The following is a 144,179-nucleotide window of genomic DNA, read 5'->3' as shown; positions in this document are numbered from 1 at the left end:
TGAGGTCCAAAATGTAATAAACATCACTGTGTCACTTCCCAGAATGTTTCTTATACCCAGCAGTAGCAGTTTTCACGAAAGCCAAGGGCTCGTCTTGTGCTGAAAAACAAAAGCTGGATGATTACGGGAAAGGCGGGCCTGCTGGAAAAGGAATGAGCAACGGTTGGCTGACAGCAGCACAGAAAGTGATATGACTAATGTGTCTGCTTGAAAAAAGAAGGAAATTTAAGTGGACTGGGATAAAGTTAATGCCCCTGGCCGGTGAAAGATCAAGACAGGTTATGTTGGGATTAGGCCAGTGTCCCGCAAACTTTTCCAGCCGGCGGCACACAACTCAGTGCCCAGAAGTGCGTGGGATGTCGATGCGATGATGTCACACGCCCTCCGGCCACGACTGGTGCTGCCTCTTCGGTGGGAGATCCAGAAGGAAGAGAGAGACGCCGGCGAGGAGAGTTGTTAGTGCCAGCTGACTGCCTACAGGACATGCCTCTTGCTGCTAGAGGCACATCCTAGAAGCAGTCAGCCGGCATCTGTCTTCCTTACCGGCATCTCTTCGGGGCACACCTGGAATCTGCTGGGGCACACTAGTGTGTGATACACTGGATTAGGGATATCAGACATCCGGGAAAACCAGCGCAGGCAGCAAGTTGAAGATGCTGCTTGCACCGGGGAAGTTAAAGTGGTATGGGGGAAGGAAAGGGGTTCGGAAGCAGCAGGGAAGGAGTGGGGGGAGAAGAGAGTGGGGGTGCCACTGCCCTGGGCACCTTCCACTCTCATGCCACCGGTGATTCTATAAAGACCTGCATCTGAATCCTCACATGCCACTCAAAAGGGGGTGTGGCTATGGGAGGAGTATAGGCGGGTCAAAAGCATTGCAAAGAATTACACACTGTTATAAAATTTGGGGGATACTCACCAGGATTTACACCAGGTTTCAGTTCGTATAAGTCATGCCCAAAGCTGGGCACCCAAATACATGCTAAGGGTCAGATTCTATAAACGGCACTGGAGCGCAGTTGTCAAAAAAACCTGCCGTTTATAGTGCTATTTTTGCTGTTAGAAAAATATGTTCTCATAGAAAACATAGAAACATAGAAAAAAGCAGCAGAAAAGGGCCATAGTCCACCAAGTCTGCCCATTCCAAGTATCCCCTCCCCTGAATTTACTCCCTTAAAGATCCCACGTGAGTATCCCATTTTCTCTTAAAATCCGTCACGCTGCTGGCCTTTATCACCTGGAGTGGGAGTCTGTTCCAATGATCCACTACTCTTTCGGTGAAGAAGTACTTCCTGGAGTCGCCATGAAACTTCCCTCCCCTGATTTTCAGCGGATGCCCTCTGGTGGTCGAGGGTCCCATGAGCCAGAAGATATCATCTTCTGACTCGATGCGTCCCGTGATGTACTTATACGTTTCAATTTTTGGGCTGATATCACAGGGTTGTGCTTGTGGACATTGAAAACAATTATTTTGTTAGTTTATTGTACCCGACACAATTGATCACCATTTACTTTGCACACATGTGAACTCCTGTGATTGTGTGCGGCTGAAAACGTGAGTGAGGTCTCACACGTACAAAGTCCCGAGCCAAGTGTAGTATTGGAGTTTTGGTCTCTTTGAGTTTGACTCTGCATTACTCTTTATCCCACACTGAGGATTCAAAATAATATTTAATATTACTTTACATGGTTTTAGTTGTTTTTCCTCAAGCAAAGTGTTTTGTTGATATACATTGCATTTTTATATTGGATCGTTTAACGAATCACACCTAGCGGCACTACAAAAGATATCTAAATAGAACTCTTGCCTTCCAAGCAGGTCAGCTTAATAATTGGCTGGCCGACATTATCTCACGCGCTTCATCCTACCTAAACTTCAGGAAACTACTAAAAACTAATCTACCCGATTTATATCCTAAGACCTCTATGCCCAACCTATGGCCCCTTTTTTACCACATCATGTCCTGCTTACCCTTTTAAACTGTATCTTCATCTGCTGATGGTACCCCCTCTGTTTTACCTATATGCCTATATTCACTGACTGTACCCCTTTGTTTACCAACATTCTTGGATTGAACCTTACGCAGACTGTCTTGCCCTTCTTTGTTGTACCTATTTTCGCTGATTGTACCATATTCGTTGATTGTCCAGTCCTTCTTCGTTGTAAACCGCCTCGAACTACTATAGCTTTGGCGGTATATAAGAAATAAATTATTATTATTAAGTGGAGATAGGCGTCACTAAGCATCCTAGACATAGACGCTATTCCATTAGGCCAGCTTTTCTCTCGCCTAATTAGGCAGCGACTATGTCAAGACACCTAAGTTAACCACGCCTACTCTCTTCCTATAACTACGCTTACTTTATAATATAGGCATTGTTAAGCATCCCTAGGCATGGGAGGGTGCCTCCAATTAGGCGTCACTAGGCATCCTAGACATAGACGCCGCTCCATTAGGCCAGCTTTTCACTTGCCTAATTTGGCGGTGCCTATGTCGGACACCTAAGTCAACCACTCCTACTCTCTTCCCATAACTACGCTTATTTTATAATATAGGCATTGTTAGGCATCCCTAGGCATGGGAGGGTGCCTCCAATTAGGCATCGCTAGGTGTCCTAAGAGTTTGGCGCCAAACTCTTAAATTGTTTAAGTAATGGGTTTAGTTTTGGGTTTTTTGTATTGGCTGAAAATCGGCATGGTCAATTACCATGCCAATTAAACCAATTAAAAAATAAAAAGTTAGTCGCGGATCCTGAACTTAGGCATCGCTACGTGGCTGCAATTAGGGCGCTGTTTATTGAACCTGACAGTAAGTGGAATTTTATAAAGCATGCTCAGTCTGGGTCGCTGTTTATAAAATTCGTGTTGAGGGTCAATTTTTTCCAGGACCTACTTTTTGGCACCATTTATTGAATCCAGCCCTAATTTTAATCTGTTTGTATTGTGAAACTTGCTTGTTATTTGACTGGCTGGGTGTGTCCTGAGTACTGGATTGAGAAGCAGTGCCCTAGGATATGACTAATGGCTGAGACTCCAGAACATAAATTTACTGCCAAAAGTATGTTTTAATAATCATTTCAAAATCTCTTAATATTACAGCCTGCAAAGTAGCTCGAGCCTTTATATGCGCGCAGTAGAGACTGTGGTAGAGACAGCTAGAACCAGTGGCGTAGCAAAGATGGGAGGCGCCAGGAGTGGTGCCGCCCCCCTGGCCCCCTTCTCCATCCCATTCCTTTCCCACCCCCAAAGTGTGTGTTCCCCTTCCCCATAACTCTTTAACTTCCCCAGCACGAGCAGCATCTCCCACTTGCTGTCCAGAATGTCCTCAGCCAGGAAGTGACATCAGAGGGAGAGCCAAGGTTGGCGTGAGCAGCAGGTTGGAGCTGCTGCTTGCGTGGCAAAGAGCTAGTGGTATTGGGGGAAGTGAAGGTGTGCGAGTGGCAGGGGAGGAGTGGGAAGGAGCAAGGGTGGCGGAGAGGTGCTGGCACCCCCCCCCCCCAAAAAAAAAAATGGTGCCTGGGGTGGTCCACTCCCCCCCCCCTTACTACACCACTGGCTAGAACCCATTATTGTGTTGACTGTCAGTCTTTTTAGAGACAGTGCTTTGTGGTGATTACATTGAAAGATTGTCTGCGGCCTGTATATGCCACCACTAGGTCCGGATTTCCCCAAACACGTCCTCTTTTGAGGACATGTCAGGGGTCCAGACAGCTTTTCAAAACTCGGCACTTTGGGTTTTGAAAATAAATCGCATTGGGAGGGGGTATCTGCATATGCATGGATGCCTTTCTGCCTGACGAACAGGCAGCTGAGGGCAGAGGTGAGATGGCTGGAACTGGGCGGGTGTAAAATCTTTTAACCCTAGCCACCACCAAACTTCAATGGGACTTAAACCAGGCTCCCCTATCTCTCAGCCCACTGCTCTAGCTGATAGGTTACTTCTCTACTCTGTTATATTGTGCATGAACAGAGCAAGTGTTAGGGGTGCCGATGACAGCAGCAGGAAGAGAAGCCGACCATCTTTCCTACTGAGGCATCACTGGGACAGTTATGGCAGCTGATCTCATCGGCTGGTGGGCATTGCACATCCCCATCTGCAAAGATAAGGCATGCAGCTGTGGCAGTAACAGTGGTGGCGGCAGCAGGAGGGAGAGAAAATGTCTAATAGAGCCATTGTTGCCCTTTACTAAGTTTTCATTCCCAGTTTGCAAATAGAGGAAGAAGAAATGCATCATTTTGTCACACTATAACCTCAAAAGTTTAGTATGGATCCAAAATGCATGCACAACTAAATTGGTTAACAAGCTATTAACTATTAATTAATTAATGGGCCTTAACAATGTGTTTATTAATTGAAAACATTTCTATCGCGCTTATCAACTAAGCTGGTAATAGGTTATACATACATAAAAATCAATTATTCAAGTTAACTAGCACTAATTTGAACATAAGAACATAAAAGTTGCCATACTGGGACAGACCAAAAATCCATTAAGCCCAGTATCCTGTTTCCAACAGTGGCCAACTCGGGTCACAAATACCTGGAAAGATTCCAAAAGAAATAAGCAGTGGATTTCCCCAAGTCTATCTTAATAATGGCATATGGACTTTTCTTTTAGGAAGTTATCCAAACCACTTAAACCCTGCTAAGTTAACTGCTTTCATCACATTCTCCAGGAACAAATTCCAGAGTTTAATTAAATGCTGAGTAAAAGAATATTTTCTCTAGGTTGTTTTAAATATACTACTTAGTAGCTTCATCACATAATTCTAGTATCTTTGGAAAGAATAAGCAAATGATTCACTTCTACTTGCTCTACTCCATTCAGTATTTTATAGACCTCTATAATATCTCCCCTGAACCATTTCTTCTCCAAGCTGTACTTTTTCTAATTCTGCTATACCTAGGATTACCATGTACAGTGCTGCATACGCCTTTTAGCGCTTTAGAAATGATAAGGATGGAGACTGTCCTCCTCACAGACTACTTTGGCTAATGAAGCAACATAGAGACGATAACTGACTATTCCCCATTAGGATCCCATTCCCAACATAGAACACGATACAGGTATTATGTGTGCAAATAAGTAGCATTTAGTATGAACATAGTACACAATATTATTATTATATGTGTATATATGTAGGATGATTGAATGTGGTATAAAAGTGTCTGGATTTGAAAACCATCTCAAAAAACGCTAACTCCGTATTGCAACACTTTTACAGAAGCTCATGTAAACTGCTCTGAATTGATTCCCAAGTCATTAGTAGCAGTATAGAAGCTCTCAAACATTATCCTATACTTGGCTCACATAAGAACATAAGAGCTGCCATTCCAGGACAGACTGAAGGTCCATCAAGCCCAGTATCCTGTTTCCAAATGGCCAACCCAGGTCCCAAGTACCTGGAAGAAACCCAAAAAGTAGCAACATTCCAGAGCTGAGATTGCGATGTCATAATGCCTCATTCCACCAATGCCTAAGAGCCAACCTATCAGTGATGCCACAATGGCTTGATTGTCCTATACTTGGCTCGCATAAGAACATATTGGGACAGACCAAAGTTCCATCGAGCCCAATATCCTGTTTCCAACAATAGCCAATCCAGGTTCAAGTACCTGGCAGAAACCCAAAGAGCAGCAACATTCCAGTGCTGAGATTGTGATGTCATAATGTCTCATTCCATCAATGCTTAAGAGCCAACCTCATCAGTGATGTCACAGTAGCATGATTTCTTATAGCATAATCATGCTGGTATGAATAACTCTGTATTGTAACACCACCACAGAACTGTATTTCAGTATAGAAGCTCATGTATTGTATGTAACACCTTTATAGAAGCTTATGTAAACTGCTCTGAATTGACTCCCCAGTCATTAGAAGCTCAGAGTAGACATAAACATAAGTAGTAGTATTTACATACTGAAATGCCATGAGTTGGGCTCTTGCCTTTACAACAGGTTTCAGCTGGTTTAAATATCCATGTTGAACTTTAAGTGCAGGAATCAGCTGCAAGGATTGTTCTAGAACAGGGATGTCAAAGTCCCTCCTCGAGGGTTTTCAGGATTTCCCCAATAAATATGCATGAGATCTATATGCATGCACTGTTTTCATGGTATGCTAATATTCATTGAATAATAATTTTGTACACAAAAAGAGCTATACTATTACACCATTAATTATATAAATACTCATTTAATATGTAAATAATTTACTCATAAGTTTATTACATATTTTTTTAAAAAAACGTTTAAACAGTTCATGCATACATACATATTATCTAAATACATCTGAAACCTTCCCAATCCACCCTATAAGTTCCAACTAAAAGTTCATTCACTAAGGAAACAATGTCCATTTAAATTTCCTAAAAAATCTTCAGTACTGTGCCAACTTTCACTTTGCTTATCTTGTCCTTCCGGTGTTAGTTCTTCTTCAAATACCATTCGCCTCAAATAAACTGAACAGTTACGCCTAACACAGCCTTTCAGTGTCGTCAGGGGCTTTAGATTGGTCTCAGCTTCAGTTTTTTCACTTCTTCTGATTCATTATACATTGTGTCTTGGCCACACACAAATGTGAGAACTCCAAACCAGGACCTTCTTCCGCATCAACTCAGCAGGGACTGAAAGCATATTCATTGGGGAAATCCTGAAAACCCGACTGAATTGTGGCCCTCGAGGAGGGACTTTGACACCCCTGTTCTAGATAGAATGTTCATCCTGGAGCAGCCTTTATAAAACAGTGCTTAATGCTAACTTTTTTTCTGGTGGTGCTTTTTGAGCACCATTTCTAGAATTCCCCCTAAATGTGCACTTTTCAACTTGTTCTTATTTATTGTCTACTAGTTTTTTAGCCCGTTACATTAACGGGTGCTACAATAGATGTGTAGATTTAGGCATTTCTTTCTTTTTGTCTTTCTCCCTGCCCCGTCTGTCTTTTTTTCTGTCTCTCTCTCCCTTTGTCTGTCTTCCCTTCTCCCTTCCTTTTACCTCCCCCCTGTCCAGCAGCACCCCTTCCCTGCTCCCCCTGTCCAGCAGTAGCCCTTCTCCGTTCCTTTTACCTCCCCCCCTGTCCAGTAGTATCCCTTCTCCCTTACCTGCTCACTATCCAGAATCTGTTAGGCCAGGCAGCCTCTGGGCTTATGCTAGGCCGGCCCGCCTCACATTATCGAAGTAGGCCGGCCTAACAAATGCCCTGCGGCTGCTGCCGCTGCTGGTCCAGGAGTGAGAAGGAGAGGCTTCGTCAGAAGTCAGCCGGCGTCAGATCGGGGCAGGAGCGTTGCTGGGGAAAACACCGCATGCGTCACAAACTGCCGAAGGCTTCTATTGCACATGCGGCGACACGGATCAGAGATCACGGCCGCAAGAAGTTTCAACTGCGCATGCGCATTAAGGGTTTTATTATAGCGGATGCTATTACTGTGGTTAGCCTAGACTTCTAGACAGTGCAGAATATAAATCGTTTTAAATAAATAAAATTACTCACTAAGATGGGCTGGACAGAAATCCAGGACTGGCCTAAGATCTCCCTCCTGGAAGCGGGAAACTGGAAAGCTCTGGGATGCAAACCACTGGGTAATTTGGACAGCATCTATTTTTAACCTCAGCAATATTTTGAAGTACATCTGTGACTCACCAGAGATGCCAGCCATGGCAACTACTTTTTGGCTCACTATCACAGTGCTAGCCTGTAATAGCCCCCCATCTGGTTAATTTAATTTAAGGCTCTTAACATGTTCAACCACATCTGTGGCAAACATCCCCTTAATGAATGGCGCTCTTTGTTTAAACCCTCCTGGAAGTAGAGTTCTGTCTATTTACTTGTGCTGCTCTGTGTCATTCTTCATGCCTATGGCGTACCGGGCTGCTGTTATTCTGGAAGTGCAATCTGTTTTTTGTCATTCTTTGGTTTTGGCTTGATATATTTCTTGGCACTCAGTCCTTCTGAACATATTCCCACTCTGAGATAATTTGGGGAGTCCTTTTATCCCCTGGCCCTCTCTTTCAAGTTCATAATATCCACAATAAAACTCCAAACCTTACTGTATATTATCTGTTTCCTTTTATGGCACATCAGTTTTTCCTTCTACTTCGATGTGGTAGGTCTCTCCCCCACCTTTCTGCCTCTCGGATCTGGTAAGTTCTCCCCCACCTTTCTGCCTCTTCGATCTGGTAAGTTCTCCCCCCCCACCTTCCTCTTGGATCTAGTGAGTCTCTCCCCCACCTTTTTACCTGTCTGCCTCTTGGATCTGGTGAGTCTCTCCCCCACCTTTTTGCCTCTTGGATCTGGTAAGTCTCTCTCCCACCTTTCTGCCTCTTGGATCTGGTGAGTCTCTCCCCCACCTTTTTGCCTCTTGGATCTGGTAAGTCTCTCTCCCACCTTTCTGCCTCTTGGATCTGGTGAGTCTCTCCCCCACCTTTTTGCCTCTTGGATCTGGTGGGTCTGTCCCCCACCCTTTTGCCTCTTGGATCTGGTGGGTCTCTACCCACCTGTCTACCAATCCAGTAGCCCTTATGGCAGTACAATAGGGTTTTGGTGGACTCACACTTTCCACAATAAATTTAGTGGCTTAGGGGTCTGGCTCCTCCTCTCTATGGCTCACTAGCCCACCCACCAGGCTACTTAAGACACCTGTGTTATGTTCTACTAGGCTTTTCCATACCAAGTGCTGCTATTCTAGAGACAGGTATGTACTGTTTCATTCAGATCTTTGTAGGGTGGGAAGGGGTTAATGCCACTGAGGGAGTGTGGGGAAGTAATGACTTAATCCCTACAGAGGTCATCTGGTACATTATGGTACATTTGTGGCGGGCAAAACGTCTCACTAGACATCCAGAAAGATGGCTTTGAAAATCAGCCCTTGGACATTCCAGCGATTAGAACATACAAGTCCCAACTTATGGTGGTTTTTGGATGTCTTTATTTTTGGATTATGAGCTCCATATTGTCTTATGTTAGAGTAACATAGACTGTACCCTTTCTATGAAGGAATATTGTCTAATGTTACTCTGAGACTACCCTACTTGGAGCCTCTTATCCTCTGATTTTTCCCCCCATAGTCTGCTAAGACCCCTTGACATAGGATACACATTCAGTTCAAATCTCGTATGAGGAAAGACTAAAACGGTTAGGGCTCTTCAGCTTGGAAAAGAGATGGCTGACAGGAGATATGATTGAAGTCTACAAAATCCGGAGTGGAGTAGAACGGGTACAAGTGGATCGATTTTTCACTCTGTTAAGAATGACAAAGACAGGGACACTCGATGAAACTGCAGGAAAATACTTTTAAAAACCAATAGGAATACACTTCTCCCTCCATATTCGCAGTTTCGGCACTCGCGGTTTCACTTATTCGTGATTTTTTTGCAGGCTGGCTCCGCCCCAAAAAATTACATCATGATTAAAGTTCCTTTCCTTTTACTGTACTGTAAAAAAAGTTTAACGTTTACCAATATTCACTCTGCTTCCATGCTTTCTCCCACAAAATCGAAGCTTCAAATCTTTCACCCTGAAAATTGCTGGTTCCCAGCGTGTACAGAGAAAAACGCTGCTTCCCAGCATTCATAGAGAGAAATGCTTCCCAGCATGCATGGAGAAAATCACTATTACTCAGAAAATCGCTGCTTGCCTGCTAAAAGCTTTGTGAATCGCTGCTTGCCTGTGAATTTTAATAGTAATAATAGTGGCCGTTTCCAAAAACCGCGAATAACAGCTGAAAAGTTATTTGCGGTTTTAATAACAAAAATGCTGGCTGTTACAAAAAAACACGAATAACATATAAAAAGTTATTTGTGGTTTTTCCATATTCGCAGCTGTGTTCTGCCCGCATCCACCATGAATATGGAGGGAGAAGTGTAATAATAATAACTTTATTTTTGTATACCAATCAAGTGGAGCAAGCTTCATCCAAGGCAAGGCAAATCATAGGTTGCATACGCAGGAGTTTCGTCAGCTGTAAGCCTGAAGTCATAATGCCCTTGTATAGATCCATGGTGAGACCCCACCTGGAGTACTGTGTGCAATTCTGGAGGCCGCATTACCGTAAGGATGTGCTGAGACTTGAGTCGGTCCAGAGAATGGCCACCCGGATGGTCTCGGGACTCAAGGAACTCCCATACGAGGAACGGCTGGATAAATTGCAGCTGTACTCACTTGAGGAATGCAGAGAGAGGGGTGACATGATTGAGACATTCAAGTATCTCACGGGCCGCATCGAGGTGGAACAAACTTCCAACGCAGGTAATCAAGGCCACAAGCGTGCTCGACTTTAAGAATAAATGGGACATCCACGTGGGATCCCTACGTGGGTCGAGCAGCACTCAGACTTAATGGGGTGGGTCAGTAGAGTGGGCAGACTTGATGGGCTGTAGCCCTTTTCTGCCGTCACCTTTCTATGTTTCTAAGATATCTTCTTTTTCAAGGGTCCCGCGGCAACAAGGGGACATCCGTGGAAAATCAGGGGCGGGAAACTGCACGGGGACACCAGGAAGTTCTTTTTCACTGAAAGGCTGGTTGATCGCTGGAATAGTCTTCCACTAGAGGTTATTGAGGCCAGCAGCGTGCCTGATTTTAAGGCCAAATGGGATAGACACGTGGGATCTATTCACAGAGAAAGGTAGAGGGTGGGTCATTGAGGTGGGCAGACTAGATGGGCCGTGGCCCTTATCTGCCGTCTGTTTCTATGTCACCACAAACAATTCTAGGTTTCAGGTTTATTTAAAATTTGACTATATCGCTTATAATACTTCTAAGCCAGGGGTGTCAAAGTCCCTCCTCAAGGGCCGCAATCCAGTCGGGCTTTCAGGATTTTCTCAATGAATGTGCATGAGATTTATTTGCACGCACTGCTTTCATTGTATGCTAATAGATCTCATGCATATTCATTGGGGAAATCCTGAAAACCCGACTTTGACATCTCTGTTCTAAGTGATGTACACTTTAAAATGGGGTACATTATTATGAAATAAGAATACATCTCAAATCATACAAGGACTAACATGATACAACAGGGAAAGAGGTTGAACTACAATAGACAGCGATATTACAAAAACTTCCAAAATTATGACAACATAATAGGATCCTAATAAACTTGATTCAGACAAATTCATCAGGAAAAGTTCAGTAAAACATCATTGTAGATATATAATCAAACAAATTTATTAAAAAGGTAAGTTTTGATTGACTTTAAAGGTTTGGTAAGAAAATAGTTAAGCTCTGGAACGCGTTGCCAGTGGTTGCGGTAAAAGCGGATAGTGTAGCTGGTTTTAAGAAAGGTTTGGACAAATTCCTGGAGGAAAAGTCCATAGTCTGTTAAGATATAGGGGAATCCTCTTCTTGTCCTGGATAAGTAGCATGGAATGTTGCTACTCTTTGGGTTTTGACCAGGTACTAGTGACCTGGATTGGCCACCGTGAAAACGGGCTACTGGGCTTGCTGGACCATTGGTCTGATGCAGTCAGGCTATTGTTATGTTCTTTTCAAAAGAAAAATTTTGGCCCTCAGCCTAATAAGCTAGGAAGAGGAGCCACTGCAGAAAGACAAACCAGCAACAAAATTTTGATTTGTCCAAGGTAGAAATGATGCCCAACTCCCACGATTAGGGCTCTGGCATCACAAGAGGACTGTGAAAATTATGTCATGTAAAGGGTTGCCCATACTTTCCCTGTCCCCTGAACCTTAGTACAGACATGAACAGTTCTGCCTCTATCACGCCATCTGGAGGGCCTCTGTGCATGCGCGGGCGTCGACGTGACGATGTCATGTATATGCGTGATGTCATCATGGCGACATCCGCGCACTTCTGGGTGCCTCAAGCTGTGGCCACCATCTTTAGTGTACCCCGGCTTGAGAAAGTTTGAGAGACACTGATATAAACCTTTCTTCTCTCACTAAGGGCGCCTTTTATCAAGGCGCGCTACAGGGGTTAGCGCGTCGGACATTTCATCGCGCTAACCTCCGCAGCAAGCCAAAAAACTAACGCCTTGTCAATGGAGGCGTTAGCGACTAGCGCGGCAGGCGGTTTAATGTGCGGTATTAAACCCCCTACCGCGCGTTGATAAAAGGACTCCTAAGCTAAGGTTATTTGTAAGACTTTTTTCCCAGCAATGAACTGATGTAAATAGCCAGCAATCCTAATGCAGTCAGTGGTAAGTTGCAATACTAAGAGTGATGTAAATGCTTGTAATGCACTGCTGGCATTATTTTTCCCTTTCTCTCTGCAGGCCTCTCTCCCCCTCCCATCCTTTAGTCCCCCCACTAGCCTTTTCAGGCTCATCAGCCTAGAAGAACTGGCTAGAGCAGTTAAGAAATATTTTAAATACATAAATGTTTTCCTGGCAGGCATTGTATTGTGCCTTTACATTTGAGAAGAATGTCATATAACAAAACTACTAACCAATGGGTTTGTAGTTTTGTACATTATATAAAAAAAACCAACAACCCTTTGCCAATCTTGCTACTGAGAGCACAACAAAAAAAATGAGGGGGAAAAAGGACCTCAGATGTATAGATCTACAAAGTATATAAACACACATATGGATGCACTTTCAATCCTATAAAAACTGGCCCAACTACTAGGCAGACTAGTGGTTTGCCTAGCGTGGTAAAATTTTGGGGGTGGCACCAATGCAACAGTCATGGTATCTGCAAAAGACTCTTTGTGGCCTGCATGAGGCCTTGAGCAGCTTGCGTCTGTCCAAAGCCCGCTGGCTCCCACCCCCTCTGAAAGAGAAAGTTTGGAGGAGGTGGGATCTGGCAGGCTTTAAGCGTGCTCTAATTCTTAAGGCACTGTGCCAGTCCTGATTAGTCTTCTATAAACAAGCTGACTGCCATGCCAGCATGACCCTGGAGAGGGTAGGGAAGTATTTGACTCATAAGTACTCCTCATCAAGTGACTAAGCATAGAGAGGTAATTTTAGGCAGTGATGGTGGGTTTAGGATTGGAACAAGCAGCTGGATCCTTTTATTGTCTTTCTGGTTTTCTATTCATTGAATTATATAACTTTGCTTCTCTTCTTATTTCTGGATCTGGTTCTATCAATAATTTGTTTTAGATGTGTTTGACAATGGGGAGTGCGGTATATCAAAAATTAAACAAACTGAAACTAGGGAAGGGAGGGGAAAGAAAGCTGTTGAAAGGGGGAGGGAAAGGGAGCGATGCTAGACACCATGATTACATTACATTAGAATTTTTATATTCCACATATACTCTGCAAGAGTTTAGTGCAGTTTATACTTAAGAGCTAGGCAAACCTAGGAGCTAAACATTTCCTAACACAGATCACAGTATATACGACACAAACTTCTGAAATAAAACTGTTTTTGAAAGCTTACAAAACAACAACATATGATGGAGGAAATAGAGAGATGCTGGATGACGTGAGGAGGGGGCTATGGAAGAGGAGAGATGTTAGACACCAGAGGGAGTGGTGGTGTGGGGGGGAAGGGAAGAGGATAAATGGTGGGCTGCTGTGGAAGTGTACTATTCAAATTTTCTTGTATCTGTTTTAAGTTGATATCAGGATTGTCTCCAGTTTATCTTTCCCCTCACTTTGATTTATATAGACCATTAAGGAATACAAGAAGTTTTTTACTAGTTTGCCTTTCCTAAGCCAAATGGTGTTCGTTATAAGACCTTCTTTGATAGGACCGTGAGTGTTTCAAGCAGGTAAACTGCAATTATGGCTTGGTGAATGTATTCATCAAACCACATCTTACTGTTCTTTTTGAAAATTAGTCAAGTCTTCTCTGTTTGACAAATTTATTACTTGTATGATTTTATTTGTATGGTATGAACGTATTTCGCTGACTGTCCAGTTTCTCTTGGTGTAAACCGCCTAGAACTTTTGGTAATGGCGGTATAAGAGAATAAAATTATTATTATTATTAGCGAAGGGCAGGGGGATGCTGGACATGCAAGCCTTGAACATTTAGGATTTGAAAGTGTCTGAGGCTTGTGCAGATGAGGACGGAGCTTAGGCATTGGTGGAATGAGGCATTATGACATCACAATCTGAGCTCTAGAATGTTGCTACTTAGGATTTGAAAGTGTCTGAGGCTTGTGCAGATAAGCACGGAGCTTGGAGGAACGGGAAAGGGTCAGGAAGAGAACTCGCTGGGACGGGAAAGTAAGTTCTCACGGGGACGGGGAAATACTTATCCCCATGTCATTCTCTATTCCAAAGTAACACCTTCCCATGATGTCCTTTGTGTTTCCATATAGGAATCTGAACAATACATGTTGCTTATCTTTACAGAGCGCTGCAAGTGAAGCTTTCATTTTCTCTTTATTATTTATTTAATTTTCTATATTGTTCGCCCAGGAGAGTTCAGAACAGTTTACATAGTACAGTATTAGCAGATTTTGTCCTCAAAAAAAGAGGGTGTGTGGCCCTGCCTCGTTCCACTTCACCCCTGCCTCCACACAAACCCCATCTCTTCAGGGCCTTATCTGGAGGGCATCCACTCATGTGCCAATGCCCTCCAGACATGGCCCTGAGCTCAATGGCTTTCAAAACATAGACCTCTGAAAGGAGGATATATCTGGGTAAATCTGGACATCTGGTATTACATGAATTTATTCAGGTACTCAACCATTTTTTCCTGTCTGTCCCGGTGGGCTCACAATCTATCTAATGTACCTGGGGCAATGGGGGAATTAAGTGACTTGCCCAGGGTCACAAGGAGCAGCGTAGGTTTGAACCCACAACCTCAGGGTGCTGAGGCTGTAGCTTTAACCACTGCGCCACATGCTCCCTTAAATTGGTGGGTGGTTGCGCTCACATAGATTTTTTTGTCTGCAGGGCCATCCTATAACATAATCTACAAGGAAAGAACCGTGCAAGAACATAAGAATTGCCGCTGCTGGGTTAGACCCTGTGGTCCATCTTGCCCAGCAGTCCACTCACGCAGCGGCCCTTAGGTCAAAGACCAGTGCTCTAGCCTTACTTGCGTATGTTCTGTTCCAGTAGGAACTTATCCAACCTTGTCTTGAGTCCCTGAAGGGTGTTTTCCCCTATAATAGCCTCCAGAAGAGCGTTCCAGATTTCTACCACTCTGGGTGAAGAAGAACTTCCTTACGTTTGTATGGAATTTTTTCCCTTCTAACTTTAGCAAGTGCCCTCTCGTTCTCTTCACCTTGAAGAGGATGAACAGTCTCTCTTTCTCTACTAAGTCAATTCCCTTCAATATCTTGAATGTTTCGATCATGTCCCTTCTCTTCTCAAGGGAGAAGAGGCCCAGTATCTAGCCTCTCGTTGTAAGGCAACTCCTCCAGCCCCTTAACCATTTTTGTCGCTCTTCTCTGGACCCTTTCGAGTAGTACTATATCCTTTTTCATATATGGCGACCAGTGTTAGAGGCAGTATTCCAGGTGGGGACGTACCATGGCCCGGTACAACGGCATGATAACCTTTTCAGATCTGTTTGTGATCCCCTTCTTAATCATTCCTAGCATTCTGTTTGCCCTTTTCGCCACCGTCGCGCATTGCGCGGCAGTTTCATTTGCATGTCTACAAGTTCTTCCAAGTCTCTTTCCTGGGGGGCTCTTTATGAGTATAGCTCCGGACATCCTGTCTTTGTGCATATGATTTTTGTTACCGACATGCATCACCTTGCACTTATCCACGTTGAACTTCATTTGCCATTTCGCGGCCCATTCCTTGAGCATATTTATCTCTTTGTAGGTCTTCACAAACCTTCTGTGTCCTCACTACTCTGAATAACTTTGTATTGTCCACAAATTTAATCACCTCACTCATTGTGCCAGTTTCTAGGTATTATTGTATATCTCAAAGCATAACATTGTCCAACCAATGGATTAATAGACCCATTTTGCTGCAGTCTGACATTACAGATCTTAAAGTGAGCATAACAAATGTGACCCCCTTCGCAACTGTGTTTTTGTTTGTTTCACGTCAGCTGGACTCAAGAACTCTTTCTCAATTTCCCTCTGCTGTACGCAAACATTACTTTTAATAATTCAAAACAGGATGAATAGATGATGCATTTCAATGCTTTTTTAATTTAGTGACTAATGGTGAGTGACGTAAAATGCTTGCTTTGCTGTCTTCATTTTCTGTAGAAACAATTGCACTGTGTAATAACAATGCACAGTCATTAAACAATACACTCAGCATACCCTCAAAAGACAATTTTACTTTAAGTGTAGATGGAAATCTTCATAGTCATCCACTCAAGAACAAATTCTTCTCTGTCTTCTGTCTGGAAGGCTGACCCTTAGCAGCAATACTGCCAGCCTACTGCAATTTATTTATTCAATTTGATTTATTTTCTGTCCTCGAGGAGCCCAGAACGAGTTACATAACAGCAAACAAGACCCATGCGCATGCGCGGTATGGGCTATCGCAAACTCTTTGAATTCTTAAAGTGGCAATGCACTTTTAAAGTGGTCCGTACCGGGGCTCCATCGGTGACGTCACCCATCAGTGAGAATAACTGTCTGCTGTTCCTGGATAACACCTGTTACGCTAAGTAACTGTGCTTAACAGCAAACAAGACACATAACAGTTAACAACGGGGAACAGAAGACTAAGGCCCAGATTTACTAAAGATAGCGATTCAGTCGCTGTGGCCGATTTTGAAACAGCGATTGATTCACTATCTTGTTTACATGCAAATCATTTGCATGCAAACCCCCTGACTCAGTCGCTCAGTGAGCAATTGAGTCGGGGCAGAGCCCTGACAGCAGTGAAAGGAGAAGCAGCCTCTTGTCACTACTGTCAGATATTTTTCCTGTATTACACATGCAAAATATCTACCCAATTAAAAAAAAATTTTTTTAAAGCCCTCCCCCAAACCAAAAAAAAAATTCCCGCTGCCACCACAAACGAAAGGCAGGAGGAATGCCCACTTCCTCCTGCCACCAGACAGCAGCCACCAATGCCCCCTGCCTCCTCACCATACCTTAAGTTGGAAGTAAGAGAGGTGCTCAGTCCCTTCTGCTCCTCTGAACTCCAGCGACGATGAACTGCAAGCCTTAGACCCCGCCCCAGTGCATCATGTGATGCACAGGGAGGGGCCTAAGGCCCTGATTGGCTCAGGCACCTCAGGCTCCTCCCTTGGGAGGGGCCTGAGGCACCTGAACCAATCAGGGACTTCCTTAGGGAGTAGCCTAAGGAAGTCCCTGATTGGCCATTGTTGGGTTCAACTATCCGCATATTTCCTGACAACTCGAGAGAGACACAGAAGAGAAGAAAAGACTTCATGGCCTAAAGACCAAGAGGTTTGGCTTTAGGTGGTTCTTTTGTTTTGAAATTTCCTGCTAAGTGCTGTATCTCATTAGAAGGAAAAGTTTTCTTTTCTTTGAACCCAAACAATTGTTACAATTTGTTGTGGCGAAGGAAGGGGGGGTAACCATTGGTCCAATAATAGCACCTACAGTTTAACAAACCGGCTGCTGGAAGTATTCTCTCTTATTTCTATTATGTCCTGATGAATGATTTATTATATTTTCTTTATTGAATTTCTTAGGTCTTGGATTATGTTCATTTGTGGACTAAATAATTAATATTATTTCCTTAAATTTTCTTTTTTGGTCGGGTTATACCGTCCAATTTTTTTTTAATATTATAATTCTAATCAGTATTCAAGTTGAAGTGCTTGTTTAAAATGTAAAAATTTGAATAAAATAAAAAGACTGTAGGAGTTGGTATTTTGAAACTTAAACGACTAAAGATGTTTTTCCATGGAAGTATGTTTGCTTGCATCATAGAACCAAGCAGAGAAAAAAGTTGGAGGCAGTTACTCATCTTGTAGCCGGCTGTGATGTGTTGATGTCAGAAAAGCTATACGGTATGCAGAAAGGGGGGGAGGGAGAGAGAAGAAAGAGGCTATGACTCATGTACTGGTAACTGAGCAAAAATGATAAATTGCTGGATCATAATCCCAAAAAAACTAAAGAACGAAGAGATTATGATCATCTGGGACATTCACATTCGATGCACGAAAACCAGACATAGAGGTAAAAGAGAAAACCACGAGCATGGCATTGATAACAGAAGAGTCCAAGCTCAGCCATTAGTCTGCAAATGATGTGGCGAGAGAGAGAGAGAAAGAACCCTGTAGTAGCAGGAAATGTATTCAGAGACCAAGAAAATGTGGTAGAGAGCTATAGGAACATTTCCCATCATATGAGGTGTTGCTGGCTTAATTAAAAGCAATCCCCCCTCCCTCCACCTACCCACCATAGACACACAGCATCCATTCATACTTTCCCAATCCTTCAAATAGCCTTTGTCTATCATCTCTTTCTGAAGAACCGTGGGCACTGAATTAAAGAACTAACCCCATGCCTCTGTAAATCCCTTCCCAGCTAAAAAATACAGGGTCACACAACTGGGCTGCAAAAATCCAAGGGAGCAGTAAGGTGATATAACATAATCATACCTGTGCCATAATACAGAAGTCATATAGCTGTGTTCTGAAGAGATTGAAGCCATCCCCCCCCCTCCCCAGTTTCTCTGTATGGAGTATAGATGCCAGCGTAAATTAATTGCTTAATGAGCTCAATGACAGAAATAATCGGGTGCTAACAAGCAATTATTGATGATAATTGGCACTCATTAATATTTGCCTGGGCATCTGGCTACATGCTAAGGCAGTGTGGCCAAGTCCCATAGTGCGTATAGCAAAAGGGGGCTTGGTCTTAGGAGGAGCAGGGGTGCATCGAGGACATCTTGAAAATGTGTGCGGTTTCAAAAAAGTAGATATGTGTACCTAACTTGGCCAAAAAAAACAACAAGAGAGGTGACCAATGGGGTTCAGTCTCTTTTTATTGTGATTGACTTGGCACGATCGTGTTTCGGCCCAAAAGGAGCCTGCTTCAGGAGTCTTATAGTTAAGTCGTGATAGACAAAATCACAATGCTCTTTTACTTATCATGGAAAGTACTACTCCGTATAAAATCTGCGTACTTTCCATGATGAGTAAAAGAGCATGTGATTTTGTCTATCACGACTTAACTACAAGACTCCTGAGGCAGGAACTTTGTGGGCCGACACATGATCGTGTCAAAGCAGCTCCTGATTGATGTAGCCTGACTTTAGCACCAGGAAGAGGCGGTCGGAAAATAACGCAAATGATTTTCAGCACCCGCCGGCGCCCCAGCTGCCCTCGTCTGCCTTCGATCAGCCCCTTAAACCGCATCTGCAGGTTTTCAAAATGGAACGGAACCCCCGCGAATTTCAGGGGAGTACTGTATAGCAAAGAACTCCAATAACAATAGGACAAAATAAAAATCAGGAATGGCAGAAGAGGGAAAATATGATAGAGACATTTAAGTAGCTATGGGGCTCATAATCGAGACTTGGTCACCCAAGTGCCAATGATCAAGACAGGTTTTAGACGTATCCAGAGATTTTATAAGCCTCTGAATCCAGCTCTGCATCCACAGCTGAATGGGGTTTTTTGAAGAAGTGGTTATGGATGTGGGCGAGACATGAGCCGACCTAGACTTAGTCATACTGCAGGGATAATCGAAAGTTTTACGAGGCTGGCGGAACCTATATGTTGTGACTTAGGTGATCTTAAAAACAGGTCTAAGTGTCCAGAAGATATCCAAAGTGACCAGATAACCACTGCAGACACAAAGTACAGACCCCCCTAAACACTCCCCCAGTGATCACTGACCCCTCCCCCACACCGCCATAATATCAGAACATTAGCACCTGGCAAAGGAAAGCCTAGTAAAGCTGCCCAGAGGTGGCTTAAGTAGTCTGGGGATGAGCTAGTGAACCATAAAGAGGAGGACCCAGGCCCATAAGCCGCTCTAACCATTGCATTCATTATGGAAAATGTGAGTCCACTAAAAAAACAAACAACCCTACTGTACTGCCATATAAGTGCCATATGGGCTATTGGAGTGGTAGACAGGTGGGTATAGTAGGTTTTGGGGGGCTCACCATGACCTGCAAGGGAGTTGTGGTGAGATGTTTATGTGGCACCCTTTTTGTGAAGTTCACAGCTGTGACCTGTAGGATGCCCCACTACTCTGTTGCCATGTCTGGGTGGCCAGTCCATCACTTTGCTGACCCCTCCCACGTCCAAAAGGTCTTGTTCTGGGCGTTTGGAACTTGGATGATTTTTTGGACGAGAATGTAGCATAAACATAGACGTATTGGCGGTCTGGACGATCAAATGACTGGACGTAGAAGTAGACAATTTTTTTTTTTTTTTTTTTAAATTTTGGATGTATTTTTCGAGAATGGACTTTGGACGCTGCTGATTTTGGGCGACTAGTGCCCTAGGCCCAAAACAAAATGGAAATGTCCAATCAGAATGGTGAACAAAAAAGTGTCTTTCAACTCATCTGATAAATCCAATGATCTTTATTCATCCAAACCAATTCAAACATCCAAAGCAACTCAATGACTCGACATGATCATGTTTCGGCCATCCGGCCTGCATCAGGAGTCTTAGGAGTCTTTGGGTATCAAATGGTCTTTAAAATAACAAGTGGACTAAAGTAAAATGTTCATGCCGTTGCTCCGAATCTATAGCACTGCAAAACAACTCAACCATGCAGTGAGATGTCAGCGCAAAGCCCTCCCTCCCTCCGACATCAGCACTGACATCATGGAAGACTTCCGGTCGGTTGTGTGTGCTGGGGCAGTACAGGCAAGAAATAGAAGACAAGCCTCGCGGCTCGAGCTCCATTTTGCTGGTAATTTGCTTGCAGGTGAGGACTGGGAGGCTGAACACAAAAGGGGGGAGGGAGTGCGTTTCTGGACACAAGGCATTAACTTGGGAAAGAGGATGGAGGAAGGGAGGGAAAGAGATGCTGAGGTGGGGGAGGGAGTGCGTTTTTGGACACAGAAGGCATGAACTTGGGAGAGAGGAAGGGAAGGAAAGAAATGGTTGTACACGGGAATGGAAGAAAGAATTTTTGGTCATAGGGAGGGAGTGAGGTACAGATGAGAAGGAGAAATATTGTGGTGGAAAGGGAACAGTGGGACAGATTGAAATGGATGCAAGAGGGAGGAATGTTGGACATAGTGGTGAAGGGAATGGAGGGAGAGATGTGGCATGGTGCTAAAGAGGGGTGATAGAAGGAGAAATGGGCTTGGGGCTGGTGGGCAGGCATAAAAGATGAGAAAGGGATAAATGCTGGACCATGGTAGGAGGAACCAATGGACAGCAACAGAAGAATTTACAGAAGATGGGAAAGCGGAAAAAAGAAACTGGGACCAGCTTTATGGAAAAATAAGTCTCCAGACAACGAAGGTAAAAAACGGAATTTATTGACTAAAATATGTTAGCTTTGGGAAATGTATATAGCAGATGTCTTTGTATTGTGTTCAAAAGAAAAGGCAATGCATTTCTGGTTTTATTTCTACAGTGTTGAAGTACTTACTGGCCCTTGCTGTGACTGGTGGGGATCCCCAAGCACCGCCAGCAAAGGACCTCCTCTAGAGATGGCCAGAACTCCCCTCCACCAAGCGCAGCAGTCGCTGGCAGCATCCATGAGCCACTGAGGTGCCAGCATCTGTGACTCAGGGACGCTACTGCTGCCTGCCAAGCTTGGCAAAAGGGACCCCCGGCCAACTGCAAAGGAAGTCCTCAGCTGACAGCTTGGGAGTTCTCATCAGCTGAGTATTTATATTTTATATTTACATTAGAGGCTCTGGTAGAAACCCGTTTACAAAGTATGTATTCTTCCCAATTAATATTTCCAAATTAATAAAGTCTCTTTGCTTATTTGTAAATGGGTCTCTACCAGAGCCTTTAATTCAGTAGCATAATTAAATAAATAACTATTTCTGAAGTTTATGGGGACGGGGGGGATTCCTCGCGGGGACGGGTGGGGACGAAGGGGATTCCTCGCGGGGATGGGTGAGATTTCTGACCCCGCACAACTCTAGAAGGAATCCACAAAAGTAGGCAACAAAAAAAGGTGAATAAAACTTTGGATTAAGTCATTCACAATTTTTCCCGTGCGTGTTTTTAAACTAGAATGACTCCTGAGACACAGACTAACAGCCAATTGCAGACCGAAAAGTGTGCCAAAATTCTTTCCGGCTCGGTTTCCTGTGCTTAGCAGGATGAGGAAGTGAGACATGCCAACCCCCTAGCACTGTTCTGCAGCCCTCTCCCACCTCCGATCCCCACATCCAATACAGTATAGTATTCACTGTTTTTTAAATTCGCAGGTGCTCCAGGAACGTAACCCTCACGAATTTCAGGGGACTACTGTACCTGGATAGATCAGAAAAGCAAAAATCCAACAAAGGTAAAAAATAAAAACTCTTTATTGAACAACATATAAACACAAAAGCTGTATGGTCAAGGAGGACCCAAAATAGTCCGTGTTTCGGCAATACGCCTTACTTAGGAGTCCACGTAACTCACAGACCTCTTCACAAATTATATCTTGTCGTTCTGTTGATATGTCATCATTTTTCTGTATTTCTTCACAATTGCCGAGTTACGTGGACTCCTGAGGAAGGCATTTTGCCGAAACACGGAATGTGTCGGGTCTTCCTTGACCAAACAGCTTTTGTGTTTATATGTTGTTCAATAAAGAAACTGTTATTTTTAGGGCGCCTTTTACTAAGGCGTGCTATGCTTTATAGCACGCATGCTAAATATTAGCGTACGCTAACTACATGCATTAGCAGTTAGCGCATGCTAAATGCGTGCAAAAATGCTTAGCGCGCCTTAGTAAAACAGAGGGTTAATTTTTTACCTTTGTTGGATTTTTGCTTTTCTGATCTATCCAGGTACTCCATATTTTTATCCACTTTTTTTGATCCCTGAGATACTCCACTATTCACCTTTCTCCGCTGAGAAAAGAGTCATTTAATCCTGCCCTCTGTTTTCTATCTTTTAACTAGTTCCCAATCCACAGCGGAACATTGCTTTTTAATTTTCTCAGGAGTCCCTCATGAGGGACTTGATCAAAAACTTTCTGAAAATCTAGATATACCGCGTCAACCTGCTCACCTTTGGCCACATGGTTTATTCACACCTTCACAAAATTTTAGCATAGTTTAATTAATAATAATAATAACAATAACTTTATTCTTGTATCCCGTTCACAAAGAAGAAGACTGAACAATCAGTGAAATATAAGTATTAAGAATAAGAACAAACTAACATAGGACACTATTTTATCTATGTGGCACTTTGATGAGAGCTAATAGCCAAATATCATCTCACAATAATAAACTTCTCTTTATTATGACAGGGGTTGCCATACAGCTTATTTTAAGGAATTGGAAAAACTGGGATAGACTGAACTATTCCTTTTGGTGGGAGTCTCTCTGGAACGTATTATGGCTATACAACAGGGACATTACAAAACGTTTCTGAGGATTTGGGGCCATTGACAAAATTTTGCAGAGTGATTGGTGATTATGCCCTTTGGTCAAACACGTCCAGGGTGGGTTGGAACATATTTTTAATTTCTTAATTTGAGTGTACTTTTTGAGTATAATTAGGGGGGGGTGATATATCTATTTGTCATAGATTACAATTTTAATTGTATTTAAGTGCTTTTATAGTGTAATATGATTGTATTATATGTTGCACTTACTTATGGCTTCAAAATAAATAAAGATATAAAAAAAGAACAATCAAGTATACAAATATTAGATAAATACAAACTATGAAAATGCAAAGGGTTCCTTTTATCAAGGTGCGCTACGGGGGTTAGCGCGTCGGACATTTCATCACGCGCTAACCCCTGTGGCTAGCCAAAATACTAATGCCTCGTCAATGGAGGCGTTAGTGACTAGCGCGGCAGGCGGTTTAACGCGTGGTATTCCGTGCGTTAAACCCCTATCGCGCCTTGATAAAAGGACCCCTAAGCCGCGTTAGGGCTTTAACGTGTGGAATAGCGCGCGCTACATTGCCACGCACGCTAAACCTTAACGCCAGCATTGAGCTGGCGTTGGTTCTAGAAGTGTAGCGTGCAGTAATTTCCTGCGTGCGCTAGAAACGCTAGCGCACCTTAGTAAAAGGAGCCCAAAGAGAGTCAAGTTACAAATTGGTCAAACAAATAAGTCTTCATCTATTTTTTTTTTTTAATTCTTTATTCATTTTCAATCTTACATCAAATGCACAAACACTAAAACAATACAATTAAACACATCACTTGACAATCTTTCTAATTTATCTTACAATACATCAAATTACCACCCTCCCCTCCCATCATTCCTCTATTATTTCCCCAATATGAATAATGTAAAATATACCTCCCCCTCCCCCCAAACATTAGACGGTGTATATTACAATAGAAAATGGTGTTTACTCATTACAATAAGAAGTTAATGGCTCCCAAATTTTATTAAATTTCTTATAGCTTCCTATTGCTCTTTCCATTTTATATATGTGACATAATGAGTTCCACCAGAAATTATAATTGAGTCTACTGTAATTTTTCCAATTACTTGTGATATGCTGAATGGCGACTCCTGTCATTATCAATAAAAGTTTATCTGTATTTCTAAAGGAATAATAAGACGAAGCTTGTGCGATAATTGTGCCTAACCAAGCATTCATTTTGCCTGCTTGAAATGCAAGTGTTTTATCCAAAAAATCTCTTATATGGACAAGATTTTACAGCCGGATAAGCAAATAAGTGAGGGCTTCTAGTAGGCTTGATGGAGCAATGCAGGACAAAATGGGAGAGAAGGTAACTTAGAGCCATGCCAAATATCGGTTTAAAACAGATGCAGGCAAATTTAAACAAGACTCTTGCCTCTATCGGTAGCCAATGCAGTTTTCGGTAATAAGGACTAATATGCTCATATTTTTTTTAGGCCAAATATCAGTCGGACAGCTGAGTTTTGAATTATCCTTAGATTTTTAAAAATTTTCTGGTAGGATTAAATTTGACATGATTTAAAAATCTGTAGCCATGGTTGTTTGTTAAGTGGACATAAATCCATGATTTGGAAGATTCGGAGCTGACTGATGGTCGGAATAGCTCAAAATCATTATCAAGTACTCTCATGTATACAAAGCCTACATGCTTCAGATCTGTCTACCTGTCAGCTTGCTCTGTGACTTAGTGCTTTTTAATGAAGGAGTGTGATTGCCATCTTATTTATTTATTTATTTATTCAGTTTTCTATACTGTTCTTCCAGGGGAGCTCAGAACGGTTTACAATTCAGGGCTGCCCAAGTCCAGTCCTCGAGATCTACTGGCAGGCCAGGTTTTCTGGATATCCACAATTAATATGCATGAGAGAGATTTGCATACCAAGAAGGCAGAGCAGGCAAATCTATCTCATGCATATTCATTGTGGATATCCTGAAAACCTGGCCTGCCAGTAGATATCAAGGACAGGACTTGGGCAGCTCTGGCCATAAATTTATTTAGGTACTCAAGCAGTTTTCCCTGTCTGTCCTGGTGGGCTCACAATCTATCTAATGTACCTGGGGCAATGGGGGGGGGGGGGGGGTTAAGTGACTAGCCCAGGGTCACAAGGAGCAGTGTGGGTTTGAACCGAAAACCTCAGGGTGCTGAGGCTGTAGCTTTAACCACTGCACCACACTCTCCCCTTGGCTGGATGGAACAATGCAGGACATCCTATTATTTGCGTGCAGGTAGGTGATTTAATATCAGATACTATCTTGGCTCCAGTAGCTACTGGAATTTTAATAACTTTTCATATTCATTTTTCCTAATATGGACATTCTAGCAACGTCCTTGGACAATGCTGTTACTCCCTGCTTGCATAGAAATTAAGCCCTAAGTAGGCAGAACAGAATGACAGAGGGACAAATTTTTCCCCGTCCCTGCAGGAACTCATTTTCCCGTCCCAGCGAGTTCTTTTCCTGTCCCTGCCCCATTCCTGCAAGCTCAGTCCTCATCTGCACAAGCCTCAAACACTTTAAAATCATAAGTGTTCGATGCTTGTGCGGTTAAGGCAGAGCTTACAGAAATAGGACAGGGCTGTGACAAAACTCGTGGGGATGGAATAGGGAAATTGAGTGCCTGCAAGGACGGGGAAAATGTGTCTCAGTGTTTCTATACATTGCACCATTTTAGAAATCAAAATGTAGTATAAGTGAGCTAACTATAGGACAATCAAGCCATAGTGACATCACCGATGAGGTTGGCTCTTACTGGTGGAATGAGGCATTATGATGTCACAATGCCAGCTCTGGTTATCAGAGGCTGAAACGTGTCACATTATTTATTCATTCAATTTTGTATACTGTTCGCCCAAGTAGACAAATTTTTCCCCATCCCAGCAGGAACTCATTTTTCTGTTCTGCCCAGCGAGTCCTATCCCTGCCCCATTCCTGCAGCTGCGTCCTCATTTGCACAAGCCTCATACACTTTAAAATCATAAGTGTTCAAGGCTTGTGCGGTTAAGGCAGAGCTTATAGAAATTAACCAATAGGCCCAGTAGTTTTCAAGTTTTGAAGTTTTATTAGGATTTTATATACCGCCTATCAAGGTTATCTAAGCGGTTTTACAATCAGGTACTCAAGCATTTTCCCTCTCTGTCCCGGTGGGCTCACAATCTATCTAACGTACCTGGGGCTATAGAGGATTAAGTGACTTGCCCAGGGTCACAAGGAGCAGCGCGGGGTTTGAACCCACAACCCCAGGGTGCTGAGGCTGTAGCTTCAACCACTGCGCTACACACTCCTCCTAGTGTGAGGCTTATGCAGATGAGGACAGAGATTAGGCATTGGTGGAATGAGGCATTATGACATCACAATCTGAACTCTAGAATGAAATGAGGACGCTTATAGGGGCAGGGCCAGGAACAGCGACAAAACCCACAGGGACGGGACAGGGAAATTGAGTTCCTGCAGGGACGGGAACAAATTTGTCCCTGTGCCATTCTCTAGTAGGCAACAAGTAGGTTATCTACCAGTATGCAAGCCTAATCATCATTTTATCTCTCTTTCAAGAAAAAATTCTGAGATGCAGGCCAAGCCAGCAGGCAATAAGATCTTAAGTATGCGGAGTTTGCACTGAATATGGCCTGTACTAGGACTCTAGAGCTTAGGACAGTAAACTCAGAGTAACGAAAGTAAATAGCCACAAAAGATCTCCATTGTTAACTCTGGACACGTTTTCTGAAGGGTAGAAGGATGGCAGAGGATCCACCAGCACGTGTGCAGAAAGAAACAACAGATCTTACAAAACAAATGATAAAACTTTGCATCTTAGAATTTAAGCAGAAGTGTGATGTGCTTCAGTATGCTTCCGCTGTACCAAGACTAGAGACGGAAACTTTTGTGGTCTGAACTAAGACAGCAGCTCTGCAGCCAGAAGAAAAGCTTCCCCCCTCAGCCTGTGGGAAGCAGTTCCAACCTATGGCCACTAGGGTTAGAAGAGAACCTGAAACAGGAAACAGAACCAGATGAGCAAATTGATGCTTGAGCTTAAGTCAAAATGAACTAGCAAAAACATAGATAGGTCATGACAAAAAGAAAGAAACACAAGTTTTAGGTTTTTATTAAAATTTGATAAATCGCTTATTTTGTATTAGTAAGCGAGATACAGAAAAAAATAAAAAGTTATTAAAACATAAACTATAAAATAGGGTAGACAATTCAACATACAGCCCAACCGATACAAAAGGATAGAGGGGGCAGAACTACCATTTAGTATTTCAAAGGTCAGAGGAGAAACATGTATGGAAAAAACGGTGGGGCAGGGAATCAAAAGGATTTGCCCCCTCTTCTACCAAGCCGCACAGCAACAGTCCCAAAGCCCTTTAAATCTCTATGGGCTTCACTTGGAAATACTTTTTTGAGCCAACATCAACTAAAGATAAGTGCAATAATTTAGACCTTTAAGACATAAGCAAGTGGGAATAAAGGCATAATGGCTCTCAGAAGTTACCATCAGAATCAAACAGAAGAAGGGACTTACGAATGCAATGATGGTCCCTCCAAAATCTCACTGTGACTCCAATGCAGGAGATTGGGCACTGAGTACTCATATTCACATGTACTTAATGCACATGTATAAAAATATACAAGATTAGTGATTTGGTTACACAAAAGAAACTAGTGTTTAGAGTACTGAGAATATATTGACACTGGGTTTTGAAGTAGTGATCTACTGCTGAATTGAATATAGAAACATGATGGCAGATAAAGGGTCAAATGGCCCATCCAGTCTGCCCATCCACAGTAACCATTATCTCTTCCTCTCTCTAAGAGATCCCATGTACCTATCCCAGGCCCTCTTGAATTCAGACACAGTCTCTATCTCCACCACTTTTTCCGGGAGACTGTTCCACGCATCTACCACCCTTTCTGTAAAAAAGTATTTCCTTAGATTATCCTGAGCCTATCACCTCTTAACTTCATCCTATGCCCTCTCATTGTAGAGTTTCCTTTCAAATGAGACTCAATTCATGCGCATTTATGCCACATAGATATTTAAACGTCTCTATCATCTCTCCCCTCTCCCACCTTTCCTCTAAAACATACATATTGAGATCTTTAAGTATGTCCCCGTACACCTTATCATGAAGACCACACCATTTTAGTAGCCTTCCTCTGGACTGACTCCATCCTTTTTATATCTTTTTCAAGGTGTGGATTCCAGAATTGTACACAATATTTTAGGTGAGTGGACAAAGCTGTGCTGTCATTTCGGCCCAGACAATTGTGCGCAAGACTCCAGCACGCCGCTGTAAAAGTTAATTTTAAAGAGCTCTGACGGAGGGTGTGGGGGTGAACCCCCCACTTTACTTAATACTGTTCGCGCTGCCTTTGGGAGGGGTGCAACCCCCCACATTATACAGAAAACTTAACTTTTTCCTAAAAAATCAGGAAAAAGTTAAGTTTTCTCTATAATGGGGGTTCAACCCCCCCAAGTTCCCCCCCCCCAAAGGCAGCGGGTACCCCCCTCACACACCCCGTCGGAGCTCTTTAAAATTAACTTTTTCTGGTGGTGCACTGGAGTCTTGCGCCCAATTGTCTTGGCTCAAATGTCGGCATGGCTTTGTCCCACGCGCGAATAACTGAACCATATTTTAAATGAGGTCTCACCAGTGGAATCAATACCTCCTTTTTCCTACTGGCCATACCTCTCCCTATGCAACCTAGCATCCTTCTAGCATTCGTTGTCACTTTTCAACCTGTTTGGCCATCTTAAGATCATCACATACAATCACACCCAAGTCCCGCTCTTCTGTCATGCACTTAAGTTCTTTAACACCCCCTAAACTGTACCGGTCCCTCAATTTTTTATTTATTTTTTTATTTATTTTTTTTGCAGCATTTCTTAGTATTAAATTTTAGCTGTCAAATTTCAGACCATTCTTCAAGATTCCCCAGGTCTTTCTTCATGTTATTCACACCATCCGGCGTGTCTACTCTATTGCAGATTTTGGTATCATCCGCAAAGAGGCAAATCTTACCTGACAGCCCTTCAGCAATATCGTTTATAAAAATGCTAAAAAGAACAGGCCCAAGATCAGAACCTTGAGGCACACCACTGGTAACCTCCCTTTCCTCAGAGCGATCTCCTTTGATCACTACCCTCTGTCGCCTTCCACTCAACTAGTTCTTGACCCAGCTTGTCACTTTGGGGCCATCCTGAGGGCACTCAGTTTATTTATTAGACGTCTGTGTGGAACACTGTCAAAGGCTTGTGGCAGAGCTTATCGCAGGATGTGTGCTTCAGATGCAAGATTTTGCTCTCAGTTCCACTTTAATACGGACTGGCATATTATAGCCAACAGGGAGGAGAATTACATTTCTGGCTCTCTGAAATGGCCTTTCTTCAATTACAGAATTCTTATACCACTACAGCCGTGTAAAACATCTTAAGAACAGTTTGTTTTGTTCATCATTTTAAAAGGTTTGATACCTAGAAAGGAACCAGGCAGCTTGCCCTTACCGCTGACATTCTGAAAGCAGATTATTTGCTGTTCTTTTTTGCAGAACACAAATTACTAGCTGTAACAATATTTGAGCGATATTGTGCCTGAGAATCGAGTCGAGTTTACATAATGGTGCAACATTTTGGGGGCCTCTTTTCTAAGCCATGATAGAATATGGGCTTAAGACCAGATTCTATAAAACATAACATAAATTTTTACAAAGACTAGGGGACACTCGAAGTTGCAGGGAAATACTTTTAAAACCAATAGGAAGAATATTTTTCCCCTCACTCAGAGAATCATTAAACTCTGTAATGCATTATCAGAGGTGGTATGAGCGGATAGCATAGCTGATGTTAAGAATGGTTTGGACAAGTTCCTGGAGGAAAAGTCCATAGTCTGTTATTGAGAAAGACATGGGGGAAGCCACTGCTTGCCCTGTATTTGTAGCATGGAATGTTGCTACTCTTTGGGTTTTGGCCAGATACTAGTGACCTGGATTGGCCACCGTACGAACAGACTACTGGGCTTGATGGACCATTGATCTGACCCAGTAAGGCATGTTCTTATGCACTTATCGCATAAGTCTTTCAGTTCTATGAGGTTTACAAAAGAGATAAAAGTGACCAAAGTCAGTGAACTACAACATAACTTGGCAAAGGAAGTCAACAAAGGATTTACAAAGGAGGTTGGCGGTTTGGATTTTTCAAAGAGGTGTTGCTGACCAGTGTCATGGAACTACCACATAACTTGGCCTAGCGGTTGATGATAAAATTTATAAGGTTCACGATGAGATTGTCTTAAGAAGGGCTGCCGAATTTAGGGAATAGGTGTGTTTTTAAGAGCTTTCTAAAATGCATGTAGGAGGCTGATATTTTGACAATTTGGTTCAATTCTGGGTCTCTGGAGGTGGCTTGGGCGGACAATAATCTGTTGATGAATCTTTTTTGGGTGCAGCCTTTAATTGAGGGGAAGGTGAATGATTGATGACGTGTGGACCAGCCAGGTCTGGTGAATATGATCAGTAGGCCATGTAATGCCTTGTAGAAGAGGCAGCCGAATTTGAGGAGGACTCATCCCTCTATCGTCAGCCAGTGTAACTTTTGGTAGAATGAGGTTATGTGATCAAATTTTCTAAGGTTGACGATTAGCCTAACTGTGGTGTTTTGGATGACGCTCGGGGCCAGATTCTGTATAGGATGCCCAGTCTCAGAAGCCACCTAAGTGGCTTTTGAGAAACATAGAAACATAGAAATTGACGGCAGAAAAGGGCCACGGCCCATCAAGTCTGCCCATACCAATGACCCACTCCCTGACTTTTACTCCCCTAGAGATCCCACGTGAATATCCCATTTTCTCTTAAAATCTGACACGTTGTTGGCCTCAATCACCTGCTGAGGTAGCTCGTTCCAATGACCGACCACCCTTTCGGTGAAGAAGTACTTCCTGGCATCACCATGAAATTTCCCTCCCTTGACTTTCAGCGAGTGCCCTCTGGTGACCGAGGGCCCTGTAAGACAGAAGATATCATCTTTCACCTCTATACGTCCCGTAATATACTTAAAGGTCTCAATCATGCCTCCCCTCTCTCTTCGTTCCTCCAGTGAGTACATCCGCAGTTTTTTTAGCCTTTCTTCATACGTGAGATCCCTGAGCCCCAAGACCATCCTGGTAGCCATTCGCTGAACCGGCACATGGGAGTCCTATAAGCCAGCCTAATAAGCCGATTCTCTAACCGGCACTGGTTAGATAATCAGGTTACCGCTGAGCTTATTGCTGCAAGGGATCTCCCTGCCACGATAAGTTTAGTGGCAACCCAACCCCCCCCCCCCTGAATACCGGCAGGAGAGATGGGCAGACTAGATGGGCCATTTGGCCTTTATCTGCCGTCATGTTTCTATGTTTCTAAACCTCACCGTGCAAAATGGTCAATTTCAGGGGACATTTTAGATGTGTAGTTAAAAAAGGACTTAAAATTTAAAGACGGGGGAAATCTTCTACCTCTTTAAATGCAGCTCTAGAGTGAGCCAGCAAAAATTAATTTCCCAACTGAACGCTAGTGTGAAAACAAGCACAAGGTTGCTGGCGAACCAGACAAGCTGACATCACTGCTCTGACCTGCTTAATACAAAATGGGTGTGACCAGCAAGTTTGCAGCGAGGAATCGGAAGCCAATTCCCAGTCAACTTTTGTTTTTCCTTAGCACCGAGCCAGGAAGATAATCTCTCCTGGCTGAACATCAGGGCTGCTTTTGAAGGTTCCATCAGAATGCACTGGATTGAATTTTAGTCTAGGACAAAATAAAAAGAATATTAATTTTTTTTTTTTTAATCCAAATGGCAGCTACCCCTCCAAATCCAGGACAGAGAGCCACTAGAGTTTTCAGGATATCCACAATGAATATGCATGAGACAAATTTCCAGGCACTGCCTCTCCTTGATATGCAAATTTCTCTTATGCATATTCATTGTGGGTATCCTGAAAACATCCCTGAGCACTGGATTAACATAGTAGATGACGGCAGATAAAGACCTGAATGGTCCATCCAGTCTGCCCAACCTGATTCAATTTAAATTATTTTTCTTCTTCTTCTTAGCTATTTCTGGGCAAGAATCCAAAGTTCTACCCAGTACTGTGCTTGGGTTCCAACTACTGAAGTCTCCGTCAAAGCTCACTCAAGCCCATCTACACCCTCCCAGCCATTGAAGCCCTCGCCAGCCCATCCTCCACCAAACGGCTATATACAGACACCGATTAAGAAGCATTGCCCCAGGTTGTAGGTACTCTGAGAAATGAAATAACTTTTAAAGTACCTATATATTAATATATATTTAGCTAACAGTTGCATAATGTTAATCATTGCAGAGTGTTATAATACCTACCGTGTTTCCCCGATGATAAGGCAGGGCCATCAAATAAGACAGCCCCCCCTTTTTAGAAAAAATTGTAAAATAAGGCACCCCCCCCCCCCCGCAAATAAGCCACCCACCGATACCTGCGCTTACCCGAATCGGGTGGTACGGTGGGTGACTCCGTGTGGTCCCTCCGTCTACCGCGGGGGTCGGCAACCCGCGGCTCCAGAGCCGCATGCGGCTCTTTTCCACCTTTGCCGTGGCTCCGGTAGTGTGTCACGCAGGCGTGCATCTTACAAGTCCGGCGTCGCGGCGGGAAATAGCCATGCTGAGCAGTGAGCTCGTGCCGCCGGACCAATCAGCAAGCAAGGCTTTCATCTGTGTACGTGCTGAGCTCACTGCTCAGCATGGCTATTTCCCGCCGCGACGCCGGACTTGTAAGATGCACGCCTGAAAAAGAAATCATCCTGGCCGGGGTCGGTGTCATGCTCCGGAGATCTACAGCCTTCCTATCTCCCTCTCCCTTCTACCTGCTTCCGGCCACATCCCCTGCTCCGCGGCTCTCTTCGGCAACTCAGCAGCAGCGATCGACACAAGCTTCTGACGTCGGGGCCTACCCTCTGCGAGTCCCGCTTGTTTCAACTTCCTTTTTCCACAAAGGCGGGACTCGTAGAGGGAAGGCCTCGATGTCGGTAGCTTGTCTTGATCACCGCTGCTGACAAGTTGCTGAAGAGAGCCGCGGAGCAGGGGGGTGTTGCCAGGTGCAGGTAGAAGGGAGAGGGCCAGATGCAGGACTCGTGGGTGAGGGAGCAGAAGAGAGAGAGAAAGGATAGAGATACAGAGGGGACATGAAAGGGTAAATAAGGCATCCCCCCGAAAATAAGCCCTAGAGCATATTTTGGCCTTCCAAAAAAAATAAGACAGTGTCTTACCATCGGGGAAACACAGTAGATATGATAGGGGAAAACTGGTACTAATAACGTGCAAAAAGACAGTAAGGGAGGGCAGATGAGACATTTCTGAGAACAGAAAGACTCCAGTAAGTATGAGACCTGATGCCTTAGGCAGTGGCACTATTACACCAGGGCTTTTGTCAAAGTAACTAAAAGGTAATATGAGGGAAGGGGAGGGAAGGGAGCACGTGCGAGGCAGGGGGGATTGGGAAGGAGTGGGGTGGAGAAAAGAATTGATGCCTGCGCCCTTTCAAAGACCCTCCCCCTTCCCGCATCCCCCTTACTATGCCAATGAATGTATGCAAATCAAGTTTATGCATACTCATAGTGGATATCCTGAAAACCTGACCGTCAAGGGAGTCCGCCAGGACCAAGTTGAGAAATTCTGCTCTGGGGTTTGTGGTTTCTTTCTTGGTATTTTTATGTGCCTCACATTTTGCATTTTTTGGTATGTATTTATTTATATAAAATATTTTTTATTCAGCTGAACCAGTTCAAAGACCATTAAGTCAAAATTAGGACTAACTCAGATTGCTTTATAACAAGGAGACTTCTGGGAACCTTATAGATATACAGGGTTCCCAGAAAAACACTCCTTGATTTTAAATGGTTACAAAATCAAAACTTATTGGAATGTGTTTATAAATAAGATGACAGCAAATACAAGTCCCAAAAAGCACGGTTAGCAAGATCTTCCACAATCGCTTGCACTTTCACCCTTAGAAGCTGCAATTGGTGGAGAAGTTGCAACCTCCAGACAATGCAACGCGACAAAATGACCAGGGGGTCCTTTTATCAAGCCGCGCTAGCGGGGTTAGCGCGTTGGATATTTCATCACGCCAATGGAGGCGTTAGCAACTAGCGCGGCAGGCGGTTTAACGTGCAGTATTCCACGCGTTAAACCCCTACCGTGCCTTGATAAAAGGACCCCCAAGTGTTCCTCAAATGGCCCCTGAGATCACCAGTCATTACTGTTTGTGACTTTTTCCTTTGGGGGTACGTACTTCCACTACCCGCAACTATGGATGATTTGCAGGAAGGCACCACTGAAGCTATAAACGTGATCACACCAGATATGCTTCGGGGAATCTGGTCCGAGCTCGATTATCGCATCAATGTTTGCCTAGTAACAGGTGGGGCGCACATCGAGTTGATGAAAACTGTAGCCTCAAAGGTGAAAGAATATTCCAATAAATGTTGGTTTTGTAACCATTTAAAATCAAGGAATGTTTTTGTGAGCACCCTCTATTATATAATAATAATAATAACTTTATTCTTCTATACCTCCATAGTCAGATGACTTGTAGGCGGTTCACACTGAAGAGAGCTGGACAATCAGCGAATTACAAAACGCAAATAGAGAAAGTGCAACATATTACACAAGAAATAGACAGAGAAAAATATAAATTTAGTGTGGCTTCTGTTTAGGAGATAAATCTGTCAAATAGTACAGTTTTAATTTCTTTTGTTACTTGTCTCAGTAAGAGAAGCGTACTTCAGCGTTTTTGAAAACCGGAAATCATCTGAATCTCCTGGTTTTGTTTTGTTAATGGAATCTCCAATATTTCTGTGTTCTTTGTGTTTTATTTATGCAGGAGTTAGTCCCGGAGAGTCCTGCAACCCTACAGAATATTTCCAAGAAGAGCCTTGACATCCTTGGAGAATATATCTACAGAGAAATGAGACATTTTGCTACTTTCTGTTTTGTGAATGGGTGAGGAACATTCTGGCATGACAACAGAGAATTATTACTTCATTTTTTGGACAAGGTACTCTTAGTGGCCTTGTAATCCTTATCTGGAACCAGGCCAGCAAAAAGACTTCTGGATTTCAGGGTCAAAAGGAAGTGGAGAATGTTCCAGTCATGGCTGATCGTTGACCGGCTAGATTAAAGAGGTTATTTGAAAAACCTTGTGTGGATTCTATTTTTTTTTTTTTTTTTATTAATGCCCCCGTCGCCTTTTTGCTCAAACTGTAAGGCACACTTTTTTTTTTTTTTTTTAAATCAAAGTGCTTGTTTCAGCCAGGGCTTCAAATGAATGAATGAGGGGGGCTAGTTGTTGTAGCTTGTCCCCCCCACACACACACACACACACATCTTTTGAGGGTTCCACTTCATATTGGCTACACTTACATGTCTATTTGTTTGAAATAAGGCCCTTATATTTTCAGCTGCTGGCCATTACACATTACATTAACCAGTCGATATTCAGCATGGGGGGGGGGGGGTTAGACATTTTTAAAATGATGACTGCTGAGGTCATAGTTAGCCCCAGATATTCAGTATCATAAAAACATAAGATTTACCACTGCTGGGTCACACCAGTGGTCCATCGCGCCCAGCAGTTCGCTCACACGGTGGCCCTTAGGTCAAAGACCAGTGCCCTATTTGAGTCTAGCCTTACTTGTGTATGTTCTGTTCCAGCAGGAACTTATCCAACCTTGTCTTGAGTCCCTGAAGGGTGTTTTCCCCTCTAACAGCCTCCGGAAGAGCGTACCAGATTTCTACCACTCTCTGGGTGAAGAAGAACTTCCTTACGTTTGTACGGAATCTTTTCCCTTCCAACTTTAGCGAGTGCCCTCTCGTTCCCTTCACCTTGGAGAGGGTGAACAGTCTCTACTAAATCAATTCCCTTCAATATCTTGAGTGTTTCGATCATGTCCCCTCTCAGTCTCCTCTTTTCAAGGGAGAAGAGGCCCAGTTTCTCTAATCTCTCACTGTACGGCAACTCCTCCAGCCCCTTAATCATTTTAGTCACTCTTCTTTGGACCCTTTCAAGTAGTACTATGTCGTTTTTCATGTATGGCGACCAATGTTGGACGCAGTATTCCAGGTGGGGGCATACCATATATAACGGCTTGATAACCTTTTCAGATCTGTTCATGATCCTCTTCTTAATCATTCCTAGCATTCTGTTTGCCCTTTTCGTCAATGCTGCACATTGCGCGGATGGTTTCATTGACATGTCTACAAGTACTCCTTTATTCGTGCATATGATTTTTGTTACCGACATGTGTCACCTTACACTTATTCACATTGAACCTCATTTGTAATGTAATGTAATGTAATTTATTTCTTATATACCGCTACATCCGTTAGGTTCTAAGCGGTTTACAGAAAATATACATTAAGATTAGAAATAAGAAAGGTACTTGAAAAATTCCTATTTCGCAGTCCATTCCTCGAGTGTATTTATGTATCTTTGTAGGTCTTCGCAATCCTTCTGTTTCCTCACTACTCTGAATAACTTTGTATCGTCTAAAAATTTAATCACCTCACTCGTCGTGCCAATTTCTAGGTCGTTTATAAATATGTTGAAGAGTACAGGCCCAAGCTCTGAACCCTGCAGCATTCCACTCGTGACGCAAGAAATTTAAACAGCCAGGAGCCTCTCCTGGCCTTTTGAAACTCTTTGAAAATATACCCTATAATCGCTAACCCATTATCCATATATATATGAACGAAGCCCTTTTCCCCTATGTTTAGGTTGTTTTACAAAAGGTTTTGTGGTCAGTAGAGCTTTTTGTAAACCGCTGGGGGAATTGCTAATATGCCAACTTGGATGTCCCAGTTCCTCACTCAGTGTTCTGTGCAATAAGAGTCAGATTCTGGAAATAGTACTCAGAATTAGACACTGGGAAAAATCCTAAAAAGGGCGCTCTGAGTAGCATGTAGTGCAGAATTCCACCCCCAACGTTGGGCACGAGGACTTATGCCTGGTGAAATCTGGTGTAAATCCCAGCGCACAAGCTGGGCACATGACCCTAATATTTGGCAATACTGCACCTAAATGTTTCGAATGCTTCTGACCCTCCCATGCTCCTCCCTTGGCCATGACCCCTGTTGGATTGCTTAGCGCCGATATCTGTTGTATCATTCCCTCTGTAATTCCCCCACCCCGAGCCCTGTGTAGTGATGCACCTTCTTATCCAGTTTGTCCGTCTTGACTAGATTGTAAGCTCTATTGAGCAGGGACCGTCTCTTTTATGTTGTGATTGATGGACAGTGCTGCCAGAAATGCTTCATAGTAGTAATAGCAGTAGCAGTGGCGTGTCTGCTGGCCCTGATCTGTTTTTACACCAACATTTTAAGGAAGAAACTCAATGCCAAATGAAAATGTACAATCCCTCACACTCAGTAACTTGGATTACTGCAACAGCCTCTACCTAACATGTCCTAACAATATGATAAAACAATTACAGACAGTTCAGAACACAGCCATCAGACTCATCTACTGTCTCAGCAAATTTGACCACATCACTCCCGCCTATATAGACTCTCACTGGCTTCCGATAAAAGCAAGAACTCAATTCAAGTTCTATTGTCTGCTGTTTAAGATAACCCATGGAACTGCCCCCTGTTACCTAAACAACCGCCTAAACCATTACCGCTCATCCAGATCAAGAAGAACTCAAAACCTATTCACCTTCCCACCTAATAATGGAACCCGTCTTAAGAAACTATACGACAGCCTTCTAGCGACACAGGCAGCAAAAATTGACCCCACAATCACCAAACTAATGATCAATACAACAGACATCAAAGTGTTTCGAAAAGAAATCAAAACATTTCTATTCAGAAAACACGTCATTACCAACTAATATCCTCCCTTTATGCACAAGCTCTCCCTCGATAGAATAACACATTAATTCAATTCTTAGAACCTTTCCTATCATACATACTCTGATTCCTATATAAACATTTTCCACACTATCCAATAAATTTCTTACTTCATTATTAGGTAACTTCCAATCTGTAAACCGTATATACTGATAATCTCCACTATATTCTGTTATCACTTGATTCCCTTGATATGTAATTCTCAAAATTGAATCCTCTACCACACCATTTAATGTACACGAATCACTGTTATGTAATTTATCTAGATAATCTTTATTACGCAATTCTTTTGGTAATTCCTATAATTTGTATTCCGCCTTGAACAATATATAATGTATAATGTATTCGAAATTAATTTTCCTATGAACTGTTTTCCTACCTTATTCGACTCTATGTTTATAACCTAACTAATTTATTTTTCTCAAGTACTTTAGCAAGAATGTGAGCCTTTGGGACAGTCAGGGAACTCTAAGTACTTTCTCTTCATCTTAATTAATCTTACTTATTGCATTTCTTCTGTTTCTACTGTAAACCGCTTAGAACCTCACGGTACAGCGGTATATGTAATGTAATGTAATGTAATTTATTTCTTATATACCGCTACATCCGTTAGGTTCTAAGCGGTTTGAAGAAAGTGTACATTAAGATTATAAATGAGAAGTAAGAAGGTATTTAAAAAATTCCCTTACTGTCCCGAAGGCTCACAATCTAACTAAAGTACCTGGAAATTAATAAAGAAGAGAAAATAAAGATGGTTGAAAAAAGAAAAATTCTATATGAACTTATAGGATGGAAATTAAACTGACAGTGAAGAACTGTATAAAAAATACATATGGAATGCAGTTAGAGAGGGTAGGTTACAATCTATTTATGGTATTTGTTTAATTGGAAGGTGTTAAGGTGGGTAATATGGGGGAAGGTTATCTGAAGGTAGGTGAATCTTCTGGAGGTAAAAGAGGAGGGGTTAAGATATTTGGATGAATTTTTTGAAAAGCAGGGTTTTGATTTCTTTTCTGAATGTTTTGAAGTTGTCTGATATTGTCATAAGATTCGAGATGGAATGGTTGATTTTTGCTGCTTGTGTTGCCAGAAGGTTGTCAAACATTTTCTTGCGTTGTGTGCCTTTGAGTGGGGGGAAGGCGAAAGGGTTCGAGGTTCTTCTGTGTCTTGAGGTGGAGATTTGGTTTAAGCAATAAAATTATTATTATTATTAAAAGTTTTGTGGTATTTCTGTTGTAGGATAAGGTCATTTTTTTCTTTCTCCAATCTCATTAGAAACATCAATTTTTTTTTCTATAGTGATGTAATATATTTTATCCACTTAAATACATACAAGATCAAGGTCTTTAACCTAAGTGGCAGGTGGTATCTTCTTACTAAATTTATCTAATATGTTGGTGACTGTGTCCACATGAAGTCACTGCACAAATGAGCAAAGGATGATGTCACCATTTGTTTGCGTATTCCAACAAACATCCTTAGATCACAGCCATGAAAAGTTATCATCTATAAAACTGCTGCCTTTTATGTCTGTTCTTTTAATAACGGGTGGTCTCCTGTTTGATTTATACTTTTGAATTAGAATCACAGAAGCGCTCCAACAAAGCCGCGCTGACAATTGCGCGCAGGGATGAATGGGCACTGCCACCTGAAGCCGTTATTATCGTTCCTGTTAGCGCTGTGAGGGGAGTTTGGGGGGAAGCCCCCAGTACACTGAGAAATACGTTGAGAGGGGGTTTGGAGGGGGCTTGGGGGGTTCCCCTACACACACACCGCCCATCAGAGCAGAAGAGCCAGTGTTTGGGAGAAAAGTGGGACTTTTCGGTGTATTGGGGGTTCCCCCCCTTCAACATGAGCATGAGTATTTCTCAGTGTAGTGGGGATTCTCTCTCACAGCGCTAATAAGAACGGCAAGAATGGCTTCAAGCAGCGGCGTGCATTCGTCCCTGCGAGCAATTGTCGGTGCGCCAATGTCTGGCGTGCTTTTGACGGGTCACCCTTAAAATAGATAATGCATCTAATATTAAATATTGAACTAAGGCCAGTACTGGGCAGACTTGCACGGTCTGTGTCTGTATATGGCCGTTTGGTGGAGGATGGACTGGGGAGGGCTTCAATGGCTGGGAGGGTGTAGATGGACTGGAGTAGGTTTTGACGGAGATTTCGGCAGTAGGAACCCAAGCACAGTACCGGGTGGAGCTTTGGATTCTAGCCCAGAAATAGCTAAGAAGAAAAAATTTAAATTGAATCAGGTTGGACCATTCGGGGCTTTATCTGCTGTCATCTACTATGTTACATCTAATATCTTAGGTGTAATCCTGGATTCGGATTTAGAATAAAATCATACGAGAATGCTCTAAAAAAATCATTTTTCCGTCTTCAACAACCGAGCGTTATAACATCTGTCTTCTCACAATCCAGTTTTCGAGTTCTTTGTCAATTGATATCGTTCTCATATTTGGATTACTACAAATCTATTTACTGTGGAGCAACTGAAAAAGGTTCTTACTAGATTATACAGTAGTTGTTTTAAAATAGAGCTGCTAGACCCAACATGGGCAACTCCTGTTCTCGAGGGCCGGAATCCAATCAGGGTTTTCAGGATTTCCTCAATGAATAATGCATGAGGTCTATTTGCATGCACTGCTTTCAATGCATATTCATTGGGGAAATCCTGAAAACCCAATTGGATTCCGGCTCTCGAGGACCAGAGTTGCCCATGTCTGTAAAGATTAATCTTTTCGGTTAGACAATTTGAAAGGGCTTCACCTCTTTTGCCTGCGCTAAAAACTGCTATTGCGGTTTTGTAAAAGAGGGGGGGGGAGGGGCTTAATGTATCTTTGACAAGCTTTTGAGAGATATCCGCTCTTCCTCGGGTCAAGCATCTCCAGCCCTGGCCAGTGTGGGGAGCAGAGGTCACGTCCTGGAAACTAAAGTCAGGTCTTCGGCAGGGCGTTATTTATACAGCTTTAAATGATTAGGAGTATAAAGTCTGTATTGCTGGCATTCCTTTATAACTGATTCAAATTAGTTACCAGCTTCTTTAATTCTTTTATTCAATAAAAACTATAGGGGCTCATAATCGAAAGAGAAAAACGTCCAAAAACCGGCCTAAGTCGGCACTTGGACGAACATTTCTCAAAAATGTCCAAGCGCCGATAATAAAACCGGGTATTGGACGTATTTAAAACGACCTAGGCCTTCATAGTGCCACTCAACGTCCAAAGCTAAACGGGGCATTTCGGGAGGAGTGTCAAGGGCGGGAGTTGGGCGGAACGTGGGCCGGCTTAGACTTAGTCGTACAGCATGTAAAACAGAGCCAAATGGAACTTGGACGTTGTGACTTAGACCATGTAAAACATGGTCTAAGTCACAAAAACCCACCTAAACTCACCAGATAAGCACTTCAAACACATAATACAGACCCTCACACACTACCCCAGTGATCACCAACCCCCCCCATAAAAATTTTATTCACAACTTTAAATTTCAGCCTCCAGACCATCATCACCTAGCAGCCTGGCATAGGAAAGCCTAGTCGTCCAGCCCAGAGGCAGCTTAAGTTGTCTTGGGGGTGGGTTAGGGACTCATGCAGAGGAGGACCCATGCCCATAAGCCCCTGTAATCACTGCATTGATACTTAAACATGTGCACTGCCCTATATACCCCCAAAACCCTTTTTTACTGGCATATAAGTGGCTCCTGCAGCCATATGGGCTATTGGGGTGGTAGATAAGTAGGTCTAGGGGATTCTGGAGGTGGTTTGGGGGGCTCACCATGACCAATAAGGGAGCTGTAGGGAGGAGAAGCCATGGCACCCTTTTTGTGAAGTTCAGGGCAGTGCCCTGTAAGGTACCCCACTATTTAGGTGGCATGTCTGGGTGTTCAATCCATCACTTTGCAGGCCCCTCCCACGTCCAACAGGGCTTGTTCTAGGCGTTTTGGACTTGGACGGAAAGTTGGATGGAAATGTGGTATAAAGATTTGGCGGCTTTGACGATCAGATTGGCAGGACGTATAATTAGACGATTTTCGAAAGTAGGCTCTTTTTAACTTTGGATGACTTGTGAGATGGACGTAAACGGACTTAGACATCCCTTTCGATTATGCCCCTCATAGTTTTTACTTATTTATATTCTCTAATTTTAGTATTAAAAGTATTATAAATATATTATTTCTTCTTACTATAAATAAGTGCTCAGTCTCTTGTCTCCTGCATAAGAGCCACAGCGAGATCATTCCGGGACCATCATTGAACTTATAGGTCCATTATTGTATATTATATCTGATCTCAAGACATAAGTCATCCAGCCTGTGCTTATGTATTTTTTTATTACACTTGTCTACTAGTGAATATAGCACTTATCTTATCCTGCGTGGATGATCAAATCTCGTGGCTCCGCAGTCTTGCTTTTCCAATGTGAGTATATGAATAAATATGTGGAAAAGTGCCGAATGGTGAACTTTCTCTGCTCCCCAACTCAGTCCTGAGTTTCGCTGCGAGGGCTTCTTCAGGAGGAGTATTTATGTCTTGGAAACGCAGTCACCAGCTCGGAAAAGACGAGGGGGGAAATCCCAGGAGAGGTAACAGCCCAAGCAGGAGTCAAAGCAGCCGAAGTGAGGCAGAACATAAGAAGCGCCATCTCCGGATCAGACCTTCGGTCCATCAAGCCCGGCGATCCGCACACGCGGAGGCCCTGCCAGGTGTACACCTGGCGTAAATTTTTAGTCACCCATATACCTCTATGCCTCTCGTAAGGAGATGTGCATCTAGTTTGCTTTTGAATCCTAGGACGGTCGATTCCGCAATAACCTCCTCTGGGAGAATATTCCAGGTGTCCACCACTCGTTGCGTGAAGCAGAACTTCCTGATATTTGTCCTGAACTTGTCCTCCCTTAGCTTCATTCCGTGTCCTCTTGTTCGTGTCAAATTGGACAATGTAAATAGTTTTTTCTGCTCTATTTTGTCGATTCCTTTCAGTATTTTGAAGGTCTTGATCATATCCCCTCGCAGTGATGGCAGCGCCATCACTGAGCCACCAGCCCAGCCCAAATATTTTTCGTTTGTATTTTTGTGGCACCAGGGTCCTTTGTGAGAAATCTGCCTAGGCCCTCTATTCTGAGAAATTTGTACACTTACAGAATATCACACGTAGGAAATAAATCTGCATAGCCAAACATCCCCGGAACCTTTCGCACCAACAGAAAAAAAAAAAACAACAGTTTTAAATACCTACAGCTATTACTATTGGCATGGTTTAATTATCGTGCAGAATAGCACTAAGTTATAATGCCCCAAAGCCAAGAAGCCTTATTAAATTACTCCAGTGTAGTACCATAATGAACAAAATGTACCCATCTGGAACAAGTGCTTTCAAGTTCAGGCCGAGCAGTTTGCAATGTCCTGAAAACTTGAACTAGAGGTACTGTAGCTATTTTAAAATCACTCATGCTGTGCACTAGGGTGTGAGTCGAAAAATATAGCATGAGAAAGCACTTTCCTCTGCAAACAAATCCACCTCGACGTTTGTGCTTTGTCATGCAGAACACTGGGCTTCTAAGGCCTCACATTTCCCATTCTCTGGCATGGAGGAACTCAGCCTGAACTCCATTCCTTGGCAAGTATCAAGTGATTGCCCAATCCTATGACCTCCCTGGAGGCCCCTCCGTTGCTGGTGATGTTATGGGGCTTTCTGGACAACTGACCTCTTCTTCCCTGCCTTCCTTCCTCTTCTAGGAAAAGATTGGATCAAACAACAACTAGGAATTACTAAAAAAAAAGGACTTTTTTTTCCAAGCTGAGTCCGTGGAAACAGTCGGTACAGAAGGGCCTTCTAAATCGTTTAACTTGCTTTAGAAATTGGGGACGAATGCCGGCTGCAATTCAAGGTTTCTTAAAATTTGATATCCTACCTTATCCAACCCCCCCCCCCAAAAAAAAAAAAAAAAAAGTAGCAAGAACTAACTCAAGATGTAAACATAGCCTAGCCAAAACAAAGAGATTTTGGTTTTTGCAGCGTATTCTTTGTAAACCTCTATGAACCTTTTTTTTTTTTTTTATTCATTAGTTTTTCCACGTATCTACTACCATAGGACTATCAGGGGACCCTGAGAAAGACCATCTTGTCGAAACACGGACCATGTTGGGTCCTATGCTGTCAGCGGACTAGGTCCTTAAGGTTTTTATGTGGATTATCCTGTTTTTATGTGGATTGTTACGTCGACTTTTGCAACTTTTATATCTTCAGTAAAGTCCATTTCAGGAACATCGTCACTCCACAGTGGGGTTTTTTTTGTAAACATAGATAGACAATAAGACAAAGATTAATTGGAACGAGAGGAAAAGGGGAAGTAACTACAATGTTTAAATAGTAAAGAATAATTAAGGAACAAACAAAAAGGGGGGAAACCAGGAGGAACAATCTGATAGGCCGGTCTAACGTTGTCATAACACATCCTTATAAGGACAGTCAAGTTTCTAAAGCGTCTTTAAAAAGAAATGTTTCTAAACTGGATTTAAAGTTATCTAGGGATGTAGCCTCTCATAAATGACTTGGGGCCGAGTTCCAAAGGGAAGGAGCGGTAACGGAGGAAATATTAGTTCTCATGGTACTGATGTGCCGTAATAATGGACTGGAAAGCAGATTTTGATTAGTGGATCGGAGCGAACGCTGAGTAGAGTGAGGAATCAAGAGTTTGTCGAGAAATTCTGGCTGACCTATCAACGGCATTATGACTAATTCCAGTGATGTTAGAAAAAGGCGAACAAACGTACTTATTCAGAAAAGCATGTTACCTAACGTAATGTAACTTATTATAATTGATAATACTGTGTATTCCTGGAATTATGTTCTGGTTCGCTTTAACTTGTTAACTTCTCAGATCCGCGAAGTTGTACTACTATATAGAGCAATTCTTATGTGTTTATTGCTCATTTTTTTTTCCTGTTACATTCAAGTATTAGCTGAAATTTGAAAATTCTGGCTCTTGCCATGATACTTCCTTATAAATAATTCTTTCAGGTGTAAACAAAACATTAAATATGCTTCCTGCATGTTATTTCTTCGACTTCAGCTTGTGTTCTGTTATGAAGTACCTAGACCTGCCCCCAGGCCCTACCCTTGAAATGGCCACCCACCATTCTCTTGAGACTACAATCCAAGTACCTGGTGGTCTGGTGTTCTAGTACGGGCATTTTGCGAAGAACCCTTGTATAATATATTACACACTGTTGCCAATAAAGGATCAAAGCAATCTACAAATAAGAAAACCCCATTAGAAAAATGTGAGGAATTACAGTAAGAATACCGCGGTTCGACTGATATTTGGTCTGAAGAAGAATGGCCATATTAGCCCATATTATCGTTTGTTGCACTGGTTAGCGTTGGAAGCAAGAGTTCTATTTCAATTTTCTTGCATTTGCTTTAAGTTGATATCAGGAGAGTCTCCAATTTACTTGTCTCCTCATTTTGAGTTATATAGACCAGTGTTCTTCAACCGCCGATCTATGGACCAGTGCTGGTCCACAGAAATTTCTTGCCGGTTCACAAGGCCAGCACGATCATCAGGCCCAAAACAGTGTTCTTCAACCATTGGTCCACAGTGCAATCGATGCAGGTTATCTTTGAGCCAGCTCCCTCTTCCTAACTGATTCAGTGCACAAAGCCTCAGGCAGTGGCTCCTACGGGCATCCTGCACCTGAACCGGAAACCTTCTCTCTGACGTTGCAACGTCAGAGGGAAGGCTTCCAGATGAGTCACGGGACATGCAAGGTGCAATTAGTACTATTATGGGGGCGGGGTCTGGGGTGTAGATTGGGTAGAGATGGGCGGGGTCTGGCTCACGACTTAGCCCCCCATCTGTTCTTCAACCGCCGGTCCACGGACCAATGCCAGTCCACAGAATAATTCTTTTATTTCTGCTGGTCCATAGCTGTAAAAAGATTGACAAACACTGATATAGACCATCAAGGAATACAAGAAGTTCTTACTTATTTGCCTATCCTAAGCCAAATAGTGTCAGATATAAGACCTTAGCCTTTCAGGCAGGTAAATTACAATCCTGCCTGAAAGGCTAAGGTTCTTTTTTCGAAAATTACTTAAGTCTTCTTTGTTTGACAAATTTATTACTTAGTTGGGTATTTTGAAGATTGTAATTCATTTTTAACTTTTTATAATGATTTTATTTTTATGGTATGAATGTATTTCGCTGATTGTTCAGTTTCTTATGGTGTAAACTGCCTAGAACTCTTGGTAATGGCGGTATAAAAGAATAAATTTATTATATGACTATTATTATAAGTTCAAATGAATATCTATGACATAGTATTAGTAAAATTTGTCAAATAAAAAAGCTTTTAGCTCGATTCCATCCTAATCATTTGAATGTAAATCGTTCCATATACAAATAGCTAAATGAGCAGTTAAACCGACATTTATAATCTATACCCCTTACAGAGCGGAATCATAAGATAACTGCATCATGTATCCTATAAGACCAAAAAGAAAAAAGATGAAACAAATATTCACTGGAATTAGCTTGCAGAATATACCCCCTTTTTTTACAAACTCATAGCGCGGGATTTAGCGTCAACAGCAGCGGTAACTGTTCCGACGCTCGTGGAATTCCTATGAGCAGTTACCGCCACTGCAGGCGCTAAAACCCATATTATGCGTCTGTAAAAGAGGGGAGATAGAGAACTGTACATGTAATCTTAAAAGTGATAAAATAACAAAAAATGTACAAGCTGAATACCAAAAATAACAAATCAACACTATAATACACCTATTAACAGAAGGCAGAAAAGGCAGGAGAAAAAGACCTCAGTGTTTCAAGGAAGTCGATCCAAGAAACTACTGTGACAAATACTGAGTTGTCATAGAAAACACATCCTCGGTCACAAAAAACTCCGTGGGTCAAATTAAAATACTATAATAGCATGATTCAAAAATGAAGCAAAAAGTTAATAGCAGCATGCATAAAGAAGAACTTGCACTTATCTTCAGTACATCTCCTGGTAAATAAGATCTCCACTGCTCCGTAAATAGAGCCAGTTTACTGTTCAAATCATGTTAAAGAAACCTCTCAGTATTCCCGACAGGCCCTGTTTCGCCGATTGGCTGCTTTAGTGGAATATCTTTGGAAACAAGCAACAGCTTCCAAAATCTTCTGCGGGAATCATGCTGTTATAGTACTTTAATTTGACCCACAGAGTTTTTTGTGACCGAGGATGTGTTTTCTTTTTATTAATTTTTTTTCATATAACAACAAGTGTATCATAAAGATTCATACAATTACCTTAAGTATACACTTGATATCTCCATAACATACTGTACATACAACATATCTTATATAATCCTTACTATAATTTTAGACATCATATAAAATTTAATAATTTTATCAACTATTATTCAATTATGAATCCCTTTCCCTCCCCTTATTTTGTTAGTTGCACACAATATAACAACTATTATGATAATGTATTTATATTTTATGTAATTTGTAATGTAATGTAATTTATTTCTTATATACCGCTACATCCGTTAAGTTCTAAGCGGTTTACAGAAAATATACATTAAAATTATAAATAAGAAAGGTACTTAGAAATTCCCTTACTGTCCCGAAGGCTCACAATCTAACTAAAGTACCTAGAGAGTAATAAAGAAATGAAAAGTGGAGATAGAGGAGAAATAGGAAAATAAACATTCTAACAAGTCTGTATTGAACTAAGTACTTTGTAAGGTAGAACAAAAGAATTCAGGAGAAATTTAAATGATAGAAATAGAACAAAACAAAAACAAGTGGCAAAACAATGAATAAGATTAAAAATAATTCTTAAACTGAAAAAAGAAAAATAAAAACATAGTCTTCAATCCACGGTTTCAGTTTCAGTGATGAAGTGTAGTAAGTAGGTTTTGGAAGAAAGATGGTGTTCCCAGAGAAAGTACTTCTTCAGGTAAGAGATATGGTTGATAGACCCAGGATGCCCATGTCACTTTCTCTGCGATGGTCTCCTCCATGCAATCCTCTCCACTACACACTGTCCATGCTCCAGTTGTTACCCTGAACGGCTGCTTCAAATGATAAAGAGAATAAACCTACCCCCCCCCCCCTCCTTTATCAAGTATCTTATTATGGGAAAAAATTATATCAATCATTACAAAAATCTGTTAATGGTCCCCAAATCTTCTTAAATTTATCGATATATCCTTTTTGTGTTGCAAATGTATTTGTCATAGTAGTTTCTTGGATTGACTTCCTTGAAACACTGAGGTCTTTTTCTCCGTGGCAGGAACCTGCCTTTTCTGTCTTCTGTTAATAGGTGTATTATTTGAATACCTTTTCGTGTTGATTTGTTATCTTAAAAGTGATGCCAGCTGTTACAGGTAACCAGTGGGATTTAGTTGAAAAATCCTGAAAACTGTCAATTTTCTTTAACCGAAACAAATCATTCTTCTTGCTGGATTTTGAACCAATTGTTGTTCCAGCAGTTGGTAGGGGAATCCACTCAGGATGGGGCCATACTGGACGTAGTTCCCCTTTCGTCACACTGCGATAAGAGGGTTTTAGCGGCTAGCCAGCGAGGAAACTGCGCTGACGCTCATTCAATTGGTAGCGAACCTTGATAAAAGCAGTTGTTGGCTTACAGGCCACCTGCCTATGCCAAACGCAGGGCTCCTTTTACGAAGGTGCACTAGCGGTGAAAATCTACCGCCTGCTCAAAAGGAGGCGGTAGCGGCTAGCGTGCCGCAATTTAGCACGCGCTATTCCGCGTGTTAAGGCCCTAGCGCACCTTCGTAAAAGGAGCCCATAGTTTTGCATTTTGAGGGGAGAGCGATACCCTTAATGGAGACATTTAAATATTGAGGAATTATCATTGACTCCCAACTTACGTTCGCATTGTGATGTCATAGAACGTTATGGTTATAGAAACATAGAAACAGCTTCCCAGTGTACTGCACGGACTGCCACATGTATGACTACCTCCCCTCCGGGCAGCAGTCATATGTGTGCGGACGATGCCAGGAACTGGAAAGCTTGAAGAGCGAAGTCAGTCGACTGAAGCTCAGGATCCAGGAGCTGGAGGGACTCTACATCTCCGAAGCCCCCTTCCAGACAGCCGAAGACCCCATGCGAGAGGAGTGCATCGAGGAACAAGTCAGGGAGCTCGAGAGGTTCATCGAGGATGCCTACAGGAGAGTGGAAGAACAGGAGCACGGAAATGAGGAAGACACACAGAGCAGAGGACAAGAAACATCTGACACCAAGGTAGAGGATACCCACGGAGGAACCTTGCTGGAAGAAACAAAGAACACCAAGGACACAGACCTGCGACCGACACGGAGGCTGAAAGAAGGGAAATCTGCAATCCTGGTGGGAGACTCAATCCTGAGGCACGTTGACAGTCACATAGCAGGAGGGAGAGAGGATCGGCTAGTGACCTGTCTCCCAGGAGCGAGAACAAAGGACATCGTTGACAAGATTGAGAGAATCCTGGAAGGAGCAGAGACGGAAGAGACAGCAGTGATAGTCCACGTCGGGACAAACGATGTCACCAGGAGGGAATACAGCAGGAATGCACTGACTGAACAATTCAAGATCTTAGGAAGGAAACTGAAGATGAGGACCCAGAGGATAGCCTTCTCAGAGATCCTGCCAGTACCGAGGGCAGAAACGAAGAGGCAGACGGAGCTACAATCAATTAACGCATGGATGAGAAAATGGTGTGAAGAAGAGGGATTTCTCTTCGTGAGGAACTGGACAACGTTCTGGGGAAAGAACAAGCTTTACAAGAAGGATGGTCTACACCTGAGCAAGGCGGGAACTAGACAACTAGCAAATAACGTCAGAAGAGCGATAGAGCAAGCTTTAAACTAAGTAGAAGGGGAAAGCTGACAGTCGACCTGGTATCGATGGTTCGGGAAACAGTACCCAGTGAGGGTACTGAGGGGAAAGATTCTGGGGAAGACACAAGTGGCAAGCAACAGACTATGAGCAAACAAGGGAGTCAGATGAAGAGAGAGGGGGAAAGGATGAACATACTGGAAGGGGAAGTCAAAACGGGATTGGATGATGAGAAAGAACAAGAGGAGGACAATAGGAACACGCCACAAGGGGAAGACAATAGGAATCTACCACAAAGAGAGGACAAAAGAGACAATACTCAGGAGTTGACAGGCCAGGAAGGGGACAGAATGAAGCATGAAATGCAAGGTAAAATAGAAAGGAAGGGAAAATGCCAAGACTTGAACTGCATGTATACAAATGCAAGGAGCCTAAAGAACAAAATGGGGGAACTAGAAGTCATGGCCAATAAGGAGAAACTAGACATCATAGGGATCACGGAAACATGGTGGAACGAGGAAAACAAATGGGACATAGTACTTCCAGGATACAAACTCTACCGAAAAGACAGGATGTACCAGAAGGGGGGAGGAATAGCACTATACATAAGGGATACCATCCACTCAACCACTGTGGACACAGAAGAGACAAATGCCCAACTGGAGTCATTGTGGATCAAAGTACCAGGAAGCAACGGATCCGAGATAAAGATGGGACTGTTCTACCGTCCACCTGGGCAAACTGAAGCTGAAGATACAGAAATGGTAGCCGAGCTGAGAAGGGAATGCAAGAACCCAAACACCATAGTTATGGGAGATTTCAACTATCCTGGGATAGACTGGTGTCTTGGAAATTCAAAATGTGCAAGGGAAACGGAGTTCCTGGAAGCAGTCCAGGACTGCTTCATGGAACAACTAGTCGAGGCACCAACGAGAGGATCAGCGACTCTGGATCTGATCCTCAATGGGCTGAAAGGCCCCGCGAAGGATGTGGAGATCATAGGACCACTAGGAACCAGTGACCACAACATGATTCAGTTCAAAGTGCAAGTAGGACTACCTATGGGAAAGAGAACCAAGGCAACATCATTTAACTTCAAGAAAGGGAACTATGATGCCATGAGACAAATGGTGAGAAAGAAGCTCAAAAACAGCTCCAAGGAAACTCGGACTGTGGAGCAAGCCTGGTCCCTATTCAAGGACACAGTAAACAAGGCATAAAACCTATATATACCAAGATTTAGGAAAGGTTCCAAGAAGAATCAGACAAAGGACCCTGCATGGATAACCAGTGAAGTAAAGAAAGTGATAGGAGACAAGAAAAAATCATTTCGGAAGTGGAAAAAGGACAAAACTGAAGGAAACTGGAGAGAGCACAGGAAGCAACAAAAAGAATGTCACCGAGTAGTCAGGAAAGCCAAAAAAGAGTATGAGGAGAGACTAGCAAAGGAAGCAAGAAATTTCAAACCATTTTTCCGATATGTGAAAGGGAAACAGCCAGCGAGGGAGGAGGTGGGGCCCCTGGATGAGGGTGACCGGAAGGGAGTGGTGAAAGAGGAAAAAGAGGTGGCTGGTAGGCTAAACAAGTTCTTCTCGTCGGTCTTTACAATAGAGGACACATCCAGTGTGCCAGAACCGGAAAAAATCTTCAGGGGAGACCAAGAGGGGAAATTATCATGCATGGAGGTAAGCCTCGAAGACATTCTCAGGCAGATAGATAGATTAAGAACGGACAAAGCTCCGGGCCCAGACGGGATCCACCCGAGAATACTAAAAGAGCTCAGAGATGAAACAGCAGAGTTACTGCAGCATATTTGCAACCTGTCCTTGAGAACAGGGGTAATCCCGGAGGACTGGAAGATAGCGAATGTTACACCGATCTTCAAAAAAGGATCGAGAGGCGACCCGGGAAACTACAGACCGGTGAGCTTAACCTCTGTTCCGGGGAAGATGGTCGAATCAATGATCAGGGAAGGTATCAATGAGCATATAGAAAAAAATAATCTGATGAGATCAAGCCAGCATGGTTTCTGTAAAGGCCGATCATGCCAAACAAATCTACTGCATTTCTTTGAGGGGATAAGTAAGCAATTGGACCAAGGTGACCCAGTAGACATTATATATCTAGATTTCCAAAAAGCCTTCGACAAGGTGCCCCATGAACACTTACTGAAGAAACTGTGGAGTCACGGGGTGGAAGGGAACGTGTACAGATGGATTAAAAATTGGCTGGCGGACAGGAAACAGAGGGTAGGAGTAAAGGGGCACTACTCTGACTGGATAGGGGTCACAAGTGGTGTTCCGCAAGGGTCAGTGCTGGGACCATTGCTGTTCAATATATTTATTAATGATCTAGAAACGGGGACAAAGTGCGAAGTTATCAAGTTCGCGGATGACACAAAACTCTCCAGCAGGGCCAGAACTGTTGAGGAATGCAAAGAACTGCAGAGCGACCTGAACAAACTGAGTGAGTGGGCAAAAAAATGGCAGATGAGCTTCAATGTGGAGAAATGTAAGGTATTGCACATAGGGAAGGGGAACTCCATGTACAGCTATACGATGGGAGGGAGGGTACTCGGGGAAGGAAGCCAAGAAAAAGATCTGGGGGTATTGGTGGATAACACAATGAAGCAGGCGGCACAATGTGCAGCGGCCTCAAAAAAAGCAAACAGAATGTTGGGCATTATCAAAAAAGGTATCACTACCAGAACAAAAGAAGTTATCCTGCCACTGTATCGAGCAATGATGCGCCCACATCTGGAATACTGCGTCCAGTACTGGTCGCCATACCTCAAGAAGGACATGGCAATACTCGAGAGGGTCCAGAGGAGGGCAACGAGGATGATAAAGGGTATGGAGAACCTTTCATATGCCGAACGGTTGGACAGGCTGGGGCTCTTTACCCTGGAGAAGCGGAGACTGAGAGGGGACATGATAGAAACTTATAAAATCATGAAAGGCATAGAGAAGGTGGAGAGGGACAGATTCTTTAGACTAGCAGGGACAACTAAAACAAGAGGTCATTCAGAAAAACTGAGAGGAGACAGATTCATAACGAATGCAAGGAGGTTCTTCTTCACTCAGAGGGTGGTGGACACCTGGAACGCGCTTCCCGGAGAGGTGATAGGACAGAGTACAATTCTGGGGTTCAAAAAGGGACTGGATGATTTCCTGGAAGCAAAGGGAATAACAGGGTACAGATAGAGGTTTACCTTACAGGACATTGAGCGAATAGGGTATGGATATTTTAGGTTAGGTAGGGAACACTTTCAGGTCATGGACCTGGGGGGCCGCCGCGGGAGCGGACTGCCGGGCACGATGGACCCCTGGTCTGACCCGGCAGAGGCAACGCTTATGTACTAGTTTTTAAGCCCGTTACATTAACGGGTGCTAGAATAGATGTGTGTGTCTGGCTTTCTTTCTCTCTCTCTCTCCTTGTCCGCTTTCTGTCTGTCTTTCTTTCTTTTTGTTTCTCTCTTTCCTCGGCTGTCCACCACCACCCCTTGCCTGCTCCCCCTGTCCAGCAGCAGCCCTTCTCCCTTCTTTTTACCTCCCCCCCTGTCTAACAGCACCTCTTCCCTGCTCCCCCTGTCCAGCAGTAGGCATCCCTTCCTGCTACCTCCCCCTGACTCCCCTCACACAGTTCCTGCTCCTGCCACCAGTGCCACTGCTTCACCTCCGCCGCCACCCGTCGGCCCGTACCATCTCTGTCGCTGCTGCCCCTCTGCGCTCCGGAGGCCCCGGGCATTTTCTCCCAAGCAAATAAAACCCTAAGCGTGCATGTGCACTCCTACCTGCCTTGGATCACGGATCACGCAGGTAGGAGTGCGCATGCGCGCTTAGGGTTTTATTATTAGTGATGATGACAAAGGCCAAATGGTCCATATGCAACATCCACTATCTCCTCCTGTTCCTATTGGCTAAGGCTCTTAATATTTGCATCTCCTCTTCCTATTGGCTAAGGATCTTTACACCTGCATTGTGAGGTCATAGAGCTTTATGGTTATAGAAACATGACGGCACATAAAGGCCAAATGGCCCATCCACAGTATCCACTATCTCCTCCTCTCCCTATTGGCTAAGGCTCTTAACATTTGCATTTCCTCTTCCTATTGGCTAAGGCTCTTTACTCCTACATTGTGAGGTCATAGAGCTTTATGGTTATAGAAACCTGATGGCAGATAAAGGCCAAATGGACCATCCAGTCTGCCCATCTGCAGCATCCACTATCTCCTCCTCTCCCTATTGGCTAAGGCTCTTAACATTTGCATCTCCTCTTCCTATTGGCTAAGGCTCTTTACACCTGCATTGTGAGGTCATAGAACTGCCCATCTGCAGTAACCATTATCTCTTCCTCTCTCTCCCAGGCCCTTTTGAATTCAGACACAGTCTCTGTCTCCACCACCTCTTCCGAGAAACTGTTCCACCCATCTACCACCCTTTCCGTAAAATTTACACCCATTTCCAAAATTTACAGTCTCCTTGAAGGCTCACCACTTCACCCTGGCCTTCTACGATTTAACGGTGGGGTAGGTAGATCACCTGCTGGAATTTCCCTCCTTGAACTTTCTAATATCCCTCTTTTACGTGTTAGTTATTTATACACTGCCTATCAATGGAGCTTGTCTAAGCAGTTCAACATCCTGGTTCTCAAAGCATTTTTCCCTATCTGTTCCGGTGGGCTCACAATCTATCTAATTCTAATGTACCTGGGGCAATGAAGGATTAAGTGACTTGCCCAGAGTGGTAGAAAAAATGGAACGCACTTCCCGAATCTGTTATAGGGGAAAACACCCTCCAGGGTTTCAAGACAAAGTTGGACAAGTTCATGCTAAACTGGTGAGACTGGACTCATTTGGAGCACTGGTCTTGACCTTGGGGCCGCCGCGTGAGCGGACTGCTGGGCAGGATGGACCACTGGTCTGACCCAGCAGCAGCTATTCTTATGTTCTTATGTTACTCGACATGCGTAAATACGTTTTCCACACGGATGAATGATTTCTGCGCACAGAGAAAGAAACCGGAATGGGAATGAACGCACACCCGCTACTGACAACTGAGAGTCACTTTTGCTGTCCACTCTGCGTTGGGCCTACACAATGCCTGAAAAATTTAAGTGGTGCCGTGCAAATTAGAGAACTTTTGTAGTAGCGTATTCAGTTTTGACCCCCTCCAAATTTTTGTTTGCCTTTATATATTTTTGGATCGATTTATTACTCCATCAAAAATGACAAAGACTAGGGGACACTCGATGAAGTGACAGGGAAATACTTTTAAAACCAATAGGAGGAAATATAGCTGAGCTCTGGAACGCGTTGCCGGAGAATGTGGTAAGAGCGGATAGCGTAGCTGGTTTCTAAGAAAGGTTTGGATAAGTTCCTGGAGGAAAAGTCCATAGTCTGCTATTGAGACAGACATGGGGAAGCCACTGCTTGCCCTGGATCGGTAGCATGGAATGTCGCTACTCTTTGAGATTCCAGAATCTTCTTACTCTTTGGGATTCTAGAATCTTGTTACTCTCTGGGATTACGGAATCTTGCTGTTCTTTGAGGTTCTGTATGGAATGTTGGTAGTCTTTGGGTCTTTTCCAGGTACTAGTGATCTGGATTGGCCCCCATGAGGACGGGCTCCTGGGCTAGATGGGCCATTGGTCTGGCCCAGTAAGGCTAGAACATAAGAACATAAGAACATACAGATCATGGACCTGATGGGCCGCCGTGTGAGCGGACTGCTGGGTGCGATGGACCCCTGGTCTGACCCAGCAGCGGCAATTCTTATGTCACAAGGAGCAGCGTGGGGCTTGGACTCACAACCTGAGCATCGAGTTGCAATTCTTTTCCTTGTAAAATTTGGATTGTAAACTGCATTGATTCTTTTTCAATGTGCCAATCAACATAAGCCGAGTGCCCTCGGTATGGGCCCCAAAGTGACTGACTGGGTTTGGAACTGCTTGAGTGGAGGGCAACAAAGGGTAGTGATAAATCGAGATGCAAGTGATATTGTCTGGTAAGGTTTGCCTCTTTGCGAATCGTACCAAAATCTGCAATTGGGAAGATATCCCTGATGGTAGGGAACCTAACAGGGCTTGGAGAATGGTCCAGAATTTGGCATTTGGGCTTCATAAACCTGAGAGAGCGGTATAATTTAGGGGGGTGAAGTACTGTGTACAATTCTGGGGACAGACTACACCTTCAAAAAGAGGCAGATCAAAATTAATTTCCAGATTTGGCCTGAAAATGCTGATTCCGTTTCATTCCTGAGAACTGTAGCTCATGGCAAAATGGCCCTGTTCCTATCAGCGGTGATTGGCTCACACACTCGCAGGGACGTCAGTTGCTTTGTGCATTGGCCCTCTGACATAAGCCCTCAAAGGCCCTGATAGTCTAGTGGCCCCCTCCCTCCCTGCTCCCCTCCACTACCCTACCAGACCCCTGACTTAGAAAAATGAGTTGTTGCTGATTGTGTCAAAAAGACTTTGGAATTCATCAATATGTAAATTTCTCTTAAACATAGAAACATAGAAGATGACGGCAGAAAAGGGCTCCAGCCCATCAAGTCTGCCCACTCTGCTTACCCACCCCCTGTCTATGCCCTAATGACCCAATTTCCTTATCTTGACCCTCGTAGGGATCCCACATGGGGATCCCATTTATTCTTAAAGTCTGGCACGCTGTCTGCCTCGATCACCTGCACTGGAAGCTTGTTCCAATGATCAACCACTCTCTCTGTGAAGAAATACTTTCTGGTGTCGCCATGAAAGCTCTATGATCTCACAATGCAAGTTTACAGAGCCTTAGCCAATAGGAAGAGGAGATGCAAATGTTAAGAGCCTTAGCCAATAGGGAGAAGAGGAGATAGTGGATGTTGCGGATGGGCCATTTGGCCTTTATCTGCCATCATGTGTCTATAATCATAAAGCTCTATGACCTCACAATGCAGGTGTAAAGAGCCTTAGCCAATAGGAAGAGGAGATGCAAATGTTAAGAGTCTTAGCCAATAGGGAGAGGAGAAGATAGTGGATGCTGCGGATGGGCCATTTGGCCTTTATCTGCCATCATGTTTCTATAACCATAACATAGAAACATAGAAGATGACGGCAGAAAAGGGCTACAGCCCATCAAGTCTGCCCACTCTGCTTACCCACCCTCTGTCTAAGCCCTAATGACCCAATTTCCTTATCTTGACCCTCGTAGGGATCCCACATGGGTATCCCATTTATTCTTAAAGTCTGGCACGCTGTCTGCCTCGATCACCTGCACTGGAAGCTTGTTCCAATGATCAACCACTCTCTCTGTGAAGAAATACTTTCTGGTGTCGCCATGAAATTTTCCGCCCCTGAGTCTGAGCGGGTGCCCTCTTGTGGCCGAGGGTCCCTTGAGAAAGAAAATATCATCTTCCACTTCCACACGTCCCGTGAGGTACTTAAATGTTTCGATCATGTCTCCCCTCTCCCTACGTTCCTCGAGAGTGTAGAGCTGCAATTTGTTCAGTCTCTCTTCGTACGAGAGACCCTTGAGCCCCGAGATCATCCTGGTGGCCGTCCACTGAACCGATTCAATTCTGCGCACATCTTTACTGTAATGTGGCCTCCAGAATTGCACACAGTACTCCAGATGAGGTCTCACCATGGCCCTGTACAACGGCATTATGACTTCAGGCTTTTAAGACAGAAGATCTGGATGCAAATATGACAAATTTTACCTATCATATCCTCCATCTGCTATGCAACTATAATCTTTCATTCTATTTGTCTTCCAGACTTACCCCCCCCCCACACCTTTTTAGAAAAATGTAGCGTGGTTTTTAGCGCTGGCTGCAGCGGTAACCGGTCCGACGCTCATAGAATTCCTATGAGCGTTGGAACTACTACTGCCGCTGCCGGTGCTAAAAGCTCTTCTCTGCCCCCCCTGCCAAGCGCATGCACCCCTTTTCTCGTAATTTCATAGTTTCACGGTTTATTAAAATTTTGATTAAATGCTTATCATTACATTTGAAGCGTTGTACAATAAAATGGTATAAATATAGATGGGGGAGGGGAACTTGCGGCCCTCGTCGGTGTCGCCTTCCAGGCAAGTTTGGTGCTGTTGCTCTCACCTGGAAAATTAAAAAGGGACGGGGGAAGGGAAGGGGGAGGTGCGTGCGTGGCAGGGGGAGGGCGGGAAAGAGCGCCACTTACCCTGAAATATTATTAAACATATGTTCTATATTTCTGCAACGTTCATATAAAAACTATCAACTTACTAGAACTATAAAAAAAAATCCCAGATAAGGTCCCCCTTCAGCTCCTCTAATTCCCATCAGAGGCAGGGGCGATGCTCACTCCGGACTCAGGTGCCACCAGCTTGAGATATCCGGGTTTTACTTCCATCGCTTTCATGGAAGTAAAACCCGGATGTCTGAATCCATTCTTCTTTTTTTCTGGAGCCATATGGTATCCATGACGGCATCTGACTGCATGCCAGGATGCACCAGACGGGTATAGGCCTGCCAAATAAGGAACTTTTCCCCTCATTTGGGAAGAACATAAGAATAGCCTTTACTGGGTCAGACCAATGGTCCATCAAGCCCAGTAGCACGGGCTCACGGTCAGGGCTGTGGAGTCGGAGTTGGAGGAAATTTCAGGCCTGGAGTCGGAGTCGGAACATTTATCTACCGATTCCATTTTTTAACTTGGCATACCAATCACGAGCGATTCTTTCAGCTATAGCACCCACTATATACACAGCACAAAGGTTGCGAGCAGCTTCTGCGGCCTTAGAACCTTGATTAAAAGCAAAAAGAAGGTGGTGTCGAAAATGCTCATTTCTCTCAACTTGACATTCCATTTTAATGATCTGAAAATTAACCAGTGCTGTGGAGTCGGAGTCGGAGGAAATTTCGGGTACTGGAGTCGGAGTCGGAGTCTGAAGTACAAAAAACTGAGGAGTCAGAGTCGGAACATTTATCTACCGACTCCACAGCCCTGCTCATGGTGGCCAATCCAGGTCACTAGTACCTGGCCAAACCCAAAGAGTAGCAACATTCCAGCATCTCAAAGAATAGCAAGATTCCAGTATCCTAGAAAGTAAGATTCTAGAACAGGGGTCCCCAAAGTCCCTCCTTGAGGGCCAAATCCAGTCAGGTTTTCAGGATTTCCCCAATGAATATGTATGAGATCTATTTACATACAATGGAGGCAGTGCATGTAACTAGATCTAATGCAGGGATCTCAAAGTCCCTCCTTGAGGGCCAAATCCAGTCAGGTTTTCAGGATTTCCCCAATGAATATGTATGAGATCTATTTACATACAATGGAGGCAGTGCATGTAACTAGATCTAATGCAGGGATCTCAAAGTCCCTCCTTGAGGGCCGCAATCCAGTCAGGTTTTCTGGATTTCCCCAATGAATATGCATGAGATCTATGTGCATGCACTGCTTTCAATGCATATTCATTGGGGAAATCCTGAAAACCCGACTGGATTCGGCCCTCAAGGAGGGACTTTGGGGACCCCTGTTCTAGAATCCCAAAGAGTAGCACCATTCCATGCTACCGAACCCGGGCAAGCAGTGGCTTCCTCCATGTCTTTCTCAACAACAGACTATGGACTTTTCCTCCAGGAACTTGTCCAAACCTTTCTTAAAACCAGCTACTCGTCTATCCTCTCAACCCAGTCAGAATAAAGAAGTGGTTCCTCACCCTGTCCTGGAGGATCACCAGCCAGTCAGGTTTCAGGATAGCCCTAATGAATATGCATGGCACAGAGCTGCATACCTGTCACTCCATGACATGCAAATCTTTCTCATGCATATTCATTAAGGCCATCCTGAAACCCTGAGTGGCTGCTGGTCCTCCAGGACCCATTTCGGCTGGCAGGAGGTCCGGGACTTCCCCCTGCCCGGCGGCTCCTCCCCCGGTCCTTCCCCCGCCGCTGGTGCCGGTGCAGCGGCCGCTTCCAGTCACGTGGGGGCCCCTTTAAGTTTCCAGCGAGCGGCGTCTCGCTGTCACATGATGGAGCCGATCGAACGAAGCAGCACCGGAGCGGAGACCCCGAAACGGTGAGTCCCCCCTCCGCCCCCCCCCCCTTAGCAGCGGGGCTTTTCGTAGGGGGGGGGGGGGTGTCGTTTCCCAACGCTCGCCTGGGGAGCTGCGCTTCTGCCCGCCCCGGGAGGGCTCCCTTGGCACTGCCCTGGCACTTTCTGCGAGGAGGTGGCACGGAAGCCCTTCGGGGCGGGGGATCCGGGAGGTGCCCCCGGGGGCTGCTTCTTCAGAGCTTTCTGGGCTCCTGGATGTCCGCATTCCAGCTCATGTTGCGCAGCTAAAATTCAAAGTGGAGGTAAACAAGGGGGTGGGGAGAGCAGTGCAAGCGCCAGGATAATGCGGAGTCCCGGGGTTGTGGCCCCAGAGCCCCCCCATCCCCCCCTCTCATAGCATTTGCAGAGTACTGGGGGGAGGCGAGGGGCTTTTTGCTGCTCCTTGCCCAGGAAGGGTTGTTTCCTCCCTCCTTAATGCGCAGCTAACTTTCCCCAGGCTCTTGAGAGCATCCCTGACTTGTCGTGTGTCTCTCACCCCCCCCCCCCCCTTATACTGCCTGTTTCATGTGGGCTGCTGAAGAGAGGTGTGATCTGTCTGCCCTCCTGACTCCCCTAAGCCCCCCTCCTGTGCATGTCAGCAGGGCTGTTCTTTAGAGCCTCTGGAAAGGCTTGCTGTGTCACCCCCCCCCCCTCCACTTTCTGGAGGCTTTTGACAACCAGACCCACCTCTGGACACTGGTCCTAGCCTCCCCGCTTTCTCCTGAAAGGTTTGCTTTGTAGTCTTTAACAGGTGCCTAAGGTTCCTTGAAGGGATTTGTGGCAGCGGAGCTCTGCTCGGGTTTAATGTGCCAGGCAGGAGCTGTTACCCTGGCATGGGGGTGGCTGTACCGAGTGACAGCTGGAGCCAGCCTAGCACCTGCTGTACCCATGACTCAGGCTTTCAGGAAGGGCTCCGATCTTGAGCGGGATGTAAACAGAGCCACACGCAGTTCCCAGGAAAGCCTCCGCCCCTGCCTGCTGGCGTCACTTGTAAATACTGGGGGTGTTTGCCTTCCGGGGGAGGGTGCCGGGTGGCCCACACCCACGGGTGACTTTGATATGACGCTGCAAGCCACCAAGAAAGGGACTGAAGGTTGCGGAGGGCTCCTCCTTTATTCCCTTGGCACGATCGCAAAACAAATTCCACCGTCCTGTCCAAAGACAAGAGTCGGACCCCTTTTCTCCCATTTGTTGAGACTAATCGGATCTGAAACTCTGTCCTCCACCTTCAGGGCGCAAGGCAGACCTCGGGGTCACCGAGAGTTGTATGTGGACGTTAACAGCCAAGCAACGCAGCGAGCGGTTGGGTATGGGTGTTAAACTTGCCTGAAAGACATGGATGTGCATTGCACTAAATTAACATGTTAATGAGGCCATTAAATATTCTGCAGCAATGCAGAGAAGGAAGCGATGGTGGGTTTTGACACAGGGACAGCGTGAGAAATTTTATGCAATGTCCAGGGTACACAAGGAAGGGTGGCGGAGACGATTTAACTGCCAGTTTTTATTTTTTATTTTTTCTGCAACCAGAAAAAAATGCCTGCCAGTTTTTATTAAAAGTCCAAATGCGGGTAACGAAGCTTGCGCGCATGCCGGAACAAACCCAAATGTGTCGGCGCACATCGGCGCCTTTCTGTAGAAAGATGCCTTTTACATCCACTGATTTTCCCACAGGGCGTCTAGAGCTCTAACTTTACCCCCCTCCCTTCTATGTGGTCCTTTTTTAATTTAATTTTTTTTTTTTTAATATTGTATTACTCCCTCTCCTGTTTTTATTATGTTTATTAATTTTGTTATAAACCACCTAAACGGTTCGATAGGTGACAAATCTAATAATTAATAAACTTGAAACGTCTGCATGTCAAAATCAACCTTGCGAATATTTAATAGTAAACAGAGAAAAATGAGGCTGGATAAAGACCATATGGCCAGTCTGGTCTGCTTGCCCATGCCATCTACTATATCCCCTCTCCCTTAGAGATCCAACATACTTTTCCCAAGCTTTCTTGAATTCGGATATTTATTTTTTTTCCTCTTATCACCTCCAACCGGAGGGCGTTCAAGCATTAACCACCCTTTCCAATGCCCCCCTCGTTCCAGAGTTTCCTTTCAATTGAAAGAGACTCTAGGCACATTTATGCCAAGTAAGTATTTAAACATCTGTTGTATCCTCCCCCCCCCTTCTTCCAAAGTATACATATTGAGATCTTTAAGTCTGACCCCATATGCTTTATGACGTATGTGGCACAGTGGTTAAAGCTATAGCCTCAGCAGCCTGAGGTTGTGGGTTCAAACCCATGCTGCTCCCTGTGACCTTGAGCAAGTCACTTAATCCCCCCATTGTCCCAGGTACATTAGATAGATTGTGAGCCCACCAGGACAGAGAGGGAAAATGCTTGAGCAGCTGAATAAATTCATGTAAACCAATCTGAGCTCCCTGAGGAGAACGGTATAGAAAATTGAACAAATAAAGAAAAAAAACCCTTATTTTAATAGCTGTCCTATGGACCACCTCCATCCTGTTTTTATCGTTTTCAAGGTGCGATCTCCAGAATAGTACACAATATTCTAAACGAGGTCTCGCCAGAGTCTTCTACAAAGGCCTCATTACCTCCATTTTCCTACTGGCCATTCCCCTTCCTATGCATTAAAGCATCCGTCTAGATTTCGCCATCACCGCTTTCAACCTGATAGGCCACCTTGAGATCACCACATACTGTCGCATCCTCTTGCGTGCACAAAAGTTCTTCACCTCCTAAATTGTACTGTTCCCTCAGGATTTTGCAGCCTAAATGCTAGGCCTTGTAATTCTTAGCATTAAATCTGAGCTGCCAAATTCCGGACCATTCTTCAAACTTCTCTAGGTCCTTCCTCTTGTTCTCCACACCATCACCCTATTGCCAATTTTGGTATCATCCGCAAAGAGGCAAATCTTAGAAAGCCCTTCAGTAATATCGCTTCCATATATGTTAAAAAAAAAAAAAAAAAAAAAGAACAGGCCCAAGAGCTGAACCTAGTGGCACACCACTGGTAACATCCCTTTCCCAAGAGTGATCTCCATTGACCACTCCCCTCTGTCGCCTTCCATTCTTCCAGTTCCTGACCCAGTCTGTCACTTTGTGGTCCATCCCGAGGGCACTCAGGTTATTTATTAGATGGCGAACACTGTCAAACTCTTCCTTGATCCAATTCTCTGGTCACCCCGTCAAAGATATTGATCAGATTTGTCTGGCAAAATGTACCGCTAGTGAATCCATGTTGCCTCAGGTCCTATAATCAATTGAATTCCAGAAAGTTCACTATTTATTTTTTGTTTTGTGTTTTTCTATTAACATGTAAGAAATTTTTGTAAGGCTGATATACACAAGAGCATATGCAATGCACCCTGATGCTTCTGTTTTTGTTCTAACATAAGCATAAGAAGCTGCGCTTACTGTGAAACCTTTGCGTACCTGCGTCCATCAGACTCCCTCCCCAACCAAATTGTAGGTTTTGAGTTTGGCTTCTGTGCCAAAACTGGCTGAAATTCGTGTTTGGCTTTATTTCAGTTTGGGCCAAAAATAGGGATGCGTTTTCAGATGGCTTTGCTTGTTCTCTTTCCCCTTGTATAGAGTGAGATCCCCAGCACAGTGAGCCCACCTCTCCTCCCTTGAACCTACCATCCATCCCTGGTGGTCTTGGTGAGTGATTGGATTAGGAGCAATGCCCATTTGCTCTTGCCTATGTTCTCTTTGCTGCCAAAATGGTCGCCATGATTGCTGCTGGAGGTTGTGGCAGCCATTATGAGATGGCAGTCGCTCCTGCCAGCTCCGGAGACTCAAAATGGCTGCCATGACCTCACGTGGTAGCCATTTTGGTGACGGGAGAGGACATGAGCAGAGTGACTGGGTGTCGCTACTATCCTGACCACCAAAGATGGATGGTAGGCCCGGAGGAGATGAAGGAAGCTCACTTTGTGCATGGGCAGAGGGTAGAAGGAGTGGTGGTCAGACTAGGCTGCCTGTTTTGGTTCCAGCTTATTTTGGTCACGGATTCGGTTTTGGGTGAAATAAAAGAAACCAGTTTTAGACAGTCTGTAGTGTGCAATAGAGAATGACTCGGAGACAAATTTTTCCCCATCCCCGCAGGAACTAATTTTCTCGTCCCATCCCCACGAGTTCTCCTCTTGTCCCTGCCCCATTCCTGCAAGCTCTGTCCTCATCTGCACAAGCCTCAAACACTTTAAAATCCTAAGTAGCAACATTCTAGAGCTCAGATTGTGATGTCATAATGCCTCATTCCACCAATGCCTAAGCTCCGTCCTCATCTGCACAAGCCTCAAACACTTTAAAATCCTAAGTAGCAACATTCTAGAGCTCAGATTGTGATGTCATAATGCCTCATTCCACCAATGCCTAAGCTCCGTCCTCATCTGCACAAGCCTCAAACCCTTTCAAATCCTAAGTAGCAACATTCTAGAGCTCAGATTGTGATGTCATAATGCCTCATTCCACCAATGCCTAAGCTCCGTCCTCATCTGCACAAGCCTCAAACACTTTAAAATCCTAAGTGGCAACATTCTAGAGCTCAGATTGTGATGTCATAATGCCTCATTCCACCAATGCCTAAGCTCCGTCCTCATCTGCACAAGCCTCAAACACTTTAAAATCCTAAGTGGCAACATTCTAGAGCTCAGATTGTGATGTCATAATGCCTCATTCCACCAATGCCTAAGCTCCGTCCTCATCTGCACAAGCCTCAAACACTTTAAAATCCTAAGTAGCAACATTCTAGAGCTCAGATTGTGATGTCATAATGCCTCATTCCACCAATGCCTAAGCTCCGTCCTCATCTGCACAAGCCTCAAACCCTTTCAAATCCTAAGTAGCAACATTCTAGAGCTCAGACTGTGATGTCATAATGCCTCATTCCACCAATGCCTAAGCTCCGTCCTCATCTGCACAAGCCTCAAACACTTTAAAATCCTAAGTAGCAACATTCTAGAGCTCAGATTGTGATGTCATAATGCCTCATTCCACCAATGCCTAAGCTCCGTCCTCATCCGCACAAGCCTCAAACGCTTTAAAATCCTAAGTAGCAACATTCTAGAGCTCAGATTGTGATGTCATAATGCCTCATTCCACCAATGCCTAAGTTCTGTCCTCATCCGCACAAGCCTCAAACGCTTTAAAATCCTAAGTAGCAACATTCTAGAGCTGAGATTGTGATGTCATAACGCCTCATTCCACCAATGCCTAAGCTCCGTCCTCATCTGCACAAGCCTCAAACACTTTAAAATCCTAAGTAGCAACATTCTAGAGCTCAGATTGTGATGTCATAATGCCTCATTCCACCAATGCCTAAGCTCCGTCCTCATCTGCACAAGCCTCAAACACTTTAAAATCCTAAGTAGCAACATTCTAGAGCTCAGATTGTGATGTCATAATGCCTCATTCCACCAATGCCTAAGCTCCGTCCTCATCTGCACAAGCCTCAAACCCTTTCAAATCCTAAGTAGCAACATTCTAGAGCTCAGATTGTGATGTCATAATGCCTCATTCCACCAATGCCTATGCTCCGTCCTCATCTGCACAAGCCTCAAACACTTTAAAATCCTAAGTGGCAACATTCTAGAGCTCAGATTGTGATGTCATAATGCCTCATTCCACCAATGCCTAAGCTCCGTCCTCATCTGCACAAGCCTCAAACACTTTAAAATCCTAAGTGGCAACATTCTAGAGCTCAGATTGTGATGTCATAATGCCTCATTCCACCAATGCCTAAGCTCCGTCCTCATCTGCACAAGCCTCAAACACTTTAAAATCCTAAGTAGCAACATTCTAGAGCTCAGATTGTGATGTCATAATGCCTCATTCCACCAATGCCTAAGCTCCGTCCTCATCTGCACAAGCCTCAAACACTTTAAAATCCTAAGTAGCAACATTCTAGAGCTCAGACTGTGATGTCATAATGCCTCATTCCACCAATGCCTAAGCTCCGTCCTCATCTGCACAAGCCTCAAACACTTTAAAATCCTAAGTAGCAACATTCTAGAGCTCAGATTGTGATGTCATAATGCCTCATTCCACCAATGCCTAAGCTCCGTCCTCATCTGCACAAGCCTCAAACACTTTAAAATCCTAAGTAGCAACATTCTAGAGCTCAGATTGTGATGTCATAACGCCTCATTCCACCAATGCCTAAGCTCCGTCCTCATCTGCACGAGCATCAAACCCTTTAAAATCCTAAGTAGCAACATTCTAGAGCTCAGATTGTGATGTCATAATGCCTCATTCCACCAATGCCTAAGCTCCATCCTCATCTGCACAAGCCTCAAACACTTTAAAATCCTAAGTAGCAACATTCTAGAGCTCAGATTGTGATGTCATAATGCCTCATTCCACCAATGCCTAAGCTCCGTCCTCATCTGCACAAGCCTCAAACACTTTAAAATCCTAAGTCGCAACATTCTAGAGCTCAGATTGTGATGTCATAATGCCTCATTCCACCAATGCCTGAGCTCTGCCCTCATCTGCACAAGCCTCAAACCCTTTAAAATTCTAAGTAGCAACATTCTAGAGCTCAGATTGTGATGTCATAATGCCTCATTCCACCAATGCCTAAGCTCCGTCCTCATCTGCACAAGCCTCAAACACTTTAAAATCCTAAGTATCAACATTCTAGAGCTCAGATTGTGATGTCATAATGCCTCATTCCACCAATGCCTAAGCTCCGTCCTCATCTGCACAAGCCTCAAACCCTTTAAAATTCTAAGTCGCAACATTCTAGAGCTCAGATTGTGATGTCATAATGCCTCATTCCACCAATGCCTGAGCTCCGTCCTCATCTGCACAAGCCTCAAACACTTTAAAATCATAAGTGTTCGAAGCTTGTGCGGTTAAGGCAGAGCTTACAGAAATGGGGCAGGGCAGTGACAAAACTCACGGGCGGGACGGGAAAATTGAATTCCTGTGGGGACGGGACAAATTTGTCCCCATGTCATTCTCTAATGTGCAATCCAGTGCACATAAAATTTGCATATACTTATCTTTCTGCATGGCACGGTGTCGGATTCACAGTGCCCACGGCTCTACCAACTCCCTTTCATTGATATGTCTATATTGTTAGTTTCCTGTATTTATTCTGATGTTATAGTCATGCTCTAAGTGATTTATAAAAGTTAAGAAAAACAAAAAATGAAAATACCCTTTTTATTAAACTAACATAATACATTTAGGGGTTATAGCACGCGCTAAATGCTAATGCGTCCATAGGATATAATGGACACATTAGCACGCGTTAGCGTTTAGCGTGTGCTGAAACGTGTGCCTTTGTAAAAGGACCCCTTAGCCCAATAAAAAGTCCCTTCTTTTTTTTTTTTTATTACCTTAAAGCTGGACTAACATGACTGTCGCACCATTTTGTAAAACTTTAACAGAATACGGAAGAGTCTGATTTGGGCCCATTAGGGAAGGGTTTAGCTTATTACTTTTTAAATTTGTATAGTTTTTCATTTTGGGGTCCTTTTACTAAGGCGGACTAACCGATTTAGCGCACGTGAAATGCTAAGGCGCCCTATTGTCCAAACCTTTTTTTAAAAGCAGCTACGCTATCCGCTCTTACCACAACCTCTGGCAACCCGTTCCAGAGCTTAACTATTCTCAGAGTGAAAAAAATATTTCCTCCTGTTGGTTTTAAAAGTGTTTCCCCTAGTCTTCGTCATTTTTGATGGAGCGAAAAATCGATCCACTTGTACCCGTTCTATTCCACTCAGGATTTGGTAGACTTCAATCGTATCTCCCCTCGGCCGTCTCTTTTCCAAGCTAAAGAGCCCTAACCGTTTTAGTCTTTCCATCCCCTTTATCATCTTGGCCTAGGCCAGGGATCTCAAAGTCCCTCCTCGAGGGCCGCTATCCAGTCGGGTTTTCAGGAGATCTGTGTGCATGCGCTGCTAATATTGTGATCAGTGAAGACGTATCCTTGGTGTGACTAAGCAAACATGAGGAGTGGAGAAAACTCGCCGTTCTAGCGCTGATTAGAGAGGCTCAAACTACGAGATGTTAGCCTCGCCTGAACCCGCATGGCATCATGGGATACTAATCCTGTGCGCTAATAGTGTAGCTGTGCAATACAGCAATTTAAAACTTTGTTCTCAATTTTTAAATGGTTTAACTACAGCCTCAACCAAATGATATTATAGTTATTTTTCTTATGCTTTTCTTATGTACTTTACTTTTTAATTAGTTCTTCCTTCTCCTATGTACTCTAGTCTTAATTAAATGTCAACCGAGTCGAGCTCCACTGGGAGATGACCCGGTATATAAACCAAAGATTAGATTAGATTAAATTTAAGTGTATGCAAAAATAATCACGGGAGCAATTTGGTGGTTAGATAATGGCACACTTTCAAAATATGAAGTTCCCTACAAGTCCAAGCGCCCTCGGTAAAGTGGTTGAAAAAATTAACAAACATTTAGCTGGGTCGCATAGGAAATTCAAGCAGTACAGCGTTGTAGGTAACCGAGGTTACTTGTAGCAATCAAAAACCTCACGGCAGGTTCGACCCAACTGTTTCGGGGCAAAAAAGCGCTTTCTTCAGGAGCCGACGCCGTCCGCACAGCATCTCGGGCAGCCGCCAGATTCAAACCGCTGCCTAACACCAAAAGGAGGGCCTAAGTGTAGACCAGGGGTGTCGATGTCCCTCCTCGAGGGCCACAATCCACTCTGGTTTTCAGGATTTCCCCAATGAATATGCATGAGATCTATTAGCATACGATGAAAGCAGTGCATGCAAATAGATCTCATGCATATTCGTTGGGGAAATCCTGAAAACCCGACTGGATTGTGGCCCTCGCGGAGGGACTTTGACACCCCTGATTTAGGGTGAGAGTAAGGGTGAAGTGAGATCATATCCTCTAAAGCGGGGGTCTTCAAAGTCCCTCCTTGAGGGCCGCGGTCCAGTCGGGTTTTCAGGATTTCCCCAATGAATATGCATTGAAAGCAATGCATGCCCATAGATCTCATGCATATTCATTAGGGAAATCCTGAAAACCCGACTGGATTGAGGCCCTCGAGGAGGTACTTTGACACCCCTGATCTAAGAGAAGAACATTCAGAAATGTGTTACAATGGAACCCCTGCACCATGACTTTCCTGCTTCTCCACAGAACAAGGAGAGTCTAAGAAAAGAATAAAGAATGAAAAATCGTTTAGCCCAGGGATAGGGAACTCCGCTCCTCGAGGGCCGCAATCCAGTTGGGTTTTCAGGATTTCCCCAATGAATAAGCATGAGATCTATTGCATGCACTGCTTTCATTGTATGCTAATAGATCTCATGCATATTCATTGGGGAAATCCTGAAAACCTGACTGGATTGTGCCCCTCGAGGAGGGACTTTGATAACCCTGCTGTAGACAGATAGTATTCTATAACCCATGCGCATAACTGCTTGACTCAACCGTGCCCCTACTATGCCCCTATGTAACTTATAGAACAGCAGCTAATGGCAGATATGTGTAACTTCCAATTGGCACCAATTAAGGCTAATTATACAGTTAATGAATTAAGAGGAAATTCACCAACGGGCACTAAGCGATTTAGCGCATGCTAACCGAGTTAGCGTGCACTAATGATTATCTTGCGAAATACTAAGATGCCCATTATGTTCCTTCGGGTGACTTGGCTGTTAGCGTGCGTTATATCGCTTGGCGACCGTTAATGAATTCCTTCCTTGTAAATCCATTATATTGTTTGTAAATCGGCATGTCAATGCGGATCCTAATGTAATTGTTGTGAACCGCCTAGAACTCGATGGGTATGGCGGTATATAAGAATAAAATGATTATTATTATTATTTATTCTGTAACTTGCATGCTAGTTGGAAATCTGAGCGTGCAGGTGTATAGATTCAGGAGGACAGTGTACGTACAAAGGTCATCGCTATATCCTCAAAAGATAGGTAAGGGGTGCTCAGTGTTTTTTTACTGAGACGCTCAAAGTGACGAGTTGGAAGCAGGGGGGAGGGATCATCTTATTCGGTGTTAAGGAAGAAAGCCCGTGTCCAGTGAGTTCTGTACGCAGCAGAAGGTGTCGGGGTTCGGACAGTGTCTAGACGCAAGGATGGAAGCGCACGGTCAAATTTTCAGTTCCAAAAGCCAACAGTCTAACAGATTTGATGCATGCTCTTTTAGAAGAAGGGTAATTTCACTTTCTAGGGAGATGGGCATGCAAAACGAGGGGATGGAAGTCGGACAAATTCAAAGCTTATATGAGAGGGGAATATTAATGAGCCTCCAGATTTTTATTTTATTTTTTTTTAAATTGTACTGAAGCAGAAACAGCCTTGCTTTTAAGGAAATAAAGTACAGGGTCAGTGTTTGAAAAATACTGATGTGCTTAAGTTTTTTTTTTGTTTTTTTTTTTTTGTTTTAGGAATCTAAATTTTAGGTGGAATTTCAGCTGAACTTGGAGCTCTTTGTAGCAAAATGTGGTAGAGCCTCTTCGGGCCGGCGAGGTAAATGCTCTGATACTCATTCAGGTTCAGCGAGTTTCGGAGCATTTACCTCGCTGGCCCATGGTGAAAAGCTCTACCGCAGTTTGATTTAAAAGGAGCCCTTAAGGTGGATTTTCAAACTGAATACTTACCCCCTCTTCTATTAAACTGCATTAGCAGTTTTTAGCGCGGTGAGCTGCGCTGAATGGCCCGTGCTGCTCCCAACGCTCATAGGAGTTAAAGTTTTTTAAAATAAGAACATAAGAATTGGCACTGCTGAGTCAGACCAGTGGTCCATCATGCCCAGCAGTCCGCTCACGCGGCGGCCCTCTGGTCTAAGACCAGTGCCCTAAATGAGACTAGCCCTACCAGCGCACGTTCTTGTTCAGCAGAAACTTGTCTAACTTTGTCTTGAATCCTTGGAGGGTGTTTTCCCCTGTAAGTTTTCCACCACTCTCTGGGTAAAGAAGAACTTCCTTACATTTGTACGGAATCTATCCCCTTTCAACTTTAGAGAGTGCCCTCTCGTTCTCTCTACCTTGGAGAGGGTCAACAACCTGTCTTTATCTACTTTGTCTTGAATCCCTGGAGGGTGTTTTCCCCTATAACAGCCTCCAGAAGAGCGTTCTAGTTTTCTACCACTCTCTGGGTGAAGAAGAACTTCCTTATGTTCATACGGAATCTATCCCCTTTCAACTTTAGAGAGTGCCTTCTCGTTCTCTCTACCTTGGAGAGGGTGAACAACCTGTCCTTATCTACTAAGTCTATCCCCTTCAGTACATTGAATGTTTCGATCATGTCCCCTCTCAATCTCCTCTGTTCGAGGGAGAAGAGGCCCAGTTTCTCTAATCTTTCGCTGTACGGCAACTCCTCCAACCCCTTAACCATCTTAGTCGCTCTTCTCTGGACCCTTTTGAGTAGTACCGTGTCCTTCTTCATGTACGGTGACCAGTGCTGGACGCAGTACTCCAAGTGAGGGCGTACCATGGCCCGGTACATCTGTTTTCAAAGGAACATATAGATAGTGCAGCTTAATTTTCCTGGATTTAGATGTCTACTAACTTGTGGTAAGCACTAGCGCATGGTTACTGCTTGTTAAACGGGCTTTCCTTAAGGACGTGCCAGTTTCTGTATACACACCCTTCTGGGGGGGGGGGGGGGTTCCATTATTTCTAAGGTATGTAATACACACGGCACTTCCTGGTTCCAATGACAGATTGGACTATATCCAAGATGGCTGCTGACACACCTAAAACGTTTACTCTTAGCGTGTTTTTTGAATGATTTTTCCTGAATTTCATATTTTAAAATTAGTGATTCCAGATCAGCAGACTTAGTAGATGAAGAGGTCACCTTCAGTTTTGTGACATTAAATTTCAAAAACTGGTGTGTTTCTTTTTCTTTCCCCATTCCTTCTTTTTAAAATCAGTTTTATGGCTTTTAAATTCAGTTAAGTCTGCACAGACATTTTTATACTTTATTCTTTCATTCTATGAATAACACTCAATTCTAGCAGTATTTCCTTTTTATTAGGTGGCTTTGAACTTTTGTTAACAATTGTTGATTATGACCTCTGACCCTGGCTTTGTAACTGACATAAGATTTCCTTGTTAAATAGAATGGTACTTGGAACCTGGGTTGGCCAATGTTGGAAACGGGATATGGGCTTGGTGGACCATTGGTCTGTCCCAGTATGGCAGCTCTTATGTTCTTATGTGAGCCAAATATAGGACAGTCAAGCCATTGTGACATCACTGGTGAGGTTGGCTCTTAGGCATTGGTGGAATGAGGCATTATGATATCACAATCTCAGCTCTGAAATGTTGCTACTCTTTGGGTTTCTGCCAGGTACTTGGGACCTGGGTTGACCACTGTTGGAAACAGGATACTGGGCTTGATGGACCTTTGGTCTGTCCAGTACAGCAATTCCTATGTTCTTATGAGAGCCAAGTAAAGGAAAATCAAACCATTGTGACATCATTGGCTCTTAGGCATTGGTGGAATAAGGCATTATGACATCACAATCTCCGCTCTGGAATGTTGCTACTCTTTTAATTTCTACCAGGTTCTTGGGACCTGGGTTGGCCACTGTTGGAACAGGATACTGTCCCAGTATGGCAATTTTTGCATAAGTCTTTTCAGCAACTTATACTGTTTTCAGGTTCCTTTGGACATTTTGGTCTATAGGGGAAAAGGTGTGGTTTGGTTTTTAAAAAAAAATTTCAGTCCCCTTGTAGGGATGTGTCCTGATTGGTTTCACTTTCGCCTGCCATTATACGCGTAGACCTGCTTTCACCCATGCTTATTGACCTGTTGTATTGATGTCTGTTCTAACATAAATGATATTGATATTGTCAGATAGAAACTGACGCTTAAGCCATCTTGCTGGGTAAAAGATAATGGAAATAGGCAAAGAATTAAGAAATTATGGGGGATTGGGAAAGGGTGAGTGTGAAGGAAGAATTCGTATGGGGTGGGAGTGTAGCTAGCTCTCCAACACTGGGGGGGGGGGGGCAGGGGTGGACTGGGAGGGCTTGTTTGCCCCCCACCCCCACTGCATAAAATTTTTTTTTTTTTTTGCTGTAAGGGATGCCGAAGTCCCATCAACCAAAGAAATGTGTGGTTCAAACCACTCGTAGATGAGATGAAGGAAACCAAAGAAAGATAAAAGAAAGCTGCTAGTGGGATGGGAAAAAGCTAGAGAAAATGCTGAGAGAATAAAACACTGCTTACCCCATGCCCTTCTTATTGTAAACCTGCCCCTACAATGTAACCTTACTCTGTACAAATATTCGTGTACTCAAAGACTTCATTGGGGGGTTTTTTCCCCTCTGAATGTCCAGCTCTTCTTTAAAACCGCCTCGAACAACTTTGGCTTTGGTGGTATATAAACAATAAATTATTATTAATATTATTATTATAAAACGTGTAACAGAAGAAATAAACTGAGGTCCTGCTTCCCAGATAAATACCAGTGATTGGGGCCATCTCTGAATTTTCATCAGCATGATCTGGAAAGTGCTTGTGAAAATTGTTGCACAATAGATGAACACCGGGGGCGGTCTTGATGGGTGGCGGGACGAGGAAGAGCAGTAGTTTATCTGAATAGCTGCGATTTATTCAGTGCCATTATCCGGAGAACTTTCCGGATTACTGAGGAGGGAGGGCAAGCCTTTTTGTGGTTTACAGACATACAGGTGCGTACTTTGTACCTGGGACAATGCAGGATTAAGTGACTTGGCCAGGCTCACAAGGAGCAGCGCTGGGCGTGAAAAAGCTGTCTTAAGGAAAGAGTGTGGCGCAGTGGTTAAAGCTACAGCCTCAGCACCCTGAGGTTGTGGGTTCAAATTCACGCTGCTCCTTGTGACCATGGGTAAGTCACTTAATCCCCCCATTGGCCCAGGTACATTAGATAGATTGTGAGCCCACCGGGACAAACAGGGAAAAATGCTTGAGTACCTGAATAAATTAATGTAAACAGTTCTGAGCTGCCCGAATAAATAGTGTAAAAGGTTTCAGCCTCTGATAACCACAGCTGGTATTGTGACATCACAATGCCTCATTCCACCAATGCCCAAGAGCCAACCTCATGAGTGATGTCACAATGGCTTGATTGCCCTTTACTTGGCTCACTTCTAGAGTGGTGCAGTGGTTAAAGGTTGTGGGTTCAAATCCCACGCTACTCCTTGTGACCCTGGGCAAGTCACTTAATCCCCCCATTGCCCCAGGCACGTTAGATAGATTGGGAGCCCACCGGGACAGACGCGGAAAAATGCTTGAGGACCTGAATAAATTAATGTAAACTGTTCTGAGCTTCCCCTGGGAGAACGGTATAGAAAATTGAATAAATAAATAAATTATCGGGTTAATGTTGGCGTTTGCCACCGTTTCTGATTATTCAGGGCTAATATCCAGATATGGGTTGGCACTGAATATTTTAAGAGTATGTTTTGCCACAGCCTGTGTTTTTTGTTTGAAATATTGACTTCTTTAGAAACAAGAGAGGAAAAAATGAGTATTGGGGGGGGAGGTGTAGTTGAGGTGTTGAAAGAGAGAAAAAGCTAATCTGTGCCGATAGAAGGGAGGGGGAGCAAGCCCCCCTCCCGAATCGGACAGATTACGCCTCTGAATAAAATGCTTTGGAGGCATGTGAAAGGCTGCGGTGCTGCCAAGTGACACTTCCGACTTCTGATGCTCTGTGCCGTGTGTGTCTGCAGCCCCTCCCCACCCCGGTGGGGGCTTTTCTTGACAGTGCCCAGCCTTGTCCCCTGCCCTTTCTCTTCGCCTTCGGTTTCTGCTAGGAGGTGGCACGGAAGCCCTCCCCGGGGGATACGGGACGTGCCCTCGTGGTCTTGTTGCTAAGAGCTTTCTGGGCTCCTGCCACATGGCTGCTGGATGTCCGCATTCCAGCTCAAGTTGCGCAGATGAAATTCAAAGTGGAGGTAAACGGGAGGAAGGGAGGGAGCTTGGCTCGGGTGTTCGTGACAGCAGCCCCTTTCGCAGTGCCACATCGGGGGGGAGGGAGAGAGAGGCCAGTGCAAGCAGGATGATGGGAAGGAGCAGATTCCCTGAGCTAGCCCAGAATTCTGGCCACAGAGCACCCCCAAATCCCCCTTCCCCCCCCCCCCAGTATTATAGCATTTGCAGACGCTGAGCTTTAGTACTGTGGGAGGTGATTGGCTTTGCTGCTCCTTGCCCAGGAAGGGTTGTTTCCTCCCTCCTTAATGCGCAGCTAACTTTCCCTAGGCTCTTGAAAGCATCCCTGACTTGCCGTGTGTCTCTCACCCCCTTATACTGCCTGTTTCATGTGGGCTGCTGAAGAGAGCTGTGATCTGTCTGCCTTCCTGACTCCCCTAAGGCCCCCTCCTGTGGATGTCAGCAGGTTCTGTTCTTTAGAGCCTGTGGAAAAGCTTGATGCTGTCACTCCCACCTCCCTTCTGGAGGCTTTTGACAGCCAGACGCACCTCAGGACATTGGTTTTAGCCTCCCCGCAGGTTTGCATACTAACCTTGACAGTTGTGTAATGTTGCTTGAAGCACAGTTGTGCTTTTCTGTTTCTAAAGGGGATGGGAGCTGATGAGCCACCCAAAGGCACTAGGGTGGTTGTGTCCAGTGACAGCTGGAGCTGCTTTACCCGTGGCTCAGAGTTTGAAAAGGGCTTCTTCTCCAGACTGCTTCCATCCCACCTTGTGGGCCACATGGTAAAAGAATATAAACGGACCCATACTCGGTTTCCGGGAAAGCCTCCGCCCCCTCCCTCCCCTCTCCCCCCACCGCTTGCTGGCTTCGTGTGTAAATAGGGGATGGAAACCAAATGTGGCAAATTCCTGCTTTTTTTTTTTTTTGTCTTCGCTGATGCAGGCCAGAGTCACAACTTCAACAATCCTTTATCAAGGGTCCCTTTTTCCCCACCTTCAAGAAAGTTTTTTTTGCACTAGCCCTCATTCCGCTTCATCCTCCTTGCCCTAAGAGGGCATATTCACAACCTGCAAAAGGTCAATCCGCATTCGGTCCCCTTTCCCTGGATCCCACTTATTCTCAAGTGAGATGTTGGAACCTATTTCATTTCTTTCGGTGCACTTTCGTTATGATCTAAACATATAGAGCCTGATAATAGCAGCAAAATGCTTGTTCTAAGTGGTTTACAGATACACTTATAGGTCAGTGGCATACGTGGGACTTGTGTGCCCTGGCAGGAGAACCAAGATGACCCTTAAGTCTGACATCTCTACCCTACACCCCCTGACTGAGTCCAGCTGAATACCTGCGCACGTGTCCTCCACCAGTGCTAAAGCCTGTCTCTCTGACTGGCAGGACCTTTCCTCTGCCTCATCCTGCCCACAGGAAGTTGCATCAGAGTGGTGGGATGTGGTAGAGGAGAGGCACCCTTTAGCGTTGGCGGAGGACCTGGCATTCGGGTAAGCAGCTGGAGGTGGGGAGAGGAGCTAGGTGCATGGGAGGGAGTGTTCGGCTGCAGGCAGCCCCTACTATTGGACGGTACTGGGCATTTGGCCAAACTCCCTCAATGGTAGCTATATTCCTGCTTACATCTATTTTAATGGCCGTAAAACATAAAAAGGTGCACTAGGGAAGTATCTTAACCCTAAGGACATAGACTAGCTATACTGGGTCGGACCAGTGGTCCAGCTAGCCCAGCGTCCAATCCAAGTCGCAAGTACCTGGCAAAATCCCATAGAGTGGCAAGATTCCATGTTACCAATCCCAGGGCAAGCAGTGGCTTCCCCCATGTCTCTCAATAGCAGACTATATGGACTGTTCCTCCAGGAACTTCTCCAAATCTTTTTTTTTTTTTTTTTTTTTGCCCAGCTATGTTAACTGCTCTTACTATATTCTCCAGCAACACGTTCCAGAGCTTAATTATTCTGAGTGAAAAAATATTTATTCAGGCCCATATTCTATAAATAGTGTTTTTTGGGTTTTTTTAGGTGCCAGAAAGCACCTTACTGGTGCTTAAGCTAAGTGGAAAAATGCCGTTTTAAAACAGATTTTCAAGGTGCCTACTGGTGCCAGAATTGCGCCTCTGTAGGCATTGTACAGCGCCTAACACCACTGTAGGCGTGGCTAATGCCAGAAGTGGCGTTGCGTACTGGAAAGTGCCTATAGAGGCGTGATTCACGTCAAAGGTTGGCCTTGAAAACCTGGGCCTACATGTCTGACGCCTACCTTTTTCCGGAGGTGCTATTTTTTTTTTTTTTCTCTACACAGCACTGTCGCGTGATTTGACAACGTGATCGGTGGATGCTTTTTAAGGTGGCCACGGACAATGACACCATCTAGAGAATCCGGGCCTCATTACTTCCATGGGCAGGAAGTTTTGGACATCCCCCCCCCACCTTGTGTTCATCCCTCATCCAGTGGGGAAAGCCCAAGGCACTCCTCAGTTTGCTGTTCCTAAGTGTAGGAGGGGGTTGGTCCCCTACTCATCCCACTCCTCTCCTGATAGGGAAGGGTTTAATCTAATTTGATCATGTTTTAATCTTCTAAATGGGTTAATTGGACAGACCCTTGCTTGGTGGTAGTGTCAAGCCAAGATCTCATGGCTATTTGATTTGTAGACCCAAGTTTTAGGTGGTATTTATTTATTTTACTTATTCATTTTCCTATACCGTTCTCCCAGGGGATCTCAGGTCCTCAAGCATTTTTCCGTGTCTGTCCCGGTGGGCTCCCAATCTATCTAACGTGCCTGGGGCAATGGGGGGATTAAGTGACTTGCCCAGGGTCACAAGGAGTAGCGTGGGATTTGAACCCACAACCTTTAACCACTGCACCACTCTAGAAGTGAGCCAAGTAAAGGGCAATCAAGCCATTGTGACATCACTCATGAGGTTGGCTCTTGGGCATTGGTGGAATGAGGCATTGTGATGTCACAATACCAGCTGTGGTTATCAGAGGCTGAAACCTTTCACACTATTTATTCAATTTTCTATATTGTTCTCCCAGGGCAGCTCAGAATTGTTTATGTTAATTTATTCAGGTACTCAAGCAGTTTTCCCTCTCACAATCTATCTAATGTACCTGGGGCAATGGGGGGATTAAGTGACTTGCCCAGGGTCACAAGGAGCAGCATGGGTTTGAACCCACAACCCCAGGGTGCTGAGGCTGTAGCTTTAACCACTGCGCCACACTCTTTCCCCCCCCCCCCCCCCCCCCCCCCGAGCCAGGTTTGGGCTATTCTGAGTGCTCCCCCACCCCAAGCTTTGGGCAGCCGTATGAGGCCATATAGATGCTGTCACAGCTGAACAGAGGGAACTCCTGCATGAGAGGCTTCTTTGAAAAAGGGAAAAGAGATTGGGAAATTGACCTGGCTCTGGGTTTCAAGTTTATTACATTCAGGGCTGGTGTTAGACATGATGGGGGCCCAGGGCAGAAGGTAGGGTCAGATGCTAAGGTCCACCTTGGCCCAAGAAAAGGGTCTAGGTGTCGTCGTAGACAAGACCATGAAACCTCCTGCCCAATGTGTGGTGGCGATGACCAAAAAGGCAAACAGGATGCTAGGAATTATTTAAAAAAGGGATGGTTAACAAGACTAAGAATGTCCCTGTATCGCTCCATGGTGCGACCCCCCCCCCCCCCCCATCTGGAGTATTGCGTTCAATTCTGGTCTCCTTATCTGAAGAAAGATATAGCGGCGCTAGAAAAGGTTCAAAGAAGAGTGACCAAGATGGTAAAGGGGACGGGGAACTCCTCTCGTACGAGGAAAGACTAAAAAGGTTTGGTCTCTTCAGGCTGAGGGGAGATATGATTGAAGTCCTACAAAATCCTGAGTGGTGTAGAACGGACATGGCTAGGTGGTGTCAAGTCAAAAGCGCGCCGGGACAAAGGCGCGTGCAGACAACTAAGCGCAACGTAGAGGCGCGCGCCGAAGAAAATGACTTGTTTTAAAGGGCTCCGACGGGGGGTTCTGTTGGGGGACCCCCCACTTTACTTTATACAGATCACGCTGCGTTGTGGGGGGTTGTAACCCCCCACATTTTACTGAAAACTTCACTTTTTCCCTAAAAAACAGGGAAACAGTTAAGTTTCCAGTATAATGAGGGCGCTTACAACCCCCCAAACCCCCCACAATGCCGCCGCGATCTGTATTAAATAAAGTGGGGGGGTTCCCCAACAGAACCCCCCGTCGGAACCCCTAAAAACACTCTTTATTCGGCGCGCGCTTCCATCTTGCGCTCAGTTGTCGGCGCGCGCCTTTGTCTTCGGCGGTTTTGTCTATGAACCGGCTAGGTTGTATTGGATGAATCTTAAAAGGCAGTGTATGAGGGGCAGCCTCGTCAGGGTACATGACAAACAGCTTATCAGTTCAGTTTCAGCCCCTGGCTGTGACTCAGCTGTTCGGGTACCTTGCTTGGCTTGGCAGAAGCAAACGCTCGGCAGACCAACAGGGGCGGGAGGGACGAGCGGCCGATATTAACCAAAGTGCGTCACTGCTGTTTTGCTTCGCAGTCTGCCACTGCAGATGTCACAGACGGGCACCTGATCGCAGGCTGTGAAGACAACACGGCCCCTCCCTTCCGAGACCCACCCCCTGTGTGCTGTCATGTGTCTAGCAATTACTGTCCCTCCCTCCCTTCTGAGGTAAGTGGTGCTGGACGTCTCGCTGGAAAACAGCAAGCCCTGTGCATTCGGAAAGGACTTCACCGACTTTGTGTCTGGCCAGTGCAAAATGCATAGATCCAGATTCAGTGCCCCTAGTTAGACAACCACAAGAAAGAGCATTCAAGAGTTCCACGGAAAATGGGGAAAGCCAAAAACGCAAAGAATTGTAGAACCAATGTTGTGGATGAAAATTTTGTTGCCGAAATATAAAAAAAACCCCAAAGCCAGGCTGTGTAGCCAGTGTACAGTGAAGGAAGTAATTCCAGACAGATTGCAATCAATATAGCTGCTAGGCAGAAAAAATTAGGCGTCATTATGATCCACGGTAAGACGGTATTCTGTAAATGACGGTTTTGTTCGGTTCGCCATTTACAAAATACTAACTTGGTGTGCTTCTTGTACCATATTTTCACTCATATACCGTGCACCCGTGTAAAACAAGCACACGGGTATAGCGCGCGGGAAACTGTAATTTATGTAAATAAATTTTTTATATACTGCGCACACCTGTATACCGCGCATGCCGCCCCGACTCTCCCGTCGCTGCCCGACTCTCCTCTCCCCCTTGAAGTCCTGTCCCCACCCTGAAAGCCTGATGCCCCCCCCCCCGACATCCGATTCACCTCCCCCCCCCCCATCAAGGAGAAGCTGCCTACCGTTGTCCTGCTGCTTCCTCTGCCGGCTGTCCCACCCCTTCTCTGAGCCCTGCGTCTGCGCTGCTTCCTCTTCCGGCGGTCCTGCCCTTTCTCTGATGTCAGAGAAAGGGCGGGACCGCCGGAGAAAGGGCGGGATCGCCGGAAGAGGAAGCAGCGCAGACGCAGGGCTCAGAGAAGGGGTGGGACAGCCGGCAGAGGAAGCCACAGGACAACGGTAGGCAGCTTCTCCTTGATGGGGGTGGAGGGGGGTGCGAGCGGTCCTTCGGGGTGGGGGTGCGAGCGGTCCTGCGGGGTGAATCGGACGTCGGGGGGGGGGTAACTATGTAAAAAAAAATGTGTACAACGCGTATGGTTATGCACGGTTTGTAAAATCGTGTATAACGCGTGCGTTATATGCGTGACAATACGGTACTTATGACCACGCAGCAGTATAACGAGGGAAGGAGGCACCTGGGGCGCTGGCTCCTGGTATAACCGTGCCGTGTGTCTCCCCTGCACCCTTTCCAGTCGCGTCTGCCCCCATATTCCTTCCCAGCTATGCCTCCCCCCTCTCCCTGCATACCTCTTCAGATAATCGCTGACGGCAAGCAGCGTCTCTAGCCCACTGCTTGTGCTGGCCTCGGCTCTTCCTCCGACATCACTTCCTGGTCGTGGGGATAGGATGTGACGTCGGAAGGGAGCCGAGGCTGGCACGAGCAGCAGGTGGAAAACGCAGGGGGCGCTCAAGGGCGGAAGAGTGGGGGTGCACAGTGCGGCGATGCCGGATTCCACCGCCCTGGGTGCTAACTGCCCTTCCTACACCACAATTGGCTGAGCAGGTGTAAAGGTGCGGGGGTTCAATGAAAAGGATATTATGCTCTATAGGTGAACCTTCCTCCTTGCCTCCCTTCCTCCGTTGGTTACACACTTAACTTAAAATTCTTGCAATGGCCCTGCCTCTGACCTCCTCCTGCCGCTATTGCTGCCATACTGCCCCAGATCTTGCTGTTGGCTTTAGTGCCGGTGGTGGACAAAAACCGCTGTCTGCCACCAACTAAATATTGTTAAAAGATACCAAAATATAAGTTGGGCGTGCCCTAGGGCATTGCAAGAATAACTCCCTAGACTCCACCAAAAATATATAAACCTCAAATCTAAATTTTTAAGATAAGGAGCATCCTCAGCATGAGTTTGAAAGCTTTAAAGAGCAACTCAAAGAGCAGCTCTAGTGCTTAGAATAGCAAAGGCAGCAAACACTGAGCAGAGATTACCACTCGCTGCCAGCCGCACACCATCATATGGGTGCTCCAACTAAATATTGGCCAGTGCGTTCCTATTCCCCCCCCCCCCCCCACCGCAGGAATAAGTCCTCATCATTGGAATGATCTCCCACCAGAAGCATTCTGAGCCAAAATCGTGCTTTGTGCCCCCTGGGGCTCCTGACTCCTCCACTGCATCGTGGCCACTGCAGGGTGACAGGAGACTGGAAATTATTTTTGCATCCCTCTCTCTTGCGCCCTGTGTGGCCATATAGGTCTTGGGATAGCCCTGCCTCCCACTAAGTTTATATGGGGAGGTTAAACTGCTAAATTTTCACAGCTGGAAACCCTTTATTTTTTCTTTAGAATTTCTGACTCTTTGGATCTGTGGATGTTGAGTTTAAACCAGTGGTCTCCAACTCGAACCCTTTGCAGGGCCACATTTTGGATTTGTAGGTACTTGGAGGGCCTCAGAAAAAATAGTTACAGTAATGTCTTATTAAAGAAATGACAATTTTGCATTAGGTAAAACTCTTTATAGTTTATAAATCTTTCCTTTTGGTTAAGTCTTAATAATAATATTATCATTTATAGCTAAAGATACATATGATCAAGAAACGGTTTTATTTTACTTTTGTGATTATGATAAACATACCGAGGGCCTCGAAATAGGACCTGGCGGGCCGCGAGTTTGAGACCACTGAGTTAAGGGGAACAGTTAATCTGCTGGATGGATTGGAGGGCAGAGGGGAGAACAGAACAATCAAGCCATTGTGACATCACTGATGAGGTTGGCTCTTATTGGAGGAATGAGGCATTATGACATCACAATCTCAGCTCTTCTTCCCAAAGACAAACAGGATGTCATGGTTATAGTTAAGCCAGTGGTCTCCGACTCAAACCCTTTGCAGGGCCACATTTTGGATTTGTAGGTTCTTGAAGGGCCTCAGAAAAAATAGTTAATGTCTTATTGAAGAAATGACAATTTTGCATTAGGTAAAACTCTTTATAGTTTATGAATTTTTCCTTTTGGCTAAGTCTTAATAATAATATTGTCGTTTATAGCTAAAGAGACATATGATCGAGAAACTGTTTTATTTTACTTTGGTGATTATGATAAACATACCGAGGGCCTCAAAATAGTACCTGGTGACCCCCGTGCTGTGAGTTTGAGTCCACTGGTTTAATGCAATCCAAGCATGCCTTGTCGTTTGTATGTCTACTGAAACATGTATTGGTGAATTTCATCTAGTTTGATGCACATAGGCAAGTTATAAATGAATAAATGTCAGGGAAATGGCTTTTGAAAATGAAGATACATCGATAGATTTGAATTATTAAGTAAAAGGGGGTGGATTGGAAGGAGCATGGCTCCAACAAACATAAAGGCACCACTTAAAGATTATTTCAAACTGTATGCAACATTTTAGAATAACTACTTCTACGTTACTTAGAGCCTTTTGCATCTCTAGGCCTCACTAGCTGGAGGGTACAGCTCGTGGGGAAGGTGTGGCTCTGCACCCAGAGGTCGTGAGATCGAATCCCAGTGCTGCTCCTGGTGACCTTGGGCAAGTCACTTAATCCTTTAGTGCCCACTGGTTTGAAATGCCAACCCAGGTCCCAAGTACCAGACAGAAACCCAAAGAGTAGCAACATTCCAGAGCTGGGTAAGTGATGTCATAATGCCTCATTCCACCAATGCCTAAGAGCCAACCTCACCAGTGATGTCACATAACATTTTTCTTGTACCTGGGGTGATAGAGGGTGAAGGGTCTCTTTTATGCAGCCACTTAGCGTGAGCTGCTGTGGTAATTGCCCCGAAGCCTACTGGGATTTAAAAGGTTTTAGGGCTGTTGGTGCTAAGCAGGTTCTAGCATGGCTTTGTAAGGGGGGGGGGGAGGGGATAAGGGACTTGCCCAGAGTCATAAGGAGCCAAATTCTCAAGCCACTGCACTAACCACTAGGCTACTCCACTACATGTGTTGAGAACCAGGAAGTCAGGTACTGCCCTGATTGGTCCCTACTTCTGTCACCAGCCCCCAATTGAAATGTTGCAGGCCTCTGGTCCAGCCCCCTTTCCTCCATCCTGACATCGCAGCCATTGTGTCTGGATTTCTCTTCCATCATCATTAGGAACAATAAGATGACATAAGGTTGTTGTTGGTTTTTTTGGGGGTTTTTAAGCTGCAAATTGTAGTGTTTAATGTGTCGGGCGTGTGAATGTTGTCCACCGGGTGCTTCTCAAACAGAAGAAAAGATGAGCCATTGATCTAAACATAAAGATTGGCAAAGGAAAGGAATAAATATTCAGAGTGCGCTTTGCAGCTTTGCTTTGAAGAAGTAGCTTTAAATCTAGTTACCAGATATCCAGGAGGCCATTCTTTTAAATTTATTTATTTAAAATTATTTATAACTTGCCTAAATACAAAACATACAAAATCAGTAAACAAACTCGCATTCAATGACAGCAAAATACAAATCATGTAAAGACATAAAACCTACAATGTGTATATCTAGATCTAAATCAACTTAAGCCTGGATGCTTGTCTAGAGGTTTCTGAAACTGAATAGAGTGTGAAATTGTAAAAAATAAAAAAAATCTGCGATGCGTCACGCAAACGAGATGGCTGATGCCTTTTCGCACATGTAGTCGGGTTTCAACCGTCTAGTGCCGTATTCCTGTCGGGTTTTCAGGATTTCCTCAATGAATATGCATGAGATCTATTTCCCTGCACTGCTTTCATTGCACATTCATTGGGGAAATCCTGAAAACCCGATGGGATTCCGGCCCTCGAGGAGCAGAGTTGCCCACCCCTGGTCTAGTGCCAAAAGTTGAGGATCAGCCCTCAAGATTTTGGTAAATCCGGTGCTAAGAGCAGAAGACAAACTAAAAAAGCCTTCACAGCTAGTAGAAATGCTAAAGATTAATTGGGAAAATTAAAGGCATGAAGTTGCAGAAGTTAGACCAGGGCTGTCAAAGTCCTTCCTCGAGGGCCGCAATCCGGTCGGGTTTTCAGGATTTCCCCAATGAATATGCAAGAGATCTATTTGCATGTACTGCTTTCATTGTATGCTAATAGATCTCATGCATATTCATTGGGGAAATCCTGAAAACCTGACTGGATTGTGGCCCTCGAGGAGGGACTTTGAGATTCCTGGTTTAAGCTTTAGACCAGGGGTAGGGAACTCCGGTCCTCAAGAGCCGTATTCCAGTTGGGTTTTCAGGATTTCCCCAATGAATATGCATGAAACCTATTTGCATGTACTGCTTTCATTGTATGCTAATAGATCTCGTGCATATTCATTGGGGAAATCCTGAAAACCCGACTGGATTGCGGTCCTCGAGGAGGGACTTTAACACCCCAGAGTTATACAGTTCAAAATCTAATAGATGCTGGCACTGTCATCTTGAAATAGGGACCCTGGATCATTTGTTGTTCTTTTGTCCTTTGATACTCAACTTCTGGAAATCAATATGGGGTCAAATAAGTTTGATTCTGGAGTCTTCGATTTCCGTTGTCTTATGAGGTGGTGATCTGTGGTACCTTGGTGTCGCCTCAACCTCCATTGGATAGATATCAAAGTAGACTACAGTCAAAACTTGGTTTGCGAGTAACGCGGTGTGCGAGTGTTTTGCAAGACGAGCAAAACATTCTCGCAAACTGAGCGTTGACTCGAATTGCGAGGCCCCGCGATCCGACAATCCCTTACCCCGATCTGGCACCGACGCAGAGGACGTGCCAATGCTCGAAGATCCTCCCTCTTGCCTGGGCTGGGCCTTGAGCATCTGTGCATGCTCAAGGCCTTCTGGTTCTCGCTCTCTCCGAGATTAGAAGGCCTTGACATGCGCAGATGCTCAAGGCCCAGCCCTGGCAAGAGCAAGGATCTTCAGGCACCGGCGCCAGATCGGGGTAAGAGATTGTGTTTGGATGGGGGGATGCTGGTTCAGGGGGGGGGAACGAATCGAGTGAGTTTCCTTTGCTTCCTATGGGGAAACTCGCTTTGATATACAAGCAGTTTGGTTTACGAGCATCCTTCTGGAACGAATTATGCTCGTAAACCAAGGTTCCTCTGTATTTGCCATAATGACTGGGATAGCCATGCAAATGGTTACTAAAAATTGGGATCGACTTGATTTCTCCTTTTGGTGGGGTTCTTTATGTTTATGTTAAATATGAGAAAATGAATTTGTAAATTACGTGTAATAAGCTATTTAAATTAACATGGGGTCCATTTTGTTAACACTGATTAGCTGGATTATTCCCTTATTTCCTATTTGATTTACACACCCGGGGGGGAGGGGGGAGTAATATTTTCTTGTATTCATTGACCAAATGAAAGTGCTATTAATGATTTTTACTGTATGTATCCACTTTGTTTTTGTTCTTGAATTGGGGAGGGGGGGGGGGAAGGTTTTGTAGTATTTCTTTGATTGTAAGTGCTGCCTTGAAGTCAATTGTATGTATATATTTTAATGCACTGTTTTTGAATGGAAAATTAACACTTCTCCTTCCGTATTTGTGGTTTCAGCATTTGCGGTTTCGATTTTTAGCTTGCTGTCTCCTCCTCCTCCCCCCCCCCCCCCCAATTACATCAGCTTGCATAGAGAAATCACTGATTCCCAGCACTTTGGTAACTGTGTTTTTGCCTCTCCTTCAGGAACAGGCCAGGTCTCCCACCAGGTTATTCGCGGTTTCACCATATTCACGATGGTTTTTTTAATAGAAAACATATAAAAGTTATTTGTGGTTTTTCAGTATTTGCGGTTCTGTTAATCCCCTATCACAGCGAATACGGAGGGAGAAGTGTAGAGGTAAAAAAAAAAAGAAGATTAAAGGTGCATTGAGGGTCACCTGGGTCTCAGTGTCTTGACAGTGGCAAATAGGGAAGATTTGTAAAGGGGGGAAAAAAGGGCAAATGTGAACCTCGTACCCAATTAGAACAATAAGGGAAATTTTAGAAATGGCTAAATTAAGTCTTAAGGCTCCTTTTACTAAGCTGCGATAGCATTTTAGCGCATGCAGCATTTTAGCATGTGCTAAACCCGTGCTGCGTGGCTAGAACCAACGCCAGCTCAATGCTGGCGTTGGCGTCAAGTGCGCGCTATTCCGCCCTAACGCAGTTTAGTAAAAGGAGCCCTTCGTAATAGCAATGTTGCAGTGGGAGCTGAGCAGCGTCGGGCCTGGCTAGTACCTGGATGGGGGACCACTGGGGCATATCAGGTGCTGTAGGCTGCAGGGCCCTATCGATATAGGCAGCAACACCGGAGAAGGCCATGGCAAACCACGTCAACACGAAGACACAGACACACACGTGTATGACTTGGTAATGATTTGGGCATGTTGGATATGGTAAAGTCGGGTCTCCAGAAAGGAGTACCTAAATGCGGAGCACCGGACTAGATGGACCTCGGTCTGATCCAGTGAAGGCGTTTCTTATGTTCTTATGTGCTCATGAAATCTCTAGCTGATTTGGAAGGAAGCTAATAACGGGAAAGTGAGGGTTTTTTTTTTTTTTTTTTTTTTTTGGGGGGGGGGGGCATCAGGACCTCTCTGCCACGCCATGCACATGCCATCCCTCCCCCCGCCCTGTACCTCCCTATAGAGCTTCTCCTACCTGATGCTCGTGCCAGCCTGGTTCCCCTCTGAATCGCTTCCGGGTCAAGGGGCCAGGAAGTGACATCAGAGGGGAATCCAGAGCTGGTGCGAGGAGCGTGCTGGAGAAAAGTCACTCGCACTGGTAAAGATTTAGAGGTTTGGGGGACGGGAGAGCATGAGCGTGGGTTGGGTTGCGTTGGGGGGGGGGGATTACCTCCTACTGTTACTATGCCACTGAGGTAAAGAAGACTAAGCTGGTACCCAAGGTTTCAGGGGCGTGGACATGGCGAGTCCCTCCTTTGTATGTTCCGGTTTTGCGAAACGGGAAGTTACATAGGGATGCGGCAGCGTGATACTGACCGGAAGTGCCTGTATATTGGACCAAGAAAACCCCGGCTTAAGTTGATTTAGGCACTCTGCCTAACTTTGCGTGACGTGTGGTAGATGCCGCTTTCCTCGGCACCCAGTGGCGTAGTGAGGTTGAGAGGTGCCTGGCGTAACGGTGCCACCCTTCCCCCGTACCTCTAGCTTGCCCGGCGCCAGCAGCATCGCAAACTTGCTATCTGTCTGGGCTCTCCCTCTGATGTCATTTCCTAGGTGTGGCATCCGGGAGTGACATCGGAGGGAGCGCTGACGTTGGCATGAGCAGTACATTCACATTGCTGCTCGCGTCATGGTGGCAGTGGGCGGGGGAGAGGTGAAGGTGTGCGTATGTGTGTGGGGGGGGGGAGAGGAGGATAGGTGCTGCTGCCTGGGCCAGACTCCCCCTCCCCCTTAGTAGCCACTTCAGGTGTCTACTGGTTAGGCCACTGTTTATAGAATCCTACCCTGGCTGTCCTCTTTGCAAATAGTACATAGAACGATTGAGCAGAATTACTGGCACATAAAATGTTCATTTCCTGTCCCATTTCATAATGACGCGTAATATAAAGAAATAAAACAAAGGCACTAAGATAATGCTTTGAGTTAGTCCAATCAAAAAGGTATTTTGTGATTAGCTTTCTTCAGATCCGAAATGAGCAAATAATGCCGTGTAACGCTACGGGCTAGTGCTGCCAACAACGGCCCAGCCCTGGCCATTTCTACTGCGCTTCAGCACCTGTAGTCGCTTTGAAAAGTTGGCTCCTAGGGAAGGAAGCGTTGGCCGGGCACGGAGCTTGCGTTGCGCTTCAGCCCTCCTGGGTTTAAAAAAATAAAAAAGCGAACGCGAAGCGGCGGCTCCTCCTCCGGCGCCGGTGCAGCCGGTGCAGCGGCCGCTTTTAGTCACGTGGGGGCCCCTTTAAGTTTCCAGCGAGCGGCGTCTCGCTGTCACATGATGGAGCCGATCGAACGAAGCAGCACCGGAGCGGAGACCCCGAAACGGTGAGTCCCCCCTCCGCCCCCCCCCTTAGCAGCGGGGCTTTTCGTAGGGGGGGGGTCGTTTCCCAACGCTCGCCTGGGGAGCTGCGCTTCTGCCCGCCCCGGGAGGGCTCCCTTGGCACTGCCCTGGCACTTTCTGCGAGGAGGTGGCACGGAAGCCCTTCGGGGCGGGGGATCCGGGAGGTGCCCCCGGGGGCTGCTTCTTCAGAGCTTTCTGGGCTCCTGGATGTCCGCATTCCAGCTCATGTTGCGCAGCTAAAATTCAAAGTGGAGGTAAACAAGGGGGTGGGGAGAGCAGTGCAAGCGCCAGGATAATGCGGAGTCCCGGGGTTGTGGCCCCAGAGCCCCCCCATCCCCCCCCCATAGCATTTGCAGAGTACTGGGGGGAGGCGAGGGGCTTTTTGCTGCTCCTTGCCCAGGAAGGGTTGTTTCCTCCCTCCTTAATGCGCAGCTAACTTTCCCCAGGCTCTTGAGAGCATCCCTGGCTCATTCCTCTTCCATCTCTTCCCCCCCCCCCACACACGCAGTCTCCTATTCGCTGTCGTCCCTCTTGAGCCTCCTTCTCTCCCCCCCCTCCCCCCCCCCCCAAATTCGGAGGATGTGCAGGGCAAATTTTACCAAAACTCTGTCCATATTGTACCATCTCCCGCCCCCCCCCCCATATCTCCCTCCCCCGAAAGTGTTGGTCAGGAAGCTGTCGGGGTGTTTGGTGGCTACATCGTTCTGCTTTTGAGGTTAGGGAGTTTGAAAGAGGGTCCCAGAATGGCTCTTGTGACACCTGAAATGATTCCAGCTGATTAAGAGATCTGACAGCTGCAGTGGCCATGACTAGGGAAGGTCCCTCTCGGCTGTCTTGTGGCCATATGTCTCCGGATGTAAACAACTCACGCTGGAGCTCTTGGAATACCCTCATTTGTACCTTGAGGGGACAGATGGAAGAGTAAATGGGACCCAACACCCATCCGCCACTCTTGCTGATGGACTTTAGGGCAGTGTTGCACCCACCCTGCTTATCACCTCCAGTAGGAAAACATTGACCTCAACATATCTTTAGATGGGTTTTGCCCTTTCTCACCATACTACCATTTGAGGGGAGGCATGGATGCATACATATCTGGATATCCCTCTACCCCAGGGGTCTCAAAGTCCCTCCTCGAGTGCCGCAATCCAGTCGGGTTTTCAGGATTTTCCTTAATGAATATGCATTGAAAGCAGTGCATGCAAATAGATCTCATGCATATTCATTGGGGAAATCCTGAAAACCCGACTGGATTGCGGCCCTCAAGGAGGGACTTTGAGATTCCTGCTCTACCCCACTGAGAACAGTTTTTGACTCCTACTTAACCCCTCCCCGGCACCTACTTATTTCCACAACGGGGTAGGATCACTCTGTAACTATATACTGGAAGGGGCCATTTGATATCTAGGTCCTGGTGTTCCATCGGCCGTGGGGTACCTGTGTGTTGAGTTTTGACAGTTATTGGGAATGGAGAGCATTCCTCACTCCAAGGCTCCTTATGGCAGGCGTAGGGAACTCCGGTTCTCGAGAGCTGTATTCCAGTCGGGTTTTCAGGATTTCCCCTAATGAATATGTATTGAAAGCAGTGCATTCAAATAGATCTCATGCATATTCATTGGGGAAATCCTGAAAACCCGACTGGAATACAGCTCTCGAGGACCGGAGTTCCCTACCCCTGCCTTATGGTAACATAGTAAATGACGGCAGATAAAAGACCTTCAGTTATACATGATTAAATGAACTTGCCTCTGCTATTTCTGGGCCATAGACTAAAGTCCACCTGGTATCGTCCTAGGTTCCAAATTAGTGGAGTTCCCATTGATGCCCTCCCCAACCCATCCTACACTGAATCGCCATACAGTAAATGGGACACAAACCGTACAAGTCTGTTCAATACCAGCCTTAGTTCTTTAATTTATACCATTTGTTTTCTAATTAGAGATCCTGTTTGTCTCGCACCATTTTGAATTCCATCACCGTTTTCCTCTCCCATCACCTCCTTTGGGGAGGGCATTCCAGGCATCCATCTCCCTACCAGTGAAAGAATTTCCTAATATTACTCTTAAGTCTTCCTCCCTTCAACCTCAAGGTGAAGTGGAAAGATAGCACATACCTTGGCTTCAAGTTTTGTTGCGGTACAAAGGGAATCGGGAGAACACATATCGTAAGTAAATGAGTCAAGCATGTCCATGTAGGCGACGGGCCTTGGGAGGGGCTTATGGAGGAAAATTGTTATTGGGTTGGCGTGCTGATCATTCGAATGAATGGCAGGGTAGTGTGCAAGTGGAAGCTTCATCAAGATGCATGACGTTACTATGTTTTAGCGCTGCCATGGAACTGCGACTCGATCTTTTAAGTGCTTGCTTCGTTTAGTAACAAGACATGCCATAGCCCATCGGGGAAGGACGAGACTGATAACCAAGCACATCGCCGTCGTTCGTTTTTCAGTCTGGAGAACGGCAATTGTCGCCTGACCACACACAACAGGAGTCGGTAGAGTCCTGCCTTCCAAACTGTACCCATGTGGGTTTGCATCAACTTTCCACCATGTGTTCCTTAATGGTGGATTTAACCCTTTGCTTGTCTCTAAATATTGGGGCAGCTGGCTACATCCCATAAAATTGTGACCAGCTTAGGGGAGGGGGTGCGGTGTTTTCTTGTATCAGATGTTGCAATGGGCCCAGAAGATTTGTGTTGAAAGTTGAGTTGAGTTGGCGTCATTCAAGGGCAGCATCACGTCAGGTAATGGGGCAGGCTGCTATTTGCTTGGCTGTTAACTCTGCCAAGCAAATAGTTTTTGCCAAGTACTAATGACATGGATTGGCCACTGTGAGGACGGGCTACTAGGCTAGTTTTTGCCAAGTACTAGTGACATGGATTGGCCACTGTGAGGACGGGCTACTAGGCTAGATGGACCATTGCTTTGACCCAGTAAGACTATTCTTATGTTCTTGGGTGAGCCAAGTCTAGGACAATCAAGCCATTGTAACATCACTGATGAAGTTGGCTGTGAGGCACTGTGGAATGAGGCATTATGACATCACATCTCAGCTCTGGAATGTTGCTCTCATTGGAGTTCCGGAATCTTGCTATTCTTTGAGATGCTGGAATGTTGCTACTCCTTGGGTTTTGGCTAGGTACTAGTGACCTGGATTGGCCACCGTGAGAACAGGCTTCTGGACGATGGGCCATTGGTCTGACCCAGTAAAGCTGTTCTTATGCCCTTGGAAAATCTATTCCTTGCTTCCCTCTTTGTGCCCTTCTTGTCCAAGGAGAACATGGAGTGCCACAGGCAGCTGAACAGTTTTATTGGAAGAGATGCATATGAGGTTAATAGATTCCATGCCCCACACACTATAATGAACATAAGAATTGCCGCTGCTGGGTCAGACCAGTGGTCCATCGTGCCCAGCAGTCTGCTCACGTGGCGGCCCTCTGGTCAAAGACCAGCACCCTGAGACTAGCCCTACCTGTGTACATTCCAGTTCAACAGGAACTTGTCTAACTTTGTCTTGAATCCCTGCAGGGTGTTTCCCCTATGACAGACTCCGGAAGAGCGTTCCAGTTTTCTGCCACTCTCTGGGTGAAGAAGAACTTCCTTATGTTCGTACGGAATCTATCCCCTTTCAATTTTAGAGAGTGTCCTCTCGTTCTTCCCACCTTGGAGAGGGTGAACAACCTTTCCTTACCTACCAAGTCTAATCCCTTCAGTACCTTGAATATTTCGTTCATGTCCCCTCTCAATCTCCTCTGTTCGAGGGAGAAGAGGACCAGTTTCTCTAATCTTTTGCTGTACGGCAACTCCTCCAACCCTTTAACCATCTTAGTTGCTCTTCTCTGGACCCTTTCGAGTAGTACCATGTCCTTCATGTACGGCGACCAGTGCTGGACGGAGTACTCCAGGTGAGGGCGCACCATAGCCCGGTACAGCGGCATGATAACCTTCTCCGATCTGTTCATGATCACCTTCTTTATCTTTTTCTGATGTGTACCATCATGGGAGTGACCGTATATATTAAATTCATTAGTAAGTATCTCCATGCCTTCAGGAACAGTCCTGGTTGGCAATTAAATTCCATCTAATGCATAAAACCTTGAGTTTGGCATTCAAACCTTGTGTTCAGGAAACCTAACTACTAGGCTATTCTTCCAGTCCCATACAAACCAACTTGGACTTTCCGCTCTTTGATGAAGAACCTTCTAGCATTACCGTCCATTCATATGGCGGGGTTAGCATCTACTCGGCATTGTGTTTTTTTTTTTTTTTTTTTTTGTTTGTTTTTTTTTTTTGCATTTAAGAACATAAGAATTGCTGTTCTGGGACAAACAAAGTCCATCAAGCCCAGTATCCTTTTCCAACAGTGGCCAACCCAGGTCAGAAATGCTTTGCAGAAACTCAGTGTAGCAACATTCCAGAGCTGAGAATATGATGTCATAATGACTCATTCTACCAATGCCGAAGAGCCAACCTCATTGGTGATGTCACAATGGCTTGATTGTCCTATACTTGGCTCACGTAAGAACATAAGAATTGCCACACTGGAACAGACCGAAGGTCCATCAAGCCCAGTATCCTATTTCCAACAGTGGCCAACCCAGGCCCCAAGGAGTAAAACTTTATGGAATTTCCTAACTGGCAAACTTTCCCTTTGCTGTGAACTTTCTTATCCAAGATTTCAGGCTCTTCTGAAGTCTTATCTTTTTTGTCGGGCATTCAGTCAATGCTTAGATCTGGTGGTGTTCACGGGTACTGCAGCAGCTGGATAGAAAAGATGGTTGTTGAATGTCGGTACTTTTGCCAGGTTTGCATGAAATAAATGGCTTTCCTTCTCCAGTTTTAATTTTGCAAACCGCTTTGATGTTCAAGTGAAGGGTGGTCTATGAATCCCATTAAAAATAAACCTAGAGAGTCTACTAGTCGGTGAACAGAGGATGCGCATGTGACATCGTGAGAGCGAGAGAGAATCTGGGAAAGGAGCGGGATCTGTGCTGGTTTTCTGCTGTGTGAGGTTGGAGCCTCCGGGTCCAATTCCAGATCTCCCCAAAGGGAAGGGCAAGGAAGCCAGAGAAAGAGGGCGTTGATCTTTAGTTCCGAGTCCTTGCTGCAGAGGGTTTGCAGGATGACTTTTGCATGAAATTCTGTTTTTAAAAAGTAGCTAAGAGGCAGAAGGATAAAATTACCGCATCATGATTTATCCAAAGGAGTTGCCAACCTGCAGTATTTTGGAAAATAAGAGTGTCTTAATTTTAGGCCCAAAAAAGGCACTAGGTCTTATTTTTGGGATATGTACAATGATCATCTCTCTCTTCCTCTCCTTCACCCCAATTCTTCCTCTTTCCTTTCTCTCCCCCACATGTGCAACATCTTTCCTCCCCTCCCTTGTGCAGCAGGACCCTTGCCCAGCTTCTATCGTCCCCTCCCTCCCATCACTCGTGCAGCAGGACCCTTGCCCAGCTTTTATCTTCCCCTCCCTCCCTCCCATTCCATGTGCAGCAGGACCCTTGCCCAGCTTTTATCCTCCCCTCCCTCGTGCAGCAGGACCCTTGCCCAACTTTTATCCTCTCCTCCCTCCCATCCCTCGTGCAGAAGGACCCTTGCCCAGCTTCTATCCTCCCCTCCCTCCCATCCTTTGTGCAGCAGGACCCTTAAGTGAGCACCCATACCCGCCATGCAGCCGAATTCCCATCTCTCGTGCAGCAGGACCCTTGCCCAGCTTCTATCCTACCCTCCCTCGTGCAGCAAGACCCTTAAGTGAGCTACCTGCCACGCAGCCGAATCCCCATCCTTCCCTCCCCTCCCATCCTACGGTAAATGAATAGTTCCGCTCTAGACTTCTACAACCAATAGAGCCGTGAACAAACTGTAATGGTGAATGAGGCTGTTCTTTGCAATATTGTTTGAATTTTCATTTCCGGTATATGTTTTGACGAGTGCTCAGCATTCTACCTGCAAGCTGATTTGCCTTTGTCAATAAATATATGAAGTTAGTCCAATAAACACAGTAACGGAGTAAACGATGGCACGTAGGGACCTGAGTGGTCCATCTAGTCTGCCCGACAAGAAGGTCGGCGCCACACCCGCCACTCTCTGCAGATTACGCAGAATTAAAACACTGGTATCTCAAGGTAGTCGGCAATTCGCCACTCTGCCAACGTATATGGGCTGTTACATATGAGGCAGTCTTGGAACGCAATACCATATACAAGCTAGGTTTCCACAGTGCCATGCCAATAAGTCTGAAGAGTTGTTTTACTGGTATGACCACATCATGGAACATTCCTCATTATACGATTAAGCCAACAATCCAACAAAATTGCTAGGATTTTACTTTCCAAGTCTTCTCCCCCATCGAGATACACAGCACCCACACTTATGCGTGTGTTATCGCCTTCATAGCCTAAATTAACCAATTGTGATCTGCCTTTGCCATTTTCGGGACACAGGCTGGTGTTGGGCCTTGCATTCTGCGAGGGGCTGGTGAAAAGTTCTCAGCTCAACCAAGAGGAGAGAATGACGTGGAGCCATGAAACGTACACGTTATTCCAGACTCTTGGCCACTTTTTTGTTTCAACGATATGAAATGAAAAGTGGTGGAATAACGTGTACGTTTCATGGCTTCACGTCCTTCTCTCCTCTTGGTTGGACTGAACTTTTCAGCGGCCCCTCGTAACTACCGACCATAGAAGATTGCTTGGCCTTACTGCCCAGCTACTGGAGTTTCTGTTGAAGCCTATCCCAATCTGTTTTTGCCATCCCCTAGTTTTGTTTGATCTTTATGTCCACGTTATTAGAGTGTTCCCGATGGTGGTGGTAGAGATGAAGACTAGCTGAATTTAAGAAGGCCTTGGAAGAGTGTGTGTAGGATCTCTTAAGGGAGAGGAAGGGAATAAATGATAATGACTAGGGGACCCTTGATGAAATTACTTTTAAAACCAATAGGAGGAAATTTTTTTTTTTTTTTTTCCCCCACTCGAAGAATAATTAAACTCTGGAACGCTTTGCCAGAGGTTCTGGTAAGAGCGGATAGCTTAGCTTTTTTAAAAGAGATTTGGACAAGTTCCTGGAGGAAAAGTCCATAGTCTGTTATTGAGAGAGACAACGGGGGAAGCCACTGCTTGCCCTGTATCAGTAGCATGGAATATTGCTACTCCTTGGGTTTTGGTCAGGTACTGGTGACCTGGACTGGCCACCGTGAGAACGGGCTACTGGGCTTGATGGACCATTGGTCTAACCCAGTAAGGCTATTCTTATGTTTTTAGATGACACGGATGGCCAGACTGGATAGGCCATATGGGACTAGATTCAGTAAATGGACAGCCAAAGGAGTACTGACCCTGTCCTAAAAATGGTGCTCCAAGTTGGGTAAGACTCAAGAGATGCTTCCACTCGGGATCTTGGTCAATTAAAACTCAAGATCCAGAGTGGATATATTTCTCATGAAACAGTTCTATTTTTTTTTTTTTTTTTTTTAAATCTTTATTGATTTTCAAACTTTGACAATGCAATACAATTAATTGAAGATAAAATACTGCATAAAACGCACTATTAACTACACAAGTAATACATAAAACAATCATTTTCTCCCACCCTCCTCCCAATTATTAATACAATAAGACATATATGATGTGATTACAATATTATAATTAAACAATTTAAATACATTTCCCACCCTGATGTGTAAGGAAATCTAAGAAAAGGAGAGATACATGACCTTTATTGCGAGGTAACAAATGTAGTCAATGAGCTCCACACTTTATTAAATCCAGTTTGTTCTTATGCGCATGTAAACAAACGAGCCGCCTACAGGGCTGGTGTTTCCAGCACCTAAAATATGCTGCCCTTCAGGCATCTATGAACAAACAAAGGGATCCCTTTTATTAAGGTGCGCTAAAGGCTAAGACGCCCACAGAATATGTAGGATTCTTGGTATTTAGCATGCGCCAAATTGGTTAGCAAGCCTTAATAAAAGGACCCCAAAATGCACAAATTCTGTATTATAAAAAAATATCCACCGATGAAAACAAAAAACTGTGGATACAGAGGTTCTGGAGCTAATTTATTAAACACTGACATATAAAACCATGAAAATTCAATTAAAAAAGAACAATGATAAAATATACTGTGATAAAAATCCAACCGGACCCTACACGGTCCGTGTTTCGGCAAACACGCCTTCCTCAGGGGTCCAATAGTTTGCAACCTCACATATAAAGAATTGGACTGAAAACAGTCTATTGTCTTTAAACCTGTGAGCAAAGAACATCGCAGACAAGCTGAAGTTGCAAAAAAATGCATTTGTCTGCGATGTTCTTTGCGCACATGTTTAAAGACAATAGACTGTTTTCAGTCCAATTTGTTATATGTGAGTTTTCAAACCATTGGACCCTTGAGGAAGGCGTGTTCGCCGAAACACGGACCGTGTAGGGTCCGGTTGAGTTTTTATCACTGTATTTTTTATCATTGTACTTTTTTCATTGAATTTTCATGGTTTTATATGTCAGTGTTTAATAAATTATCTCCAGAACATCTGTACCCACAGTTTTTGTTTTCATCGGTGGATCATCGGGTCTCCTCATTTTTCTTTGTTGGGCAGACTAGATGAGCCATTTGGCCTTTATCTGCCATCATGTTACAATGTTTCTATAACCATAAAGCCCTATGACCTCACAATGCAGGTGTAAAGAGCCTTAGCCTATAGGAAGAGGAGATGCAAATGTTAAGAGCCTTAGCCAATAAGGAGAGAGATAATGGTTACTGCAGATGGGCATTTTTTTGCTCCTTCAGCTTGTCTGCGGTGTTCTTTGCTCACAGGTTTAAAGACAATAGACTGTTTTCAGTCCAATTTGTTAAATGTGAGTTTGCAAACCATTGGACCCCTGAGGAAGGCGTGTTCGCCGAAACACGGACCGTGTAGGGTCCTGTTGGATTTTTATCACAGTATTTTTATCATTGTACTTTTTTCATTGAATTTTCATGGTTTTATATGTCAGTGTTTAATAAATTATCTCCAGAACATCTGTATCCACAGTTTTTGTTTTCATCGGTGGATCATCGGGTCTCCTCATTTTTCTTTTTTGGGCAGACTAGATGAGCCATTTGGCCTTTATCTGCCATCATGTTACAATGTTTCTATAATCATAAAGCCCTATGACATCACAATGCAGGTGTAAAGAGCCTTAGCCTATAGGAAGAGGAGCCTTAGCCAATAAGGAGAGAGATAATGGTTCCTGCAGGTGGGCATTTTTTTGCTACTTCAGCTTGTCTGCGATGTTCTTTGCGCACATGTTTAAAGACAATAGACTGTTTTCAGTCCAATTTGTTATATGTGAGTTTTCAAACCATTGGACCCTTGAGGAAGGCGTGTTCGCCGAAACATGGACCGTGTAGGGTCCGGTTGGATTTTTGTCACAGTATTTTTTAGCATTGTACTTTTTTTAATTTAATTATCTCCAGAACATCTGTATCCACAGTTCTTGTTTTTGTTTTCATCGGTGGATTATTTTCACTGTGGATCATTGGTTCTCCCTATTTTTCTTTATAAAAAAGTATATCAAATGCAAATAAACTCGGTTGTTTATACATATAAATTGGCAAATAACTATACAAACATTGAAAAACAAGTAAGACACAGATTTTCCATTAAAAAAACAACTATAATATGAAAAATGGTCACAAATAAGTAATTAAGCTTTCTGGTAGATGTTAAGGGCTCCTTTTACTAAAGTGCTAGCGTTTTTAGAGCACGCAAGGGCTAGCTTAACTTTGGCGTTTTTTTCTATACGTATGTGCACAAATTGTAAGCCGACGTGAATATGGTGAAACCGCGAATCACAAAAAGGACAACATTCGCGATTTTGTTAGAAAACATTTTACAATATTTATTGCAGTTTTTGAAAAACAGTGTTGTACATTAAGCATGAGTGATAACAGTATACAGTAATCTCCTGATATTCACGGGGGCTCCATTCCAGGAACCCCCCGTGAATCTCGAAAAAACGCAAATACAGTTTTTCACCTGGGGAGGCAGGAGAGGGCAGCTGGAGAGGCAGGAAAGGGTGGCTGGAGTGCCGGCGAGTGAAGGAAATCGCTCGCGATATGCTCCGACCACCTCTTCCTGTACTAAAATCGGGTACACCAATCGGGAGCTGCTTTGGCACGCAGCTCCTGATTGGTGTAGCCCGACTTTAGTACAGGAAGAGGTGGTTGGAGAATACCACGAATGTTTGAATTCGCAGGGAAACACTGTAGAGTACAGTACTTATCTCTTACTCAGTTGGTGTCTGTCGGTGTCTTCCTCCTCATGCATGCAGTGCAGGAGGAGAAAAAGAGAATTAAGTGAGCCCCAGGTGCCTTCTTCTCATGGGTGGAAGAGGTGGATGGAGAGGCAGAGACTCTAGGCATCTTTTGGAAATACAGTGGTACCTCAGAATCCGAATGACTTGGAATCTGAACTTTTTTTTTGTAGTAAATTTTGTCTTGGAATCCGAACGCCCTGCACATTGTATGCCCCAGAATCTGAATGTTGCTTTGGAATATTAGTTAATATTTTACCTTAAAATCCAGTGTATTTTCTGTTAAAAGTTGAGTTTGTGGGACCCAGGAACGGATTAACCCACTTTCTATTATTTTCAATGGGAAAAATTGTCTTGGAACTCGAACGGGGTTCTGGAACGGATTAAGTTCAGATTCCAAGGTATCGCTGTACATTGATTTCTGTCTGGCTCTTCTGCTTCTTATTTTCTTAAAATATATTTCTGTATATAGAAATCGCTGTTTCTGCTAACCTTTTCTCTGTAAACGCTGAGCAACCTGGGAATCGGCGATTTTCTCTGTGCACGCTGGGAATCGATTCTTGGGAAAACGTGCCAAAATTTTTCTCTGCAACCATGGATGATGTAATTCGGGGGGGAGAAGCCAGAAAACAAAAAAACATATTAGCAGGATATCAAGTGAACCATAAACAAACAATATCGACCAGACTTGTTCAATTTAGTTTTGTTGATTTGTGAGAGCACTTGATTTTGGTTTCTCAAAAGCCATCTAATACACGATCCCTAAAATTACGTGCCGGAGTTTTTTTTTTGTTATGAGTTTTATTTATAATTTTGTTTTTCTTAACTCAAAAAATGAGTCTCTCTCGGTGTCATCCTTCCATTTGCATAAGGCAGTGACATGCCAGACATCTAGTGGGACATGGTTAGTTATTTTAAGAGGCTGCTTTCCCTTGCTGTTGGCATAGAAATGGCACAGAATATTTGACGCTTTTTTAGTTATTTTCACTTGCCTTGAGTCGAATTTAATTATGCTCTGAAACTTAAGTTTTTTGTCACAGATTTTTAATCTATTTCTAGCGGCCTATGAAACAAGGTGGTAAAACATGAAGGAGACTTGTTTAAAACGGATTTTATGTTATCTGCACTTTTTTTCTCTCTTTCATACTTGACTGAAACTGAGATTGTGATTGTCTATGTGAAAAACAGTTTGTAATGTAAGTTGGGTGTCGACGTCGTGCTGCCCATCTGTGAGCTAGCTAATATTGTTGGTTATTATTTGCATTACAAGTGTTTAAGGATGCATGGTTTAAAATGAATGAGTTATTTAAGAGTAAACGAGCTTTAAATATATAAATAACCGATGATGATCATAGCCCCATGAAAGTGGGCGTTTGAGGTCTTTCCCCATATTAAAAAAAAAATACAGAGAGAGATGTCTATCTGCTATAGATATAGATCTCTATAAAAATATATATAGATCTCTTGATCTCTCTCGATCTCTCTCGATCTCTTGATCTCTCTCGATCTCTTGATCTCTCTCTTGATCTCTCTCTCGATCTCTTGATCTCGATCTCTTGATCTCTTGATCTCTCTCGATCTCTTGATCTCTCTCGATCTCTTGATCTCTCTCTCGATCTCGATCTCTTGATCTCTCTCTCGATCTCTCTCTCGATCTCAATCTCTTGATCTCTCTCTTGATCTCTCTCTCGATCTCTCTCTCGATCTCTCTCTCTAGATAGATAGATATCTATATCTGTTTGAGTCTTTATGGTCTGCGCCAAGAACAACGCAATAAACCTTCTACTTGGGCTATATTTCTGAATGTTGTGGTTTTGTTTTGTGTTCAATAATTTCTAAATAAAGGGAAAAAAAACAAACATTGAGCAGATATCCATCATGACATTTTTTTGGGTTTACTTTGGATTATAGTAGGGTTTTCATTTGATTATTTTATTTTTTTGAGCTTTCTCTAGAAATGAGTTTGTCACAGGGTAAACAGTGTTCTTTATTTACAGTACTCCCCCGATATTTGTGGGGGTTCCGTTCCAGGAACCCCTGCGAATCTTGAAAAACCGCGAATACGTTTTTTCATGGGGGAGACTGGAGAGGGCAGCGGGAGAGGCAGGAGAGAGCAGCCAGAGTGCTGGCGAGTGCAGAAAATCACTCGCGGTACGCTCCGACCGCCTCTTCCTGCACTAAGTCGGGCCTTACCAATGAGGAGCTGTGTGTCAAAACAGCTCCTGATTGGATAAGGCCCAACTTGGTGCAGGAAGAGGCAGTCAGAGCATACAGAGAATGATTTCCTGCACTTGCCGGTGCTCTGGCTGCTCTCTTTTGCCTCTCCCGCTGCCCTCCCCTTGTCGGCGGCTCACAGTTGGAAAATACCGCAAACGACCGGGGGGGGGGGGGGGGGGCGAACTGTGTATTATGCTATTATCCCTTGATACTTAAATTTTGGAGATCTATTTGAGATCAAGTGAACAATATTTTAGAAAATCCAGTGGCAATGACGTACGATACCATCCTATTTGGTATGTTAATAAGGGCTAAAAACCAAATATTTGCTCACAATAACAAACTTCTAAAATGACAGGAGTTGCCATACAACTTATTTTGAGGAATTGGAAGAACTGAGAGAGATTAAATTACAGTTTCTGGTGGGAATCTCTTTGTTATACTTTTAAAATGCAATGTTTGGCCGTACAACAGGGACGATATAAGAAATGGATGTTTGGGAACCATTGACTGAGTTCTGTAAGGGATTTTGCATTGGAATTTCATTCGGGGAATATATGGAGGGTTTCCTGTAGGTATGTAATTTTTCCGATTATTTGGTGGGGGGAAATAGTTGTGCATTAATGTCTAAGTAAACTTTTGTATATTGAAATTGTTTGTTTGCACTATGGTAGTTTGGAAATTTAATAAAGATTTACAAAAAAACCCAACAAAAAAACAATGTTCCGTATTTGGAGACATTTAGAGGTTGATCTCCAGCTAGCAGCACTCTGCATTTGGCTGGTCAACACTGGTGTTATGCCCAGAAATTCAATGCCAGGCTCTATATGTACTTTGGCATTAAATTCCTGGGTTTGCAGAGCTGGCTAATTCTTAGCTGGTTACAGTAGTGTAAGGGTGGATGGGGGGCAGACTGCCCCATGTGTTGTATTCTCCTCCCTGCCCGCACGCATGCCTTCACATCCACTCCTTGTACTTCTAGGTCAGGCCGGCCTAGTCTCTCCCTTCGACATCACTTCCTGGTTCCATGTGGGAGAGCTGAGGCCACCGCAGGCAGCGGTTTGGAGATGCTGTTCGTGCCGTGGAATTTAAAAGAGGTACAACGCCAGCCTAACCAAATCATCTCATTTGTGGGATTCAGACCGTGAAAGTTAGCCCATTCATATTCTAATTAGTGATTCTTTTTACCACATTCTTTAGCAACAAATTCCAAAGTTAAGAACAATAAGAATCGCCTTACTGGGTCAGACCAATGGTCCATCAAGCCCAGTAGCCCGTTCTCATGGTGGCCAATCCACGTCACTAGTACCTGGCCAAAGCCCAAGGTGTAGCAATACAGTATTCCATGCTACCAATCCAGGGCAAGCAGTGGCTTCCCCCGGGTCTTTCTCAATAACAGACTATGGACTTTTCCTCCAGGAACTTGTCCAAACGTTTCTTAAAACCAAGCTGAAGAGCCCTAGCCGCCTTAGCCTTGTTGAGAGACTGATGCGATTGTGTTTCGTACATTGATGAATTGTGTCCTTTACTTGGTGGATTAATAAAATTTATCCTGAACTTTATATGGATCCTTCTTTATTTTCGCTTTTGCTGCATGGGCCTCTTTTTTTATTTTTTGTTTGTTTTCCTTAATCAATTATTGGCAATGAATGTGATTATGCTGTGACCAGAATTTTTTTTTTTTTAAAAACCCCAAAACCCCTCTTCTGTGATTGTGTGACTTCCCTGTTTGTGATGCCAGTAGTTGATTGTGACGGAGTGTAACCTGTACGGTGTGGTTCTTTTTGTGGACAGACTAGATGGACCATGTGGGTCTTTATTTGCTATTGTATTTTATGTTACTATATAAGCAGAGCAAGTGCAGGGATTGAGTGAGGGAGGCTTAATGGGAGTGGCCTACACAGGTGTGGGAGTGGCTTACACAGGTGTTTATTTTATCTTGATGTATTCTAGGTGGAGCGAGTGTAGGGTTATCATATTTGCTAAATCCAAAAAAAGAGGCCATCTGGCCACACCCATCCCATGCCCTGGCCCACCCCTGCCTCCTGCCCCTATACCACCTCTGTCTCCAGCTCCCCACTCTGGCCATTCCAAAGTCGGGTAATGCTTTTGTGAGTTTCCCCGTCCCCAGTACCACCTTGTGGCACTGCTTCAGTTGGAAAAACTTTGAGCAGCCGGCAGCATTAGTGATTTGATCCTTCTGCTGTCGGCTTGCCCCGGAAGCCTTCGCTCTTAAGCATCTCACCTACACGGGAACAGGAAATGTAGCTGCGTGAAGGCTTCCGGGGCAGGCCAGCAATGGACGGAAGGATCACATAGCTAACGCTGCCCCAAAGTCTTTAAATTGTAGCGGTGCCGGAGAAGGTAGTGGGGACAGGGAGACTCGCAAAGCAATACTCGACTCTGGGGTGGGGGCTGAACCAGAGAGTGTTTCTAAAACCTGGACAAACTCCCTCTAGTCCAGGAAACCGTCTGGACACCCGGACAGTCCTCTTAAAAAGAGGGCTTGTCCAGGTTAATCCAGACGTCAGGTAACCCTAATTGAGTGTTTGTAGTTTGGCCTGTGTGTAGACATCAGAGGTTCCGGCCTACTGTAGCTAAGCAAAAAAGCTTCCCCATGCAGAGGCTTAAAGCAGTAACGGTCTGTATTTATTAACCAGCAGTCCCCATTCAGCTGGAAAGCAGGACGGGCAAATGTTGCCTGTTGAAAGTTTCGACAGTTACCCTTAACGATGACTTCCAAAGCCCTGGATTTTGCTCATAATGGAAATCCATTTTATTATTTCCATTACTCTAGTTCACGGTTTCTACTAGTTTGCTGGTTAACGTATATATTTTTTGTGACTCTTGGGAGTGTCGTGGCCTTTGACTCTTTGCTTCCTGAGACCATCCCAGGTGTGTTACCTTCCAGAAGAAAATTCAACAGATCTTTTTAAGTACATACCACCCCCGCCTTGGAAGTGGGGTAGGATAGCAGTGGATTTAACAGCTTAAGGAGAATGAAGCCTTGGCTTCTGTAACATTGCAAGCATTTTTGTGGAAGGCTTTATTTACTAGTTTTTTAGCCCGTTGCATTACTTTTTTCTCCCCCCTGTCCAGCAACACCCCCCCCTTCTCTGCTCCCACTGTCCAACAGTAGCCTATCTCCATTGGTTTTACCTCCCCCCACCCCCTGTCCAGCAGCACCTCTTCCCTGCTCCCTCTGTCCAGCAGTAGCACTTCTCCATTGGTTTTACCTCCCCCCCCTGTCCAGCAGCACCTCTTCCCTGCTCCCCCTGTTCAGCAGTAGCCATTATCCCTTCTTTTTACCTTTCTCCTGTCCAGCAGCACCAGAGGTCTCTCCCCATTATCGGGCCCTCTCCTCCTCTTCCCGTTGCCGGGGTGCCTGCAGCAGTGCCTTATGTGGAGCTATCTTCAACGCTCACACTCTCCCTGTCCTCCTGCTCCAGGGTGCTTGATTTTCCCTGATTTCCGGTCCTTCGCTTCCTGTTTATCTCCGTGGGCAGTGATTTTTTTTTTTTTTTTTTTTTTTTTTTTCATGTAAGCCGGTATTGTTAGTTTTTTTTTTCGTTGAGGCCGGCTTCCAACCCGCTGAAACTGCTGCGTGCGCCGCAAATAGAATACAGCCACAGAAGCACACATCACGGTGACAGGGATCGTGGCCTCCTAAGTGCGCATGCACGCTTAGAGTTTTATTATAGAGGATTCAATTTTCTATACTGTGCTCCAAGGGAAGCTCGGAACATTTATATGAATTTATTCAGGTACTCAAACATTTTTCCTTGTCTGTCCCGGCGGGCTCACAATCTCTCGAATGTACCTGAGGCAATGGGGGGGGGGGGATTAAGTGACTTGCCCAGGGTCACAAGGAGCAGTGTGGATTTGAACCCACAACCTCAGGGTGATGAGGCTGTAGCTCTAACCGCTGCTCCACTCTAGAAATCAAAATGTAGTAAAAGTGAGCCACGAATAGGACAATCAAGCCATTGTGACATCGTTGATGAGGTTGGCTCTTATTGGTGGAATGAGGCATTATGACGTCACAATCTCAGCTCTGGTTACCATAGGCTGAAACTTTTCACATTCAATTTTCTGTACTGTTCTCCCAAAGGAACTCGGAACAGTATACATGAATCTATTCAAGTTCTCGAGCATTGTTCCCTGTCTGTCCTGGTGGACTCGTAGTCTATCTAATGTACATGGGGCAGTGGGGGGGGGGATTAAGCAGCATGGGTTTGAACCCACAGCCCCAGGGTGCTGAGGCTGTAGCTTTAACTTACTCTGCCGACTGCAACTGAACTATTTAAATACTCAAATGTTTTTCCTTGACAAGGATAAGGGCGATGGAACCTGAAATTAGAGGAGGCTGTTCTCTGAGCAGAGTCTAGAGGTGGTTTGTTTTTTTTTTTTGGGGGGGGGGGGGTTAAAAATTAATATACATATTGCAAATTGGAGAGGGACCAGCGCTCTGATGCAGTGGTGTATTGTCTGTCTGAGGTCCGTTGAGTGTAGAATTATGGCACACCATTCTGGGGAATTATTGATTTTGATTTAACTTAAGAGTCTCTTGTAAGAGCAAGATATTTCCCCCTTACATTAAAACTATTCTATGATGAACTGACTCTGGGTCTAAATTTAGAAACCGTGAGCCACGCTGTTTCTGCATGTCTGACCATCTGTACTTCCGTCTTTTCCTGTGTGTGTGCGTCTGCTCTTTAAATAAATAAGTCAAGATAGGCCTCTCTCTCTTTCCATGTCTACTTCCTAAAAATCTGTATCGCATTGTTTTTACAGGTCAAGTCACTGTGTAGTCTAAAAATAACAGAAAAATGCTTACAGGTTACCGATGGGAGGAAAATTCAACCCATGAGGCGTGGGTTTAAGGCAGTGTGTCGCAAACTGTGTGCCGCGAGATGCCAGGGAAGAAGAGGCGCCTGCAGGAACATCCGTGAGGCACATCGGTCAGTCGCCGCCAGCGCGTCGTCTTTTGCAACACCCCCCATGGGCGGCTCAGGGGTCCCCGTCTGGAGGGCATCCGCTCGCTTCCGTGTGCCCTCGAGCTGCGGCCGTCGGTTTAGTGTGCTGCGGCTCGCAAAGTTTTTAAGGAGTACTGAAGGGTTGAATAATCTTTTATAAAACAAACTTACTTGATAAATTTGAGGAACACCATTTGGGGGGATGTTGTCTAACGAGGGCTACCATTAAGATGTTTTTACGGTTAACTCCAGTTATTAGCTGGATCTTATTGCATAAAAATGTGTAAAATAGAACCGAGTTCGTGGTAACGCAGCACATTGATAACTTCCTCCTTTTGACCAGAGCTGAGATTGTGACATCATAATGCCTCATTGTACCAATAAGAGCCAACCTTGTGATGTCACAATGGCTTGATTGTCCTATACTTGGCTCACTTATTACACACAGCAGCAATTTTTTTTTTCAATTTCTTAAGAACATAATTGCCGCTGCTGGGTCAGACCAGTGGTCTATCGTGCCCAGCAATCCGCTCCCATGGCGGCCCTTAAGTCAAAGACCAGCGCCCTAACTGAGACTAGCTATACCTGCGTAAGTTCTGGTTCAGCAGGAACTTATCCAACCTTTACTTGAATCCCTGGAGGGTGTTTTCCCCTATAACAGCCTCCGGAAGAGCGTTTCAGTTTTCTACCACTCTCTAGGTGAAGAAGAACTTCCTTACGTTTGTACGGAATCTATTCCCTTTTAACTCTAGAGAGTTCCCTCTCATTCTCTTTACCTTGGAGAGGGTGAACAACCTCTCTTTATCTACTAAGTCTATTCCCTTCAGTATTTTGAATGTTTCGATTATGTCCCCTCTCAGCCTCCTCTTTTCAAGGGAGAAGAAGCCCAGTTTCTCTAATCTCTCACTGTACGGCAACTCCTTCAGCCCCTTTACCATTTTAGTCGCTCTTCTCTGGACCCTATAGAGTAGTACTGTGCCTTGTTTCTTTAAAGAGCAAGTTACCATTGTGGGCTACCATTAAGACGCGTTACTTAATCCCAGTTATTGGTAACTAGATCTTAGTGCATAAAATGGAGCCTTTGCTAAAGGAGTAGAATGAGTTGATGATAAAGGGAAAAAAGCCAAGAAAAAAACCAAAACTGTGGAAACGATGATCTTGATAGTTTATTGTAAAAAGTCTTCACAGGTAAAAGCGATGCAGGTACTTGACAAATCTATATAGTACACGGAATCAGATCTGTGGTATGGACCCGACACGTTCCGTGGACCGGATTCAGTAAATGGCGCTCAAATCCGGGCGCCAGATAAAATCAGTAAGGAGCATTATTCTGTAAAGGCCCTGATTCTATGAGGCCTAAAGTTTGGCGACTACAAGAGCGCAGACAACCGATATTTGCCGTGGCACACAGTTTGCAATACACTGGTTTAGGGTCATTCCATGTCAAGTGGAAAGCCGCCTGCCACTCAGCACAATATCTACCCTTTTTAAAAAAAATAACAAAAGATGATTAGACACTTTTTTTTAATAGAAGAATAATATGATATGGGATTGGGAGGGTATAATGTGTGAGATTCAAATAAAATGTTGATATGTGTGGAAGGGAAGGGGGGAGGGGGGATAATATAAGATTTAATATTATATGAAGTATACAAGTGAATTGTATGAATATTGAATGATTAGTGTATACTTGTTATGAGATATGAAAATGAATAAAGAATTGGAAAAAAAAAAAAAATAACAAAAGCCCCCTCCTACCTGCCAATGACTGACTGCCTGCCCCGACGAACATGGCACCGGGAATCTCCCCACCCAACCCTGTGCTAGTGAAAATTGGCAGGAAGGATGCCCATTCCCTCCTGCCATGCTGACCACCCACTGCGGCAGCAAAGCAGTAGGAGGGGTGCCCACTCCCTCCTGCCATGGCAACCCCACACCCCGTGCGAGAAATTGCAAAAGGGATGCCCACTCCCTCCTTTCATGCAGACCACCGCCCCCTGTGGCAGTGAAATGGCAGGAGGGATGTCCACTCCCTCCTGCCAGCCACTGAAGGCCCACTCATGCATCAGGGGTGTTCCCCACCCAAAAAGAAAAAGGCAGGAGGGATGCACATTCCCTCCTGCCACCAGATGCTTCCCCCTTCCCTACCTTTTTTTTGAAGATGAAAGCAGGAGGGAAGCACTGTTCCTCCACCTTCAAGGCCAGCTGATCCAAAATGGCGGGCCTTCCCTCCCTGATGCATCATGTGATTTATGAGGAGGGGCCCAAAGCCTTGATTGGCTCAGACGCCTAAGGCCCCTCCCCATGTATCACATGATGCACCAAAGAGGGAAGGGCTACCATTTTGGATTGGGCAATAAGGGATACTGCAAGAGACTATCCCTTAACTATTGATTGTATGGAACAACTCCCATTACTATCTATTATAAGAGTGCTAATTATTTGATATCAGTTGGAATTAAGTGGCACTCTTCAAATTTAGGGGCAGATTCTGCAAAGGGCGTCTTCAGTTAGGCGGTGGTAGGTGTCCTTCCGCTATTTAGCTTAACCGGCGCACTAAAGCTCATTCAGTAAAGGCGCCTTAATTTCAGGTGTTAGTAGGTGGTCTACTGGCGCCTAAAGCAAAGCAGTTTTAAAAAGATATTCAAGGTGCCTCTTCTCAGCTGCCATCGACTCGTGCTCGAGTCCTAGTGACTTGATGAATTGCAGATCTAAAAAGAGCTGCACCTATATCCATATCTCTCTCCCTCCCCTCCCAAATCATAGTTCCCTCTCTTTCCATGCACCATCATTCCTTCCCCTCCACCCTTGTGTCCATTTCTCCCTCTCTCGCCACTCTTCTCCCTTCTACGACCTATTTCCTTCCCCCTGCCCCCACCTCTGCAGCGATTCCTACAGCTGCCTTCCGCTAACCCGGAAGCCTCTCTCCTCTGCAGCATGCCTTCTGTCAGAACTTCCTCTTTCCGTCTGGGTGCGGCAGAGAAGAGGCTTCTGGGTTAGCGGCAGGCAGCTGTAGGAATCGCTGGCGCTAACCCGTGGAAGCAAGAGGAGGGCGAGCGATACTGCGGGAGCTCAGCGCAACCGTTAAAATCATTGGCAGGGGTGGCAGCGATGGCGTCCTTATCATTCTGGAAAGAGCTGCCAGACCCCATGTCCTAATATTTATCATTTTTGATGGGAATGAAAAATGGATTCACTTGTACCTGTTCTATAGCACTCAAGATTTTGTAGATTTCAATCTCTCCCCCTTAGCTGTCTCTTTTCCAAGTTGAAAGGCCCCTTTCTTTATGTGAAAAGTTCCATCCCCTCTTATTATTTTGGTTGCTCTTTTTTGAACCTTTTTTCTAATTCTTCTATTTTTATTTATTTATTTATTTTTTTGAGAGATGGCAACCAGAACTTAATGCAATACTCGGGTAAAGTTACACCATGGAGTGATATGGAGACATAACATCCTTACGACTCCTTTTTACTAAGGTGCGCCAGCGTTTTTAGCGCATGCAGGAAATTACCGCGCGCTACACTTCAAGAATTAATGCTAGCTCAATGCTGGCGCTAAGGTCTAGCGTGCGCTATTCCACTCATTGCAGCTCTTAATAAAAGGAGCGCTTAGTCTTATTTGCTTTACCTTGTCTAATAATTCCCGGCATCTCGTTGCTTTTTTTGGGTTGCCGCTGCACATTGCAAGATGGCGAAATTGAAAATCAACGAAAACCATTTTAGTATAGGTACAAGATCCTTTATCCAGAACTCTTGGGACCAGGCATATTTTGGTTTTTTTGGAATGATAATGTTAAGTCGGAAAAAGACAGACCACAAGATCGCGTTCCAGCTCGCCAACCTTTTCTGCTTCTCGCTGCCACCCTGGAATCTGCAGCTTTCCACTTTGCAGCCCTCCGACCTGCGCCGTCGTTGGTTTCAGTGTGTGCCACGTCGGGGAAATTTTAACAGCACACTTCCAGTTTGCGTCAAATTTCAGTTTTTGGAGCTTTTTTGTTTTCATAAATTCAGACGGAAGCTCTTGTGTGTTCCCCCTCCCCCCCCCGATCCACTCTTTCCTGCCCCCCAACCCCACCTACTTCGTTGCCTGCAACTCTGTTCAATTAATACTTAACTGTATGTAACTATGTTTAAATTAATGTGAACCGCCTAGAACTCACTGGGTATGGCGGTATATAAAAATAAAGTTATTATTATTATTACTAGTTAGCCTAATAATAAAGGGGAAGAAGTAGTAAACCAAAGCAAACCCTGAAGCTTGTGTAAACCCAAAAGGAAAAAGATTTAATAAAGGAAATTGGAGACAATCCACCGTTTTTAATAACTTGTAAGAACATAAGAATTGCCGCTGCTGGGTCAGACCAGCGGTCCGCTCACGCAGCGGCCCCCGGGTCAAAGACCAGTGCTCTAAATGAGTCCAGCCTCACCTGCGTCCGTCCCAGTTTAGCAGGAACTTGTCCAGCTCAGTCTTGAAACCCTGGGGGGTGTTTTCCCCCTACAACAGACTCCGGAAGAGCGTTCCAGCTCTCCACCACTCTCTGGGCGAAGAAGAACTTCCTTACGTTTCAACTCGGAGGAGCCTCTGAATGTTGCAGAAATTTGGCATTTAACAACAAAATTACCCAGGCTTTATGGACCCCCCCCTACACGTTTACATAGAATTGATAGCTCTAAGTCTAATAGATGCTGGCATTGTCATCTAGAAGCAGGGACATTAGATCATCTTTTATTCTATTGTCCATTCATATTAATATTTTGGAAATCAATTTGGCCTCAAATTAATAGGATGTTAGAAAATCCGGTAGCCTTGACATATGATACGATTCTGTTTGGTACTGCAATGAGAGCTCGGAGTCAAATTTCATCAGATAACAAACTTTTATTTATATTGACTGGAGTAGCAGTTCAACAAATTACACATAACTGGAAAAATTGCGACAGATTAAACTATAATTTTTGGTGGAACTCAGTTTGCCATATATATAAGATGGAGCGTACATTTGCAACACAAAAAGGATATATGGATAAGTTCAAGAGGATTTGGGGACCATTAACAGATTTTTGTAATGACTGATTTTCATTTTTCCCATATTAAGATAATGGTTAAAGGAGGGAGGGTGGGAGGGGATAAGGTTTTTATTCTCTTTGTCATAAATTATAAATAATTTATCATAATAGATGTTATTCTTATGTGACAATAACAAAATGGAGGGAGGGAAGAGGATTCATAATTAAATAATAATTGATAAAATCATTACAGTTTATATGATATGTAAAATCATAGTAAAGATAATATAAGATATGTTTTATATAAAGTACATTATAGATATTTCAAGTGTATTGTTAAAATAATTGTATGAAAAAATATGACACTTGTTGTTATATGAAAAAATCAATAAAAAACTTAAAACAGTCAAAATTACCCAGGCAAGTATTACAACACATCTACAAGAAAGATCCCCTTGGAATACTAGTAAATTGATACAGACTTGGGACATGCATATCTCATCTCTGTACTTTTTAACTGCAGTTTGTAAAATTATCACTAGGTGGAAACAGAGGCCACTTTTTTACCTTGCAGAGATCTGAGTGCATTTTTGTTATCATTCCTCAGGACAGTATTCTTCAAAAAACAGCTTGGGCTTTAGATTTTATAGTACTGTTTGAAATATTACAGAGTCAAATATTTTAAGCCGGCATTTAACAATCTTTCTATGAGTTGTGATCTTATTTGTGTGGCCACAGAAAGCGTGTCCCCTGACGATGAAGGGGCAGTGACATTGTGGACAGCCCACCTACCCGCTATCTCTGAGAAGGTGATGAAAGTCTCCAGAAACAACAAAAAAAAACCCAAACGATGTAACTTTTGCAGACTGCTTAAGGACCCACGATATGAAAACTCGGCCACTCTCAATATTTTGAATCCGAGACGTCAGTCGTCTTTTCCCAGAGATGGGTCACATTTGAGGTGGTATCCTGCAATTTGGGAAGCTTATTTAAATGCTGGGGACATTTTAGCTATATCGTGCAAGATGGTTCATAAGTTGCACACAGAGGATGATGGTTCGGTTAAGAATTTTTTTCTGTAATCACGGTTGGTCAGCCAGAGCAAGTACAAAGACAGACAGGTAGGCTCATAAACACCAGCAAGCAGTCCAGTAGGTGTATTGGTCTGGATAACCCCACTCAACTGAAGGGGCAGATCAGTCTGTTATAGAAGTGGGCAGCTTTAGTCTCTTCCCTGTTACTTAGGGGAAGGTTGTATGTTTTGGGAGGCAAAACTCTCTCTGCAGTTGCTGTAAATTATTTTGGTTTGCTTTTTTTGGCCACTTCCAAATGTATGGCGGCCAAGAAAGCAAGCAGGATGCTGGGAATTATTAAAGGGATGGTTAACAAGGCTAAGAATGATTATAATGCCCCTATATCGCTCCATGGTGCGACCTCACCTGGAGTATTGTGTTAAGTTCTGGTCTCCTTATCTCAAGAAAGATATAGCGGCGCTAGAAAAGGTTCAAAGAAGAGCGACCAAGATGGTAAAGGGGATGGAACTCCTCTCTTATCTGTACCCTTCTCTTCCACTGCCAACTCCAGACTCTGTTCCTTCTTTCTTGCGGTGCCGTATGCCTGGAACAGGCTGCCTGAATCAATACGTCGTGCTCCCTCCCTAGCAGCGTTCAAATCCAAGCTAAAAGCCCACTTTTTAAAAATCTGTTTTCAACTCCTAACTCACGGCTGTCAGATAGTTATACCTACTGTATCATTTCCTCTACCATAATCTCCCCAACCCCGAAATGTCCTGTCTAAATTAGATTGTAAACTCTTCTGAGCAGGGACCACCTATTGTTTGTTAAAATGTGCAACGCTGCATACGCCTTTCAGCACTTTAAAAATAATATGTGGAAAGACTAAAGAGGTTAGGGCTCTTCAGTTTGGAAAAGAGAGGGCTGAGGGGAGATAGGATTGAAGTCTACAGACTCCTGAGCAGAGTAGAATGGGTACAAGTGGATCGATTTATCACTCAGTCAAAAATTACAAAGACTAGGTGACACTCAAAGTTACAGGGAAATACTTTTTAAAACCAGTAGGAGGAAATTTTTTCCACTTCGAGAATAGTTAAGCTCTTGAACGCGTTGCCAGAGGACGTGGTAAGAGCGGTTAATGTAGCTGGTTTTAAAAAAGGTTTGGACAAGTTCCTGGAGAAAAAGTCCATCAACTGCTTTTGAGATAGACTTGGATCGGCATGGAATGCTGCTATTATTTGGGTTTTTGCCAGGTGCTTGGCCTCCGTGAAGATGGGATACTGGGCTGACCCAGTAAGTCTATTTTCTTATGAAACCTTTATAGTTATGTATGTGTGTGTGTGTGTGTGTGTGGAGGAATGCCCTCTACCTCTTTTTAAAGGATCTACCTCCCCCTCTAAAAAAAACCGTGCAAGATGGTCGTAGAGTTCCTAGGAGTGTCAGAGCAACGCAGAGCATTCCACACACTGGCCGGCGCTAAGAACCTCTTGTGTGGTTTTGTCAAAGGGTGTGGGGGTTAATTTAGTGATCTGTTGTCTGTCATTGATATTAGTGTTCCATTGCAAACGTTGAGATGCAGAATGCCAAGGTTTTGGTTTTACTGAAGTGCATTCAGGGGATATAAGATATATAGACTCAAGGCCAGAAATCTTCAAAGTTACCTCTACCATTGTTTCATCAGCGAATCTTCAGCTGCATGTCACGAAGGCAAACTTTTCCAGCATGAAATCCACCATAGGAACCTGTTTAGAGAGTCTATAATCGGGTCCCCTGAAGCAGGGATCGAAACGGGGCCGCGTTGGGACCCCTCAATCCTGCTTACAAGTTAAGTAAACTCTTCAGAAGCTGCCATAGGTGCAGTGACATTTGCAAAAACTTAAAAGGCAGTATCCTTTTTTGGACAATTTTTTGAAGCTTTTAATAATGGTTTCTACATATATCTTTGAAGGACGTGACCAAAAATTTTTCATAAAAGGACAATGACTGGAAGGTAAACTCTCTCTCCAAGGGAGGTCTCGCAACCTTCCCTTCAGAGTTTCAAATCTCTGAGCTTTTTTATAAACTTTTTTGATCACCCTTCACTGGTTAGCTATTCATACAGGCCAGTTTTCTTTGTATTTATCAAGGTTTTGGTTTTGGCTTTTTAAAAACCTTTTGTTACTATATTTTCACAGACTTGTGTTTAACCCCTCTCCCTCCACTAAGCAGCGGTTGAGGTTTCTTCCGCGGCTCAGATGCTCATAGAAGCCCTACAAATGAGCATTTAACGTACTGGGCCGCGGTAGAAACCTTGACCGCTGCTTAGTAGGAGGGTCTAAATTAAATAAAACTGCTACTACACTTCTCCCTCCGTTTTCGCTGTGATAGAAGATTAACAGACCCGCGAAGAGAGAAAAACTGCGAATAACTTTTTCATATGTTATTTGCGGTTTTCTATTAAAAACCATCGTGAATATGGCGAAACGCTTGGAAGCGGCGATTTCTCTATGCAAGCTGACGTCATTTGGGGGAAGGAGCCAGCAAGCTAAAACCGTTAATAATCAAAACCGTGAATAAGGAGGGAGTAGTGTATTACTTATCATTTCTATAGCACTGCTAGACATATGAAGCAGTGGGGGGGGGTGTTCCGCCCTGAATGCCATGTTGGTGGGGGCGCTGGCCCTCCGTCTTCTCTCCTCCCCCCCACCTCATCGCATGCTTCGCCTTACCATGTGCGTGCCCCCTTCCCATACCTCTAGTCCTTCGCTGTGGGAAACAACTTCAGCATGCTTCTCACAACTGTGCCGTCTCTCCCGTTGACGTTGCTTCCGGGGTTCTGCGCATAGGAAGTGATGTCGAAGGGAGAGCCGACGGGGGTCGTGAGGAGCACGTTGCAGTTCTTGTTCGCAGTGGTGAACAACTATGGAGAAGAAGGAATTGGGAAAGGGTGGTGGAGATCAGGGCGGGGGAAGGGCGCTACCGCCCCGGGCATGTCTCGCCCTCGCTACGTCACTGTGGGTAGCACTGTAAGAGATGGTCCCTGCTCAAAAGAGCTTACAATCTAAGTAGAATAGACAAACAGGACAAATGGGGGTTAGGTATCTGGGTATTAACATTACCGTAAATGGGATTTTGCCTTTTTTTTTTTTTTTCTTCTGCCAAACGGATCAAAAAATTGTTTATATATTTCTTTGAAAAAGTAGCAAGGGATATTTATAGGCACTGGCATAAATAGAAATATTAGGTGTCCGGGAAGGTGGGTCACGGTTTAGAAACGAGAGTTTCATTATTAGGTGTCACCGTAGTACAATGTTTGAATTCCACCACCCCCCCGGCCATGAACCCCCATCTCTGAGTCAATAAGAAGGATTTTTGGTATTTGGGGGGTTCTTCATTTTATTTTGTGATCTGTTGGCTTCTTGCTTTAGTTATATAGACTTTGCTGAAGACAAAGCTCATGAAAGAGCTTGTGATCTGTTCTTCTCTCACACGGCACTATACTGCCTCACTTTTCCAACCTGATCCACTTCCGGGCGGGCTCACTATATTCCAAGCCTCCATTCTGCTGCTCCAATGGCCTCCCTATGTATTCCAAGCCTCATTCTGCTGCTCCAATAGCCTCCCTGTGTATTCCAAGCCTCGTTCTGGTGTTGACAGATTTTTTTTCAGTGCCCTCCTATGACCACCATCCATATGGGATCCCTGCAAATGGAGAAATCACACTCGTGGTATTCCCATAATCTCTGGTCCTGTGCAGCTTTCTAGTTTAGCGCTTTTCAACCCAGCCTTGAAGGTCCACCTGGCTAGTCAGGTTTTCAGGATAGCCACAACAAATATGCATGAGATGTATTAGCATAAGCGTTGTCCATTGCATGCAAATATATTTCATAGAAACATGATAGTGGAAAAAGACCAAATAGCCCATCTGGTCTGTCTTTCCACACCATTCATTAATTTCTTCAATTTTCTATTCAGGCAGTCCCCTGGTTGAGAATATCGGATTTACGCTGGACTCGTACTTATGAATTAGGAGTCTGTTTTACCCTTTCTGTGCCAGCACGCCCCTCTTCCTTCCTCCCTTCCGTGTCCAACTTGCCCCTGTCATCTTTCCCTCCCACTGTGCTGTGTCCAAAGTTTGTGCCTCCCTCCCTCCCACAGGTGTTTCACCTCGTCTGACCGACTCCCTCCTCCTAGCTGCACATGTCTTCACAAAGCTGCGAGCAATATAAGAACATAAGAAATTGCTTCCACTGGGTCAGACCAGGGGTCCATCGCGCCCAGAAGTCCGCTTCCGGGTGGCCCATCAGGTCCATGACCTGTAAGTGATCCTTTGACTAAAACCTTTCAATCTTCATTCTTCTTCTATCTATACCCTTTTATGAACCTATCTCTACCTCTATCTATATCCCTCAATCCTCGTATCCTTCAGGAACTTGTCCAATCCCTCTTTGAATCCCCTTAATGTACTCTGTCCTATCACAGCCTCCGGAAGTGCATTCCAGGTGTCCACCACCCTCTGAGTGAAAAAAAATTTCCTAGCATTGGTTCTAAACCTGCCCCTTTCAATTTCTCCGAGTGCCCCCCCTGTGGCTGACCTAGAAGCCATCCCTCTAATGTCCTACCTATATTTTTCTTAGCGTTCTGTACAAATGGACTATCACTTTTCTACCAGCAGGAAGAAGTAGAAAAACTGAATTCTACCAGTGACATCATAGAAACATAATGGCAGATAAAGGCCAAATGGCCCGTCCAGTCTGCCCATCTGCAGTAACCATTATCTCTTCCTCTCTCTTAAAAGATCCCACGTGCCTATCCCAAGCTTTCTTGAATTTGGACCTCTTCCACGAGACTATTCCATGCATTTACCGCCCTTTCTGTAAAAAAATGTGTTTCCTTAGATTACTCCTGAGCCTCATAACTTCATCCTGCAGCCTCTCATTCCAGAGCTGGATAAGCTGTGGTACCCCCTGGAAGAAGAGTTCAGTATTTTTCTCTTTCTTCAGCAAGTGATAGGTTGCTGTTTGGTTCTCCTGTCTCCCTGGCCTAGCTCCCCATTTCGCACTGAAAACTGACCGAGAATAAAGCGCTTCATGCTCTTGCATCTCCTTCACTGGAGAAACCAAAAAAACACTGTGGAAAAATGATGATCCTGTGATGGACTTTAATTAAAAAAATCAAAGTTCCAAATATACATAGAAAATCTAATTTTCAAACAAGCAGAATAATCAACATTAAAAATCAAAATCCACATACAAATCAAAAGGACCTAATCTGCTAATATTGCAGGACCCAACACGGTCCACGTTTCGACAAGTTGTCTTCTTCAGGGGACCCTAAGAGTCCTGTGATGAATATGTGGAAAAACTGGTATGTAGAGAATCAAAGATAACTGGAACGTGGGTTGTTTTTGTTGTTGTTGTTTGTTTCTCTTGGACTTTTCTCTGTGGGGTCAATTCGCCTTAGTTTCTCCTTCACTGGATACATTTTTGACCCCAAAAAATGTGCATATACTTTTGAAAATACAAAAGTACATCCCCAGGGTTGCCTTACCTCCCCTGCTACCCCCCTCCCCCCACACGCTGTTGTGCTGTGCGTACGTTTACTTTTTATTCTTTTCTTTTCTTCCTGGAAATTGCACCGATTTTTCCTCTTGTAGTCTAAAGGAAAACATATCTGCAAGTTCTCGACGAAAATATGTTGCACATGCCAAGAGTGAGCAAACATTTACATGGAAATCAGATACGAACCGTGGTGCCAAGAGAAATAGCCTTCTGGCAAATTCCAAGAAACTTTTCTCTGCGTTCCTAAGTTGTTTTGCATAGGCAGGGCATATCCATATTTATTACCCGAGAAATAAGTTTGCCACTTCCTAAAAAAAACAAAAGACACTATTTTTTTTTCTCATCCTGTTCCCTGATAGCTGAGCAGAGGACAAGTGGAAGATAACTTTAAAAAAAATTTTTTTTTATTTTTTTTTTAATTTTTATAGGTCATTTAGACAGGAAAATGGGTTTTTAGGTGCGTGCACTTAATCTACAGTAATGCTTTATAAAAGACTTAGGGGTCCTTTTTATTAAGGAGCGCTAAATACGAAGGCATCCATCATTCTATGGGCGCCGTAGTATTTAACGCGTTCTAAATCAGTTGGTGCACCTTAATAAAAGGACCCCTTAGTGACTGGAGCTTTTTGTAAACTACAAAGAAGCAGGTGTCTTGACTATGTGGTTGCTGAAATTCTCTTTAGCCTTTTTCACTAGGGAACCTCCTAGTGGATGCTGGGATGGAGGACATTTTGGAGGAGAAGCTTGGTTTTGGGTAGCATAGTGATCTTAAGGCAACAATCTATGGCATGGGAGACGGGGGCGAGATGGATTGGCGAGAGGAGCCCCGTGCAGTGACCCATTTTGACAGATGGTGATCCTGACTTACATCTTTCCATGGCTGTGGCAAGGAAGACAAGATGTTCCCAGGTGTATCGATGAACATTTCTGTATACCTAAAAACTTAATTATTTACACAGTACTTGAATAGTTTACCTAAAGATTCAACAAATTGCTCTAGCACTCTTGTTCGTTTTTTTGGGCTGGTCTTTAATTACTTATAACTGAGTCGAGCTCCGTTGGGAGATGACCCAGTATATAAATCGAAGATTTACTGAGGTACCACAAATTAGCGACTTCCACAGTCCATATTCCACAACCAGGAAGTGACATCAGAAGGGAAGATATTTGTCACCTCTCCTTAAGCCCTTTTGGACCCAAAGCATCCCTGACTTAAAAGTTAGCGAAGACCGCTTACATAGAGAGAGAGCATTTTGTACTTGACATGAAAACATTGATTTATTTATCTTTTGCTGCGTACATGTTGGTTTTCAAATCCTCGTCAAAGCAACTTAACGTTTTTCATTAGGGAACAAAATGTTCTGAGACATTCATGTCCTAAGTACAGTAACATTTCACTGGAGCTTGCTCTAATTAGCATAAGACAGAACTTCTCATGTAGATCCGATTGTACCTGTGTGAGATACCAACACCTACTCCCCGTGTGTGGGCAAGCAGCGAGTATCAGGCCTGTTATCCCACCCCAAAACTGAGTAATGTGTTAATTCATTTACAGTGTGAGCTGTAAAGAGATTTTGCTTTGGTTCATTTGTTTTCTGCTTTTTTTTTTTTCTCCCATTGTGGGATGAGATGGAAACAGGAGTGGGGTAAAATGATGATGATGATGGTCTTTACTGGAGACCTCGTAACTTAGCAGAGGAACAATCGCATTGCAACAGGTGCTGCTAATCGGTGCAACCTGAAATGTATGAAACGGAAGAGAGAGGTGGTGCTTCAAAAGACTACTCCAAGCCCAGAAAGCTTGTGGAGAAGCTGAATTAACAGTTAAGGATTTAAGTGCTATTAGGAGGATTTATTTAAAAAAATGGTGGTAGTGGAGTATTTTCTTTTTTATTTTGTGGTCAACGAATTTGGTTGTATCCTGACGTTACAAAATCCACTCAAGAGAGGAAACGGAGAGTGGGAGTAAATGGACAATACTCGGACTGGAAAAGCGTCACGAGTGGAGTGCCGTAGGATTCGTAGCTTGGACCCGTGCGCTTCAACATATTTTATAAGCGACCTGGAAATTGGTATGACGAGCGAGGTGATTAAATTTGCAGACGATGCAAAGTTATTCAGAGTAGTGAAGATGCAGGAGGATTGCAAAGACCTGCAACGTGACATAAAGGTGCTCAAGAAATGGGCCGCGACATGGCAAATGAGATTTAAAGTGGATATGTGTAAGGTGATGCATGTTGGTAACAAAAATCTTATACACAAATACAGGATGTCCGGTGCAGTACTCGGAGAGAAACCCCAGGAAAGAGACTTGGGAGTACTGGTTGACAAGTCGATGAAGCCATCTATGCAATGTGCGGCGGCGGCGAAAAGGGCGAACAGAATGCTAGGAATGATTAAGAAGGGGAATCGCAAACAGATCGGAGAAGGTTATCATGCTGCTGTACCGGGCCATGGTGCGCCCTCACCTGGAGTACTGCGTCCAGCACTGGTCGCCTTACATGAAGGACACGGTACTACTCGAAAAGGTCCAGAGAAGAGCGACTAAAATGGTTAAGGGGCTGGAGGAGCTGTTGTGTACAGTGAGAGATTGGCGAAACTGGGCCTCTTCTGGGCCTTGAAAAGAGGAGACTGAGAGAGGACATGATCGAAACATTCAAGATAATGAAGGGAATAGTCTTAGTAGATAAAGACATATTGTTTACCCTCTCCAAGGTAGAGAGAACAAGAGGACACTCTCTAAAGTTAAAAGGGGATCGATTCCGTACAAACGTAAGGCAGTTTTTCACCCAGAGAGTGGTAGAAAATTGGAACGCTCTACCGGAAGCTGTTATAGGGTAAAACGCCCTCCAGGGATTCAAGACAAAGTTAGACAAGTTCCTGCTAAACCAGAACGTACACAGGTAGGGCTAGTCTCAGGGCACTGGTCTTTGACCTAGGGGCCGCCACATGAGCGGACTGCTGGGCACTATGGACCACTGTTCTGACCCAGCAGCAGCAATTCTTATGTTCTAGTAATGAGAGAAGAAACGAGGAAATTAGGAGCAGAGGCGTAGCAAGGATGAGAGGCGCCTGGGGCGGAGGTGCCCCTTCCCCCATACCTCTTTAACGTTCCTGGTGCGAGCGGCAATGGCTCGTCCTCCGACGTCGCTTCCTAGGCGTGGCTTCAGGAAGTGACGTTGGAGCTGACGTGAGCAGCAAGTGGGGGGGGTGGTTGTTTACGCTGGGAATGTTAAAGATGTGTTTGGGGGGGGTGCGAAGAGAAGGACTGGTGGCGGCACCCCCACCAAGATGGCACCAGGGGCAGATCGCACCAGGGGCAGATCGCCCCTCCCACCCCTTTTTACTACGCCACTGATTATATTCGTTTCTTTTATGTCTCCATTTACCTTACGGTTCTAGGCGCATTACAAAGGATGAGATTCTGGTCCTATCCAGAAGATGACGGGGGGAAGCTTTTGGTTGTAACATTTGGAGTCTGTGATGGAGTGAGGTGATTGGTTGTATCAGGAGTTTGTCTTGATGTGTCTCGAATAACCTGGTTTTTATTTCCCTCCTGAATTCATACCCTTGCCAATGTGTCAAATATTTAGGATCAAGATATGTTTTGGGGTTTTTTTTCCACAGCTTAGATCAGTGGTCTTAAACTCACGGCCCGCCAGGTACTATCTGACTTTCCTATTTGAAATTCTCTTATTCATCAAAAGGTACTAGAAATTTGGGTAAGTTTATCTTCCCTATCCAGGGCAGGATTAATTTGTCGAGGGCCCCTAGGCACACAAGTACACTGGGGGCCCCCTGCCCCATCATGCGCCCAGGCGGATACAGGAAGCTGCGTCAGAGGGAAGCTTTGGGCAAGCAGCACCACTTGCACAATTACAGTTCCCGTTGCCTTTCTTACCCATGTTGCTTGCTTGTTTTACTTTCTGTCGATGGAGGGGGGGGGGGGGGGGGCGCGTTGCCGATTGATGCTGGAGGGGTCCATTGCCGTTTGGAAAAAAACAATGTTGATGCCATCCTTCATCGGGCCCTCTCGGGCCCTAGGCATGTGCCTACTTGGCCTATTGGTTTATCATGCCCTGTCCCTACCCCAAAGACCTGTCGTTATAAGACTCTTTTGGGACAGGACGTTGGCGTACCAGGCAGGGAAGATGAACTCCTGGTTAAGTCCGATGATTGTTGAATCCTACTCTTACCTTACCTTTAGGAAAACATTAAAAACCCATTTATTTGACAAACAAGAATGCTGTTTTTGATGTTATAATGAGGTGTTTCGGTTTTTATCCTTTTTAATGCATGTTTTAAGCTTTTAATTTTTTGTAATATTTTATTGTGTAATACTAGATTGTGTGTTTTGAAATTATCATGTGCTGAAATGTCTCAGTTTTTTCCTGTTGTGAACCACCCAGAATTACTGGTAGGGCGGTATATAAGAAAATAAATTATTATTATTATTATTTTGAGGCCCTCGGTATGTTTATCATAATCACAAAAGTAAAATAAAACCGTTTCTTGATCGTATGTCTCTTATTATTATTATTAAGACTTAGCCAAAGGAAAGATTTATAAACTATAAAGAGTTTTACCTCATTTCATTAATAAGACATTGACTTTTTTCCGAGTACCGTATTTGCCGGCGTATAAGACGACTGGGCGTATAAGACGACCCCCCAACTTTTACAGTTAAAATATAGAGTTTTGTTATATACTCGCCGTATAAGACTACCCCTTCTTCCGCACACCTTCTCTACCGCCCCGGGTGCAGCACAGCCGGCCAGGTCCCCTTACTTTTGTGGCACTTCCCCGACCGACCGACAACAGCCCCGGTCCGACAAACCTCCCTGCCCTTAACCGCGAATCTAAATTACCTTCTTACAGCTGCTGTAAGAAGGTAATTTAGATTCGCGGCTACAGGGCAGGGAGGATTGTCGGACCCGGGCTGTTATCGGTCGGTCGGAGAAGTGCCACAAAAGTAAGGGAACCTGGCCGGCTGTGCTGCAACCGGGGCGGCCTTGGTAGCCACTCGAACCGCGAGGCTACTCTCCTTCTCCTTATCTGCCCTGCCTGCAGCACAGAGCCGAACGGAAGTCTTCCCGACGTCAGCGCTGACGTCGGAGGGAGGGAGGGCTTTGTTTAAGCTTTGTTTAAGCCCTCCCTCCCCGCTGACGTCGGGAAGACTTCCGTTCGGCTCTGTGCTGCAAGCAGAGAAGGTAGGGAGAAGAAGAGCCGCGTACATCCAGAAGACTGAGTACATCCAGCCCCGCGACCCTAGGGGGCGTCCCCATGGGATCCCCGTGACCCTAGGGGCGTCCCCGTGCAGCTCTCTAATGTAAAGTAAGGGCATGTAAACAGTACCCGGCGTATAAGACGACCCCCGACTTTGGGGAGGATTTTAAGGTACTGAAAAGTCGTCTTATACGCCGGCAAATACGGTACCTACAAATCCAAAATGTGGCCCTGCAAAGGGTTTGACTTGGAGACCCCGGGCTTAGATCCTTTTTAGCGGTGGCTTAGTAAGGGGGAGGGGTGGCGGTCCGCCCTGGTCACCATGTTGCCTGCACCCCTCCTCCTCCTCCCACCCCAGCCCTTGCCACACACGCGACCCCTCGTACCTGTGGTCGTTCGCCGTTGCGAGCAACAGCTTCAACACGCTCCTCAGCAACCGCGTCGTGTCTCCCGCTGATGTCGGGTCCGAGTGCCGTGTATAGGAAGTGACGTCGGAGGTAGAGTCGACGGGGTCGTAAGGAGCATGCTCAAGTTCTTGTTGCTTACGGCGGTGAACTGCTAGAGGTTCGGGGGGGATGGGGGTGCATGTGGCGGGGGTGGGGGTGGAGACGTGAGCGGAGATGAGGGCAAGGGTGGGGCGTCTTGATACGTTGCTGCTTCTTAGATCTTAAGAAGTTGCCCAGTAATGTAGTTTGATTTGATAGGTAATACTGGCTGAGACTTACTTTTTCTAAGGTGCGCAAATCGCTAACGTGTCCATAGACTAACATGCACGCTAATTCAATTAGCGCACCTTAGTAAAAGAGGGCCTTAAGTCTGTTTTAGGTCTTCAGTGTAAATTAGTTGATTGATTTATTTATTAAATTTTCTATACTGTTCTCCCAGGAGAGCTCAAAACGGTTTACATGAATTTATTCAGGTACTTGAGCATTTTTCCCTGTCTGTCTTGGTGGGCAATGGGGGGGGATTAAGTGACTTGCCCAAGGTCACAAGGAGCAGCGTGGGTTTGAACCACTGTGCCACTCTAGAAATCAAAATGTAGCAAAAGGGAGCCATGTCTAGGACAATGAAGCCATTGTGACATCACTGATGAGGCTGGCTCTTATTGGTGGAATGAGGCATTATGATGTCACAATATCAGATCTGGTTATAAGAGGCTGAAACTTTTCATACTATATTTATTCAATTTTCTATACTGTTCTCCCAGGGGAGCTCAGAACGGTTTACATTAATTTATTCAGGTCCTCAAGCATTTTTTCCCTGTCTGTCCTGGTGGGCTCACAATCTATCTAATGTATCTGGGGCAATGGGGGGATTAAGTCAAGGTCACAAGGAGCTGCGTGGGTTTGAACCCACAATCTCAGGGTGCCGAGGCTGTAGCTTTAAGCACTGCACCACTCTAGAAATCAAAATGTAGTAAAAGTGAGCCAAGTAAAGGACAGTCAAGCCATTGTGACAACACTGAGGTTTGCTGTTATTGGTAGAAAGAGGCATTATGACATCACAGTCTCGGCTCTGGTTACGAGGCTGAAACTTTTTTCACATTATTTATTCAATTTTCTATACTTTTCTCCCAAGGGAGCTCAGAATAATTTACATGGATTTATTCAGGTCCTCAAGCATTTTTTCCTATCCCGGCGAGCTCACAATCTATCTAATTTACCTGGGGCAAAGAGGGGATTAAATGATTGCCCAGGGTCACAAGGAGCAGCGTGGATTTGAACCCACAACCTCAGGGTGCTGAGACTGTAGCTTGCGCCACTTTCCCCTTGTTAGACTCTCCTCAATTTTCTTTTATTCTCTTCCCTTTATTTTTTGGGGGGTCTGAGGAAGAACTTGTATCCTATTATTATAATTACCGTAATACTTGCTTGGATTTCCTTTGTTGTTTCTTTAACAAGTGCTTTAACTTGCAATTATTCATAATTGTCTTAAAGTCTTTACTAGAGTTACTGAACACTACCACTTGCAGTCAGCCTCCCACCACCACCATTATAGGCAAACATTTTATATACCACTTAAAAATCTAAGCAGTGTACAGTCCATATACAAAATGAATGGAAAACAATACAATACATTAATAAGAGGACGGTAACTTCTTCGCAGAATAGTCTTACTCATATTTTTCACATGAATGCATCAACAAAACAAGTGCGTCTTCAGGAATTTAAAAAAAAAAAAAAAAATCTCTAGACCGACACAATTGACCTGTCGGTGCGTTCCAAAAATTTCACCCCTGCCACAGAGAACATTGACGTCCCAACTCTTCCATGTCTTTCAGTACACTCCCTTTCCAGAGATGATCTCGTAGCGTGTTCTGATCTAAATACATATTCATTATCGTGGACTTATGAGACCAAATACGATATTCAAGAAGTATGTATACATTCGGCGGTGTGCTGAACAGTTGAAGTATATATTATTTTAAAGTATCATGGTAGCAAAATTGGTAGCAGAATTTTCTGTAAAAGTCAGGTGACGGTCACCTGCCCGGAATCAACATCGGGTTACCCAAAAGCCAGGAACGTGCTTAGTGATATTCTATAAGGGCAAAACAGGTGTACACAATTGCACTATATACACATACGCACCCTAAAAGGGGGTGTGTTTGGGAAAGAGTGGGGGGCGTGTGCTAGGCAGGACCAATACCCAAACACACAGGATATATTCCATTAATGGGCGTGTGGGTGGCATGTAAATGACCCAAATGTCTCTCTTGACCTGGAACATTTTTAGGTACATTATACAGCTGATTGGCCTCTCAGTGTGTGGTCATTCATAAGAACATAAGAATAGCCCTACTGGGTCAGAGTAATGGTCCATCAAGCCCAGTAGCCCATTCTCATGGTGTCCAATCCAGGTCACTAGTACCTGGCCCAAACCCAAAGAGTAGCAACATTCCATATAGAATCCCAAAGAATAGCAAGATTCCGGAATCTCAAAGAGTAACAAGATTCTAGAATCCCAACATTCCATACAGAATCCCAAAGAGTAACAAGATTCCATGCTTCCGATCTAGGGCAAGCAGCCTCTTAATAGACCATCTGTGCCTTCACCTGCCCTCAACAGCTCCATTTCAACAAGCTTTCGATGAATATAAAATCGATCTTATTTAGTATTATGGTGAGCAGATAGATTTGATTCCTCCTTCGTCCAATTGGTCTCCTTTTTATAACAATGTAAACTGAATTGAGCCCCAATATTTGGGGATGACTCGGTATATAAACTTAAGGATTGGATTGGAATTTTTAAAATGATTAAAGTAAAATTCTGGACTCTCTCATGGCACACCCAGAATCTCTTCGGGGCACAGTTTGAGAGAGAATGGTTTAGAGAATATGGGTCATAGTTAAAATAGACTAGCATAATTGTAACACCTCAGTTTTATACTGCAAATATAAAACCAAGGGTAAATCTGAGCGGTTTAAAATAAGTAAATATAAAAATTAAAAGAGTAGGGAATGTACAATACAATTAAACAATCAAACCAACTAGGAAAGAATGGAGTCAGTAGGTTACAATAAACAACAACAAAAAAGTCTTCCAACGGCCTTGTCCAACATGGGACGTGTGAGGACAAAGGCTGTGAAAAAGGCCGCCCAGGTCATTATAGAAAAGTACCCGGCTAGGAAATGACTTCCACACCAACAAGCGATCGCCATCGTCCCTAGCAAGAAACTGTGCAACAAAATCGCTGGCTATGTTACTCATCTGATGAAACGCATCCAGAGAGGCCCAGTCGGAGGCATCTCCATCAAAACTGCAGGAAGAAGAAAGAGAGAGACGGGATAACTATATCCCAGGAGATCATTGAAGTTGATCCAGACACCAAGGAGATGCTGAAGCTTGTCCAACCTGCAGGTCACACAATGAACTTTAAAATGCCCAGGGGAGGTGTTTGAAGCCACCTTATACTATACTGTGTTCAATAAACTTGGCTATAACCCCCCCCCCCCCCCCCCAAAAAAAAAAAAGTGGGGAAAGGGAAGGAATGAACAATATGGTAAGGGAAAAAACTACAGTTCATTCTGCCCACATTAGTTGAGATAAAGCCAAAGATGGAACTTTTTAGAAGGCTGGTTGACAAGGTAACGCCTTATCAGGAGATGTTAGATGGTCCCATAATGAGTCATGAATTGAATGTCTTTCCTCACGTAAGTTTTTAACATTTCAGTGCTTATAAAGGACAGCATCTATGAGCACATTGACAAAAATGGGCTAATGAAAGCGCGCCAAGATGGCTTCTGCAAAGGAAGATCGTGCCAAACAAACTTGCTGCACTTCTTTGAGGGAGTAAGCAGCCAGATGGACCAAGGGGAACCCGTAGACATCATTTATCTCGACTTCCAAAAAGCCTTTGACAAGGTGCCCCATGAGTGGCTACTTAAGAAGCTGTGGAACCACGGGGTTGAAGGGGGCGTGCACAGATGGGTTGGCAGGCAGGAAGCAAAGGGTTGAAGGGCCACTACTCGGACTGGAGGAGGGTCACGAGCGGAGTTCCGCAGGGGTCAATACTCGGACCACTGCTGTTCAACGTATTTATAAATGACCTGAAAACGGGGACGAAGTGTGAAGTTATAAAATTTGCGGATGACACTAAACTCTAGCAGGGTTAGAACCACGGACGAATGTGAGGACCTACAAAGGGACCTGAACAAACTGGAAGAGTGGGCAAATAAATGGCAGATGAACTTCAATGTGGGGAAATGCAAGGTCATGCATATAGGAAAGAAGAATCCGATGTTCAGCTACCAAATGGGGGGATTAGTACTAGAGGGAAGTAACCTTGAAAAAGACTTGAGTGTGCTGGTGGACACAACAATGAAGTCGACGGCACAATGCGCAGCAGCCTCAAGGAAGTGAACAGAATGTTGGGTATTATTAAGAAGGGTATTACAACCAGAACGAAGGAAGTCATCATGCCGCTGTATCGCGCGATGGTGTGACCGCATCTGGAATACTGTGTCCAATATTGGTCGCCGTACCTAAAGAAGGACATGGAAATACGTGAAGAGGGTTCAGAGAAGAGCGACGACAATGATAAAAGGTATGGAAAACCTTTCATACGCTGAGAGACTAGAAAGGCTGGGGCGCTTCACCCTAGAGAAGCGGAGACTTCGAGGAGACATGATAAGAGACTTACAAGATCATGAAGGGCATAGAGAAGGTGGAAAGGGACAGATTCTTCAGCCTGTTGGGAACTATCAGAACAAGGGGGCACACGGAAAAATTGAAAGGGTCAGGTTTAGAACCAATGCTAGGAGATTTTTCTTCACTCAGAGGGTGATGGACACCTGGAATGCGCTTCCGGAGGATGTAATAGGACAGAATACATTAAGAGGATTCAAAGAGGGATTGGACAAGTTCCTGAAGGATACGTGGATTGAGGGATATAGATGGAGACAGAGATAGGATGATGAAAGGGTATTGAAAGGTTTTAGACAAAGGATCACTTACAGGTCATGGACCTGATGGGCCGCTGCGTGAGCGGACTGCTGGGCGCGATGGACCCCTGGTCTGACCCAGCGGAGGCAACTTCTTCTTATGTTCTTACCTTTCCTGCATGTGTTTTTTTGAAAATTGTCTTAAAATATTAATATGGATAATTTTGCAGGGCAAACCAACCAATTTCTGCTCTCATCCTTGACGTTTCGAAATTGCTATTGGGTGTGGGAAAAGGCTGAATAGGTCACGGCCCCAGTGGCCCATCCAGTTTGTCTTTCAGCTGGATACCGAGTGAACCTAGTTAGAGCTGCTGTCTCAACATATATGCTCGTGAGTTAGTCTGGCTTGGCTTGCTTTTCTTTCTTTCCAACCCGGTTGAAGTTTGAAAGAATTACACCAAAGGGATCAATGACTGATTGTCCATATGGGAGCAAAATAACGCTCTGAAAATTTAACGGAATGGGATGAAACTCGGGCATGTGGTAAAAGGACACATTGGATTTGAAAAGGGACCGAATGAAACCACGGGTTCCAGAGAAATAAAATCCCCCCCCCAAATGGCCCAATGCATTTCTATGGGAAAATGAGTTTTAGCTTCTGTGGCATAAAAATTTACATCAAGTGAAACACAGCAATTAAGGATTCCACCTTTTTAGACTTTCTTTACTCCTTACCTTTAACTCTTCCAAATTCATAGACTGCCCTCTCCAAACTGCTCTCAACAGCCTAAAAGTGACTCACCTACAACTGCCCCCCCCCATTGTACCCACAAGTCGAAACCTACTACTTTCATCTGCCCAACCCCCTAAAATTACCCCCTGTAACATTTGCACACTCGCAAACATCCCTTGCAACTGCCCCATTCCCTAAAACTATTCTGGCAAACTGCCTTACCACCCTGTAAACTTCCCAATTCCAAAGACTACCTGCGGCTGCTCCCCCCGCCGCCCCATCCCACAAACTGATCCTACTTCCCAAAACAAGCCCTCTACAACTACTCCACTCCACCCTGCAAAATTTCCCCTCTCCATACAAATATCCTCCTGCAACCCTCCCCCAGCTATCTTCCCACAAACACACCACATTGCAGAGCTCAAGCAGATACATATACACATGCAAAGGATTTGGAAAGAATTCCAGGAGTTGTGCTCTGCATGCTTTCCCCACTTGTTTTTCTTCCAGATCTCTTGTTTCTGGCAGGCAGTGGGGGTTTACTACATTGCTGGGCACCCTTGGTGACCCCAATAGTGGGAATTCCCATTCTACAGCATTTTCTAGAAATTAAATAATTGTCCAGCACTATGGTCACATATGAAGAGGAGGCCCTTGAGATCTAAAACGTTTGTGTGCTACGAATAATTTTATTGTTCTTTGAAAGGTCTCGGAGTTACAACCTACACAGACTCCAAGACTAGTAGTGCATGTGGACTGGAACTCTACAGAACTGGTTATTTCAAAAGATTCCTTTGGACAACATTCTTTAGTACTGATATTTCTTAAGGGAATTTCCCCAAGATGTCAGGAAATTCTGATATCATGTAGGGGATTCCCACATTCCCTTTAGTCAAATTTTTTTTTGTTTTGTTTTAATTTGAAGTATACAAATAATTTTGAGATGATTTTTCAACACAGATGGACCCAGCAACAACGGTGTGCTTTATCTTTCAGATGTCGCAGATTACATGAGCCAGCAAAGAGTTAAAAGGGTTCACGATTAAGTACTCTTAGTAGTTGCTGTCTAATGTCTGGGGCTGAGCAAGCTGTGGGTTGTACAAGTTGACCTATGACCCTTTATCCATGATCCATCTATAATATACTAGGACTAGGGGACATGCGATTAAGCTACTAAGTAGTAGATTTAAAACAAACTGGAGAAAATATTTCTACACTTAGTGTGTAATTTAAACTCTAGAATTTTGTTGCTGGAGAATGTGGTGAAATCAGCTTAGCATGGTTTAAAAAAGGTTTGGGTAATTTTCTAAAAGAAGAGTCCATAGGCCATTGAGGTGGCTTCGAGAAATCCACTGCTTATTTTTAGGATAAGCAGCATAAAATCTCTTTTACTACTTGGGATCTAGCTAGGTACTTGGGACCTGGGTTGGCCATTGTTGGAAACAGAATACTGGATTTGATGGATGTCCGATCTGCCCAGTATGGAAGCTCTTATGTTCTTATGTAAGCCAAGTATAGGACAATCAAGGCATTGTGACATCACTGGTGAGGTTGGCTCTTAATTATGACATCACAATCTTAGCTCTAGAATGTTTCTACTCTTTGGGTTTCTGTCTGGTACTTGGGACCTAGGTTGGCCACTGTTTGAAACAGGATACTGGGCTTGATGGACCTTCGGTCTGTCCCAGTATGGCAATTCTTAGGTAATCTGAGTATAGGACAATTGAGCCATAGTGACATCACTGGTGAGGTTGGCTCTTAGGCACTGGTGGAATGAGGCTTTATGACATCAGAATCTCAGCTCTGGAATGTTGCTATTCTGGGTTTCTGCCAGGTATTTGTGACCAATATGGCAGCTCTTATGTGAGCCAAGTATAGGACAATCAAGCCATTGTGCATCACTGGTGAGGTTGGCTCTTAGGCATTGGTGGAATGAGGGTTTATGACATCAGAATCTCAGCTCTGGAATGTTGCTATTCTGGGTTTCTGCCAGGTATTTGTGACCAATATGGCAGCTCTTATGTGAGCCAAGTATAGGACAATCAAGCCATTGTGCATCACTGGTGAGGTTGGCTCTTAGGCATTGGTGGAATGAGGGTTTATGACATCAGAATCTCAGCTCTGGAATGTTGCTATTCTGGGTTTCTGCCAGGTATTTGTGACCTGGGTTGGTCACTTGGAAACAGGAAACTGGGCTTGATGGACCTTCAGTCTGTCCCAGTATGGTAGCTCTTATGTTCTTCTGTGAGCCAAGTCTAGGACAATCAAGCCATTGTGACATCACTGGTGAGGTTGGCTCTTAGGCATTGGTGGAATGAGGCATTATGACATCACAATCTCAGCTCTGGAATGTTGCTACTCTTCGGGTTTCTGCCAGGTACTTGGGACCTGGGTTGGCCACTGTTATGTAATTGTTGCATAAGTCTTTTCAGCAACTTATTCTTGCCACATCCTGGATATAACCAAATTTGCTGACCACAAAAAAAGAGTACCACTGTTTTTAAAATATATTTTCATGATGGCACTTAGATCTTGCTCGAAGACAAAACTTAACCATCGGAGTTGCTCGATCCATTGCATCGGGGAGAGAATCTCCAAGAATCGCCGTAATATGGGGTCCTTTTACTAAGGCGTGCTGGCCGTTTTAGCACATGCTAACGTGTCCATAGACTATAATGGGCGCGTTAGCGTTTAGCGCATGCTAATATTTAGCATACGCTGAAACGGCGAGCACGCCTTAGTAAAAGGACCCCATGTGTAAATCTTTATCCTGTTGCTTGTAATTTAAAGTCCCAGATTGATTCATAGGTTGGTCCCTATTTCAAATTTTTTATCCTTATTAAACGACAAATAATAAGCCTTATTAATAGGCGAAATATTATCAGGGGGGAATTTCAAAATTTCCAGAAGAAACATAAAAAATTTCCATGGGGACATTCCTAATACACTCAGATTTAACTGTCTATTAAAGTTCTCTAGTCCATTTTTCTTAAAACAAATTTTGGATCTTTTATTACTGCTGAAACAACTCTTAAATCAGGAGTCTCTGTATGTATTTGAGAAAATTTGTCCAAACAATCTCCATAGTCAAAGAGATGGAGTCCGCTTTACTCACAACTGCCTCCATGTCTTGGGCCAGTTTTCCTGCCATTTCATCCAGCTTCTTTATGGCTTTCGGAAGCACTCCAGGGTCTCTGCTGACTCCGAAGTCGTATTCTCAGCTTCTCCGATTTCACCAACCTTATGTAGCGCTCTCAAGGGTAGGACACCACCTAAGTCTGGTTCCACAGTAACTTCTCCCAATTGAGCTTTGGGGTGTTTGACTGAATGGTGCCAGCTTTAGGTGTTACACTTTGTCCCTTCCCTACCTTTCCTCTGGGGTTTCTGTGCTGTTTTCTCTTTTCTTATGCACATGCAACCCCACATGCACACGCAACCCCACATGCACACACAACCGCTCTCACACAACCCCACATGCACACGCAACCCCACATGCACACGCAACCGCTCTCACACAACCCCACATGCACACGCAACCCCACATGCACACGCAACCGCTCTCATGCAACCCCACATGCACACGCAACCCCACATGCACACGCAACCGCTCTCATGCAACCCCACATGCACACGCAACCCCACATGCACACGCAACCGCTCGCATGCAACCCCACATGCACACGCAACTGTACACATGGCAACCGCTCGCATGCAATCACAACGGCACACGCAACCCTACATGGCAACCGCTCGCATGCAACCACAATCGCACACGCAACCCTACATGCACATGTAACTGTGCACAGGCAACTGCGCACACGCACAACCGCAACCACACAGGAACAGCCTGACATAAGGGCTTCTGCTGCTCCTTCCCCTGACAGGAGCGGGGTGCCCTTCAAATGCCCGAGTCTGGTTTTGCTAATTTTTTTTTTTTTTGCTCCTCTGATTTCCCTTTGCTCAATTCCTTTGGCTGGGGGTATGTGCCTTTTTAAATTCTATCTCGCCTGATGATTTTCTTTCCATAAGACGCAGCATATGATTCCAGAGATCCACCCTGTCTGTTCTTTGGGGGTTCTCGGTTTCAGTTGTGTGGTCTTTCTTTTCTGTCAGTGTATTGTAGGTAGGTTCAGTTTTTAGTGTGACTTGTTGCAAGTTCAAAGTTATAGTGTATAGGAAAACAGTTTTATTGATTTCTTTTTCCCTTATGCCTTCTTATGAGCAATACTGGTTGACCAGGAGACTTTGTATCCGATAAGACCGAGTTCCACTCGGTAATCTCTGTCTCCACCTTCTGGTAGATGGCTAGAACCCACTTGTCTCTGGATTCATCTGCTGCTCAAAAGGAAAGAAAATGATCAGGTGAGGCATAATTTTTCATTACACCTGTATTCTAAAATGGCATATATGTTCACAGCTGCTGTTACAGAATTTAACACTCAGCGTGTCGGGGGAAAAGAATGTTCTCAGTGATGCCCCCAATGTGGCGGAACTCATGAGGGAATTAAAACTATAAAAGGACACCAAAAAGTTCAAGAAAGGAATAAAGACGATATTCTTCACGGAACCCTTTAGCAATTGAAGAAACAATTAGGGGGAATAGCAACATGGAGGAAACAGCAGGGGTAACCTCACAAGTAAGACAGAAAGATGAATACAGTCAAACCTTGGATTGCAAGTTTTGCAAGACAAGCAAAACATTTGATTAAATTGTAACTTGATATACAAACAATGTCTTGCAGTACAAGTACATATAGCGGTCAAAATGGCAGTTAGGGAGGCCAAACTTCAAGTGGAAGAAACTCTGGCAAAAAACATTAAGGAAGGGGACAAATCCTTCTTCAGGTATATTAGTGATAGGAAAAGGAACACGGACGGGATAGTATGCCTTAGACAACCGGATGGAAACTACGCGGTAGCGGATTCCAAAAAAGCCGAACTACTAAATGAATACTTCTGCTCAGTCTTCACCTGCGAGGCACCGGGACACGGACCACAGTTAAAGGCAAAACATAATGTGGAAGACCCGTTTCTGAATTTTGAGTTCACATCAGGAGACGTCTACAGCGAACTGACAAGGCTCAAGGTGAACAAGGCCATGGGACCGGACAATTTACACCCAAGAGTGCTCAGAGAATTGAGAGATGTTCTGGCAGAACCGTTGGCCGTGCTCTTCAATCTCTCACTAAGTATGGGGAAAGTTCCTCTGGACTGGAAAACAGCTAACGTCGTTCCTCTGCATAAAAAGGGTTGCAAGGCAGAGGCTGCGAACTATAGACCAGTGAGCCTCACTTCAATAGTGTGTAAACTCATGGAAACACTAATTAAGCATAAACTAGATGCGATCTTGAATGAGGGGAGTCTCCGGGATCCCAGTCAACATGGATTCACCAAGGGTAGGTCCTGCCAATCCAATCTCATCAGCTTCTTTGACTGGGTGACAAGAAGGCTGGACTTGGGAGAGTCCTTGGACATCGTACACCTGGACTTCAGCAAGGCTTTTGACAGCGTCCCACATCGCAGGCTGCTGAACAAGATGGAATCGATGGGGTTAGGAGAGAAACTGACTGCATGGGTTAATGACTGGCTGAGTGGCAGACTTCAGAGGGTGATGGTTAATGGTACCCTCTCTAAAACATCAGAGGTGACCAGCGGAGTGCCGCAGGGCTCAGTCCTAGGCCCACTCCTCTTCAACATATTTATAGGGGATCTGACTCAGGGGCTTCAAGGTAAGGTAACCTTATTCGCCGATGACGCCAAACTATGCAATATAGTAAGCGACTGCAATCTACAGGATACTATGGCACATGACCTCCGTACATTAGAAAGTTGGTCCTCGACCTGGCAACTGGGTTTCAACGCCAAGAAATGTAAGGTCATGCATCTCGGAAACAGTAATCCATGCAAAGCCTACACCTTGAATGGAGAAACTTTAACTAGGACTACAGCAGAACGAGATTTAGGAGTAATCATCAGTGCAGACATGAAAACTGCCACTCAAGTGGAGAAGGCTTCATCTAAGGCACGGCAGATGATAGGTTGTATCAAGAGAAGCTTCGTCAGCAGGAGACCTGAAGTCATAATGCCATTGTACAGAGCCATGGTGAGACCTCATCTGGAATACTGTGTGCAATTCTGGAGGCCACACTACCGTAAAGATGTGCTCAGAATTGAATCGGTTCAGCGGATGGCCAACAGGATGGTCTCGGGGCTCAAGGGTCTCACGTACGAAGAAAGACTGAACAAACTGCAGCTCTACACCCTCGAAGAGCGTAGGGAAAGGGGAGACATGATTGAGACATTTAAGTACATCACGGGACGTGTCGAGGTGGAAGATGATATCTTTTTTCTCAAAGGACCCTCGACCACAAGGGGACATCCGCTCAAACTCAGGGGAGGAAAGTTTCATGGAGACGCCAGGAAGTACTTCTTCACGGAAAGAGTAATTGAGCATTGGAACAAGCTTCCAGTGCAGGTGATTGAGGCAAGCAGCATCCCAGACTTTAAGAATAAATGGGATACCTATGTGGGTTCCCTACAAGGGTCAAGTCAAGGAATAGGGTCGCTAGGGTATAGACTTGAAGGAGCGGGTCAGTAGAGTGGCTGTACGATTAAGGGGGTCAGTAGACTTAAAGGGGTGGGTCAATAGAGTGGGCAGACTTGATGGGCTATAGCCCTTATCTGCCGTCATCTTTCTATGTTTCTATATAGTATACACACATCACAACTGAGTCAATGGTTCTTCTCTCTCTCTTTCACTTTCTTTCACTTTCTCTCTCTTTCACTTTTTCTCTCTCTTTCACTTTTTCTCTCTCTTTCACTTTTTCTCTCCCTCTCTCTCTCTTTCACTTTTTCTCTCTCTTTCACTTTTTCTCTCCCTCTCTCTCTCTTTCACTTTTTCTCTCCCTCTCTCTCTCTTTCACTTTTTCTCTCCCTCTCTCTCTCTTTCACTTTTTCTCTCCCTCTCTCTCTCTTTCACTTTTTCTCTCCCTCTCTCTCTCTTTCACTTTTTCTCTCCCTCTCTCTCTCTTTCACTTTTTCTCTCCCTCTCTCTCTCTTTCACTTTTTCTCTCCCTCTCTCTCTCTTTCACTTTTTCTCTCCCTCTCTCTCTCTTTCACTTTTTCTCTCCCTCTCTCTCTCTTTCACTTTTTCTCTCCCTCTCTCTCTCTTTCACTTTTTCTCTCCCTCTCTCTCTCTTTCACTTTTTCTCTCCCTCTCTCTCTCTTTCACTTTTTCTCTCCCTCTCTCTCTCTTTCACTTTTTCTCTCCCTCTCTCTCTCTTTCACTTTCTCTCTCGGAGTGTAGTGACTGTTCTAAACAAGCAAGATCTTGCAATACGAGTACATGCAGTATTTTGTATTAAAAGTTTTTGGATTGTGGAGTTTTCCATTTTTTTAATGGGAAATTCACTTTGCTATAAGAATGCTTTGGTTTACAAGCATGCTTCTGGAACGAATTATGCTCGCAAACTAAAGTTTTACTGTATATGACACGCATATATTTAACTCGTGTATTGTAACACCATTATTAAAGCTCATGCAAACACATTGGTGCATCTAACACAAAGCGCCCAGTTAACGAATTTTGTTTGACTTATTTTGGTTAGTTAGTATTGTATAAACAGTTAACAGAATCTTGCATTTCTCTCCTAAAGGTTCAAGGCCATTTGGCTGCCTGCTTCGACTGCCCTGGATAACATACCGAGGAGCAGGGATTTGTTGTCGGAATAAGGAAACGCTGCCTGCAAGAAAAGACCAGCTTTACCTGCGAATCTAAAGGTAATAGACTAGAATTAGGTTTTTGTGCTGTTAATATTATACAGACCTATAATAAAGCATTGTATAACTTTTATTAAGTCCTTTCTGATAAAAAGGACCACTGTCTGCTGATTTAATGAGTAATTATGGAAGAATTCTGTGTCTGGAGGATATGGTGGATTTAATAGATGTATTAAACTTTCAAAACGCCAGCAATTTAAACATTTTTCAAAGACAATTTTAATACTTTCTGTGCAGGGACAGTGTAGCTAGAGAATGATATAGGGACAAAGTTGGTTTTTGGGTTTTTTTTTTCCCCGTCCCTGCAGGAACTCGATTTCCCTGTCTCATCCCCATGACTTTTGTCACTGTCCTTGCTTCATTCCTGTAATCTCTGCCTTAACTGCACAAGCCTCAAACATTTATGATTTGAAAGTGTTTGAGGCTTGTGCAGATGAGGACGGAGCTTAGGCATTGGAGGAATGAGGCATTATGACATCACAATCTGAGCTCTAGAATGTTACTACTTAGGATTTTTAAGCGTTTGAGCCTTGTGCAGATGAGGACAGAGCTCAGGCATTGGTGGAATGAGGCATTATGACATCACAATCTCAGCTCTAGAATGTTGCTACTTAGGATTTTAAATCGTTTGAGCCTTGTGCAGATGAGGACAGAGCTCAGGCATTGGTGGAATGAGGCATTATGACATCACAATCTCAGCTCTAGAATGTTACTACTTAGGATTTTAAAGCGTTTGAGCCTTGTGCAGATGAGGACAGAGCTCAGGCATTGGTGGAATGAGGCATTATGACATCACAATCCGAGCTCTAGAACGTTGCTACTTATGTGCCAACAAGCAGGACCCTCCATCATCAGGGAGCAAGGTTAAAAACTAATTGAAATGATGTGACCTCAATCTCTTTTTAAAATTCTTAGTAGACCATTCTGCCCTTGTATCGCTCTATGGTACAGCCGCATCTCAAAAAAGATATAGCAGAATTAGAAAAGGTACAGAGAAGGGTAATGGAAATGATAAAAGGAATGGGACAACTTCCATAGGGGGAAAGGCTAAAGTGGCCTGGGCTCTTCAGCTTAGAGAACAGATGGCTCAGGGGTGCCATGATAGTGGTCTATAAAATTCTGAGTGGAGTAGAAAAGGTAGATGTGAATCCTTCCCAAAATTCTAGAGGGCATGTGACGAAGCTACTAAGTAGCAGATTTAAAACAAACCAGAGAAAAAATTTCTTCACACGATGTGTAATTAAATTCTGGAATTTGGTTTCCCGGGAAAGTGGTAGCTTAGCAGGGTTTAAAAAAGATTTGGCTAATTTCCTAAAATAAAATAAAAAGTCTATAAGCCATTAAGATGGACTTAGGCAAATCCACCACTTGTTCCTAGGGTTAAGCAGCAGTTTTACTCTTTGGGATCTTGCCAGGTACTTGTGACGTGGGTTGGTTGCTGTTGGAAACAGGATTCTGGGCTTGAAGGACTTTGGTCTGTCCCAGTAAGGCAACACTTCAGCAGGTTCTTATCAGGCCATTTAACCAGCCAGGAGCCATTTCTGGCCAGATAAATCGTTTACAATATTCACCTTTTAATATTTAAAAGTACGATATCCAATGATATAGATTTACAGAATCATTCTGGAAGGAGTGATGTTCAGGTGATCATGACTTAACGAGTTTAACTATTAAAATTTCAGGGGTCAAGAGTGTGTGGCTGTGGACACAAGGGTGCAAAGCTGAAAGGTCACCTAGGGACGTCCCTCAGATCCTCCAATGACAGGTTCATGGTAGACTTCAGTGAGAAGCTTGCACCAGCTCTTTCTGTGTTCCATCTGAACTAGAAATCTGGTTTCAGCATGTGGATGCAATCATTTAAGGAAGGAGGTCGGGGTTTTTTTTTCCTTTTAAAATCTGTACTTTGGTGGGTGGATGAACACTCAGCTGTTGGCAGTGAAATGATAGTTGAGCAGGGTAAACGCTTAAAGCTATGGATTTTCAGATTCTGCAGATCTTCTGCAGGGCCACATTTTGGATTCGTCGGTACTTAGTTAATGTCTTATTAAAGAAATGACAATTTGTTTTGTTTTTAATGTTAAGTTATAAATGGTATGAATAAAATGTGTAGTTTGGCCTCCGTCAGTGGAAGAGGTTATTTTTATTTTTTATACTTTATTCATTTCATATCTTAAATCAAGTACATTAAATACATATATCAATTTCACTTTCAAATACACTTGACATCTTATAAATAACCCTTATAAAATATAATAATATCCCCTTCCTTATATAATTATGAAAAATATATTCTTCTATTATAATCAAAAAATACCCCCTTCACTCCCGTATTTTCTTAAACTTTTTAACATTAAAAACAAAACAAGTTGAATATTTATAATTTGAATATTTATAATTGGGATGGATATCATTAATCAGAATAGATAGAATATTTATGATAATATATGGAATGATAATTGTTTGGGTGGGGGGGGGAAGGATGATTATGAACATGAGAAAGATGAATGTGCTTTTATTGTATTACTATGAGTTGCATTGGTTGTATTGCACTGTTGTAGTTTTGAAAATTAATAAAGAATTAAAAAAAAAAAAAGAAATGGCAATCGGGCCAGATCGGGCCGGCGTGGGAGCCCTGCTCCGCCCCCCCCCGATCCAGCAGGAGGACATCTTACTTTTAAAAACGACCCAGCGCCAACGGCGCGCCGCCGTTCGGCGTGCCGACGAAGGCGCACGACAAAGGCGCCTGCGCCTTAGTGAGCGCCTTCGTGGAGCACCTGAGAGGAGCACTTGCGGACCTTGGAACCGGGAACACCTACGCCCCAAATACCACTCCACAGGACCTCCCGCCGACTTCCAACATAAGGTAAGGAGCGTAAGTTCCCCGCTCCTCCCCCTCCTCCCAGCACGAAAAAACCTGACACTCCCAATCCAGCCGGGACTCAAAGGGAGAACCATTCCTTCTATTTAACACTCCCAACCAGACAACAAAAATGAAGCTCTCCCTGCAAACACACACTCTAGCCTCCCTTTTGATAATCCTCCTCATTTCTAGTTGGAAAGCAGCAGCAAACAACTTACCCACCACAACCACATCCTCCAGTACAACCAACTTCCAACTTCCCAACAGAAGAATACTCACATCAAGAAACTCGAACCACCACGCCAGCACTCAACACTCCATCACTGTTACCTGGAGAAGAAGATCAACACTTCCGAAAACAAAATCTCATCCATCTCCCACAACACTCATATACCCGGAAACAACTCACATACCCCAGACTGACACGACCTCCCTCACATGTGCCTATGTTAACATCAGAGCACTAGGACCCAAAACAGAAAACATAAAAAATTGGATAAAAACAGAAAAACTTGACTGCCTATTCCTCACTGAAACCTGGTTAACCTCAGACACAGACCCTAGAATAAAAGAAGTTTGCCCGCCGGGATATAAAATAACAGTAACCTGCAGAGAAAAAAAAAGAGGAGGAGGACTAGCAATAATATTCAAGAACTCCCTAACTATAAACATACTTGAAAAAACATCCACTCCGCAAATGGATTTCCTAGCGTGTCACCTCACAAACCCAACACTAAAAAACTCACTAAACTGCTTGCTCTGCTACATAACACCAGGAAACTGGACCACAGTAAGACCTGAATTTGAAAACTTCATCTACCAAAACTCATTAACAGCAGAATATAACCTCATCCTAGGAGACCTAAACCTGCACCTAGAAGACACAACCTCCACACCAGCAAATAACTGTCTATCCTTCCTCAATGCCTTATCCTTCCAGATCCTAAACCCACAAACCACCCATGAAAAAGGTCATCAACTGGACATTGCTGCATTCATGACTCACCAACCATCCAATCCAGCAATCCAAACTCCTAACGGAACATGGTCTCCATCCCTATGGTCAGACCACTACACATACAACTTCAACATCAACTGGACCAAGACCAAACACACACATCAAGCTAAAAAAACCACATATACCACACGCAAACATATCGACCCAACCATTTTTTGGTCAAATATAGACGAAACTATCCAAGACTGCGACCCAAAAAACTTCATCTCCCACTGGAAAAAAGTGTCCACCAACATCCTTGATGATCTGGCCCCCCTACAAACCAAAACCAGAACCAGCAGGAAATCAGACCAATGGTTTGATAATGAATTGCTCCAACTCAAAAGACAGTGTAGAAGATTAGAAAGAAAATGGAGAAAAAAGAACCAAGATCAAACAAAAATCGACTGGAAAAAAATCAACAAACAATAAAAAAATCTACTAAGGGATAAGAGGAAAAGCTACTATACTAATCTCATAGGCACGGAAACCCAAGATTCCAAAAAAATATTCCAAATCCTGAAAGAACTAACAGACACCAAACCATACACAACCACCACGAACACCCCTCCACCATCACCCACCCTCTTAGCAGAACACTTCAAGAACAAAATTACAAACGCCAGAGCCACTCTCATCACTAACCCATCCCATCAAAACACAATCACAATCCACCCTTCAGGAAAAGAGGCAACTGCTGCAGACAGAATTTGGACTCAATTCCCCAACATACAATGGTCAGAATTCAACAAATTATACAAAAAATACAGTCATGCCTCCTGTGACCTCAACCACTGCCCCTCATATCTCCTTACCACCTCTAGTGTAAAATTCCGCACCATAATTCTACAATGGATTCAATTCACGCTCACAGAAGGCACATTCCCTGCTGACCTCAGGGAAATCATCATCACCCCAATCCAAAAAGACCCAAAAGCACCACAAAACCACCCATCTAACTTTAGACCTATAGCCTCAATTCCGCTATATGTCAAAATTATAGAAGGCCTAGTAGCCAAACTCCTCACCAATTACATAGATGACCACAACCTACTCCACCCCATGCAATCAGGATTCAGAACAAACTTCAGTACAGAGACACTACTAGGCTCCCTTATGGATACCGTCAGACAACACCTTAGTACAGGGAAAAAAATGCTGCTCATACAACTGGACCTAACTGCGGCATTCGACTTAGTGGATCACAACATCCTTCTACAGATCTTAGACGCAATAGGCATCTCAGATAAAGTATACTCTTGGTTTGAAGGATTCCTAAAACTCAGAACCTACAGTGTAAAATCTAACAAAGAAAAGTCAGAATCCTGGTCAAACCCCTGCGGCGTACCACAAGGATCTCCACTATCCCCTACCCTCTTCAACCTCTACACTGCTTCTCTAGGAACGCATCTGGACAATCTAGGCATAACCACCTATAGTTATGCCGATGACATCACCATCCTCATCCCATACGATCATTCTAAACCTACCATGACAGACAAACTTCACCAAACACTTGAAACAGTCACAACCTGGATGAAAAACCACAAACTTAAACTCAACCAAGACAAAACCAAATTCATCCTTCTCGAAAATGACAAGGTCCAAACCACAATCAACCTAGATATAAACGCAATCAAATACCCCATCCAAACCACCATAAAACTACTTGGCATGACCATAGACAGACGCGGCACTATGCAACCGCAAATAAATAAAACAATTCAGAAATCATTCGCAATCATGAGAAATCTGAGACAAGTCCGAAAATTCTTTGAAAGAACACAATTCCAACTTATAGTGCAATCCCTAATACTAGGTATATTGGACTACTGCAACATCCTCTTCCTTCCTTGCCCTGCAACGACGATTAGACAACTCCAAACAATCCAAAATACAGCTTTGAGACTCATCTATTCATTGAGAAAACATGATCACATCACTGAAGCCTTCATCAACTCACATTGGCTTCCAATCCAAGAAAGAATCCAATTCAAATTCTACTGCATATTATTTAAAACCCTACACGGAGACAGCCCATCATACTTGAACAACCGCCTCATCCAAGCACCCACTACCAGACACAGAAAAACGCACTCCCCATTCATACCCCCCCCCAATCAAGGAAGTCAAAAGAACAAAACTACACGACGGCCTCCTAGCCACTCGAGCCGCAAGACTGGACAACCAGATCTCCAACCTTCTGATGACCACCCCAGACTATAGGACGTTCAGAAAAGAAATAAAAACCATACTTTTCAAGAAATTCCTGAAGCAGCAATAACATCACGACCTCTTAGTAACTCTAAAACTGACATTAGATCTACCCATTACCGTACTAATAATAACAAAAGAACCTCCACTGTGACCACCTATTAATTCTTTTACAAACCACCTCACCCACAACAACACGTTAAATGTTTATAAGATCTACAACTTACCTCTCTAGCTAATCATTGTAACTCTACTTTTTTAATTAACCTTTTGTAATCCGCCTTGAACCGCAAGGTAATGGCGGAATAGAAATCCCTAATGTAATGTAATGTAATTTTGCATGAGGTAAAACTCTTTATAGTTTATAAATCTTTCCTTTTGGCTAAGTCTTAATCATAATATTGTCATTTATAGCTAAAGAGACATAGGATCAAGAAACGGTTTTATTTTACTTTTGCGATTATGATAAACATACCGAGGGCCTCGAAATAGGACCTGGCGGGCCACGATTTTGAGATCACTGAGTTAAGGGGAACAGTTAATCTGCTGGCTGGGTTGGAGGACAGAGGGGAGAACAGGACAATCAAGCCATTGTAACATCACTGATGAGGTTGGCTCTTATTGGAGGAATGAGGCATTATGACATCACAATCTCGGCTCTTCTTCCCAAAGACAAACAGGATGTCATGGTTATAGTTAAGCCAGTGGTCTCCAACTCAAACCCTTTGCAGGGCCACATTTTGGATTTGTAGGTTCTTGGAGGGCCTCAGAAAAAATAGTTAATGTCTTATTGAAGAAATGACAATTTTGCACGTGGTAAAACTCTTTCCTTTTGGCTAAGTCTTAATAATAATATTGTAATTTATAGCTAAAGAGACAGATGATCAAGAAACAATTTTATTTTACTTTTGTGATTATGATAAACATAGCGAGGGCCTCAAAATAGTACCTGGCAGGACGCATGTGGCCCCTGGGCCACGAGTTTGAGACCACTGGACTAAGGTGTCTTCGTATTTGTCGCAAGCACACCGAGACGGCCGGAGGTTGAAGGAACTCGGCATAGGGCTGTGGTGGAAATCTGAATTGCTTTGAGCACAGGCTGAATGAATCATTTCCTCCGGTTGTCCGCTAAGTAAATCCAGAATGCCAGTCAGTAGGATATCGTGCGTCCGCTGCCCATAAGGGTTAATATGTTTTTCAAAGTAATATTTTCACTTTGGACTTAGTGTTTGAGTTCACAAAAGCAAAAGCACGCTTAATTGGTCCAGTTTGTTTTTCTTTCTTTAAATTTTAAAAATTTGCATAAAAATGTTTCCATGTCTTCTATAGTGCAGT

The 144,179-nt window shown here is 44.3% G+C and overlaps 2 long non-coding RNA genes across 2 annotated transcripts; one reads left to right on the top strand and one right to left on the bottom strand.

Moving 5' to 3' along the window:
• Positions 1 to 26,958: 26,958 nt before the first annotated feature.
• Positions 26,959 to 75,682, bottom strand: LOC117366329. The gene is made up of 3 exons (XR_004540560.1): positions 75,628 to 75,682; positions 31,947 to 32,118; positions 26,959 to 27,325 (listed from the first exon to the last, which is right to left on the bottom strand). It is a non-coding gene; the product is annotated as an uncharacterized LOC117366329 (long non-coding RNA).
• Positions 75,683 to 88,494: 12,812 nt separating this feature from the next.
• LOC117366328 lies at positions 88,495 to 139,007 on the top strand. Its single transcript, XR_004540559.1, has 3 exons — positions 88,495 to 88,589; positions 136,650 to 136,773; positions 138,456 to 139,007. It is a non-coding gene; the product is annotated as an uncharacterized LOC117366328 (long non-coding RNA).
• Positions 139,008 to 144,179: the final 5,172 nt, after the last annotated feature.

The sequence above is a fragment of the Geotrypetes seraphini genome, chromosome 9, assembly GCF_902459505.1.
Source record: "Geotrypetes seraphini chromosome 9, aGeoSer1.1, whole genome shotgun sequence".
NCBI lineage: Eukaryota > Metazoa > Chordata > Amphibia > Gymnophiona > Dermophiidae > Geotrypetes > Geotrypetes seraphini.
The sequence above is the reverse complement of the archived record's forward strand: the minus strand, read 5'-3'. Positions and strand labels throughout refer to the sequence as shown.